The 127,500-nt window shown below is 43.5% G+C and overlaps 4 protein-coding genes across 8 annotated transcripts in view; 2 read left to right on the top strand and 2 right to left on the bottom strand.

Moving 5' to 3' along the window:
• The window catches only part of LOC110502078 (rho GTPase-activating protein 20), a 107,889-nt gene extending 98,077 nt beyond the window's left edge, over positions 1 to 9,812 (top strand). For all 3 annotated transcript variants that reach the window (XM_036958999.1, XM_036958997.1, XM_036958998.1), the window contains 3 exons: positions 279 to 462; positions 5,946 to 6,060; positions 7,806 to 9,812. In XM_036958999.1, coding sequence (XP_036814894.1) covers positions 279 to 462; positions 5,946 to 6,060; positions 7,806 to 9,454 — 1,948 coding nt within the window. In that variant the 3' untranslated portion in view covers positions 9,455 to 9,812. The remainder of the gene's footprint in view (positions 1 to 278; positions 463 to 5,945; positions 6,061 to 7,805) is intronic.
• Positions 9,813 to 18,779: 8,967 nt separating this feature from the next.
• Positions 18,780 to 50,781, bottom strand: LOC110501656 (adrenodoxin-like). The gene is made up of 5 exons (XM_036958996.1): positions 50,533 to 50,781; positions 45,701 to 45,763; positions 25,489 to 25,613; positions 20,479 to 20,608; positions 18,780 to 19,484 (listed from the first exon to the last, which is right to left on the bottom strand). The coding sequence occupies exons 1-5, from the start codon at positions 50,634 to 50,636 to the stop codon at positions 19,370 to 19,372; spliced, it is 537 nt and encodes a 178-aa protein (XP_036814891.1). The 5' UTR covers positions 50,637 to 50,781; the 3' UTR covers positions 18,780 to 19,369.
• Positions 50,782 to 62,572: 11,791 nt separating this feature from the next.
• Positions 62,573 to 100,533, top strand: LOC110501655 (radixin). Of its 3 annotated transcripts, XM_021579360.2 has the most exons (15): positions 62,573 to 62,782; positions 68,911 to 69,010; positions 85,410 to 85,493; positions 91,124 to 91,342; positions 91,467 to 91,618; positions 91,789 to 91,872; positions 91,968 to 92,114; positions 92,480 to 92,576; positions 93,151 to 93,314; positions 94,310 to 94,440; positions 95,506 to 95,666; positions 97,289 to 97,381; positions 97,926 to 98,135; positions 99,128 to 99,230; positions 99,266 to 100,533. In XM_021579360.2, the coding sequence occupies exons 2-15, from the start codon at positions 68,999 to 69,001 to the stop codon at positions 99,280 to 99,282; spliced, it is 1,674 nt and encodes a 557-aa protein (XP_021435035.2). In that variant the 5' UTR covers positions 62,573 to 62,782; positions 68,911 to 68,998; the 3' UTR covers positions 99,283 to 100,533. The 3 variants fall into 3 exon arrangements, with proteins under 3 accessions (XP_021435035.2, XP_021435034.2, XP_021435036.2); XM_021579359.2 differs by having other exon boundaries at positions 62,574 to 62,782; positions 99,128 to 100,533; XM_021579361.2 differs by lacking the exons at positions 62,573 to 62,782; positions 68,911 to 69,010; positions 91,124 to 91,342; positions 91,467 to 91,618 and having other exon boundaries at positions 85,435 to 85,493; positions 99,128 to 100,533.
• Positions 100,534 to 103,689: 3,156 nt separating this feature from the next.
• LOC110501654 (probable ribonuclease ZC3H12C) overlaps positions 103,690 to 127,500 on the bottom strand; it is a 25,579-nt gene continuing 1,768 nt past the window's right edge. The window contains exons 2-6 of the mRNA XM_021579358.2: positions 120,260 to 121,062; positions 119,964 to 120,103; positions 108,386 to 108,620; positions 108,163 to 108,269; positions 103,690 to 108,071 (exon numbers count right to left, since the gene is read on the bottom strand). Coding sequence (XP_021435033.2) covers positions 106,588 to 108,071; positions 108,163 to 108,269; positions 108,386 to 108,620; positions 119,964 to 120,103; positions 120,260 to 120,945 — 2,652 coding nt within the window. The 5' untranslated portion in view covers positions 120,946 to 121,062 and the 3' untranslated portion in view covers positions 103,690 to 106,587. The remainder of the gene's footprint in view (positions 108,072 to 108,162; positions 108,270 to 108,385; positions 108,621 to 119,963; positions 120,104 to 120,259; positions 121,063 to 127,500) is intronic.

Below are 127,500 nucleotides of genomic sequence, written 5' to 3'. Positions count from 1 at the left end.
AATAACCTGACACAGCTCATCTTCTCTGGAAAGAAACTGTCCACAGGAATGTGACAAACTCTATAATCTGCTGGATTCTCAGAGGATGTAGCAATGTATTTGCGTGTGTAGAATATGAAAATGTATGCGCGTACTAATGTAAATGGCTTAAATGTAAATGTTTGTGAGAGGGGGGGGATGTGTCTGACACATCCAAAGTCTTACTAGATGTTGTTGATGTTGTGTATTCATCACTGATTATTTTGTCTGTTCTCACCACTCCCACCACCCCACCCCAGGTTGGTCCATCTTCTGCCCAGTGATAACCTGTTGCTACTCAGACATGTGGTTGCCGTGCTCCACTGTATCCAAGACAACGCAAGTGACAACCAGATGAATGCCTTCAACCTGTCAGTGTGCATCGCTCCCAGCATGCTGTGGACCCCCGCCCCCTGTAGCCCAGAGGGGGAGGCAACCAAGAAGGTGAGACTGGACCCTAAAAACGATTTTTAAGGTTTCCCTCTCTGTTAAGTTACTTTTTATATTTCTTCATTTTATTTTAATGTCTTTTTTCGAACACATAATTGTACCATACTTTCAAAGTGTATGTGTATTACTACATAATACTTTTGCTTATAACACACACACACACACACACACACACACACACACACACACACACACACACACACACACACACACACACACACACACACACACACACACACACACACACACACACACACACACACAGACACACACACATACACACAGACAGACAGACAGACAGACAGACAGAGTTCCCTCAAATATTTTCCAGCACTGAGCAAATTTCAGGTCTGCTGAGCGCAAACGGAGGCTGTACCCCCTTTAAGTTACAGTTTTAACAGTGGCCATGTAGGCTACTGTGGCTATTTGATCACAATCTAGGCCTACCAGAGTGACCTACTATCAAAAACAATGGAGAAAATGCATCCCATAACATTTTAACATGGAAATAGCTGTTTAGTCATTCAGTCTACAGTAGCAGCCAATGTGTGGTGTTCAATGTAGGCCTACATTCCATGAGACTTTTGAAAATAAATATGCAGGGCTTGACATTAACCTTTTTACCCTTCAGACAAGGAGGTGACTGAAAATGCTGTTGTGTTGTTTGATGCAAGAAACCACTTTACAAAAAAATATATAATTATTATTATCATACCATTATTACAGAGAATCAGACAAATTATTCTACCCTCTGCCTTTTGGCTACTTAGCTCTCAAAAGACAACATTGCCCCTTTAAGACAAAAAAAAGCTCTTTACCTGACTCCCTTTTCAATGTCTAGAAATGTACATGTTTTGTGCTCTTGTAGGATGCAATTACTCCCTAATTGCTGACTACAAATGATCTATAACTGGGCTAATAACTGACTAACTAGCGAAGGATATGAACAAAATGTGCACACATGGCTACATACAGCCTTCGTTTTGATCTCAAAACAAGCACATCTACAGTACTCACTCTACAGTACTCACTGCTCATGCTGTGAACACAGTCCATTTCAAAGTAAATGGCACAGATCCATATATGGTAATGATCTATTTCCATATAGGCATACTGCAGCTCTGATTGTTTGTACCGCACCGGTCTGTATATATTAGGGGCTGAGTAGTGTGTGTCAATGCAATCGTATCCTACTCAGATGCGTTCTGCTTACAACAAACTCTCTTGCATAGTTAATTTTGTTTTGTTTGAAAGTGACTAATATTACATTGATTCTATCACAGTAAAGGGAAATGTTGATAGTGTTAACTGGGAAAACTCTAGAACAGTGTTCAGCAACCTTTTTGGAGTCAAGATCACTTTGAGTCAAAAGGCAAGCCAAGATCTACCGCACAGATTCTTTCTTTTACATGACTTAAAAAATGTAAGTCTATGTAACATTAACCAATTAAAAACAGTTCTGTAACAATGAGGTTTGGGCAGTAAGCTATAGGCCCAATACATTATCACTGCTTATTAGCTTTGCTTGAATTCAGCATACATCTAAATAATTCAATTTTTATTTTACTGGGCTGATGGTGCCTGCATCTGATGGTCAGTCTCAGTGGAGGGAGAGAGCAGCAGACTGAGGGTCCGACTCTCAATGTCCCTCCGCTCTCCCTTTCCGCCGCTGACACTGACCAAAAAAGGTCTTCCAGCTGATGGAAAAACTCGAGTCTCACAGCATTATTTCTGCCTCATGCACAAATTCATGTTGTTACTCGTATGAGAAAAGTGAAATATTCCTCGATATTAAAAAGACCCAAGCCGCTAACAACGCAAGCCTAGAGATACACTTTCCTACTCATTCATTACTGCTGCAGTGCTGCTTGTAGCGCTGAGTGGAAATAGGAAGAACGCAAATTTCATGGCTCATAAAAGTGTTGAATCCAGTGTTGACAGTGCTGAGTAAGGAATTAAACATGAATCCACTCATAAAAACAGCATCTGCTGTATTCGTTGACAGTCTCTCTCTAGTCATGGTTTTAAACATTTTTTTTCTTCTCACCAATTTCATGGTATCCAATTGTTAGTAGTTACTGTCTTGTCTCATCGCTACAACTCCCGCACGGACTCGGGAGAGGCGAAAGTCGAGAGCCATGCACTCTACGAAACACAACCCAATTGTGCGTCGCCCCATGGGCCTCCCCGTCGCAGCAACCCGGGAGGACCTTGGTTTTAAACATTTTGAAATCTCACAGTATTAACTTTGCTGTAGCTTTCTTTCATGCCTGCTATGTTACAGAAGACACTGTCATCTGAGCCATCTGATTGGCCAGCGGTAGGCCTATAGTGCACTTGATTTGTTCTCTGGGCCTGCCGGGAAGGCAGAGTTTGTACCTTCAAACAGATGAAATGGTTCAAAATGGCAACAGTTTGCCTACCCAGCGCGCAGGGCAGCTGAATTTGATGCACCTACCCACAACAGCCCGAGACGAATAAAAAAAGAGGAACATGTGACCACTGCTTTTGAATTTCACTAAACTTTCTATCTCGTTCTCCTCTCTATGGGCTGATATTTCTGCTCGGCAGTCCCAGGGCTACTGCGCGTCCGCACACGCGTGCAATCTAGAGGGAACGTTGCATACATACATACACACATACATACATACATACAGTGCTTTGCGAAAGTATTTGGCCCCCTTGAACTTTGCGACCTTTTGCCACATTTCAGGCTTCAAACATAAAGATATAAAACTGTATTTTTTTGTGAAGAATCAACAACAAGTGGGACACAATCATGAAGTGGAACGACATTTATTGGATATTTCAAACTTTTTTAACAAAATTGGGTGTGCAAAATTATTCAGCCCCCTTAAGTTAATACTTTGTAGCGCCACCTTTTGCTGCGATTACAGACTTTGACTTGTCTCTTGGGGTATGTCTCTATCAGTTTTGCACATCGAGAGACTGACATTTTTTCCCATTCCTCCTCGCAAAACAGCTCAAGCTCAGTGAGGTTGGATGGAGAGCATTTGTGAACAGCAGTTTTCAGTTCTTTCCACAGATTCTCGATTGGATTCAGGTCTGGACTTTGACTTGGCCATTCTAACACCTGGATATGTTTATTTTTGAACCATTCCATTGTAGATTTTGCTTTATGTTTTGGATCATTGTCTTGTTGGAAGACAAATCTCCGTCCCAGTCTCAGGTCTTTTGCAGACTCCATCAGGTTTTCTTCCAGAATGGTCCTGTATTTGGCTCCATCCATCTTCCCATCAATTTTAACCATCTTCCCTGTCCCTGCTGAAGAAAAGCAGGCCCAAACCATGATGCTGCCACCACCATGTTTGACAGTGGGGAGTGTAAAGGAAAGATATACTGTTGCCACATAGCTGTCTGACTAAGCAGGATGTCCAATGGAAGAACAAACAGCAGTGAGGAGTTAGAGAGTAGAGTGTGTCAACCTCCTGCTACAGTAGGAGCCGCATGCTGGGCTATACTATATACGTTTCCTCTTTAAACCTGGACTGACATACTCCTTTTACATTTCTCTAGTCACAGGTTTTCAATCTCTGTACACACACACACACACACACACACACACACACACACACACACACACACACACACACACACACACACACACACACACACACACACACACTTGAGATCACGGTGACACATAACAAATGTGAAATTCGTACCCTGACAATAAAGCTTGACATTTTATGATAACTTACTCACAAGGAGACTGTAAATATCTGAATTGACACACCAGTTCACAGTCATAACCCTACCACAAGACTGCAAGACTGTAGCCAACCATGCTAGCCCTGAAATGATTGAGTTCACCACCAGTGGCCCCAGATGTATTGTAAGTTAATAATAAGCAAGAATAAGTCACAATGTCTTTAATAGTCTCTAATTTTATGGTCGATTTGGACACATTATTGTTGAAACACAATCAATCTGGGTGTTTCCAGATCTTTCTCTCTCCTTGTCAAATGTGTGTTTGTTTCTGGTGAGGCTAGGGCCTGTTGAGGTTCACTGGGAAAAAATCCAAAGCATTTCCTACAGATTCCTGAGGGCGAGTGTGTTTTCACAAACCCGCTATGCTAAAACACTCCTTTCTGTCTTCACACACGCGTGCAAACACACACACACGCACGCACGCACGCACGCACGCACGCACGCACGCACGCACGCACGCACACACACACACACACACACACACACACACACACACACACACACACACACACACACACACACACACACACACACACACACACACACACACACACACACACACACACACTTTTTTCTGTTTGTTTGTATGTGTGGCCCCAGCGCCTCTGAAGGGGAAAAATGTGATATTTCAACATTCCCCTGATTGGTCGCGGTCTCACAAGGAGCCAAGTCAAACTGGGCTGGCGTGGGTCTGGTCTCTAACGGCACTGGGCAGTCTGGAACACTGCTCTCCTTCCGCTTGACACGCAAACCCTTATTTTCCTCCACTTCCGCTCCCTTTTCCACCACAGTTCTAATTTAGATGTTTGTGGCTCCTACAGACATGTTAGTCTTGAGTGGCTTGAGTAAATATTATGTGCTGTGTTTGTCAGAAAAGGTGGCTAAGATACACATACTAATTTTGCTTTTGAACAATTGAGAAAAGCCTACCCCAGAAAATGAATGAGTGAGTTTCTAGATGTTTCCTCAGTGGATTAAATAGGCAGCCCCTCTGATGGACAGAACCAGGCCAAATACAGGGAGAGACGCAAGGAAGGAGGGAGCGAGAGAAGCCTTTTTCCCTAGCTGGAGTTCCGTTGTGTTGGACTAGCTTGTGAAATTCGTAGCCAAGCTCTAGCAGTCCATTCACTCCCATAGCCCTCTGAACACAGGCGTGTAACACAGACTGACAGACATATGGTGAAAACCATGACACACACATCTGGCTCAACAACACACAGATAGGCCCCATGTTTGTCTCCTTCATATTTCCATAACCTCATTCTGTCTGTAGACTCTCCATAAGGGAAGCTAACAAAAACAACAGATTTATAATCACAGTTTTTTAAACAGTCAGCTTTGCCCTAGGGAAACATTCAAATCCCAGACTGGAACTGACTGTTTGGGAGCATGACTGACATTTTGTGTTTCAGATTTGGAGGTTTATACTGTGTAACTTGGGTTTTAATTAATGTTTGCTATGTTTGTAAACATCTGGGAATAGACAAGATTCTTTCTCAGATTATGTTTTCTGAAGTCTCCTTAAATTGTGATTCTCATCTTAGAAAATGGAGTTCAGACGATTTACATTATGTCAATTTTGATCAGCTATATGTGGCCTGTAAGAAAGTTGGCAAGACCTTACATCTCTTATACCAGGGAAACTACCTATGAAATAACCTTTAACTTGCAGTCGGAGCCTTAATCTAGGACCAGTCATTGACTTATGTGACTGAGGTGTAACCAGGTCTATGATCTGTTCCTAGGTCTGTGAGCTTGTTCGGTTCCTGATTGAGAACTGCAGGAAGGTCTTGGGAGATGACGTCCCCTCTCTGTTTAGTGGATTCCCTCAGAAGAGCAATAGCAGCGACCATGGATCAGGTAAACAAAGTCAATGTATTCACTGAAGAAATAACAACATCTAATTGCAAATTATATTGTACAGTGCTCTAAACAAATGCTGTTGGTTTTGGTTGGAGAAAACTTGATAAGATAAAGTTGGATAGGGACAGAGGGAGATGGAGGAAGAGAGGTCCCAAACCAAGCAGAACTGAAATGACACAGAGGTGCTTTAATTTTCCACGGGTCTTCACAAGGGTTTAGAAAGTTCATGAGTGTGTGTGTTTATGGCAAGACAGTGGTTCTGTGTATTGTAGACATTATCATCATTATAGAGTAGATTAACCCTGACTAGCTTGTGTGTGTGTGTGCGTGTGCGTGTGTGTGTGTGCGCGTGCATTGAGTGTTCTCACAGACCTCTCCATAAGTCATTGTCCCTGTGAGGTCTGCTGATTGGGGTCACTATGTTGACCTCATTCATTAAAGTGATTAGTACACTCTCAGACACTCATTAACACACCAGTCAATTTCCTCTTCTCCCCTAAACCAGGGGTAGGCAACTAGATTCAGCCGCAGGCCAATTTTTGTTGGAGCGGCTGGTCGGTGGCGGAGCATAATTATAATAATTTGTACACTGCAAATTGACCACAGCTAAGCCCAAAAAGAGATCACACAATCATTTATCTAAATTGACCACAGCTAAGCCCAAAAAGAGATCACACAATCATTTATCTAAATTGACCACAGCTAAGCCCAAAAAGAGATCACACAATCATTTATCTAAATTGACCACAACTAAGCCCAAAAAGAGATCACACGATCATTTATCTAAATTGACCACAACTAAGCCCAAAAATAGATTTTATTTATTTATTTTATTTCACCTTTATTTAACCAGGTAGGCAAGTTGAGAACAAGTTCTCATTTACAATTGCGACCTGGCCAAGATAAAGCAAAGCAGTTCGACACATACAACGACTCAGAGTTACACATGGAGTAAAACAAACATACAGTCAATAATACAGTATAAACAAGTCTATATACGATGTGAGCAAATGAGGTGAGATAAGGGAGGTAAAGGCAAAAAAAAGGCCATGGTGGCAAAGTAAATACAATATAGCAAGTAAAACACTGGAATGGTAGATTTGCAATGGAAGAATGTGGAAAGTAGAAATAAAAATAATGGGGTGCAAAGGAGCAAAATAAATAAATAAATGAAATACAGTAGGGAAAGAGGTAGTTGTTTGGGCTAAATTATAGGTGGGCTATGTACAGGTGCAGTAATCTGTGAGCTGCTATTTGTGGGAATACTTGGAAACATATTTCCTAAATTAAACCCATTTTCAGCAAAATTCCTGGAGATTTTAAAGTATTTTTATTACCAAAAACTCACCCCAGGTTGAAATTGGTGAAAGCCCTCAATGACACCCATGCTACAACAGCCTTTTGGCCACTAGAGGCCTCAATCATTCTTTATGACCTAAACCAACCTCTATGAATGGCAGCTGTATGCTTGGGACTATGACAGCACTTTGCGCTTGTTTTCAAACCCTCTATCTAATGAAATGGAGGTTTGTTCAAACTCTCTCCTTCTCCATTTCCCTCCACCCCAGCTTTATTGGCATGATAGTCAGTCAGTGCAACATTTCCAACACTTCCAAAGCGGAAGTGGGAACATATGAAATCCATAACAATCAAAATGGACTGCATGTCATAACAATCATTTTAGCATATTAACTCTCTAACTCCCCCCGCTTCTCTCTTTTCCTCTCTCCTTCCCTCCGTAGACGTGTCCTCTTTCCAGATGAATGACTCATCCTATGACAGTCTGGAGAATGAGTTAAACGAGGACCCAGAGTCGCCCTTCCAGGAGTCCCACCCTCTGAGAGACAAGGCCAAGCCTGACAGCTGCAGCAGAGACTCTGTCATCACCCTGAGTGACTGTGACCCCGACCCTGACCCTGAGGCTGACCTACATATTGCCCCACTTGCCAGACCCAGAAAGTTCACCCCCGCGCTACGGCAACCACGCCCACGGCAGTGCTATGTCCAATCACAGGGCCCTAGGAGGTTACGACGCAGCTCAGAGCCTGCCATCGGACACACCCCCGGAGCTCTGATCATCCAATCGGATAAGCACCATTTGGCGTCTCGTAAAGCGAGCTATGACGCGGCGATGGAGGGAGAGGAAGAGGAGGAGGAGGATGAAGTGTTTCAGGGGCTCAGGGCTCTGCAGCTGAAAGACAAAGTGATTGCAGGTGGAGAAAGAGGAGGGGTTGGAACTCTCGGGCAGAGGAAACTGAAACACACCCCACCTTCTCCTTTACGATTGGACGCCAGCTGCTCTAGCCTGTCCTCCCCAGCAACCTCCCCCACAGGCTCCTCCCTTAGCTCCTTAGACTCCGCCTTCTCCCAATATTCCACAGACTATGTCACCAGCGCCGGCTTCCTGTTGGCTGAGTCTTCTCCCCGCTCCCCCCTTTCACCCCGCTCCCCCAAGTGCTCACCCCCAAAGAGAGATACAGTGGACTGGAGTGAAAGCCAGCCCCCTCATTCCTCCCGGACACCCTCTACCCACCACGGACTGCATCCCAACACCTGGCTCAAGAGGAACCTCCGACTGTCACTACGGCAACCCGACAATGGACACCTGGAGGAGGAAGTGGGGAAGGGGAAAGGGGTTAGCCTCCCAAAAGCCTCAGAGGGTAAAGGTGTAGAGGTGACCACCAAGAGGAGGTCCAGCAGCCCTCCATCCTACCAGCAGGCTATCCTACAGCTGCAGAAGAGTAGGTCTCCCTTCTACAGAGGCACAGAGAAACCCCTTACTGTCAGAGAGCTACAGTTGCTGCACGACCAGGCTTGCAATGCCACCCACAGACCCCCCACAGGACGTGACGTCACCCAGCAGCCCACTGGAACAGGAAGTGAGGTCATCCAGCCTCCCCAGGATGTGTTCTATGGACAGAGTGGCTCAACACTAACCCTCCAGAGGCAGAAGTCTCACTCCCTCACCCTGGCCATGGAGGCTGGCCGCAAGGTCCTCACCCTGCCTCGCAGAGCCTCTGAGCCCTCCATGGTGACAGATGCAGCCTCCATCCTCACCCTGGAAAGGCCCTTGGTCAAGTCCCAGACCCACGGGGTCAAAGGTCAGCAGCTCCCTGAGAGCGGACTTAGAGTGTCTGACATTGAGCCACAGCGCAACGGAGAAGGCCCAAACTCAGAGCCACGCTTCTGCCTCTCTCCCTCCGCCACGCGGGCAGTAAGGGACTACTTTTCCTCACAGGAGCGGGCGGATTCAGGCGCGTGCCTGCAGAGGAGTCAGGAGGTCGCTCTGGCCCTTGTCCAGGGGAAGAGGGAGTGGCAAAGCAGGAAGTGTAGCGACCCTTGCGTGGACGACTTTGACCAAATGTTCTTTGCAGAGGAGTCTTATGTTTAAAATGACTTTTAAGAGACTCTGGGCTTTTTTTATATGGCTAATCAATGTTTGTAGCATAACGTTTTTATGTTGTCATATATGTACAGTTATTTTCCCTTGGTTATGGTAGATGCAGATGTTTGGTTGTGCTGGAGCTTTTCTTCCATATCTCTGGTAATCAACAACAGGTATAGGTCTATATTTATGTTCATATGCTTTGATATAGTGTTGTGCGAGCTGTAAGAAATCAAATGTGTATTTTTGTACATGATGTCAATACTGCTGCTGTCCTATAGAGTATATTTGCTACAGAATGCACCATTTGTATATTATGTACGCACATGTTACTGCCAAATAAAGGAAACACTTGATGAAATGAGAGATGCAAAGTATATTGAAAGCAGGTGCTTTCACACAGGTGTGGTTCCTGGGTTAATTAAGCAATTAACATCCCATAATGCTTAGGGTGATGTATAAAAATGCCCAGTTGCCCATTATTTTGGCTACCATGGCTAGAAGAAGAGATCTCAGTGACTTGGAAAGAGGGGTCTCAAAGGAGCTTAGTGTGTCTCAGTCACCAGATCTCAACCCAGTTGAACACTTATGGGAGATTCTGGAGCGGTGGCCATCAACAAAACACCAAATGATGGAATATCTCATGGAAAAATGGTGTCACATCCCTCTAATATAGTTCCAGACACTTGTAGAATCTATGCCAAGGTGCAATGAAACTGTTCTGGCAGCTTGTGGTGCCCCAACGCCCTATTAAGACACTTTATGTTGGTATTTTGGCAGTTACCTGTATATCTGATGTCTAATGCTTATGAAAATGAATGATCAGGATTTGTGACAAAACAAGCAAGTATTTCGTAGAGAATCAATGTACCACCACTGTGAAATATATTTTCCTTGGCCAAAAATATTGTATTTTCAGCTGTTTGAAGCTGGTGTACAAAATCGAAAGATGCAAAAACAAAATTTAAGAACGGGAAGCATAGAAATAGCGCACATAGAACAGATCTACTGCTTCTTAGATATATAACACACATTTCTATGTGAATTTGGTCGGGCCACCCAAAAAGTTACAGATTGCAGCTTTAAAGGTTGCATGCATACACTGAGTATACCAAATATTAAGAACACCTTCCTAATATTGAGCTGCACCCCCATCTCCCTCAGAACAGCCTCAATTTGTCAGGGCATGGACTATACAGGCTACTGAACGCATTCCACATGGATGCTGGCCCATGTTGACTCCAACGCTTCCCACAGCTGTGTCAAGTTGGCTGGATTTCTTTTGGGTGGTGGACCATTCTTGATACACATGGGAAACTGTTGAGTGTGGAAAACCCAGCAGCATTGCAGTTCTTGACAAGTTACATATTGCAGCTTTAACTATATAACTATCTATTTAGCAGTCTTATGGCTTGGGGGTAGAAGCTGTTCAAGGTCCTGTTGGTTCCAAACTTGGTGCATCAGAATCGCATGCTGTCTGGTAGCACAAAGAACCGTCTGACTTGGGTGGCTGGAGTTTTTGTAAATTAAAAAAAAGGCAAGCATTCTGAATTTCTGGTTCTCTATTATTTTGTGCCTTCTTTTGTGACGTTCTGCAGAACGACCCTGCAGAACTGATAAAGTAGAACACTGTATCATACTAAAAGCACAGTACTGTATTAGTGTTCAAATGTAAACTCTTTACACCTGTTTAGCATTAATCATCAAACTCACAGTGCGATGTAAACATCACATTTCCCATGAATAACTCATCTGTAATGGTCTCTGGTGTCAGAGTGATGTAGGTCTGGGTCTAAGAGGATAGACTGACAGGTCTGGTAGAGACAGAGTCCACACACACATGCACACACTCACACCGAGGTGCTGCTTCTCAGAGGACAGACAGGTCTGTTAGAGTTAGAGTTAGTTAGAGTCTGTTAGAGTTAGAGTTAGTCAGACAGACAGGGAGACAGAGTCCAAACACAGCTAATTATGTAATGGAAGCAGAGCCATGAACCCCATGGGTTTGGCCCACCTTCCTGGACCTGTCTCAAAGGGTGTGTGTGAGAGAGACTGCACATGTGCACGTGTTGTGTAGGGCTGGATGCTGATTATTAACATAAATATTCAGATTTTTTATATTATTGTTATGGTGATTGAGAGACTTATAAACACTACAAGCTGTGATATCATAAAACGTGCCGCCAATCTTCACTAGTCTGTGGTAGAATTTTGATAAAGGTTTTTCTCTCCAATTATAGAAGGACAAAATAAAAAGGCTTTTGTAACATGATCAGCAGTTGCTGTGAATAGGAAATATGTCAAATCTAACAGCTACTTTGACTCTCAGGATTATACCAATTTCTGTGTTTGCAGGTCCTGCTCTCTCACACACACACACTTTGTCACCAGTGGTGTCCCCTCTTTGATGACCCTACTTTAGCATGACTCCACCAGTATGAAGTGTTAAGTCGCTAATCTAAAAGGTACTATATGCTGGCCCACATGACCAAGGTTGACACAGGTTGACCCAAGTTAACACCAGAGAGAAAGAGGCGAAGCGAGAGGGGTCCACGAAAATAAGACCATAAAGTGAGGAATATTTGTATGGAGGTCAATGAGATCGTCCAATTTGGTCAGCAAAAATGTTTTATTGATAATTTGATGCTTATTTGATCGAATAGGTTTCGTAATGATTATTAGGTTGTTAAGAATGGACTAATGTAAAAGTGGATGCAGGTGGCATTTTGGCAACTTTGAAAAAAAACTGACTTCATATCAGAGTTGTGCCTGTTATTCACATGCATATCTGCCTACTCATTGGCTAGAATGCTCCCACCTGATCACGGGACCATCTTGTCAATATAATAGATCATCTTTGACACAAGCTCTGTGCATTTCTCAGGTCAGGAGTCAGGTAAAGCCTACTAGATGGATTTTGAAGTCAACTGATTCGGCCTGCTTCTAGTACCTCTGCAGAGGTGCTAAACTAGGTGGGGGAAGTAGTACAAGCAGGAATGGTTGGTTTAGTAATCAGGTGTTTTTGTGAGGGAGCTTGATGGAGTTATTAGTAGTTATAACTAGGGGGGTTAAGAAAATCTCATGGCCCTCGTTATCTAGAACATACCGCATTAGAATTCACTGCTAGTACAAGAGCATTTTCTTTAGAAACACAAACTATAAAGTTTGACCCTTGAAGCTATGTTGTTGATGCGTTGGGAGTCTGTTAAGTTAAACCGGCCTCAGAAGTCACATTTTGGAGAGGGGAGGCTCTAACAATCTGCAATAAACGTGAGTGATCTACTGTCCCTGACACTGTGAGCCCTTGGAGAGGACAGAATGTGCCAGAGTCATGACAGGGCTTCTGACAAGGTCCCTGTGCAGCTTTATGTTACCACCTGGGCCTAAACCCTGGTCTCTTGCACGTCATAAGACTGTGTTGGCCAGCTGGGCTAAAGCCTACATTAGCTTGGGGACTGGAGAGCTAACGAAAGTTGTCAGGTCTCTGGCAATGTTTCTCATCACGCAAGAGTGGCTACCCCATCCATACAGACACACTTATTAACAATATCCTCTGATTGGCACCATTGTTGAATTCCAAGGTAATATAATGAGCCGTTGAACTCTCCACCCTGTAACGATTCACTGAGGCACTGAGCATCTGTGCGGTTGTATTTTGACAGCAACTCTCGCCTATCTACACTCTTTCCACTCTGGGTTTGTGGATTCTTATGGGGGACGTTGCTCGTAGCTCAGGTGCAGCCAACACGCCCGGTTCCTCTCTGTTTTCCTTGGAGACAGTGAATTTGCTTTTTGTTTTGATTGGGTCCAGTTAAGAGGATGGTGGTGGGGGTTCAGAGCTGCTCAGTGAGGTGTCTTGGCTGGCTCACGGCCCTCTCTGATGAAGTCACAGTTGATACTATCTGGCTCTCTTACAAATCCCAGTCAAAACAGCCATTAACAGTATTTTCCCCTCATTTTGCACTCTTGACCCACGCGGAATAACATGTTACCTCCCTGCACAGAAATCCAGATAAATCTCCCAGCTGTTGTTTGTCTGACACACATATTGGTGTGTTACACTGTTACAATGAGAAGCAGGCATGAGTCACCCACTACTTAATGTGCTGTGGGACCCAGCATGTGATGTTAATTTAGGGAAGAGATAATGACAATATGTGTCATATTATATCATTCTAAATATGTTAAAACTAGTGATATTTATTATTGCAGTCATTGAGTATAAACTGGACTAGTTATCACTTTTACAATCATACTTTTGTCAAAAAAAAGGAGATAGAACTACTATTTCTGATAGTTTTCAGACCAAGTTAAATGCCATAGAGGCGATTCTTACAGGCTGGTCACTTTAGGTATTAAAACAAAAATGTAAGGCAATACCATATTATTAAGAGATAAACTTGTCATTTTCTGAAGGGGTTTTGAGATCTTTGTGTCCAAATACCGCAAAATGACAGGCCTTGGAAAAATGTATCGGGACACCAAATCCCCAGGAGTTGAACCTGAGGTGGACACAAGACTTTGCGAGTCAGAGATGGTTATGGGCAGATGAGAGCGGAAGACAGGACTAGCCACATAGTCTCAGAAGAGCAGCCAAGCAGTGATGGAAATCTGGGTTGATCCAACGTTTCTGGAACGCTCAGTGACAAGGATGTCTCTGTACTCAGTGACACGGATGTCTCTGTACTCAGTGGGGTACATTCTTGGCAACTGGCCTCTGCTGTGTTCTGAACAGGTCCCCGGAAACCCTGTCTGATCTTGCTGTGTTCTGAACAGGTCCCCGGAAACCCTGTCTGATCTTGCTGTGTTCTGAACAGGTCTCCGGAAACCCTGTCTGATCATGCTGTGTTCTGAACAGGTCCCCGGAAACCCTGTCTGATCTTGCTGTGTTCTGAACAGGTCCCCGGAAACCCATCTGATCTCGCTGTGTTCTGAACATGTCCTGGAAACTTCAAAGACTTGTGTGCTCACATACCCCTGGACCCTGTCCGTCTGTGCGCACACACACACACACCTTTATAACACCGCATTCATGGTTAGCCGTTCCAAGAGCACAAGACAACCCTAACTTTTGACACAGTCTCCTCCCTCTTCCTGTGTTTACCTGTGTGTGATTTACAACTTAGAATGGACGGTTCTTCCAATTACCTACTAAACCTTTTATGACCTGCACTTTCACGCATGCACACACTTATGTAACTTCAAGACCATAACAAAGACCTAACCAGTTTCCAGAGAACCCTGTGACCACTAGATGCAGACAATGGGTCTTGCGAGGGAGAGATGGAACAGTGTGTGTGTCAGATATGTGATGGAGGTGAGTGTGTCCAGACTCCACAAGAGTGGGTGGCTATTATTATGCTGACCTTTGAACCCTAACTCAGGGGGAACTCTTCAGTTACACAAGGTTCTGTGTTTACTTTACATTTGTGTCAAGGCATCCACTTACAGGTGTAGGATCTTCATTTGATCACTTTTAGTGTATTCAAGGTTTAAAAAGCTTCTAAAGTTTGCAATTTACACTTTACAATTTTTAGACTTGATCTGCCCTAACAAATAATGTATCAACCTCTACAAAAATGTAAATTAATTAACACTTCCTGTTGCTGCAGGATTATTTTCCTGCTGGGAGAAACTGGTCAAATTAAGATCCTAAATCTGTAGCTACAGTACAATATAATGATAACAGTGCTGCACAGCCTCCAATAATCCTTTACTTCTGACAGAGAGGAATCTGCACTCCAACCTTTGGTACAGTTCAGGATGGAAAGGGATCTACAGAATAACAGTGTTGTTGTGCCTAAACAAAGTAATTTGTTACAATGTACAGACCAGTCCACATTGTAAAGGATTATTCTGTTCTAGGAATGGCAAAGAGATGTCTTTATTAAAGTACCTCAAAGACTATGACTCATGTCCTTCCCTCCTTAGCACCTGTAATGATGTGCGCTGAGAGTCGAGAAGCAAGTTCAGGGAGTGAGTGTTGTAATAAAATAAACAGAACATAATACAAACCAAGAAAAACACAGACATGAAACAGAAACAATGACGCCTGGGGGATGAACCAAAGGGAGTGACATATATAGGGCAGGTAATCAAGGAAGTGATGGAGTCCAGGTGAGTCTGACGACGCGCAGGTACGCGTAACGATGGTGACAGGTGTGCGCCATAAGGAGCAGCCTGGTGACCTAGAGGCCGGAGAGGGAGCATAAGTGACAGTACCAAATCAATTTTCAATACACACACACACACACACACTTGAAGTCTGAAGTTTACATACACTTAGGTTGGAGTCATTAAAACTCGTTTTTCAACCACTCCACAAATTTCTTGTTAAAAAAACTATAGTTTTGGCAAGTCAGTTAGGACATCTACTTTGTGCATGACACAATTAATTGTTTACAGACAGAATATTTCACTGTATCACAATTCCAGTGGGTCAGAAGTTTACATACACTAAGTTGACTGTGCCTTTAAAGCTTGGAAAATTCCAGAAAATTATGTCACAGCTTTAGAAGCTTCTGATAGGCTAATTGACATAATTTGAGTCAATTGGAGGTGTACCTGTGGATGTATTTCAAGGCCTACCTTCAAACTCAGTGCCTCTTTGCTTGGCATCATGGGAAAATCAAAAGAAATCAGCCAAGACCTCAGAAAAAATATTGTAGACCTCCACAAGTCTGGTTCATCCTTGAGAGCAATTTCCAAACGCCTGAAGGTACCAAGTCCATCTGTACAAACAATAGTACGCATGTATAAACACCATGGGACCACGCAGCCGTCATACCACTCAGGAAGGAGACGCGTTCAGTCTCCTAGAGATGAACATACATTGGTGCGAAAAGTGCAAATCAATCCCAGAACAACAGCAAAAGGACCTCGTGAAGATGCTGGAGGAAACGGGTACAAAAGTATCTATATCCACAGTAAAACGAGTCCTATATCGACATAACCTGAAAGGCCGCTCAGCAAGGAAGAAGCCAATGCTCCAAACTGCCATAAAAAAGCCAGACTACGGTTTGCAACTGCACATGGGGACAAAGATTGTACATTTTGGAGAAATGTCCTCTGGTCTGATGAAACAAAAATAGAACTGTTTGGCCATAATGACCATTGTTCTGTTTGGAGGAAAAAGGGGGATGCTTGCAAGCCAAAAAACACCATCCCAACCGTGAAGCACGGGGTGGCAGCATCATGTTGTGGGGGTGCTTTGCTGCAGGAGGGACTGGTGCACTTCACAAAATAGATGGCATCATGAGAGAGGGAAATTATGTGGATATATTGAAGCAACATCTCAAGACATCAGTCAGGAAGTTAAAGCTTGGTCGCAAATGGGTCTACCAAATGGACAATGACACCAAGCATACTTCCAAAGTTGTGGCAAAATGGCTTAAGGACAACAAAGTCAAGGTATTGGAGTGGCCATCACAAAGCCCTGACCTCAATACTATAGAATATTTGTGGGCAGAACTGAAAAGGCGTGTGTGATCAAGGAGGCCTACAAACCTGACTCAATTACTGTCAGGAGGAATGGGCCAAAATTCACCCAACTTATTGTGGGAAGCTTGTGGAAGGCTACCTGAAACATTTGACCCACGTTAAACAATTTAAAAGGCAATGCTACCAAATACTAACCAGTGCTCAAGCACATTGGCTAACCGGGCTATCTGCATTGTGTCCCACCACTCGCCAACCCCTCTTTACTCAACTGCTACTCTCTGTTCATCATATATGCAGTCACTTTAACCATATCTACATGTACATACTACCTCAATCAGCCTGACTAACCGGTGTCTGTATGTAACCTCGCTACTGTATATAGCCTGTCTTTTTATTTCTTTACTTACCCATTGTTCACCTAATACCTTTTTGCACTATTGGTTAGAGGCTGTAAATAAGCATTTCACTGTAAGGCAATACCTTAATATTAATACCTGTTGTATTCGGCGCACATGACAAACTTTGATTTGAATGTAAAAGTCTGACCGACTGTGATGAAAGAAATAAAGCTGAAATAAATAATTCTCTCCTATTCTGACATTTCACATTCTTAAAATAAAGTGGTGATCCTAACTGACCTAAGACAGGGAATTTTTACTAGGATTAAATGTCACGAATTGTGAAATACTGAGTTGAAATGCATTTGGCTAAGGTGTATGTAAACTTCCGACTTCAACTGTAAATCAATCTTCCCTATTCCATTCTGACTCATGTATGAATATGTTTAACCTATATTTCCTTCCACTTGTACCTACCCATGAACCCTCATCTCACCCCTCCCCTGACGTTGCTACCTCTTTACTAGCCTCTCTCTACGTTTCCATTTGTCTACCCTGTCCTCACACATCTCCTTCTACCCTAGTCACCTAACCCCTTTGTCCATACCTTTGCCGTCTTCCCCTTTCTCACACCTTTACTCCGGTCTCTCCCCTCCCTCCCTCTCTCTCAGTGACGGTTGATTGATGTGTTTGTCAGCAGCTCTCTCTCAGAACAAATATGACATCATCACTGAGAGACACCTCAGATGAGTGACTGTGTCGAAGCCACTTCTTTTCCACTGCTCCCACTAATAACCCCTCTGAGCCTGACAACACATTCCACACGATCCATCTTTGAGTTATGTCTCAATTAGAACTAGGGGAAAGCAGAGGCAACATAACACACATTTCTCAGGGGGTAAAGGAGGAGTCTGACAAAATGAGAAGAGTGCAACAGTGTAGAGATGCTGAACACAGAGGAAGAACGCTCAGAATGTTAGAGATTATAAATGTGAAATGTTTTGTAAAGTTAGTATTATAGCTTAGGCCTACCTGAACGTGGGTGACAAGGTGGAATGACAAGGTAAAATGACGGTAAGAAATAATATATAGAGTGGATGCATTGATCATAATAATTAGGAAAACTATTTTATTTCAGCATTTCAACAATACAAAATATTTTATCTATAAACAAAACTTGACATTCGCTTACTAGCTATTTACTGTAGGTTACTAGCTATTTACTGTAGGTTACTAGCTATTTACTGTAGGTTACTAGCGGAACACAGGAGTGATGTTTGCTGATAATGGACCTCTGTACGCCTATGTAGATATTCCATAAGAAAACTGTTTAACTTTTAACAAGGCACACCTGTTAATTGTAATGCATTCCAAGTGACTACCTCATGAAGCTGGTTGAGAGTGCCAAGAATGTGCAAAGCTGTCATCAAGGAAAAGGGTGGCTACTTTAAAGAATGTCAAATATAAAATATATTTTGATATATTTAACACTTTTTTGGTTACTACATGATTCCATATGTGTTATTTCATAGTTTTTATGTATTCATTATTATTCTACAATGTATAAAATAGTAAAAATAAAGAAACACCCTTGAATGAGTAGGTGTGTCCAAACTTTTGACTGGTACTGTATATCACTTGCACTTCTAGAGGCCTTAACAAAGGCTTCTAAACTGGCAGTGAATGCAGGGCAAAACAGACCAAAGAACATGGCAAATACTAAACCATTAAAGGTTTAACACTTGCTGCCACTCCAATCTGTCCCTTACTGTATGCACATTCAATTGTTGAGGCACTGCTACCACTGTATCAGTTAAATTGGTACCTCACTCTCACTAACCGGTGGAACAAATGCAGCCTCTTACAAGGCACACCTCATAATATGTTAATGAAAACAACAATACCATGAACCCACTACAGGGAAGGGTACAGTATTCTGTGGGGTGGAATTACAGAACCATTGGAAATATAGCACTTTTTAACAGGAATGTACTGTTAAACTAAGTTTCTTAGGAATTGTAAGGTATCAATTAATCAGTTACGCCTAAAACCACCCAGCTTGCATTTAGATTTAGGGCAATTAATCATTAATATAGTACTTTACTGTTAGTTTTGTATAATACTGTAAAAACAACAAGATGCTTTACAGTGTAGGTCCAGTATCATCAGACCGCCGCATGTCGTTCACCCGGTCTGGCACACGGACCGTTATGCCCTCCAGATCTCTGGATAGGCAGACCTGACAACCCAGACGAGACCTGCAGGACGGCAGACAGCAGGTACAGGGACAAGGTCATTAGACACACTTTATTAACAGGGAACCATGTTGTCAAATCTATTCCCTTCCCACTAGCACCTGGTTTGGCTCTTTTGTGGTTAAGGCCCAGGCTGGTCTCATGCACTTTGTGACAAAATCATTTATAAAATAAAAATCTACAAACATCTAATTTGATGCTACAGACAGTTAAAGCAAACACCAAGTCTTAAAAGTCTGTGGTGGAGGGGTTAATAATAAAAAAATATATCACACATACACTATGTTCACATTCACATGTGAATAGACCTTACGTAAGATGTTATGTTATCATTCCAAATGTGTGAGTTACTGTGTAAACTGTTTGTTTTAAACTGGGATGGGAGCCATGTGGGAGAAGCACATCCTCATTAGTAGAGAAACCCACAGTCAGTATCTGGTATTGATGTGTTCCAGAGAATCATGTTAGATATGTTAAAGGTCAGCCAGGGGAAAACTCTGGTCTTGACCAGGTTAAATGTTATAGACAAACAAGAGTCTCAAATACAAGGTTGCTGAGACAGAGCACATGTGAGGGAGAAAACACACATTTGATATGCATTATAATCATACTGATTTGATTTGTCACCTGAGGGGAATTAGTACCCTTTTCATACCTAACTAATTATATTCTAATGTGAAGTGAATTGGAAAGAAACAATTATCTTAAATTAATCAAACTGTGGTTATCTTTAATCTGCTCATCTCACCCGGCAACTGAACCTCTTGATCTCTATTGGCTGGAAGCCTGCATGAAATAATGTGATTTATCAGCAGGTTAAGCTGTGGGCCAGGCTCAACATGTACATGGGTGTTCTATGTGTGGGAGAGAGTACATACTATGTGATGTGTATGCATCAGCAAGCGTGTCACTCATTTGTCTGTGAGGCCTTTAATAGGCCAGAATCATCTTCCCGCCAATGTGTGTTTTGGAATGTGTGTGTATGTGTGTGACTCACGTATCAGTGAGGCCAAAGGCCAGGTCCAGCATATCATTCTCCTCATCAGTGATGGGCCCCAGCTGGTTGTACACCTTCTGATCCAGGATCACATGACAGGTGGAACAGGCCAGGGTCCCCTCACACGCACCTGGGGAACACACATTTAAAATCAAACTGTTAAGGGATGATGTATATCAGGATCTATCAGTAGAAAACAGCCCAGTCCTAGAGGGGAAGTACTTCACTGACTTTCCGTTCATATGATTGAAACCACAGGACGTACACATCGTATTACCTTTAACCTGCAGAGAGAGAGAGATATGTAAGGCCTAGCACATAAAGGGGTATCATTCCAGCTGAGGATGTCAGGAGATTAAAAAAAAATAGGATATGTAAGGATGAAGTTCTGAAGGCACTGGATTAATGTCTACTCTAATGCATGGAACAGTTTATACTGTGAGGAGAGAGGAAGAGGTGAGAGGTTGTGAGAAAGCTTTACATCAGCCCAACCCACGGACCTGCCCAGAAACACTACAAAAATCAGTTCAGCCTATCAAAAGCACATTCCATTCAGGGGACTGACTTCCTTCTGCAAGAGCATGTCGCTTGTAACGCGAGGGTAGTGGGTTCGAGTCCTGGGGCAACCCATACATAAAATGAGGGGGCGCAAACAACGCAAAAAAAGCCCATTGATCGTCTATTACCAGAATGCTAAAAAAATGTGCACAGGTAATAGCCAAATCACATAGATGCCATTAGCTAAATGCTAACGAGCTAAAACTAACCAACTAATTGCAAAGACAGGCAAATCCAGCTCAAGTTATACAAGCATAGCTAGTAGCTACCCAATGTAATTTTCAGTGAGTGTGGATACTTACAAGCCAAAGTGAACGAGACAAATTGTGCAAATGAACAAAGTTGTGATTCATGGTTTTCTGAAGGAAGAGCAGCATGTGTACAGAAAGCAGATGGGAGAAGAACGGAGGAGGGGAAAAAAACAGTAGTAGAAAGCACAGAGGAAAAAATGTCAGCTGTACAGAACTCATCCAGAACTCTGACTTCTGGCAGAAAAATATATATATTTATTTAACTAGGCAAGTCAGTTAATAACAAATTATTTTTTACAGTGACGGCCTACCACGACCAAACCCTGCCCTAACCCGGACGACGTTGGGCCAATTGTGTGCTGCCCTTTGGGACTCCCGGGACTCCCGATCACGTTGTGATACAGATCAAATCAGGGGCTGTAGCGACACCTTAGACCACTGCGCCACTCAGTAACTTTATCACCTCATGTGCGTTGCACAATAAAGACTCACCAATAGATAGATATAAAACACTATGGACTCACCAGCTCCTGCTTTCTCCCGTTATGCTATTTACACACAAACACGTCAAATCAAATTTATTTGTCACATACACATGGTTAGCAGATGTTAATGCGAGTGTAGCGAAATGCTTGTGCTTCTAGTTCCGACAATGCAGTAGTAACCAACGAGTAATCTAACCTAACAATTCCAAAACTAATACCTTATACACACATAAGTGTAAAGGGATAAAGAATATTTACATAACGATATATGAATGAGTGATGGTACAGAACGGCATAGGCAAGATGCAGTAGATGGTATCGAGTACAGTATATACATATGAGATGAGTAATGTAGGGTATGTAAACAAAGTGGCATAGTTTAAAGTGGCTAGTGACACATGTATTACATAACGATGCAGTAGATGACAGAGTACAGTATATACATATACATATGAGATGAGTAATGTAGGGTATGTAAACATTATTTTAAGTAGCATTGTATAAAGTGGCTAGTGATATATTTTACATCAATTTCCATCAATTCCCATTATTAAAGTGGCTGGAGTTGAGTCAGTGTCAGTGTGTTGGCAGCAGCCACTCAATGTTAGTGGTGGCTGTTTAACAGTCCGATGGCCTTGAGATAGAAGCTGTTTTTCAGTCTCTCGGTCCCTGTTTTTATGCACCTGCACTGACCTCGCCTTCTGGATGATAGCGGGGTGAACAGGCAGTGGCTCGGGTGGTTGTTGTCCTTGATGATCTTTATGGCCTTCCTGTGACATCGGGTGGTGTAGGTGTCCTGGAGGGCAGGTAGTTTGCCCCGGTGATGCGTTGTGCAGACCTCACTACCCTCTGGAGAGCCTTACGGTTGTGGGCGGAGCAGTTGCCGTACCAGGCGGTGATACAGCCCGACAAGATGCTCTCAATTGTGCATCTGTAGAAGTTTGTGAGTGCTTTTGGTGACAAGCCAAATTTCTTCAGCCTCCTGAGGTTGAAGAGGCGCTGCTGCGCCTTCTTTACGACGCGGTCTATGTTGGTGGACCAATTCAGCTTGTCCGTGATGTGTACGCCGAGGAACTTAAAACTTACTACCCTCTCCACTACTGTCCCATCGATGTGGATAGGGGGGTGCGGATACGTGACTGGCTCAACTGGGAACTACGGTAAGGTGAAATGAAGAACGCAATCTGCTTCATCCCCTAACGTATTGCACAAGTTGACTGCTGGTATTTACTTAAAATGTAGCTACAAAATTCAAATAAATAGTTTTGGCGGTATTGAAAAACCATCCCATGGCTTTTCCCCCCAATACCCCGGGTATACCACCCAAGACTAGAGACTAGAAATAGACCTCCAGTGGCCTTCGTTTACTGCTCTCTCCCCCTCTCTCTCTAGACAGGAGGATGAGGAGTCCTGACATCTGCAGGGGAGGACAGAACCCCAGACAGGTTTTCCCCCTCTTTCTACCATGGCACTCTTTCAGGGATCCAGATTGTATCATGTCAATGCCTAAATAGGACAGATGCGCAGGAGAAATGAGCTGGACAGAGAAACAGAGGGAAAGATAGAAAGCCTTGCAAACATCAAAGGTGATGTTGCTGACGCATATTGTGCTCACCGCCTCTTTCCCTCCCTCCCTCGGTTCTCTCACTCTGTCTGGATAGAATGCTTGATGCTGGGGCTCATCCATATAAAGCCATGGAAACATTTAGTAGAAGTGCCAGAGGTAACTGGGCAGCATGTTAAAGTGCCACTCTTGGTGAGAGAGTGACAGTCTAACTACACGCCCTAATATGGAAATAATGCCATGTCATCCTCTGGCTTCTTCATCAGCTTCTTGTAGGAAATATATATTGGATCTTATCAAATAAACACAGCATCAGAAATATGGACCCACATTGGCAATTGTCAGGATGCGAACAGTATCCATAAGCCACTGGCACAATCCACTGGCACAATTACCGTATGACAGTGTAACTGACGGTTGTGGATGAAGACCGTCATAACCGTTTATTTTTTGTTCAACAAACTGACTGAAGATGGGATGGCTGGGCATTTGTGTGGTTGAGTCCGTTTCGGTGGAAACATGGACTCTTAACAACGTGATGAAACTTTGTTGCTCCTTGCTGAAACAAGGAAGGTGTTGTAGCAAACAAGTATTCAGTTGCCTATGCAACAGCCCCCTCCCTGCAGCAGCACACATCGAAATAGAATGAATAGAACAGGCTTGGAACCCCTAACCCTGGCAATTTGACTGGTAAACTCATGGGTGCACTCGCAATGGCTGCCTGGTATTGTGATGCAATAATTTCCATGGTAATGTGTACTGAACAAAAATATAAAACGCAACATGTAACAATTTCCAAGATTTTACTGAGTTAGAGTTTATATAAGAAAATCAGTCAATTTAAATAAATTAAATTGGCCCTAATCTATGGATTTCACATGACTGGGATTGTAGATATGCATCTGTTGGTCACAGATACCTTTAAAAAAAAGGTAGGTGTTTTGCCTCATGCAGTGCGACATCTCCTTCACATAGAGTTGATCAGGCTGTTGATTGTGGTCTGTGGAATGTTGTCCCACTCCTCTTCAATGGCTGTCTGAAGTTGCTGGATATTGGCGGGAACTGGAACACGCTGTAGTACACTTCGATCCAAGCATCACAACATGCTCAATGGGTGAAATGTCTGAGTATGCTGGCCATGGAAGAACTGGGACATTTTCAGCTTCCAGGAAATGTGTACAGATCCATGCAACATGGGGCCATGCATTATCATGCTGAAACATGAGGTGATGAATGGCAAGACAGGATCTTGTCACGGTATCTCTCTGTGCATTCAAACTGCAATCGATAAAATGCAATTGTGTTTGTTCTCCGTATCTTATGCCTGCCGACACCATATCTTCACCGCCACCATGAGGCACTTTGTTCACAACATTGACATCAGCAAACCTCTCACCCACACAACGCCATACATGTGGTCTGCGGTTGAGAGGCCGGTTGGACGTACTGCCAAATTCTCTAAAACAACGTTGGAGGCGGCTTATGATAGAGAAATGAACATTCATTCTCTGGCAACAGCTCAGGTGGACATTTCTGCAGTAAGCATGCCAATTGCACACTCCCTCAAAACTTAAGACATCTGTGTCATTGTGCTGTGTGACAAAACGGTGGCCTTTATTGTCCCCAGCACAAGGTGCACCTGTGTAATGATAATTCTGTTTAATCAGCTTTTTGATATGCCACAGCTGTCAGGTGGATGGATTATCTTGGCAAAGGAGAAATACTAATAGGGAAAAACAAATTTGTGCACAAAATTTGAGAGAAATAAGCATTTTGTGTATATGGAACATTTCGGGGATCTTTTATATCAGCTCATGAAACATGGGACCAAAACCTTACATGTTGCATTCATATTTTTGTTCAGTGTATAATGTTCATTCAAATTATGCAGATTTGGCTCATGCAATGGAATATTTAGTCATGTCTGAATCAATGAATCACAGCACATAATGGGTACACTTCCTACTTTGCTCCTCGCAATGGCCGCCAGTCCACCCATTATGCTATCATTGACTTGAATTGGGACGCCAGTTCTCTTCATTCTATGACAGCATAATGTGTGTAAAAAAAAAACTGACCGCAGTCATTTGGCAGGCCAATTATGTCATCCAAGATTTCATGACCATCACAGCATTAGGTACACCACACTTACCAAAACCTTCAATATCTAGGTTTTGTTCGACCACCAGGTCTAGAAGACTGTCGCCCTTGGCACTCGAAGTGGTGATCTTCCGCCCATCGCGGTTGATGAAATAGACAGTCACCTTCTCCTCTGACCTAGAGTAGGATAGAGAAAGTGAATGGAGACAGAATGAGAGAGAGAACCAGGGTTCTTTTCAGGTGAGCCACGAATAACATAATACAAAAAAAAAACATTTTGGCTTGCCTTTGAACCCAACTAAAAATGAGTTTGCATGACATATGTTAGCGTTGCCAGGATATTTCGTTACCTTTGAAGTCTCAAAAGGTAACAAAGTATACAGGTAATGCACTGGACTCCGACAGTCACTCAAAGTATAGACTACCAACCGCTGTCAAAGATGCTGAAATGTTGACATTTATGTGGCTGCATGCCTATGATAGGCTTTCTGTGGTGCCAGGGCAATGGATAAATGTTTATTGGTAGGCCTATTTGGTCGTCATTTCCTCATGTTAAGTCTAACAGTTCACAAAGCTATACACTGCGTCGCAATGCTGCCATTTTTAGACTGTTGGCTGGCGGCAATAATGTAAATTACTTTTTCAGTAAATCAAGTTGGAAATTCAAACATTTCAGATTGTAAAAATAAATGTTCGATGCAACAGCATACTAATCAGCTACCAATAGATTTTTATAGGCTACCTGAACCTGCCTGACATGAGCCGTCCTCTCACTCTCTCCCAGTTCGGATAGAAAGTTGTTGTGAGTAAAACCAGTCTATTAATGGCAAATAACAGTCAGTCCACCCTCAAAACACTAGTTTACCGTATTTAGCTGCTATTTACAAACTTTATGAAAATTACACATCAAATAGCCTAACAATGAGGAAAAGAGTAGTCGGCTTGAGGATAAATTCAGCCACTATTTATTGTTGAACTTACAGCCTACACAAATGGCCTGCAATATTTAAGGTAAATTTAATTAAATTAAATCCAATTTGAGAGACTCCTCATTTTTTGTGTGTAAATGTTTTCAACATGGCCTGAATGTCCAGGTTGCTGGACCGACTGTTTTCTGTTTTCCGAGTATTGCCAACCCAGACAGTCTTTCCAGTGACATTGTGTATTACACTCAGTGGCCTGTTTATTGGGCATTAGGCTCACAGAAATGGTTCGCTCCTACAGACAGTCACGTGGCCATGGCTTGCTATATAAAGCAAGCAAACAGGCATCCAGTTACTGTTCGATTGAACATTAGGATGGGCAAAACGAGTGGGGGGAGGGAGGGGGGGGGGGGGGGGGGGGGCTGACGCAGTACTAGATGGGTGTACCTAATAAACTGTACACAATTTAAAAACTTAGTCTTGAATGATGCATGCATGCACTCCGTAGCCGATGTGAGGAAGAGCTTTAAACAGGTCAACATTCACAAGGCCGCAGACAGATTACCAGGACGTGTACTACGAGCATGCGCTGACCAACTGGCAAGTGCCTTCACTGACATTTTCAACCCGTCTCTTACGGAGTCTGTAATACCAACATGTTTCAAGCAGACCACCATAGTCCCTGTGCCCAAGAACACCAAGGTAACCTGCCAAAATGACTACCACCCTCAGCACTCAAGTCTGTAGCCATGAAGTGCTTTGAAAGGCTGGTCAAGGCTCACAACACCATTATCCCATAAACCCTAGACCCACTCCAATTTGCATAGCGCCCCAACAGATCCACAGATGACGCAATCTCGATTGCACTCCACACTGCCTTTCCCACCTGGACAAAAGGAACACCTACGTGAAAATGCTATTCATTGACTACAGCTCAGCCTTCTACACGATAGTGTCCTCAAAGCTCATCACTAAGCTAAGGACCATGGGACTAAACAGGTAACAACCCATCTGCCATGCTGATCCTCAACACAGGGGCCCCTCAGGGGCGAGTGCTCAGTCCCCTCCTGTACTCCCTGTTCACCTATGACTGCATGGCCAAGCACGACTCCAACACCATCATCAAGTTTGCAGACGACAACAGTGGTAGACCTGATCACAGACAATGATGAGATCTGACAGTGTGGTGCCAGGAAAACAACCTCTCCCTCAACACGATCAAAACAAAAGGAGATGATCGTGGATTACAGGAAAAAAAAAGTAGGTCCAAGCACGCACCCATTCTCATCGATGGGGCTGTAGTGGAGCAGGTTGAGAGCTTGTCCACGTCACCAATGAACTATCATGATCCAAACACACTAAGACCGTCATGAAGAGGGCACGTCAACGCCTATTCCCCCTCGGGAGATTGAAAAAATGTGGCATGGGTCCTCAAAAAGTTCTACAGCTGCACCATCGCAACTGCTTGGCCCTAAAAAGCCTTCCAGCCACCCTAGTCATATACTGTTCCCTCTGCTACCACACGGCAAGTGGTACCGGAGCACAGTCTAGGTCCAAAAGGCTACCCAGACTATTTGCATTGACCCCCCCCCCACCATTTTTATGCTGCTGCTACTCTGTTTATTATCACCTTATATTACCTCAATTACCTTGACTAATTTGCAGAGGCACAATTACCTTGTGCCCCTGCAAATTGACTCTGAACTGGTACCCCCTGTATATAGCCTCGTTACTTATTTTATTGTTGCTCTTTAATTATATATTTTTTAAGTATTTTATTTAATTAATTTTTTACATCAGTTTATTTTAGTAAATACATTCTTAACACTTATTTTTCTTAATCTACATTGTTGGTCAATGGCTTGTAATGTAAGCATTTCACTGTGAAGTCTACACCTGTTGTATTCAACATGTGACAAATACAATTTGATTTGATGCATGCCAATATACACTGAGTGTACAAACATTAAGAACACATTCCTAATATTGAGTTGCATCCACCCTTTTTTGCCCTCAGAACAGCCTCAATTCGTCAGGGCATGGACTCTACAAGGTGTCGAATGCATTCCACAGAGATGCTGGCCCATGTTAACCCCAATGCTTCTGACAGTTGTGTCAAGTTGGCTGGATGTCCTTTGGGTGGTGGACCATTCTTGATACACACAGAAAGCTAATCAGGATGAAAAACCCTGCAGTGTTTTTGACACAAACAGGTGCACCTGGCACCTACTCTATACCCCGTTCAAAAGGTACTTAAATATTTTGTCTTGCCCATTCCCCCTCTGAATGGTACAAATACACAATCCATGTCTCAATTGTCTCAAGGCTTAGAAATAATTTTGTTAACCGGACTCCTCCCCTTCATCTACACTGATTGAAGTGGATTTAACAAGTGACATCAATAAGGGATCATAGCTTTCACCTGGTCAGTCTGTCATGGAAAGAGCAGGTGTTCATAATATTTTGTACACATAGTGTATACCAGAGATAAGGGACTGTTGATATTGCAACCACAGAACTCAAACGCCGGTTCACCAGTATGAACGAAATCCCTTTTTTCAATAACTGTTATCCGCTAAAGATCTGTTTGAATCTGCCAATTTATTGGCTGTCCAGTATCCAGACTACCTGTCCCCAGAGCTTCCTATACAGTTCATCTCTTTTCGTAACGTGTTGAGGCCGTCCATTAAGAATGAGGCTCAATTAAAGACGTTGCGGAATTTGTATTTGAAGCACCCTTCTGCCAGGTTTCCCTGATGTTGCTACAACAAGCTGTTTTTACCATCCCTGTAACTGTCACTTCTGCGGAGAGATCGTTTTCTAAACTAAAACCTTGAACTCATAAAGACCTACCTAAGAAGCATTAGGGTATCGGTCTGATATGGGCTTTTGAACACCTGAGTAAACTCCACTCACTGCACGGGCGCCATCATAGCCTTGACCAAGGCATTTGTTCACCGATATCCCTTTAAACATCAGTAGGGCCTCCCGAGTGGTACAGTGGTCTAAAAAAGACACTGCATCGCAGCACTAGCTGTGCCACTAGAGATTCTGGGTTCGAATCCAGGTTCTGTCGCAGCCGGCTGCGACCAGCAGACCCATGGGGCGCGGCGCACATTATTAATCCAAGATGGCGTAGCAGTCGGAAGTGTGTGTTGTCTTGTCTCAAGTAAATATAGTTTTTTCGTATATATTAAATCTACTTTCCATCTACGTACTAAATATACTCTCCTGCAACCAGCCTCACCCAATGTGATAAGGATCTGCTATTTTAATACTTTAGAATCGGAACCCCCATCAGAAGCTAGCCAGCTAACTAGCTACTAGTCAGTTAGCCACTGCTAGCGGTCTTCACCGTTAACTCGGACAACAGCAAGCCTTAGCTCGGTCAATACCTGCCAGTCTGCACAGAGCGATATCAACCCAGAGCATATCGGACTGCTTTTTCTCTACCACATCTCCGGATTCCTACTGCAAGCTCTGAACTTTTACACCGGCTCATCGCAGCTAGCTAGATGCAATCCGTGTGGATACTCCTGGCTAACATCACTGTCCCGAAGCAAGCACCAGTTAGCCTTGAGCTAGCCTTGAGCTAGGCCCATCTCCCGGCTAGCCGAAGAGGTCCACCAGCCAATTCTTGGGCTACAATACCTCTTCTGCCAATTGGCCTGGCCTACTTACTGCCGACACGGAGCCATGCCGATTCATCATGACTGGTCTGCTGACGTAATCTTCCGAGGGGTTTTCAATCAGTCTCTTCCGTTGCGACGTCACCAGAGGCCCATCTGCTAGCCCCGGCCCGCTGGCTCGCCTAGCATAGTAGAAACTACTGAAATCGTCTCCCTGAATAATCTATTGCTACTCATTGGACCCTATGATCACCCGGCTACACATGCTTCTCCCTAATGTCTATATGCCTTGTCATGGCTGTTTTGGTTAGTGATTGTCTTATTTCACTGTAGAGCCCACAGCCCAGCCCAATATGCCCTAGTTAGCCCCTTTGTTCCACCCCCCACACATGCGGTGACCTCACCTGGCTTAACTGGTGCCTCTAGAGACAAAACCGCTTTCATCGTCACGCAATGCCTAGGTTTACATCCACTGTACTCACATCCTAACATACCCTTGTCTGCACATTATGCCTTGAATTTATTCTCCCACGCCCAGAAATCTGCTCCTTTTACTCTTTGTTCGACAAATTCTTATAGCCTTTAGCCGTACCCTTATCCTACTCCTCCTCTGTTCCTCTGGTGATGTAGAGGTTAACCCAGGCCCTGCAGCCCCCAGCACCAATCCCATTCCCCAGGCGCTCTCATGTTGACTTCAATACCCATAAAAGACTTGGTTTCATGCATGTTAACATCAGAAGCCTCCTCCCTAAGTTTGATTTATTCACTGCTTTAGCACACTCTGCCAACCCGGATGTCCTAGCCATGTCTGAATCCTGGCTTAGGAAGGCCACCAAAAATCCTGAAATTTCCATCCCCACATTTTCTGACAAGATAGAACTGCCAAGGGGGGCGGAGTTGCAATCTACTGCAGAGATAGCCTGCAAAGTTGTGTCTTACTATCCAGGTCTGTGCCCAAACAATTCGAGCTTCTACTTTTAAAAATCCACCTTTCCAGAAACAAGTCTCTCACCATTGTCGCTTGTTATAGACCCCCTTCAGCCCCCAGCTGTGCCCTAGACACCATATGTGAATTGATTTCCCCCCCATCCATCTTCAGAGTTCGTACTGTTAGGTGACCTAAACTGGGAAATGTTTAACACCCCGGCCGTCCTACAATCTAAACTAGATGCCCTCAATCTCACACAAATTATCAAGGAACCTCCCAGGTACAACCCTAAATCCGTAACCATGGGCGTAACCATTTTTCTACGGCTGGCCATGCTTTCCACCTGGCTACCCCTACCCCGGCCTTAGATACCATCCTGACTAACTTACCCACTAAATACGCCCCTGCTGTCTTCAACCAGGATCTCAGCAATCACTACCTCATTGCATGGGTCCGCGGTCAAACGACCACCCCTCATCACTGTCAAATGCTCCCTAAAACACTTCAGCGAGCAGGCCTTTCTAATAGACCTGGCCCGGGTATCCTGGAAGGATATTGACCTCATCCCGTCAGTAGAGGATGCCTGGTTGCACTTTAAAAGTGCTTTCCTCACCATCTTAAATAAGCATGCCCCATTCAAAACATGTAGAGCTAATAGCAGATATAGCCTTTATTCACCCCAGGCTTGACTGTCCTTGATCAGCACAAAAACATCCTGTGTCGTTCAGCATTAGCATCGAATAGCCCCCGCGATATGCAACTTTTCAGGGAAGTCAGGAACCAATATACTCAGTCAGTTAGTATATTTTCCAGTTTCCCAGCTGCCCACTGCACTGAGGACAGGAAAGCCTCACCACCGATAAATCTACGATAATCGATCATTTCAAAAAGCATTTTTCTATGGCTGGCCATGCTTTCCACCTGGCTACCCCTTCAAAATCTCAGCACTCCTTGCAGCAACATGCCCAAGCCCCACCACCGATTCTCCTTCAACCAAATCCAGACAGCTGATGTTCTGAAAGAGCTGCAAAATCTGGATCCCTACAAATCACCTGGGCTAGACAATCTGGACCTTCTCTTTCTAAAATCATCCGGCAAAATTGTTGAAACCCCTATTACTAGCCTATTTAACCTCTTTCGTATTATCTGAGATCCCTAAAGATTAGAAAGCTGCCGCGGTCATTCCCCTCTTCAAAGGGGGAGATACTCTAGACCCAAACTGTTATAGACCTATATCCATCCTGCCCTGCCTTTATAAAATCTTCAAAAGCCAAGTTAACAAACAGATCACCGACCATTTTGAATCCCACCGTACCTTCTCCACTGTGCAATCTGGTTTCCGAGCTGGTCATGGGTGCACCTCATCCACTCTCAAGGTCCTAAACAACATCATAACTGCCATCGATAAAAGACAGTACTGTGCAGCCGTCCTTCATAGACCTGGCCAAGGCTTTTGACTCTGTCAATCGCTGCATTCTTATCGGCAGACTCAATAGCCTTGGTTTCTCAAATGACTGCCTCTCCTGGTTCACCAACTACTTCTCAGATAGAGTTCAGTGTGTCAAATCGGATGGTCTGTTGTCCGGACCTATGGCAGTCTATGGGGGTGCCACAGGGTTCAATTCTCGGGCCGACTCTTTTCTCTGTATATATCAATGATGTCGCTCTTGCTGCTGGTGATTCTCTGATCCACCTCTATGCAGACGACACCATTCTGTATACATCTGACCCCTTCTAGTGGTCAACCGATTATGATTTTTCAACGCCGATACCGATTATTGGAGGATCAAAAAAGCCTATACCGATTAAAAATTGGCTGATTTTTTATTTCATTTGTAATAATGACAATTACAACAATACTGAATGAACACTTATTTTAATTTAATGTAATACATCAATAAAATCAATTTAGGCTCAAATAAAAAATGAAACATGTTCAAGTTGGTTTAAATAATGCAAAAACTAAGTGTTGGAGAAGAAAGTAAAAGTGCAATATGTGCCATGTAAGAAAGCTAACGTTTAAGTTCCTTGCTCAGAACATGAGAGCACATGAAAGCTGGTGGTTCCTTTTAACATGAATCTTCAATATTCCCAGGTAAGAAGTTTTAGGTTGTAGTTATTATAGGAATTATAGGACTATTTCTCTCTATACGATTTGTATTTGATATACCTTTGACTATTGGATGTTCTTATAGGCACTTTAGTATTGCCAGTGTAACAGTATAGCTTCCGTCCCTCTCCTTGCTCCTACCTGGGCTCGAACCAGGAACACATTGACAACAGCCAACCTCGAAGCAGCGTTACCCATGCAGTGCAAGGGGAACTACCACTCCATGTCTCAGAGTGAGTGACGTTTGAAACACCATTAGCGCGCACCCCGCTAACTAGCTAGCCATTTGACATCGGTTACACCAGCCTAATCTCGGGAGTTGATAGTCATAAAGTCATAAAGTCATAAACAGCGCAATGCTTGAAGCATTGCGAAGAGCTGCTGGCAAACGCAGGAAAGTGCTGTTTGAATGAATGCTTACGAGCCTGCTGGTGCCTACCATCGCTCAGTCACACTGCTCTATCAAATCATAGACTTAATTATAACATAACACAGAAATACGAGCCTTAGGTCATTAATATGGTCGAATCCGTAAACTATCATCTCAAAAACAAAAAGTTTATTCTTTCAGTGAAATACGGAACCGTTCCGTATTTTATCTAACGGCTGGCATTCATAAGTCTAAATATTCCTGTTACATTTGTCATGACGTTGGCCTCTTTGGGTATAGCAAGCCCCATCCCCCTCTCCCTGCCTCCCCCTTTCCTCCTTCAACTAGGTTGCTGTGGTCAGAGAGACATCGTAAATTCCTGAGGATCTCCTCATGGAGATCGTCTCTCCCGAGTCCGTATGGGAGTTGCAGCGATGAGACAATTGGATATCACGAAACTGTGGAGAAAAAAAGGGTAGATAATATAAAATAAAACATTCAATCAGTAGAAAAAAATACAAATTAAGGCCTTTTTCAGTCACTTTTTCAGTCAAATTTCTGAAGCCCAAGAAATAAACAAACACTTAGATTCCTAGTACATATGGAAATGTACTATTACTTTTTGGAGGGTTACTGTCAAAAAAAGAGACATTGATGACAGGCGCATGGGCCCTCCAGGGCTCGTGGGCAACCCCACCTTTCGGAGGCTGGGAAAGTGTTCGGTATACCAGTGAGGTAATGCTACCCATACACACATCATTCACTTATTTTTCAGTTACTTTCTTTACTACAAAAACAAAGTTGCACTGCTATGTAGGCTTTTAGTGGATGGTGGTCCAACCATGGTGCTGCTATAGTTCTGTCTGGTCACAGTATCCCTTCATCTTATACTGTAGGAACTTCTTTAACACTCTACTTCATCATCTGAGGAAAGCAACACTGTCTGTTGAGCATCCAACACTGTTGTAGTTTGGTAGCCAGAGCACAGCATCCAAACACCATCCACATAACAGACTTTTACAAGGTTGTTTCTGTGTGCTGTACTGTGTGGGCCAGAAGCTCTGGTTTATAGAGTTAGACAATAAGAACACACTTTCTCCGTTACTACTCTCACATGATGAATCACTGTCATAGGGTTTAACAGCGGTAAAACCAAGAGTTTAATAATTGTCATATCAGTCTATGGTCCTCTCCCCTAAAGCAAACAAACAGTCTACATTGTAACCAGGCGACTTGGTTATGTCATGTATTGTCATGTTGTGTCCTGTTCCTGTTCTTTCTCTTCACCCTGTCTCCCTCTGCTGGTCGTATTAGGTTACCTTTTCTTCCCCTCTTTCCCCCAGCTGTTCCTTGTCTTCTCTAACTACCTCGTTCACCCCTTTTCCCACCTGTTCCCTTTTTCCCTCTGATTAGGTCTCTATATCTCTCTCTGTTTCTGCTCCTGTCTTTGTCGGATTCTTGTTTGTGTTATTCATGCCTGAAGCAGACTATCGTCATGTTTGCTGCAACCTTGTCCTGTCCTGTCGGAATCTGCCGGTCCATCTGAGCCTACGTATGTTTTGTCATTAAAGAAGCCCTGTTTACGTTAGTTCGCTTTTGGGTCCTCATTCACGCACCTTAACAGAAGAATCCGACCAAGAATGGACCCAGCGACTTCGGATCCTCTCCACTCAGCCGTCGAGATCCAGGGAGCGATGCTAGGCAGACACGAGCAGGAATTGTCTGCTGCTCGACATGCCGTTGAGACCCTGGCCACCCAAGTCTCCAACCTCACAGAACAGGTTCACCATCTCCGCCTCGATCCACCGGCCACTTCCAGGGCTTTCGAATCTCCGGAGCCCAGAATCAATAACCCGCCGTGTTACTCTGGGGAGCCCACTGAATGCCGCTCGTTCCTCACCCAGTGTGATATTGTGTTTTCTCTCCAGCCCAACACTTACTCCAGGAGCACTGCTCGTGTCGCCTACGTCATATCTCTCCTTACTGGACGGGCTCGTGAGTGGGGCACGGCAATCTGGGAGGCAAGGGCTGAGTGTACTAACCAGTATCAGGACTTTAAGGAGGAGATGATACGGGTTTTTGATCGATCTGTTTTTGGGGAGGAGGCTTCCAGGGTCCTGTCTTCCCTATGTCAAGGTAATCGATCCATAACAGACTACTCTATTGAGTTTCGCACTCTTGCTGCCTCCAGTGGCTGGAACGAGCCGGCTTTGCTCGCTCGTTTTCTGGAGGGTCTCCGCGCAGAGGTAAAGGATGAGATTCTCTCCCGGGAGGTTCCTTCCAGCGTGGATTCCTTGATTGAACTCGCTATTCGCATTGAGCGACGGGTTGATCTTCGTCACCGAGCTCGTGGAAAGGAGCTCGCGTTCTCCGTTGCCCCCCTCTCCGCATCACTACCATCTTCCTCTGCCGGCTCGGGTGCTGAGCCTATGCAGCTGGGAGGTATCCGCATCTCGACTAAGGAGAGGGAACGGAGAATCACCAACCGCCTCTGTCTCTATTGCGGTTCTGCTGGTCATTTTGTCACTTCATGTCCAGTAAAAGCCAGAGCTCATCAGTAAGCGGAGGGCTACTGGTGAGCGCTACTACTCCTGTCTCTCCTTCAAGATCCTGCACTACCTTGTCGGTCCATCTACGCTGGACCGGTTCGTCAGCTTCCTGCAGTGCCTTAATAGACTCTGGGGCGGAGGGCTGTTTTATGGACGAGACCTGGGCTCGGGAACATGACATTCCTCTCAGACAGTTAAGGGAGTCCACGGCCTTGTTCGCCCTGGATGGTAGTCCTCTCCCCAGGATTCAGCGTGAGACGCTACCTTTAACCCTCACTGTTTCTGGTAATCATAGCGAAACCATTTCTTTTTTAATTTTTCGTTCACCTTTTACACCTGTTGTTTTGGGCCATCCCTGGCTAGTTTGTCATAATCCTTCCATTAATTGGTCTAGTAATTCTATCCTCTCCTGGAACGTCTCTTGTCATGTGAAATGTTTAATGTCTGCTATCCCTCCTGTTTCCTCTGTCTCTTCTTCACAGGAGGAGCCTGGTGATTTGACAGGGGTGCCGGAGGAATATCACGATCTGCGCACGGTGTTCAGTCGGTCCAGGGCCACCTCTCTTCCTCCACACCGGTCGTATGATTGTAGTATTGATCTCCTTCCGGGAACCACTCCCCCCCGGGGTAGACTATACTCTCTGTCGGCTCCCGAACGTAAGGCTCTCGAAGATTATTTGTCTGTAGCTCTTGCCGCCGGTACCATAGTCCCCTCCTCCTCTCCCGCCGGAGCGGGGTTTTTTTTTGTTAAGAAGAAGGACGGGTCCCTGCGCCCCTGCATAGATTATCGAGGGCTGAATGACATAACAGTGAAGAATCGTTATCCGCTTCCTCTTATGTCTTCAGCCTTCGAGATCCTGCAGGGAGCCAGGTTTTTCACTAAGTTGGACCTTCGTAACGCTTACCATCTCGTGCGCATCAGGGAGGGGGACGAGTGGAAGACGGCGTTTAACACTCCGTTAGGGCACTTTGAATACCGGGTTCTTCCTTTTGGCCTCGCTAACGCTCCAGCTGTCTTTCAGGCATTAGTCAATGATGTCCTGAGAGACATGCTGAACATCTTTGTTTTCGTTTACCTTGACGATATCCTGATTTTTTCACCGTCACTCCAGATTCATGTTCAGCACGTTCGCGTGTCCTCCAGCGCCTTTTAGAGAATTGTCTTTTTGTGAAGGCTGAGAAGTGCTCTTTTCATGCCTCCTCCGTCACATTTCTCGGTTCTGTTATTTCCGCTGAAGGCATTAAGATGGATCCCGCTAAGGTCCAAGCTGTCATTGATTGGCCCGTCTCTAGGTCACGCGTCGAGCTGCAGCGCTTTCTCGGCTTCGCGAACTTCTATCGTCGTTTCATCCGTAATTTCGGTCAGGTGGCAGCCCCTCTCACAGCCCTTACTTCTGTCAAGACGTGCTTTAAGTGGTCCGTTTCCGCCCAGGGAGCTTTTGATCTCCTCAAGAATCGTTTTACATCCGCACCTATCCTTGTTACACCTGACGTCACTAGACAGTTCGTTGTCGAGGTTGACGCGTCAGAGGTGGGCGTGGGAGCCATTCTTTCTCAGCGCTCCCTCTCTGACGACAAGGTCCACCCTTGCGCGTATTTTTCTCATCGCCTGTCGCCGTCGGAACGTAACTATGATGTGGGAAACCGCAAACTGCTCGCCATCCGCTTAGCCCTAGGCGAATGGCGACAGTGGTTGGAGGGGGCGACCGTTCCTTTTGTCGTTTGGACTGACCATAGGAACCTTGAGTACATCCGTTCTGCCAAACGACTTAATGCGCGTCAGGCGCGCTGGGCGCTGTTTTTCGCTCGTTTCGAGTTCGTGATTTCTTATCGTCCGGGCTCTAAGAACACCAAGCCTGATGCTTTATCTCGTCTCTTCAGTTCTTCAGTAGCCTCCACTGACCCCGAGGGGATTCTCCCTGAGGGGCGTGTTGTCGGGTTGACTGTCTGGGGAATTGAGAGGCAGGTAAAGCAAGCACGCACTCAAACTCCGTCGCCGCGCGCTTGTCCTAGGAACCTTCTTTTCGTTCCCGTTCCTACTCGTCTGGCCGTTCTTCAGTGGGCTCACTCTGCCAAGTTAGCCGGCCACCCTGGCGTTCGGGGTACGCTTGCTTCCATTCGCCAGCGTTTTTGGTGGCCCACCCGGGAGCATGACACGTGTCGCTTCGTGGCTGCTTGTTCGGTCTGCGCGCAGACTAAGTCCGGTAACTCCCCTCCTGCCGGCCGTCTCAGGCCGCTTCCCATTCCCTCTCGACCGTGGTCTCACATCGCCTTAGATTTTGTCACCGGACTGCCTTCGTCAGCGGGGAAGACTGTTATTCTTACGGTTGTCGACAGGTTCTCTAAAGCGGCTCATTTTATTCCCCTTGCTAAGCTTCCTTCTGCTAAAGAGACGGCACAAATCATCATCGAGAATGTTTTCAGAATTCATGGCCTTCCGTCAGACGTCGTTTCGGACAGAGGTCCGCAATTCACGTCTCAATTTTGGAGGGAGTTTTGCCGTTTGATTGGGGCTTCCGTCAGTCTCTCTTCCGGCTTTCACCCCCAGTCTAACGGTCAAGCAGAACGGGCCAATCAGACTATTGGTCGCATCTTACGCAGTCTTTCTTTTCGCAACCCTGCGTCTTGGTCAGAACAGCTCCCCTGGGCAGAATACGCCCACAACTCGCTTCCTTCGTCTGCGACCGGGCTATCTCCTTTTCAGAGTAGCCTCGGGTACCAGCCTCCGCTGTTCTCATCTCAGTTCGCCGAGTCCAGCGTCCCCTCCGCTCAGGCTTTTGTCCAACGTTGCGAGCGCACCTGGAAGAGGGTCAGGTCTGCACTTTGCCGTTATAGGGCGCAGACTGTGAGGGCTGCTAATAAGCGTAGAACTAAGAGTCCTAGATATTGTCGCGGTCAGAGAGTTTGGCTCTCCACTCAGAACCTTCCCCTTAAGACCGCTTCTCGCAAGTTGACCCCGCGGTTCATTGGTCCGTTCCGTATTGCTCAGATCATTAATCCTGTCGCAGTTCGACTTCTTCTTCCGCGTTATCTTCGTCGCGTCCACCCGGTCTTCCATGTCTCCTGTGTCAAGCCCGTTCTTCGCGCCCCCGCTCGTCTTCCCCCCCCCCCCCATCCTTGTCGAGGGCGCACCCATCTACAGGGTCCGTAGGATTTTGGACATGCGTCCTCGGGGCCGTGGTCATCAGTACCTAGTAGATTGGGAGGGGTACGGTCCTGAGGAGAGGAGTTGGGTTCCCTCTCGGGACGTGCTGGACCGTGCGCTGATCGATGATTTCCTCCGTTGCCGCCAGGTTTCCTCCTCGAGTGCGCCAGGAGGCGCTCGGTGAGTGGGGGGGTACTGTCATGTATTGTCATGTTGTGTCCTGTTCCTGTTCTTTCTCTTCACCCTGTCTCCCTCTGCTGGTCGTATTAGGTTACCTTTTCTTCCCCTCTTTCCCCCAGCTGTTCCTTGTCTTCTCTAACTACCTCGTTCACCCCTTTTCCCACCTGTTCCCTTTTTCCCTCTGATTAGGTCTCTATATCTCTCTCTGTTTCTGCTCCTGTCTTTGTCGGATTCTTGTTTGTGTTATTCATGCCTGAAGCAGACTATCGTCATGTTTGCTGCAACCTTGTCCTGTCCTGTCGGAATCTGCCGGTCCATCTGAGCCTACGTATGTTTTGTCATTAAAGAAGCCCTGTTTACGTTAGTTCGCTTTTGGGTCCTCATTCACGCACCTTAACAGGTTAAGTCTTAAGATCAAAGTGTCAATGCTGCTGTCACTAACAAGAAGGGCCAACTCTAGCCTTTTGGGGGCCCCAACATAAGAATTGTTTGGTTGGCTCCCCTCTTGACGGTGTAGAGAATTTTTTGTTTTAAAGTTCATTTCCTGCAATTCTACACATTTCTCCAGCCTGCCCTGTACAGAGATTGCACTCGGTTTCCAAACATTCACAGTGGTGTGTATTTATAGTTTCCAAGGAAAGCCAGGCTTCCCCCCCAAAAACTCAAAAAAATAAAATATATTTTGTCTCTCTGTGTTTCGTAAATGTCCTTCAATTCACAAGGTGCTGAATGTATCTCACCAGAAAACACATCCGAGCGAAACCCGGAGAAGGCGAGTGGGAAAGCTGCTGTTACCGTCGAATACTACTCGCCAATGTGCAATCAATGGACAATAAATTAGACGAGGTACGATCACGAATATCCTACCAATGGGACATCAAAAACTGTAATATCCTATGGTTCACGGAATCATGGCTGAATGACGACATGGATATTCAGCTAGCGGGACATACGTCGGCAAGATAGACATTGCACCGGCAAGATAGAACAGCACACTCCGGTAAGACGAGGGGGGGGGGGGCGGTCTGTGCATATTTGTAAACAACAGCTGGTGCACGAAATCTAAGGAAGTCTCTAGATTTTGCTTGCCTGAAGTAGAGTATATTGTAATAAATTGCAGGCCACACTACTTGCCTAGAGAGTATTCAGCTATACTTTTCGTGTCTGTTTATTTACCGTCACAGACAGATGCTGGCACTAAGACCGTACTCAGTCAGCTGTATAAGGAAATAACCAAACAGGAAACCACTCACCCAGAGGCAGCGCTCCTAGTGGCCGGAGACATTAATGCAGGGAAACTTAAATCAGTTCTACCAAATTTCTATCAACATGTTACATGTGCAACCAGAGGGAAACAAATTCTAGATCACCTGTACTCTACACAGAGACGCATACAAAGCTCTCCCTCCATTTGGTAAATCCGACCACAATTCTATCCTCCTGATTCCTGCTTACAAGCAAAAATTAAAGCAGGAAGCACCAGTGACTCGTTCTAGAAAAAAGTGGTCAGATGAAGCAGATGATAAACTACTGAACTGTTTTGCTATCACAGACTCGAACATGTTCCGGGATTCTTCCGATGGCATTGAGGAGTACACCACATCAGTCACTGGCTTTATCAATAAGTGCATCGAGGACGTCGTCCCCACAGTGACTGTACGTACATACCACAACCAGAAGCCATGGATTACAGGCAACATTCGCACTGAGCTAAAAGGGTAGAGCTGCTGTTTTCAAGGTGCGGAACTCTAACCCGGAAGCTTACAAGAAATCCTGCTATGCCCTGCGACGAACCATCAAACAGGCAAAGCGTCAATACAGGGCTAAGATTGAATCATACTACACCGGCTCCGACGCTCGTCTTATGTGGCAGTGCTTGCAAACTATTGCAAACTAAAGGGAAGCACAGCGGCGAGCTGCCCAGTGACACGAGCCTACCAGACGAGCTAAAACAATTCTATGCTCGCTTCGAGGCAAGCAACACAACATGCATGAAAGCATCAGCTGTTCCGGATGACTGTGTGATCATGCTCTTCGTAGCCAACGTGAGTAAGACCTTTAAACAGGTCAATATACACAAGGCTGTGGGGCCAGAAGGATTACCAGGACGTGTGCTCCGGACATGTGCTGACCAACTGGCAGGTGTCTTCACTGACATTTTCAACATGTCCCTGATTGAGTCTGTAATACCAACATGTTTCAAGCAGACCACCATAGTCCCTGTGCCCAAGAACACAAAGGAAACCTGCCTAAATGATTACAGACCCGTAGCACTCACGGTCGTAGCCATGAAGTTCTTTGTAAGGTTGGTAATGGCTCACATCAACACCACTATCCCAGAAACCCTAGACCCACTCTAGTTTGCATACCGCCCAAACAGATTATTGCATCTCCTTGTGTTGTTGTCCTCTGGTGGCTTTCCTAAATTAGTCATGGATGGAGATAGGGATTTGGACTTGTAGTTTTCCTTAATTCTCCATACTGGCCAATGATTATAACTGCGATTCTGATCCAACCATAAATCCATACATTGTGCCCTTGCCCTGAGAGGATGGAAGTAGCTTGATGTAGTATGCTAATGTTAACTAGCTGGCCTGGCATATCGTTGCCCATAAAAGGAAGTTAGGCTAGCAAGCAAGAATTTTAACCAGGTAGCATAGGACAACAAAAACTAAAAGTGTGTACTGTATGACAAAATCAATGACCATTTAGGCAACATGAAAGAGGAAGATGGCATTGGCGTTTCTATACAAGTAGGGTGAGTCGGAAAAATTACCTTGCTTGAGCATGCTGTAGGTCATTTAACTGTTTGTTACATGCAATATGTTTTGTGGACTTCAGACAGATTTTGCTCTCTGGTTTAACTCCTCGATCACATCGTTAGTGTCATTGCGTTTTGGTACACCAGAAGTACATTCACTTCCATTAGAATGCTGCGTTTGCCTTGCAACATTGCGTTGCAGAGGCAGTTGCAGTGCGTTGTGTGGTGCATACCTTGGATATATCGAAGACGGCTTGACAGAAATAGTAGAAGGTGAATGTTGAACATTTGTTGCATACATATCCAAATTATGTGGCGTACCATTTTTCACAATGATGCTGTCGGTGTGATCAAGGCATAAATTTCAACAGTACCGCCACAGCAGCATAACATTTGATTAACACTTGATTTTTTTATAGTTCAATTATACTAAATTCTTGCAACCAACATAATGTTATATATATATATATATATATGGGGGGATACAACCATCCCAGCTCTGCAGATTTTGTGTGAATAATCATTAGATAATTGTTTTTGGTACTGTCCATATGTAGCTTGTTTTTGGTCGCAGGTCCAGGAATGGTTGAAGAATTGCAACATTTATCTGGAGCTAACTCTGCAGATAGCACTACTGGGTGATTTGAAAAGTCATAGTCAATTGATCAATAATATAGTAATTATTTTAGCAAAAATGTTTCTTTCATTTACAATCTGTAGAAACTATGAGAATAGAAAGATTCAGAACTTTAATGAAATATGGCAAATAGAAATGTAAAAATGGATGGTGTTAAGAGATAGATGGGAGGGGTTGAGTGGCGCTGAAGGGTGGGATTAATAACAAGATAACTAATGTAAAATATACCGTGTCCGTAGAACGTGTATAGGTTCAGAACTTTTGAAAAACAGCACAGTTAAAAATATGACAAAATAAAATTCAAACTGGATGGTGTTCAGAGATAGATGGGAGGGGTTGATGGTAGCTGAAGGATGAGATTAAAAACTAACAAAATATAACTATAACCCTTTGCCTTGACAGTTTTGCACACAATTGGCATTCTCTCAACCAGCTTCACCTGGAATGCTTTTCCAACAGTCTTGAAGGAGTTCCCACACATGCTGAGCACTTGTTGGCTGCTTTTTCTTCACTCTGCGGACCAACTCATCCCAAACCATCTCAATTGGGTTGAGGTTGGGTGATTGTGGAGGCCAGGTCATCTGATGCAGCACTCCATCCCTCTCCTTTGTGGTAAAATATCCCTTACACAGCCTGGAGGTGTGTTGGGTCATTGTCCTGTTGAAAAACGAATGATAGTCCCATTAAGTGCAAACAAGATAGGATGGCGTATCGCTGCAGAATGATGTCATAGCCATGCTAGTTAAGTGTGCCTTGAATTCTAAATAAATCACAGATAGTGTCACCAGCAAAGCACCCCCACACCATCACACCTCCTCCATGCTTCACAGTGGGAACCACACATGCAGAGATCATCCGTTCACCTACTCTGCGTCTCACAAAGACATGGTAGTTGGAACTAGAAATGTCAAATTTGGACTCATCAGACCAAAGGACAGATTTCCACCAGTCTAATGTTCATTGCTCATGTTTCTTGGCCCAAGCAAGTCTCTTCTTATTATTGGTGTCCTTCAGTAGTGGTTTCTTTTCAGCATTTCAACCATGAAGGCTTGATTCACACAGTCTCCTCTGAACAGTTGATGTTGAGATGTGTTTGTTACTTGAACTCTGTGAAGCATTTATTTGGGCTGCAATTTCTGAGGCTGGTAACTCAGGTAATGAACTTATCCTCTGAAGCAGAGGTAACTCTGGGTTTTCCTTTCCTGTGGCAGTCCTCATGAGAGACAGTTTCATCATAGTGCTTGCTGGTTTTAGCCTACATCATCGTCAATATTCGGTCTGGTTGGCTGATGGGCGCAGCAGAGAGAGGCAGAAAGAGTGAGGTCAATCAGTAAAAGAAATTGAGCTAGCTAACTAGCAGAATTACATCAATCATCAACAATTAGCTGATCGCCCCCCCTCTTTTCCCAATGTCAATGATGTCTTTAGGAGGCACTGTAACTAGCCTTCTTAAAATTTGAGATGAGTTGTTACAAAAAAATATAAATCTAATTTTTGCTAGAGGCATTTGGTATTTTATGAATTTGGAGATTTTTTTCAATTTTGAATACCTGCCCCCCGAATGGTCTGTGCATGGCCCTGCATAGGCAACAACTAGAAATGTGAGATACATAAAATGCAATACTAAACCAAGTGAGTTCAACCACAAGGGTAAGACGTCTCTCCCACAGTACACAGTGGTTTATGGTGATGTGGTGCTGTCCTCTAGTGTCTATAAGTGAGAAGACAATTTTGGTAAGGAATCTCGATCCCTTCTCCCTGAATTGTGCACTTGATCACTCTCTCTACTAGAGTTTAAAGCATGGCACTTTCCGTTCGTTCCTTAGGACTTTCTCTATCTGCTTCTATATAGAGAAAGTCCTAAGGAACCTAGAGAAAGTCCTAAGGAACGAATTGAAAGTGCCAGGCTAGGCCCTTTGCCCTATTAGCGAGATAAGGACTGTTGAACCCAATAGTAATTAAATCACTACCCCTCCAGATGTAGTTTGTGGCTGTGTTCAAGGCCATGTCATTACACAACTACCGAGATTGTTTTAATATCACAGCCATAGATCCTATGAAATTATTAAAATTATATGGACCTAGCCCTAAATAGTATATGCGCACACGCGCATAATACAATTATAGACATTACATTTTCCTACCTGAGTGGCTGTGCACACGGCTGTTTTTGCAACGTTTTTTATATTGCAAGGCTAGGCCTAAAAACTTGTGAGATTGTATAGCCCTGCAAGTGACAAGTGCACAAAGGGAGAGAAAAAAAACTGTTGCGCCGTGATTGGATAAAGCTTAACCCTGGGGACGTATTGTCTGACGACACAAAATGAATTATTCCGCAGCTGTATGTTCGCAAAATACTTCATTTCGAAAAAATAAACTTCTACTCTTCGAGCATACCGATAGTGTTTTCGCGCAAAATGGTACGCAGTATCATCTGGATATGTGTGCAACAAAAGTTCAACATTCACCTTCTGCTAGTATTTCTGTCACGCCTTCAACGCATACAGTTTGACGCATACGTTCGATAAATCCAACGTATACATCACACAGAACGCACTTCAACTACCTCGGCAAGGCAAATGCTTCGTTTGGCCGAAGCAAGGAGTTGTAATAACCAGGCAAGGGGACAAGCGTCACTTAGATTTTTTTTTTATCAGGCAGCCAATCATACAACAGTAGGACAGGCTACCCAAAGTGTGCAGTCGGCAGATGTTTCCTAAAGAAAGATTTTACTCTTTCTGTAGGAAAGAACTGATGACTGCACAAGTGTGCCACATATATACGCAGCAGGACTTCCACGCATCCTGCCTTTATAACGTTCGCTGAACGTTATGCTGAACAAATATTGCTGACCTTAATCGGATACTTTCTCATTCATAAAATATGATAAAAGTTATGTTGACGTTGAATAGCCTAATTGAAATGTATCAGGTGCATTCAGTCGACATGCAAACATTGTTTCATCTGTCTTTCTATGGCATGGCTAGTGTTGAATGCTAAATAATACAATTTTAGACGTCACATTTTCCTACCTGAGTGGCTGTGCACAGGTGCCCAGTAGCACCTTATTACCACCAAAGACCTGGGGCAGGTATGTGTTTGAATGCTAAATGACGAGACAGAGGCATTGATGCGAGTAACCAGTCTTGTTCAGTACATCACAACACATCCGGGTATCTGAAGCACCCCGGTAAAACACAAGAGTTGCAGTAATGAACATTTACCAACAGATGGCATCACTGTGCCATCTTACACCCATAACATCTTCCCTTTAATAAAATAGGACAGGAGGTGTCAATTCACTAACAAAACAAACCTAGTAACAATTTCCAACATGAACAGTTTAGTATTTTTATTTTTTTTTTTTTTTTTTTTCCAGAACAACAACACATTTTGATATTCTCTTCACTTTTATCTCTGTCAACAATCCCTGATGGGAAACCTACAGATTAAGTCTTTTTGGTGGCTGGGACAGACGCCCGCATCGTGAAAAGACAGGGGGCTTGTCTGCGAGGACTGCGGGTTCCCGCACAGGCGTGTCACCTGAATGTCTAAGGGGAGAATTGATGGGTGAGGGAGCGGCCGACCTGTGATCCCCTGGCTCTTCGCCCAGTGCCTCAGGCCCCATGTGACTTGCTGGGGTTCTGTCTTTTGTCATGCGACCCCTTTGACCATCAGGGTTCTGAGTAGGTGCTGTCTCAGCAATCCGAAGGTCAACCCTGTTACGACGGTACAGTGATCCATTCACTTCGACCAAGTAGGAGCGTGGTGCCACTTTCTGTACACAGGATCCGAGTCTCCAGAGGCCTGTCCGGTCCCCTGGTAGTGGCTTCATTCGCACCGTTTCACCCACCCTGAGCTCAGGTAAGTCTTTTGCTGATTTGTCGTAGATGAACTTGGAGACCTGTCTTCTGTGACGTAGCTTCACCAGCACGTCTGTCACCACACATGGCTCCAGGAGAGTGCTGGCTACTGGCAGAGCTGCTTTTAAGCGCCGTGCCATGAGGCGCTGTGCCGGGCTGCTGTCCATGCCTTCTGTCGGGGTATTGCGCCACTGCAGGATTGCTTTCCAAGCATCTTTGCCCTCTCGCAGAGCCTTTTTGCAGAGGTTCTTTGCGATTTTTACTGCGGACTCTGCCTTCCCATTAGCTTTTGGGTGTCGTGGTGATGAAGTGACGTGCTCGAATTCCCATCCTGCAGCAAATTTTCGGAACTCAACTCCGGAGAATTGGGGTCCATTGTCTGAAATTACCCTATCTGGCTGTCCATAGCGGGCAAACTGAGCCTTGCAGCGTTTGATCGTTGTCTCTGCTGAGAGGTCGGGGAGGAGGTCGATCTCCCAAAAGTCTGAGTAATGATCGACTACCAGCAGAAAGTCTTTGCCACTGTGCTGGAAGAGATCTAGACTTACTATCTGCCAGGGGCGCATCGGTAGCTCGTGGGACATCATCGTCTCTCTCTGTTGCTCAATGGCATATTCATTGCAGATTGTGCATTTACTGACATAGTCTTTAATTTCACTCTGCATTCCTGGCCAATACAGTGTGTCACGTGCTTGTCTGTAACAGGCCTCACCTCCTATGTGACTTGAGTGCACGCGTGCCAACATCTCAGGGCGCAGAGACCGGGGAATAACGACTCTCTGACTCTTGAATATCACTCCGTTTTGAACACTGAGCTCCTCTTTGATTGGCCAATATTCTCTGACGGCTAAAGCAGTTTCTTCCCTGCAGTCGGGCCAGCCCATCAGAATCACAGACCTCAATGCCTGGAGTTGCCCGTCCCTGTCTGTGTGCTGTCTGATTTGTATAAAGCGCTGGTCCGTAACATTAAGGTAGTCAGCCTGGTTGATGTGTTCAACATCCACTTGCTCTGTTTGCAAGCTGCACACTGCGTGTTGTTCATGCATGGAGCGTGTGTGAGTGCCTGATGCAGTAGCCCTGCTGAGCGTGTCACTCACATACATCTCTGGCCCTGGCTTATACACCACCTTGAGGTTGTAGTTTTGTAGGGCCAGTAGCATGCTCTGCAGTCGTTTTGGGGCATTCAGGAGAGGCTTGCTGAATATAGCAATAAGGGGCTTGTGATCGGTCTCTGCGGTAATATTGTCGCGCCCGTACAGGTAGTGGTGGAAGCGTTGGCATGCAAACACAATGCTGAGGCACTCCTTCTCTATCTGGGCATAGTTCTGCTCTGTTGGGGTGAGTGCCCTAGAGGCGAATGCCACAGGCTGGCCCTCCTGCATGAGGCAACAGCCAAGTCCATACTGGCTTGAGTCACTCTGAATTGTGACAGGTTTTGACACATTGTAGTATCGCAGTACAGGTGTCTGGGTGACCAGTTGTTTTATTTCCCTCACCGCTGCGTCATGTTTTGGGAGCCAATGCCAGATGGTGTCCTTGTCCATGAGCCTCCTCAGTGGCTCACACACTTCAGAGAGCCGCGGTAGGAATTTGGCCAGGTAGGTGACGAATCCGACGAAGCGCTGCACTCCCTTCACGTCAGATGGGTGGGGCATTTCCAAGACAGCCTTCACTTTTTCAGGATCCGCCTTCAATCCGGTGGAGGACAAGATGTGCCCATGAAAGCGGACCTCTGGCACTTTAAACTGAAGCTTTTTTATGCTTAGCCTTAGCTTGACCTGTCTGCATCTGACCATCAGGGCCAGCAGCTTGGCGTCATGGTCACATTCTGCCTCCTCATCACTGTCCCCACAGCCCACTACGAGAATGTCATCTGCTATGGGTTCCACGCCACTAAGTCCCATCAACAGCTCATGCTGTTTCCGCTGATACACCTCTGGAGCCACGGAGACACCAAACGGAAGCTTCAACCACCTCTTCCTGCCCCAGGGTGTCCAAAAGGTGGTCATGTAGCTGCTGGGCTCGTCGAGCTTGCACTGCAGAAAGGCATCTCTGGCATCCACGAGCGTGAAGACTCTGGCCTTTGGGAGCTTGTAAAGAACATCCTCCAACGTGGGCATAATGTAATGTGAACGTCGCAGAGCCCGGTTGAGGTGTTTAGGATCAATGCATATCCGTAGCTTGTCTGGTTTCTTGACGATAACCATATTACTTATCCAGTCCGTAGGCTCGGTGACGGATATGATGTGGCCATCTGCTTCGTATTTGTCAAGCTGAGCCTTCGTAGCTGCTTTCATGGCCACTGGTACATTGCGGGGTGCACACTGGACAGGCTGGATTTCTGCGTCCAACTCAAAGTGGACTTCCCCAGGAACTGACTCGACCGGTGCGTTGAAGACATCATGGTACTTGCTTAGGAGTGTCTCCTTGCTCAGGGGCCCAGCCTGGACTTTGTCAATAATGTTAAGATCAGCTGGGATGGTGAAGTTAATAAGTCCAAGGCGCTCGCATGTAGAACCTGACAGTAATGGCTGTTGACTAGCCTCAACTATTTCAAACTCAAGGGTGTATTTCTGGCCACGTAAAACACACTCTGTCACAAACAGGCCTAAAGAGGTCATGAACTGGCCTGAATACAGTTTCAGCTTGGTGCTACTCTGTGTGAGTTTGTCTCTGGGCGCAAGCCTCCTTTTGTCTTTAAGGCTCATAACGTTGCATGTGGCCCCTGAATCTAGCTGGCATTGCTGTGGTTTATTATTAAGTAGCAGAGTGACAAACCACTTTTGTCCTTTTGCCCTCACTGCCCCTATGCACTCGCTAGCATATACATCCTCTGTGCTGTCGTTCCCTTCATCTGTGTTTGTTTCCATGGAGTGCACTTTACCCTCCTTTCTCTTGCTTTTCATGCAGACCCTTGCGAAGTGATTAGCTGTACCACAGGATTTGCATAATTTTCCATAGGCTGGGCAGTGTTCTTTTCCTCGTCCATGAGAAATGCCACAATATCGGCATGTATTGGGGTTGTCTACTGCAGAGTTGGCTGTAGTATTAGCATTAGCTGTGGCAAAGGGGAATTTCTTTACTGGCTGCCTGAATGTAGCATTTACATTGTCCGTATGTTGCCTTTCTAGCTCCATGGACCTCATCCGTATATCAGTAAGCTCTGCTGCACGGCATGTCTCCACTGCCAAGGCCAGCGTCAGGTCACGTTCTCTCAGCAAACGTCTGCGGGTGCCCTCATCCGTTATGCCAAGCACAATCGTATCTCTGATCAGTTCATCTCTTAAAGCACCATAGTCACATGTAGCTGCCTTTTCCCTTAACCTAGTGACAAAGCTGTCAATGGACTCCCCGTCCTCCTGTTTGCAACGACCGAAAACATAACGCTCGTAGATGACGTTCTTTGCTGGCGTAAAGTAATGTTCAAGAGCATCAAGAATAGCTATAGCGTTACCTTGCTGTGCTGCTGTTAGGTTCAGGTTGTGTTTGTATACGTGTCGGCATTCAGTTCCCATTATAGTCCTCAAAGTGGCAGCCACTACCTCATCTTCCTTTTCCAGAAGTCCCGTTGCTAGCGCGTAGTCCTCCCATTCACCTCTAAACGTATCCCAGTTCGTGCTCCAATCCCCGCTGAGCTTCATAACGGCGGGAGGGGGAATGTTCGCTGCCATGTCTAACCGATGCTAACAACACTGAAGCTAACTAGCAAACTCACTCTAGCTTAAGGCCAATTCCGGGCGAAATTTTACACAAATAAGCATTTGTTTGTAAACCAGAGCAGGTGACTCTAATTTGCGGAAAGCATGGTTAGTTATCCGACTCTGACACCATGTTTGAATGCTAAATGACGAGACAGAGGCATTGATGCGAGTAACCAGTCTTGTTCAGTACATCACAACACATCCGGGTATCTGAAGCACCCCGGTAAAACACAAGAGTTGCAGTAATGAACATTTACCAACAGATGGCATCACTGTGCCATCTTACACCCATAACAGTATGGTGATATTAAAATCCTAGATGTTGCGTGAAACGGAACGGCACATTTCGTTCGATATCGTAACAAACGAGTAAAAAACTGTATTGATGCAGACGCAACCGACATGTTGCCCCAACGTCGATGTAAAATAGCCAAAATTATAGCAATTGATGCAAGTTCAGGAGTGTATCAATGTACCCAGGCGAGAGCGAAATGTAAGCGCCACAAAGCATTTACCCCACTTGCAACCCTTAAGTGGATAACTCCCTCGGAATTGCTCAATAGGGCATAAGGGGACCCAGGGTTTATGTGTGTGTGGAGCATGGATTGTGCCAAATAGGTTACGTGATTCATTAAAAACACTAGGCTCTTTAGTTCATGGTTATTTTCAACAACAAAAAAAGGTCAAAGTCTAAGTCTAAAATGTAATCCATAAGAAACAAACCTGTAGACAAATGAATATGTTTACAATGTAATTACCATTTTGCATGTTATTTCTTAACCTGTTTATTTCTATTGTTTAGGTCTAATCAATGTATTTGTAAATGTGTGTAATGTTGTGCATTACTACATAAACAGATGGTATCCAACAAACCTCACCTGCCTACTGCCCTCTGTCACACCTTGAGAATTCTACTTATGGAAACATATGGGGCTTTATGCCTGTCTTTGTGGAGAAGTTTCCTGTCCAGGGTTGGGTAGGTTACTTTCTAAATGTAACACCAATAATACATTTTTGGTCATTGAGGAGGCTCAAATTTAAGGTCATTAACCAAAAAAGAATTTACTAAAGTGATATGATCAATAATTTTGTTCACAATGTAATTTCCCTTCATTTAAATGGAGTAACACCAATTAATCTTTGTATTTAGACATACCAAATGATCAATGGAATCCCTTAAATTCTGACATACTTAAAAGGGTCTAAGGATTGGGTAGGTTACTTTCTAAATGTAATCTGGTACTGTTAGTAGATACCGGTCCAAAAGTTGAATCAATAACCCAACTTTAGAATTACCCAAACTCAGTAATGTAATCTGATTACTTTCAGACTCGCTCAGGTTTAACAAACTTAAAACGCATGCCTTTTTCAATGCTGAATTGAATGTCAAAAGCTGTTAACAGAAAGATGTCTATGTATTTTTTTCCCTGCAAACATCCTTTCTGAATGTAAAAGTAGTCCAAGATAATCATCTACTTTTTCAAAAGTATCTGTAATCTGATTACAATATTTTAGCTGGTAACATAAGGTGATTAGTTTGTTTCTTTTGTAATCAGATTACATATATCTGATTGCATGTAGGCCTAATCAGTTACTCCCCAATCCTGTTCCTGTCTCCACTTCAGTAATAGGATCATAGATCTTGGCTTTTTCCCCCACACTGGCCTCAGCCCCATGGTCTCATAATACTCATAACCAGCTACCACCCATATAATCGACTTACTGTAGGCATACATCAATGAATCCCATCACAAAGCACTTACTTGACTTTACTTAATCATAGACTTGCTAAACTCACTCATGCAACCTTGATTTCAGTTTAAATAACAATTAATCCTCAGGTCAATTTATACAGTAAAACTGCGCATTAGCCTTATACTTTGGATAGAATTTGCCCATAGGCACAGATCTAGAATCAGTTTACCCTCATCTAATCCCACATTTAACTATCAGGTGGAAATTGCTAAACTGACCAGAGGTCAGTGTCTAGGGGTAGCTTTCTACCTACTGAGGTAAATCAGAAGACTGAGTGAGTGGATGGGGGAGGAGAGGACGGATTAATCAAAGATCAGGGACAGATTAGAGAGGGATTGTAATCCCCTTTGCCACACCCCATGTCCCAATACTATAAAAAGACTAGACAATTACCAGGGACTGCAGCTGAGATGTCTAAAAATTACAGATACACCTCATGTCTTTGTCATTATACCTAGACTAGAGTATACAATATTATAGTCCGATGTCTTATACATGCAACAATGCATAGCTTTCATCATCATAGAAGTATAATGCAGAGATTTCATTATAGATGTAGGCTACTGCATATTGACACACTGAGCTACAATCCAATAGTGAGGCCACTGCACTAAGAACATTCAGTGGATTGTTGTGGTGTCCACAAGATTTGAATGGAATCAGATTCTCCCAGACATAATAACCTCACTGAGTCAATGAGAAGAGTCTGGCTCATGGCTGTAGGGGTAGATGTTAATCTAAACTCAGAACAGTTTTACAATTAGTGAAAAAAGGCTCATAATAAGGATTTCACTGTAAAGTATACACCTGTGTTATATACGGAGCATGTGACAAATACAATTTGATTTGATTAATAAGAAGAGCGCAAACAAAAAAGAACAAAAAAAGCTGAAAAGCAAGAGAGATCATGAGCCAGTGAGAGAGAGGTAGAGGGAGAGGCAGAGTGAGCAAGAACTCAATTTCTTCTCATCTCTTTGACAAATTACCAACCACAATAGACAGCTGCAGTAGCTCTCCCCTGCAGTGCCTACCTGCAGTGTAGGATGACATTGCCATGAATTCCCAATAGATGACGATAGTGCAGTTGGTATTGGGAGTTAGTGATGTCAAAGTAGCCTAGTGATGCCAAGCTACAAACTGAGATAATGAATGAGTCAGAAACAGACCGAGTCACATAATACGGCTGTGGTAATGGAGTGCAAAGTAACCACATCAGTAGTTAGGTAAGAGTCATCGATACGGAATGGGGACAGTTACGATGTGGTGGGAGTGTGAGGGACCGTCAGTAAACAGAGACCGACTAACAATGAGAATGTGTAGACTATATGTGAAAAAAGGTTCAGTTGCCAGGATAACAAATACAAATTCAATCTAGACACAGTTGCCCTAGAGTACACAAATAATTAAACCTACCTTGGCCTAAACCTCAACACCACAGGTAACTTCCACAAGGCTGTGAACGATCTAAGAAACAAGGCAAGAAGGGATTTCTTTGCCATCAAAAGGAACATACTGTAAAACTCGACATCCCAATTATGATTTGGCTAAAATATAACTTGTTGCTCTCTATGGTTGTCAAATCAAATCAAATTTATTTGTCACATACACATGGTTAGCAAATGTTGTGAGGTCTGAAGTCCATTCAACAACCAAGAATTCACAAAATTGGACAAACACCCAATAGAGACTCTGCATGCAGAATTCTGCAAAAATATCCTTCATGTACAACTCAAAATCCCAAACAATGCATGTACAGCAGAATTAGGACTATACCCGCTAATGATCAAAATCCAGAAGAGCTGTTAAATTCTACAACTACCCAAAAGGAAGCAATGCCCACACAAAGCCCTCAACTACAGAGAAATTAACATAAAGAGTTCCCTAAGCCAGCTGGTTCTGGGGCTCTGTTCATAAACAGACCCCACAGAGCCCCATGACAGCAACACAATTAGACCCAACCCAATTATGAAAAAACAAAAATATATTTTTTTGACACACAAAAAAAACAAGCAAACCGGAATGCTATCTGGCCCAAAATAGAGAATACACAGTAGCAGAATACCTGACTACTGTGACAGACCCAAAATTAAGAAAATCCCTGACCATGCACAGACAGTGAGCATAACCTTGCTATTGAGAGAGGCCACCATAGGCAGACCTGGCTCTGCCCACAAAATCAGGTGGAAACTGAGCTGCCCTTATCTCCTGCCAAAAGTATGACCATATTAGAGACACATACAGTGAATTCTGAAAGTATTCAGACCCCTTGACTTTTTCTACATTTTGTTATGTTACAGCCTTACTCTAAAATGTATGAAATTATTTTTTTCCGGCTCAATCTACACACAATGCCCCATAATGACAAAGCAAAAACATTTTTATTAAATGTTTTAAATATTTAATACAATTAAATATCAGATTTACATAGTCATGGCCAAAAGTTGAGAATGACACAAATATACATTTTCACAAAGTCTGCTGCCTCAGTTTGTATGATGGCAATTTACATATACTCCAGAATGTTATGAAGAGGGATCAGATTAATTGTAATCAATTGCAAATTCCCTCTTTGCCATGCAAATTAACTGAATCCCCCCAAAAAACATTTCCACTGCATTTCAGCCCTGCCACAAAAGGACCAGCTGACATGTCAGTGATTCTCTCGTTGACACAGGTGTGAGTGTTGATGAGGACAAGGTTGGAGATCACTCTGTCATGCTGATTGAGTTCGAATAACAGACTGGAAGCTTCAAAAGGAGGGTGGTGCTTGGAATCATTGTTCTTCCTCTGTCAACCATGGTTACCTGCAAGGAAACACGTGCCGTCATCATTGCTTTGCACAAAAGGGCTTCACAGGCAAGGATATTGCTGCCAGTAAGATTGCACCTAAATCAACCATTTATCGGATCATCAAGAACTTCAAGGAGAGAGGTTCAATTGTTGTTAAGAAGGCTTCAGGGCACTCAAGAAAGTCCAGCAAGCGTCAGGACCATCTTCTAAAGTTGATTCAGCTGCGGGATCGGGGCACCACCAGTACAGAACTTGCTCAGGAATGGCAGCAGGCAGGTGTGAGTGCATTTGCACGCACAGTGAGGCGAAGACTTTTGGAGGATGGCCTGGTGTCAAGAAAGGCAGCAAAGAAGCCACTTATCTCCAGGAAAAACAGGGACAGCCTGATATTCTGCAAAAGGTACAGGGATTGGACTGCTTAGGACTGGGGTAAAGTCATTTTCTCTGATGAATCCCCTTTCCGATTGTTTGGGGCATCCGGAAAAAAAGCTTGTCCGGAGAAGACAAGGTGAGCGCTACCATCAGTCCTGTGTCATGCAAACAGTAAAGCATCCTGAGACCATTCATGTGTGGGGTTGATTCTCAGCCAAGGGAGTGGGCTCACTCACTATTTTGCCTAAGAACACAGTTATGAATAAAGGATGGTGCCAACACATCCTCCGAGAGCAACTTCTCCCAACCATCCAGGAACAGTTTGGTGACGAACAATGCCTTTTTCAGCAGGATGGAGAACCTTGCTATAAGGCAAAAGTGATAACTAAGTGTCTCGGGTAACAAAACATCGATATTTTGGGTCCATGGCCAGGAAACTCCCCAGACCTTAATCCCATTGAGAACTTGTGGTCAATCCTCAAGAGGCAGTTGGACAAACAAAACCCCACAAATTCTGACAAACTCCAAGCATTGATCATGCAAGAATGGGCTGCCATCAGTCAGGATGTGGCCCAGAAGTTAATTGACAGCATGCCAGGGTGGACTGCAGAGGTCTTGAAAAAGAAGGGTCAACACTGCAAATATTGACTCTTTGCATCAACTTCATGTAATTGTCAATAAAAGCCTTTGACACTTATGAAATGCTTGTAATTATACTTCAGTGTTCCACAGTAACATCTGACAAAAATATCTAAAGACACTGAAGCAGCAAACTTTGTGAAAATTAATATTTATGTCATTCTCAAAACTTTTGGCCACGACTGTACAGTACCAATCAAAACTTTGGACACACCTACTCATTCAAAGGTTTTTCTTAATTTGTATTATTTTCGACATATTAGTGAATACATCACAACTATGAAATAACACATATGGAATCTTGTAGTTACCAAAAAAAGTGTTAAACAAATCAAAATATAGTTTATATTTGAGATTCTTCAAAGTAGTCATCCTTTGTCTTGATGACAACTTCTCTCATCCAGATTAATTCCAACAGTCTTGAAGGAGCTCACAAATATGCTGAGCACTTTTTGGCTGCTTTTCCACACTCTGCGGTCCAACTCATCCCAAATCATCTCAATTGGGTTGAGGCCAGGTCATCTGATGAAGCATTCCATCACTCTCCTTCATGGTCAAATAGCCCTTACACAGCCTATAGTTGTGTCCTGTTGAAAAATAAATGATAGTCCCCCTAAGCACAAACCAGATGGGATGGAGTATCCTGCAGCATGCTGTGGTAGGCATGCTGGTTAAATTAATCACAGACAGTGTCACCATCAAAGCACCCCCACACCATCACACCTCCTCCTCCATGCTTCACGGTGGGAACCACACATGTGGAGTTTATCCGTTTACCTACTCTGCATCTCACAAAGACAAGCGGTTGGAACAAAAAATCTCCAATTTGGACTCAGACCAAAGGACAGATTTCCACTGTTCTAATGTCCATTGCTCGTGTTTCTTGGCCCAAGCAAGTCCCTTTTTATTGGTGTCCTTTAGCAGTGGTTTCTTTGCAGCAATTCAACCATGAAGACCTGATTCACACAGTCTCCTCTGAACAGTTGATGATGAGATGTGTCTGTTGCTTGAACTCTGTGAAGCATTTATTTGGGCTGCAATTTCTGAGGCTGGTAACTCCAATGAACTTATCCTCTGCAGCAGAGGTAACTCTGGGTCTTTCTTTCCTCTGGCGTCCTCATGAGAGCCAGTCTCATCATAGCGCTTGATGGTTCTTGCGACTGCACTTGAAAAAACGTTCAAAGTTCTTGAAATGTTCTGTATTGACTGAACTTCATGTCTAAATAATGAACTGTCATTTCGCTAATATGAGCGGTTCTTGCCATAATATGGACTTGGTCTTTTACCAAATAGGGCTATCTTCTGTATACCACCTCTACCTTGTCACAACACAAATGATTGGCCCAAACGCATTAAGAAGGAAAGAAATTCCACAAATGAACTTTTAACAAGGCACACCTGTTCATTGAAATGCATTCTAGGTGACTGCATCATGAAGCTGGTTGAGAGATTGCCAAGTGTGTGCAAAGCTGTCATCAAGGCAAAGGGTGGCTTTTTGAAGAATCTCAAATATAAAATATCTACTACCGTTCAAAATTTGGGGTCACTTAGAAATGTCCTTGTTTTTGAAAGAAAAGCACTTTTTTTTGTCCATTAAAATAACATCACATTGATCAGAAATGCAGTGTATACATTGTTAATGTTGTAAATGACTATTGTAGCAGGAAACATCAGATGTTTTATGGAATGTCTACACAGACGTACAGAGGCCCATTATCATCAAACATCACTTCTGTGTTCCAATGGCACGCTGTGTTAGCTAATCCAAGTTATCATTTTAAAAGGATAATTGATCATTCGAAAAACATTTTGTAATTATGTTAGCACAGCTGAAAACTGTTGTGCTAATTAAAGAAGCAATACAACTGGCCTTCTTTAGACTAGTTGAGTATCTGGAGCATCAGCATTTGTGGGTTCAATTACAGGCTCAAAATGGCTAGAAACAAAGGACTTTCTCTGAAACTCGTCAGTCTATTTTTGTTCTGAGAAATGAAGGCTGTTCCATGCGAGAAATTACTAAGAAACTGAAGATGTGTACCACTCCCTTCACAGAACAGCGCAAACTGTCTCTAACCAGAATAGAAAGAGGAGTGGGAGGCCCCGGTGCACAACGGAGCAAGAGGACAAGTACATTAGAGTGTCTAGTTTGTGAGACAGACGCCTCACAAGTCCTCAACTTGCAGCTTCATTAAATAGTACCCATGATTCCATGTGTTTTTTCATAATTTTGATGTCTTCACTATTATTATACAATGTAGAAAATAGTAAAAATACAGAAAAACCCTTGAATGAGTAGGTGTGTCCAAACTTTTGACTGGTACTTTAAGTATTCAGACCCTTTACTCAGTACTTTGTTGAAACACCTTTTGCAGCGTTTACAGCCTTGAGTCCTCTTGTTTAGTTTTAGTTTAGTTTATTAATTCGACCATTTAAAATCATTGAGGATAACACACATTAAAGTCTGGGACTTATTTCCATTGCGGTCCTCTTGAGACAAGATGGCTCAACAAGATAGAACACAGTATGGCAGTGAAATAATAAAACAAAAACACAAAAGAAGAACATCTATCTCATCATTCCAGTTACATCATAGGGGTTATTCATATGTTCACAGAGGACACCAAACATATTTTTACTTTATTTTTTAAAGCTGTCCAAAGAGGACATTGTATTTATAGGCAGAGGCAACTCATTCCATTCTGAGGCTCCAGTATACAAGAAAGTACCTTTTCCCAGCATTACTCCTGAACCTGTATAAGCACACATCAGCAACACCTAATCTGGTGCTGTGATTGTGTGTGCATCCCTAACACGAGGAAGGTAAACACTTAAATATCTGGGAGCAGGACCATAAATACTCCTGTAAACCAAACCTAGTCTAATCTGGGACACCCTAGCCTCAACAGGCAGCCAGTTTAGTTCCTGAAAGCAGCTCCTGCCTATATGAGTACGTGGACTCACCTTCAATACTACCCTGATCAACTTATTCTGGGCTATCTGGAGCTTCCCCTTCATAAGTTTAGATAAGCCCCCAAACCAGGAAGTACTAGCATAGTCAAAATGGCATTGAATGAGGGCAGTAGCTAGCACTTTCATGGAGTCCATATCAAGCAGCTTGGACTTTCTAGCCCAAAACTTAGTCTTGGCATTAACCTTCCCTAGCACCTTATTGGCCATGCTCACACCTCCCAAGCTTCCATCAAGGATACATCCCAAGTAGCTAACAGAGGTTTTAGTAGTCAGCACCTCACCCCCTAACTCCACTCTGATTTCAGACAACCAACACAATTTAGGTCTGGATCCCAAAATAATTGCTTCAGTTTTCCCTGAGTGCAGAGAAAGCGTAATATCTCCAAGCCATTTGCTAATGTTAGTAAGCTCTGTGCTAAGTATGCTCTCCATCATAGTTTAACTTTTGTGAGACACCAGAAGTGTAGAGTCATCCGCATAAAGAAAAAGACGGCAAGAACAAGCATCTTTTATATTCTTAATATACAATAAAAACAGCAGAGGCCCAAGCACACTCCCCTGCGGAACGCCTCAACTCATTGGTTTTGCCTGAGATAGTGAACCATTAACCTCTACTACTTGCTCCCTTCCTGATAAATAGGACTTTACCCAGCCTAGAGGGATACTGCTTAACCCCAGTGCCTCCAGTTTGGAGATTAGGAGACAGTGGTTAACTATATCAAAGGCCTTCTGTAGGTCAAGCAGTACCATTCCACACAGATTTCCCTCATCAATTTCTTTTGTGATGAAGTCAGTCAAGTAAAGTAGACATGAATCAGTGGAGTATCTTTTTCTAAAACCCGACTGAAAATCCTACATTAGACCCTGTTTGTTAACATATTCATACATTTGCTCATGTACAATTCTCTCCAGGATCTTTGATGTTACACAGAGGAGAGATACAGGCCTACAAGTCCCAGGGTCAGACTTTGGCCCCTTCTTATACAGAGGTATAACTTTAGCTTGTTTCATGTTCCTGGGAAAGGTGCCTTGTTCAAGAGAGAGATTAACAATATGCTTAATACAAGGGCCAATTTGCTCAGCAGAATCTATTAGAAACCTTGCAGGAATATTATCCAGGCCTCTGGCTTTGGAGCACTTAAGCTCTGCCAGCATACTGACTATTTTGGCTGTTACTATCTTTGCAAAAGAAAAAGAGTTTGCCTGAACCCCTAACTCTACATAATAATTATTGACTTGGTTGCTTCCATACAAACCAGAACTGGTGGGCAGCTTGCTAACCAGCTTGCTGGCAACAGAAGTAAAAAAAGGGTTGAATTCATTGGAAACCTCTGCTTTTTCATATACCATCTCCACTTTGATGTTCAGTCCAACACTGTTTAGTTTGTTTTTGGTAGTGCTACTACAGCCTAGTTCCTTAAATGATTTCCAAAGCTTTTTAGGGTCATTTTTGTTTTCAATTATTTTCTCAGCAAAGTAACCCCTCTTAGCTTCATCCATCCTGCTCTGTGCTTAATTTCTGTAACGTTTATATAGGACTGAGGGAAAGATGAACGGAGAATGAGTATGACGCTACAAGCTTGGCACACCTGTTTTTGTCTATTTTCAGGTGTCTCCAGAAATGTTCGATCAGGTTCAAGTCCTGGCTCTTGCTGGGTTACTCAATGCCATTCAAAGACTTGTCCCAAAGCCATTTCTGCGTTGTCTTGACTGTGTGCTTAGGGTCATTGTCCTGTTGGAAGGTGAACCTTCAACCCAGTCTGAGGTCCTGAGCGGTCTGGAGCAGGTTTTCATCAAGGATCTCTCTATACTTTTCTCCGTTCATCTTTCCCTCAATCCTGACCAGTCTCCCAGTTCCTGATGCTGAAAAACATCCCCGCGGCATGATGCTGCCATCACCATGCTTCACCATAGGGATGGTATTGGCCAGGTGATGAGCAGTGCCTGGTTTCCTCCAGACGTGATGCTTGGCATTCAGGCCAAAGAGTTAAATCTTGGTTTCATCAGACCAGAAAATCTTGTTTCTTGTCCTTCTGGAAGGTTCGCCCATCGCCACAGAGTAACTCTGGAGCTCTGTCAGAGTGACCATCGGATTCTTGGTCACCTCCCTGACCAAGGACCTTCTCCCTCAATTGCTCGGTTTGGCCGGGCAGCCAGCTCTAGGAAGAGTCTTGGTGGTTCCAAACTTCTTCAATTTAAGAATGATGGAGGCCACTGTGTTCCTGGGGACCTTCGATGCTGCAGACATTATTTGGTACCCTTCCCCAGATCTGTGGCTCGACCCAATCCTGTCTCGGAGCTCTACGCATAATTGCTTCAACCTTATGACTTGGTTTTTGCTCTGACATGCACTGTCAACTGTGGGACCTTATATAGACAGTTTTGTGCCTTTCCAAATCATGTCCATTCAATTGAATTTACCACAGTTGGACTCCAATCAAGTTGTAGAAACATCTAAAGGATAATCAATGGAAACAGGATGCATCTGAGCTCAATTTCGTGTCTCATAGCAAAGGACATTGGAAAACACTTTATATCCTGGATTCACATGGAATTGTTGTTCAATTTAAATGTTTGAATATGAAATTATTTGTGATGGAATGAAATTATTCGTGATGGGATGAAACATTTCAAAAAAATCTGTTTTCACATTGTTATTGGGGTATTGTGTATAGATTGATGAAGGAAAAAAATATTTGATCTATTTTAGAATAAGGCTGTAACAGAACAAAAAAACAGTGGAAAAACTGATGGGGTCTGAATTCTTTCCGAATGCACTGTATTTCCCACAGATCACACAGACCCACATAGGATTTGAAAACAAATGAAACATTGATAAACTCCTACAGTATATCTGTTAGGCGAAATGCCGCAATGTGCAATCACAGCAGCAAGATTTGTGACCCATTGCCATGAAAACAGGACAACCAGTGGAGCACAAAATTGTAAATAAAACAAAGATTTATTAGTACTAGAACTATTTGCACATTGTTAAAAACACTGTACATAGCTGCCAATATAACCTTTGAAACTTCTTCATCCTTTTGAAACGTTTGAATGCAATGTTTACTGTACATTTCATTGAAAGTTTTTTTTGTTGATGTTTTTTTTTTGTCTTCACTTTGTTTATTGTTTATTTCACTTGCTTTGGCAATGTAAACATGTTTCCCATGCCAACAAAGCCCCTTTGAATTGAATTGAGACTGTGCGATTGGGAGAAGAGTGTGTGTAAACCAGGACAGGTTTGAAATGTGCACATTAAATGTAGGCTTATTGTGTTCTCAGAAGGGTATGAGGACAGGTGTCTTGGCCTAGATACATAGAGAAGTCTGGTTGCAGTCATATTTTCTCATTATTAGTATGTGCTTTATGTTGAAGCATGTTCATAATCTGTGAGTCACATTTCCTGACACCCTCCTTGGTAATACATTAATGTATTCATGAAAAACAACAATACTTCAGTGTCTAAATTGATAGGTCTTATGTTTCCAAAGTCTCATCCTCACAAGAATATCTTGGCAGTCACTCATATGTTATCCGCGGAAAACCCTAAATTAAAAGATACATTTCCGACATTTTGCCCCTTGAAAAATGTGATTCATAGAAACACTGCGTTGAAACTGATCTCAACACAACTTATATTAAAGCATTAGTTGTTCAGAAACATTTTAAATGTCTCTAGTCCATCTTTCTATGGGCTACCTTCAGGTTATTGTAGGTTAAGGCAGGACATTTTGAAGTTGACTCTTATTACATTTACGTTGTGCTTGTGTATGTTCCTCTCTCAACCCAGTTTTAAGTGAGCGTGTTCCATCAATGAACCACGCCTCGCTCCGCACCGTAAAAGTCCGACGGCCATATTGACTGACTGCATCTCCTTCTCCGCGGTGAAACTGGCTCAGTCGCGTCATACATAGCGGGGTGTCTAACGGGAAACATCTCGGTCTATTTTGGTCGCGTGGGATTTAAAGTAGACTACCAGGTGGACAGTTAACCGTTTTCAGAACGCAGTTCATCAATTGTGGTGAGTTTTTAACTGGTGCATTTATTCGCTGGTGGCTCCTAAACAGCTCAGAATAAAGGGAATTTGCTCTGTGTCGACCATAGCTGTCGTAATGTAGGCTTGTTACCAAGATAAAACCGCTCCAGTATAATGTGCTCTCTCTATAGGCCTATTGGTATTCATCTCGTCTTTTTGTAATTGTGAAAACATTTGGTATAATGTTCAATGTTTCATTCAAGGACATTACTTATCATACGGGCCATCGACCATAGAACAACTTAAGTGTTAAACATTTCAAAAGTTCTCTAAGTGACCAGTTAAATGTCACTACAGTTGTCTGTGACCGAACATCAAACTAATTGGTCATTTCCATTCACCTTAACGTTACATTTAATTCACTTTACGCTACAGATAAGGCTTTCAGTGTTAATTTAGGATGTTTTTAATATGAGATAAATGAATGAAAGTAGGCTACTACTTGGTTTGTTTTCATGACAACTGTGACATGCCCTCCTTTGATGCATAACAAACAACGGTTTGCAACTTTGTTGCAGGTGCCGATTACACGTGTGCAGTATTTGTAACCGTTTCTTGTTACATTGTAGCCTATTTTGCTCTCTCGCGACCAGTTCCCCAAGCTGGCCAGTGGAGTGTTTATCTGTGGTTTTAGAAATGTTTTGTGCTAGTAGCTTAATTCAAATTCCACTTGTCTCTGCTCAGCGACAAATACTTCAGACTACAAAGGACAATATGGGTTAATGTTTTTTGGGGGGCAAACATGACCTTGAATATCACCACTCGAAGTGCGCGACCTGACAGCATATAACAGTGCTTGTAAAACCATCTGGCAGAAACAGATGCTATGATGACGCTTTTAATTAGGCCTGTCACAGTGGGACACCATATTTTATTGGCCATTGTCCCTGTCACTCAAACCCTCCTGTTGCTCAGTTCATCCCTCCTGTGGGGCTGCGTTACAACCATAGAAATAGATAGAGGACTCATCTTTATCTGTGCCATTATAGAATGTGTCAGCATGGGCAGCACCATTGAGGCTACAACACATAGCAATTCCCACCCAGTTTACTACTTTGACTACTTTAAAATAGTGGAAGCATGTTGGAAGCTATCATGCGCATGCTAAAATGGCCTTTTGGCCACTAGAGGCCTCCATCATTCTCTATGGTTACAACTCATTTAAGAAAGGACTTACCAACATGATCCTTTTTACTGCAGGTTTCATGTTTCTTCCAGTACTATAGTGTGTTGAATAATCCTGTGCCTGCGGAAGTCTTGGACATGGACACTGTCCTCCAGTTGAATATTGGAAGACTATAGTACATTTACTATTTATACATTAAATATTTATACATAACCATCTTTTTCGCATGGTTATGCAACTGAACACAACACTGATCGTAAACTTGTATTTAATGTGTTCAAATTACGTCAGACAATTTTTCCTCCAAATGTGTGCCGCCTCACACACCATTGTACAGTAAACCTATAGAGGTAGCAAAGATAAGGCGCTGCTCTGTAACAGTCTGTACAGGATGTTCTGAACCAGCATGATTGACATCTCTGGCAGGGTCACAGACTGATGCTATCTGGTTACCTTGGCGATGCATTTGGTTTCCCAGCGGCCTCAGGGAAATCCCATCCCTGTCATTCCAACGTGATAACCCTGAAACAAAGGACTGTATTAATCAGGAAATGAACCAGGCAATACAGGATATTACAATAAAACACTTTGTTATGGTTAAATAGGAACGGGATGGTTCACCAGACTCTGCTCTCCCATGGCTGTATCAGTAGGGGGTTGAATTAGGCCTTACACGTTGTCACTCATGTGAGCCTTTCCTACAACTTTCCAGAAGTTGAAATGCCTCATAAGAAGAGCTTACTACAGTTGTTGTCACAGCTGTTGTAATGGTGCTACATATCATTTGTCTGTATACCCTCTGTAGTGTCGTTCACACCACAGCTGGAGATGTTACCATCAGCTCTGTAAACACACACACACACACACCACAAACGCACACTAACCCCACCGGCCACATGTGTTTAGCGACCTCTTTGCTCTTGCTTGTACAACTGCAGTGAAAGTGTGAAAGAAGAGGAGGGAAACATGATTTGTGAGGGGTACACAGACAGTGTCTGGGAGAGGCTTGTTACTGTAAAGCATGTCATTCATTTTATGAGCCCTATATGCCATGTTCTGTTAAGCTATTGCATCAGAGAGAGAGAGAGAGAGAGAGAGAGAGAGAGAGAGAGAAAGGCAGAGAGGGAATGGAGAGATAATACAGTGCCTTGCGAAAGTATTCGGCCCCCTTGAACTTTGCGACCTTTTGCCACATTTCAGGCTTCAAACATAAAGATATAAAACTGTTTTTTTGTGAAGAATCAACAACAAGTGGGACACAATCATGAAGTGGAACGACATTTATTGGATATTTCAAACTTTTTTAACAACTCAAACTGAAAAATTGGGCGTGCAAAATTATTCAGCCCCCTTAAGTTAATACTTTGTAGCGCCACCTTTTGCTGCGATTACAGCTGTAAGTCACTTGGGGTATGTCTCTATCAGTTTTGCACATCGAGAGACTGACATTTTTTCCCATTCCTCCTTGCAAAACAGCTCGAGCTCAGTGAGGTTGGATGGAGAGCATTTGTGAACAGCAGTTTTCAGTTCTTTCCACAGATTCTCGATTGGATTCAGGTCTGGACTTTGACTTGGCCATTCTAACACCTGGATATGTTTATTTTTGAACCATTCCATTGTAGATTTTGCTTTATGTTTTGGATCATTGTCTTGTTGGAAGACAAATCTCCCTCCCAGTCGCAGGTCTTTTGCAGACTCCATCAGGTTTTCTTCCAGAATGGTCCTGTATTTGGCTCCATCCATCTTCCCATCAATTTTAACCATCTTCCCTGTCCCTGCTGAAGAAAAGCAGGCCCAAACCATGATGCTGCCACCACCATGTTTGACAGTGGGGATGGTGTGTTGCTTTTACGCCAAACATAACGTTTTGCATTGTTGCCAAAAAGTTCAATTTTGGTTTCATCTGACCAGAGCACCTTCTTCCACATGTTTGGTGTGTCTCCCAGGTGGCTTGTGGCAAACTTTAAACAACACTTTTTATGGATATCTTTAAGAAATGGCTTTCTTCTTGCCACTCTTCCATAAAGGCCAGATTTGTGCAATATACGACTGATTGTTGTCCTATGGACAGAGTCTCCCACCTTAGCTGTAGATCTCTGCAGTTCATCCAGAGTGATCATGGGCCTCTTGGCTGCATCTCTGATCAGTCTTCTCCTTGTATGAGCTGAAAGTTTAGAGGGACGGCTAGGTCTTGGTAGATTTGCAGTGGTCTGATACTCCTTCCATTTCAATATTATCGCTTGCACAGTGCTCCTTGGGATGTTTAAAGCTTGGGAAATCTTTTTGTATCCAAATCCGGCTTTAAACTTCTTCACAACAGTATCTCGGACCTGCCTGGTGTGTTCCTTGTTCTTCATGATGCTCTCTGCGCTTTTAACGGACCTCTGAGACTATCACAGTGCAGGTGCATTTATACGGAGACTTGATTACACACAGGTGGATTGTATTTATCATCATTAGTCATTTAGGTCAACATTGGATCATTCAGAGATCCTCACTGAACTTCTGGAGAGAGTTTGCTGCACTAAAAGTAAAGGGGCTGAATAATTTTGCACGCCCAATTTTTCAGTTTTTGATTTGTTAAAGTTTGAAATATCCAATAAATGTTGTTCCACTTCATGATTGTGTCCCACTTGTTGTTGATTCCTCACAAAAAAATAGTTTTATATCTTTGTTTGAAGCCTGAAATGTGGCAAAAGGTCGCAAAGTTCAAGGGGGCCGAATACTTTCGCAAGGCACTGTATGTGTGTGTGTGTAGCGCAGAGCCTCATTGTTTCTGCATGAATGGTGACCTGGAAGCTGTATCCGTTTGAGTGACCCTCCGGCTTTGGGTGAATAGAGGGGTCAGGTAACACATTATATATTTTCTCTGCTAGGCAGGCTTGAGTGAGTTGGCTTAACAGGGAGTACCTGTGTTTTGCACCGGATGCTAGTTTATGACCTCAGAGTCACAGGTTATGGCTGCCCTGAGGTGGGTGGTGAAGTCATAGGTCAATAAAATATTTTTTTTCCCCATAACCTGTAGGCAGGTAGGACTTGGGTCTTAATGGATAGTTCAGATGTTCAGCTCTTTTCTATATCCTGTAGGGACACAATGTATGGTATGTACTTTTCTGTAAGTTTCTCACTCTCAGGTGGCACAAATTGCGACATGTGGAAAGGGAAGGGGAGGGGCAGGGTATATTCAAATTGAATACTGTAGTATTTACTATAGTTTAAAAAAGTAGTGTTTTTGCAGACATTACTGTAGTATTTACTGCAGTGTGTAGTTTAGTATACTACAGTTTACTATATAATTCTATAGTAAGTACTGTAATATTCTATAGTAAACTGTAGTATTTCTTTCCATGTGGGTCTCTATTATACACTGCTCAAAAAAATAACACAATGTAACTCCAAGTCAATCACACTTCTGTGAAATCAAACTGTCCACTTAGGAAGCAACACTGATTGACAATAAATTTCACATGCTGTTGTGCAAATGGAATAGACAACAGGTGGAAATTATAGGCAATTAGAAAGACACCTCCAATAAAGGAGTGCTTCTGCAGGTGGGGACCACAGACCACTTCTCAGTTCCTATGCTTCCTGGCTGATGTTTTGGTCACTTTTGAATGCTGGCGGTGCTTTCACTCTAGTGGTAGCATGAGACGGAGTCTACAACCCACACAAGTGGCTCAGGTAGTGCAGCTCATCCAGGATGGAACATCAATGCGAGCTGTGGCAAGAAGGTTTGCTGTGTCTGTCAGCGTAGTGTCCAGAGCATGGAGGCGCTACCAGGAGACAGGCCAGTACATCAGGAGACGTGGAGGAGGCCGTAGGAGGGCAACATCCCAGCAGCAGGACCGCTACCTCCGCCTTTGTGCAAGGAGGAGCAGGAGGAGCACTGCCAGAGCCCTGCAAAATGACCTCCAGCAGGCCACAAATGTGCATGTGTCTGCTCAAACGATCAGAAACAGACTCCATGAGGGTGGTATGAGGGCCCAACGTCCACAGGTGGGGGTTGTGCTTACAGCCCAACACCGTGCAGGACGTTTTTCATTGCCAGAGAACACCAAGATTGGCAAATTCGCCACTGGTGCCCTGTGCTCTTCACAGATGAAAGCAGGTTCACACTGAGCACGTGACAGACGTGGCAGGCTGGAGATGCCGTGGAGAACGTTCTGTTGCCTGCAACATCCTCCAGCATGACCGGTTTGGCGGTGGGTCAGTCATGGTGTGGGGTGGCATTTCTTTGGGGGGCCGCACAGCCCTCCATGTGCTCGCCAGAGGTAGCCTGACTGCCATTAGGTACCGAGATGAGATCCTCAGACCCCTTGTGAGACCATATGCTGGTGCGGTTGGCCCTGGGTTCCTCCTAATGCAAGACAATGCTAGACCTCATGTGGCTGGAGTGTGTCAGCAGTTCCTGCAAGAGGAAGGCATTGATGCTATGGACTGGCCGGCCCGTTCCCCAGACCTGTATCCAATTGAGCACATCTGGGACATCCATGTCTCGCTCCATCCACCAACTGTCCACTTAGGAAGCACCACAGACTGTCCAGGAGTTTGCGGATGCTTTAGTCCAGGTCTGGGAGGAGATCCCTCAGGAGACCATCCGCCACCTCATCAGGAGCATGTCCAGGCGTTGTAGGGAGGTCATACAGGCACCTGGAGGCCACACACACTACTGAGCCTCATTTTGACTTGTTTTAAGGACATTACATCAAAGTTGGATCAGCCTGTAGTGTGATTTTCCACTTCAATTTTGAGTGTGACTCCAAATCCAGACCTCCCATGGGTTGATAAATTTGATTTCCATTGATAATTTGTGTGATTTTTGTTGTCAGCACATTCAACTATGTAAAGAAAAAAGTATTTAATAAGAATATTCATTCATTCAGATCTAGGATGTGTTATTTTAGTGTTCCCTTTATTTTTTTGAGCTGTGTGTGTGTGTGTGTGTGTGTGTGTGTGTGTGTGTTAACGGTTCTGCTCACTCCTCCAGGCGGTGGAGCCCAGGGCGAGGCAACAAGGAGGAGGACGTTTTGTTTGCATTTTCTCTGCGGAAGGGCAAGGCCGGAGAGAGGAGAAAGATGCCCAAACCGGTAAGACTCACCTCAGGAGAAAGGATACAAATAAAGATGTATGAAGGAGAAGTGAATGTTCAGGTTATGTTTTGAGATTTCACAATGTATTTTCCACTTCAACACATGAGGCTTTGTCACAAAGTATCAGTCAAACCATGCAGGAATCACAGCCACTTGTTAAAACACATCTAACCTACCTGTAACAAATGCTCACATACACATGCACGCACCCCCCTCCCCCCAAACAAACACAAACAAAAATGCACACCAAGTACAAACACAGTCCTGATTACCCACTTCAGACCTGTTTGTAGAAAACACAAAGCCCTCTTTCTACTCTGTTGAGCAACACACACAGGCTTCTTGTGTCTCTAACAGGCTCAGAGCTGACAGACAGACAGACAGTCTCCCTGTGGTCTAGATTTTACATAAGCACTGTAAACCCTCTACTCTACAGACATGGCTACTCCATCATACACACACTGGACAGGAATTAGAATGGGGCCACCTCCACTTCTTGGAAAGGGGAAGAGGAGAGAACGGGATGGAAAGCACAGCGATAAAGAGAGGGGGAACAAAAGAGAGAAAGGGAGACACTCAGTGAGGGAGACAAAGAGATGGATAGAAAGCGAAAGACTGAGAGGGAATGAGAGAGAGGAAGAGATTGATAGAGAGACCTTTGTTCACATTTTGCTGATTGGGCAATACATTATCCAACTAATCCCCAGGATGCCCTTAGGGGAAAGATGTTAATCAGACATTTTTATATGTTAACATATTGTTGGACTAAATGCATTGTATTACTGTGGCCTGTCATTCAGACGTTTTGTTGTCTGCACTTACTGTAAGAGGTTCTGTCTAAGTGACCCCTCCAGATACACTCCACAAAAAGATATGGTGAGTAAAAAATGCCTCCATCAGGGTGCAGTGTGTTTTTGGGGAGCGAGGCAGACAGGTCTGTTGTGTTCTTAAAAGGGTGGATATAGGGACCTCTGACCTCTCTAGATTGCCTGGGGCACTCCATTAAATCAGTGGGTTTCTGTGTAGGACCCTTTCTTCTGGGCACGTTTTAATGGGGGATTATTCCTCTAACATCACTCAATAGGTATCCAAAGGTGTGCCTGTTTTTCTGTCTGCTGTAAAGGGGTTCCTTGTTAACTAAATTTGTAGGGACAACTATGGAGCAGGGAGTCTAGGGGCTGAATAATATTCTCATAGGCTCTGCTTGGTTAGCATTTTCTCTTTGTCTGTCTGTCTCTCTGTGTGTGTGTGTGTGTGTGTGAGTACTTGTTTGTTGTGTGTGTACTTGTCACCTTTTACTCCACACACAGATGCATACAAAGCTCACCCTCCATATGGCAAATCTAACCATAACTCTATTCTCCTGATTCCTGCTTACAAGCAAAAACTCAAACAGGAAGTACCAGTGACACGCTCAGTACGGAGGTGGTCCGATGAAGCAGATGCTAAGCTACAGGACGGTTTGCTATCACAGATTGAAAAATGTTCCGGTATTCAGTCACCGGCTTCATTAACTTCTCTGAGATACGTTGGCCAACATCCAGTGAAAATGCAGAGCGCCAAATTCAAATAAATTACTATAAAAATGTAATGAAATCACACATGCAATACACCAAATTAAAGCTACACTTGTTGTGAATCCAGCCAACATGTCAGATTTCAAAAAGGCTTTACGGCGAAAGCAAACAATGCTATTATCTGAGTACAGCATCCCAGCAAACAAACACAATCAAATTTCAACCCGCCAGGCGCGACTCAAAACGCAGAAATAAATATACAGTATATCAAGTAAGTACACCCCTCACATTTTTGTAAATATTTGTGACGACACTGAAGAAATGACACTTTGCTACAATGTAAAGTAGTGAGTGTACAGCTTGTATAACAGTGTAAATTTGCTGTCCCTTCAAAATAACTCAACACACAGCCATTAATGTCTAAACCGCTGGCAACAAAAGTGAGTACACCCCTAAGTGAAAATGTCCAAATTGGGCCCAAAGTGTCAATATTTTGTGTGGCCACCATCATTTTCCAGCACTGCTTAACCCTCTTGGGCATGGAGTTCACCAGAGATTCACAGATTGCCACTGGAGTCCTCTTCCACTCCTCCATGATGACATCACGGAGCTGGTGGATGTTAGAGACCTTGCACTCCTCCACCTTCCGTTTGAGGATGCCCCACAGATGCTCAATAGGGCTTAGGTCTGGAGGCATGCTTGGCCAGTCCATTACCTTTACCCTCAGCTTCTGGTCGTCTTGGAGGTGTGTTTTGGGTCATTATCATGTTGGAATACTTCCTGCGGCCTAGTCTCCAAAGGGAGGGAATCATGCTCTGCTTCAGTATGTCACAGTACATGTTGGCATGCATGGTTCCCTCAATGAACTGTAGCTCCCCAGTGCTGGCAACACTCATGCAGCCCCAGACCATGACACTCCCACCACCATGCTTGACTGTAGGCAAGACACACTTGTCTTTGTACTCCTCACCTGGTTGCCACCACACACGCTTGACACCATCTGAACCAAATAAGGTTATCTTGGTCTCATCAGACCACAGGATATGGTTCCAGTAATCCATGTCCTTAGTCTGCTTGTCTTCAGCAAACTGTTTGCGGGATTTCTTGTGCATCATCTTTAGAAGAGGCTTCCTTCTGGGACGACAGCCATGCAGACCAATTTGATGCAGTGTACAGCGTGTAGTCTGAGCACTGACAGGCTGACCCCCCCCCCCCCCCCCCCCCCCACACACACACACACACCCCTTCAACCTCTGCAGCAATGCTGGCAGCACTCATACGTCTATTTCCCAAAGACAACCTCTGGATATGACGCTGAGCACGTGCACTCAACTTCTTTGGTCGACCATGGCGAGGCCTGTTCTGAGTGGAACCTGTCCAGTTAAACTGCTCTATGGTCTTGGCCACCGTGCTGCAGCTCAGTTTCATGGTCTTGGCAATCTTCTTATAGCCCAGGCCATCTTTATGTAGAGCAACAATTCTTTTTTTCAGATCCTCAGAGAGTTCTTTGCCATGAGGTGGCATGTTGAACTTCCAGTGACCAGTCAGTATGAGTGAGTGTGAGAGCGATGACACCAAATTTAACACACCTGCTCCCCATTCACACCTGAGACCTTGTAACACTAACGAGTCACATGACACCGGGAAGGGAAATGGCTAATTGGGCCCAATTTGGACATTTTCACTTAGGGGTGTACTCACTTTTGTTGCCAGCGGTTTAGACATTAATGGCTGTGTGTTGAGTTATTTTGAGGGGACAGCAAATTTACACTTATACAAGCTGTACACTCATTACTTTACATTGTAGCAAAGTGTCCTTCAGTGTTTTCACATGAAAAGATATACTCAAATATTTACAAAAATGTGAGGGGTGTATTCACTTGTGATATACTGTATAATTCATGCCTTAACTTTGACGAGCTTCTTCTGTTGGCACTCCAATATGTCCCATAAACATCTCAAATGGTCCTTTTGTTTGATTAATTCCGTCGATATATATCCAAAATGTCAATTTCTTTGGCGTGTTTGATCCAGAAAAACACTGGTTCCAACTCACGCAACATGACTACAAAATATCTCATAAGTTACCTGTAATCTTTGTCCAAACATTTCAAACAACTTTCCTAATTCAACTTTAGGTATTTTATAACGTAAATAATCAATAAAATTTAAACAGCGTTCAATACCGGAGGAAAACAAAGTGTAGCGAGCTTTCAGGTCATGCAGCTCTAACAGTGCTACTGCTTCATTTCTCAAAGGAAAAACCGCAACCAATTTCTAAAGACTGTTGACATCCAGTGGACAGGAACCGCAAGCAAGTCCCTTAGAAATCTGGATTCCCAATGAAACCCAATTTAAAAAAATCTGAATGGTTTGTCCTCAGGGTTTCGCCTGCCAAATAAGTTCTATTATACTCAGACATCATTCAAACAGTTTTAGAAACTTCAGTGTTTTCTATCCAAATTTACTAATAATATGCATATCTTAGCATCTGGTCCTGAGTAGCAGGCAGTTGACTTTGGACAAGCTTTTCATCTGGACGTGAAAATACTGCCCCCTATCCCAATGAAGTTAATAAGTGCATCGTACCTACATATCCCAGACAGAAGCCAAGAATTACAGGCAACATCCGCACTGAGCTGAAGGCTAGAGCTGCCGCTTTCAAGGAGCGGGACTCAAATCCGGAAGCTTATAAGATATCTTGCTATGCCCTGAACCATCAAACAGGCAAAGTGTCAATACTGGACCAAGATCAAATCCTACTACACCGGCTCTGACGCTTGTTGGATGTGGCAGGGCTTGCAAACTAAATATTTTTAGTAATCTGGATGGGAAACCCATCCATGAGCAGTGCAGTGACACGTGCCTACCAGATGATCTAAATACCTTCTATGCTCGCTTTGAGGCTAGCAACACTGAGCCATGCATGAGAGCACTAGCTGTTTTAGACGACTGTGTGATCACATTGCTCCGTAACCGATGTGAGTAAGACCTTAAAACAGGTCAACATTCACAAGGCCGCAGGGCCAGACAAATTACTAGGATGCGTTCTCAGAGCATGCAATGACCAGCTGACAAGTGTCTTCACTGACATTTTCAATCTCTCACTGTCCCTGTCTATAATACCTACATGTTTCAAGCAGACCACCATAGTCCCTGTGCCCAAGAACGCCAAAGTAATTTAGAAGGGTTACCATCGGCCCGTTGCACTTACATCTGTAGCCATGAAATGATGCACATCAACACCATCATCCGCCCCAACAGATCCACAGATGACACAATCTCTATTGCACTCCACCCTGCCCTTTCCCACCTGGACAAAAGGAACACCTATGTGAGAATGCTGTTCATTGAGTACAATCCAGCGTTCAACACCATAGTGCCCTCCAAGTTTATCACTAAACTAAACACCTCTCTCTACAACCTGATTCTGGACTTCCTGACGGGTTGCCCCCAAGTGGTGAAGGTAGGCAACAACACATCAGCTACGCTGACCCTCAACATGGGGGCCCCTCAGGAGTGCCTGGTTAGTCCCATCCTGTACTTCCTGTTTACCCATGACTGTGTGGCCGTGTATGATTCCAACACCATCATTAAGTTTGCCGACGACACGATGATGGTAGGCCTCATCGACGACGATGAGACAACCTAGAGGGAGGATGTCAGCGATCTGGCAGTGTGGTGCCAGGACAACAACCTCTCCCTCAATGTCAGCAGCACAAAGGAGCTGACTACAGGAAACGGAGGGCTGAGCATGCCCACATCAACAGGATTGTAGTGGAGCAGGTCGAGACCTTCAAGTTCCTGTGTCCACATCACTATGGAATTATCATGGTCCACACACACAAACACATTTGTGAAGAGGGCACGATAACATCTCTTTGGCAAGATTTGGCATCGGTCCTCAGATCCTCAAAGTTAAACAGCTACACCATTGAGAGCATCTTGACTGGCTGAATCACCACTTGCTATGGCAACTTCTTGGCATCTGACCGCAAGGCGCTACAGAGAGTAGTGTGTACGGCCTAGCACATCACTGGGGCCGAGCTCCCTGCCATCCAGGACCTCTACACCAGGTGGAACCAACAGGACCCTGAAGAGCTTCTACCCCCAAGCCATAAAACTGCCAGATACAGTGGGGCAAAAAAGTATTTAGTCAGCCACCAATTGTGCATGTTCTCCCACTTAAAAATATTAGAGAGGCCTGTAATTTTCATCATAGGTACTGTACACTTCAACTATGACAGACAAAATGAGGGGAAAAAAATCCAGAAAATCACATTGTAGGATTTTTTAATGAATTTATTTGCAAATTATGGTGGAAAACTTTTGTTATTGACCAAATACTTATTTATCTCAATACTTTGTTATATACCCTTTGTTGGCAATGACAGAGGTCAAACATTTTCTGTAAGTCTTCACAAGGTTTACACTCACTGTTGCTGGTATTTTGGCCCATTCCTCCATGCAGATCTCCTCTAGAGCAGTGATGTTTTGGGGCTGTTGCTGGGCAACACGAACTTTCAACTCCCTCCAAAGATTTTCTATGGGGTTGAGATCTGGAGACTGGCTATGCCACTCCAGGACCTTGAAATGCTTCTTACGAAGCCAATTCTTCGTTGCCCGCGCGGTGTGTTGGGGATCATTGTCATGCTGAAAGACCCAGCCACTTGTCATCTTCAATGCCCTTGCTGATGGAAGGAGGTTTTCACTCAAAATCTCACGATACATGGCCCCATTCATTCTTTCCTTTACACGGATCAGTCGCCCTGGTCCCTTTGCAGAAAAACAGCCCCAAAGCATGATGTTTCCACCCCCATGCTTCACAGTAGGTATGGTGTTCTTTGGATGCAACTCAGCATTCTTTGTCCTCCAAACACGATGAGTTGAGTTTTTACCAAAAAGTTCTATTTTGGTTTCATCTGACCATATGACATTCTCCCAATCTTCTGGATCATCCAAATGCTCTCTAGCAAACTTCAGACGGGCCTGGACATGTACTGGCTTAAGCAGGGGGACACGTCTGGCACTGCAGGATTTGAGTCCTTGGCGGCGTAGTGTGTTACTGATGGTAGACTTTGTTACTTTGGTCCCAGCTCTCTGCAGGTCATTCACTAGGTCCCCCTATGTGGTTCTGGGATTTTTGCTCACCGTTCTCGTGATCATTTTGACCCCTCGGGTGAGATCTTGCGTGGCGCCCCAGATCGAGGGAGATTATTAGTGGTCTTGTATGTCTTCCATTTCCTAATAATTGCTCCCACAGTTGATTTCTTCAAACCAAGCTGCTTACCTATTGCAGATTCAGTCTTCCCAGCCTGGTGCAGGTCTACAATTTTGTTTCTGGTGTCCTTTGACAGCTCTTTGGTCTTGACCATAGTGGAGTTTGGAGTGTGACTGTGAGGTTGTGGACAGGTGTCTTTTTATACTGATAACAAGTTCAAACAGGTGCCATTAATACAGGTAACGAGTGGAGGACAGAGGAGCCTCTTAAAGAAGTTGTTACAGGTCTGTGAGAGCCAGAAATCTTGCTTGTTGGTAGGTGACCAAATACTTATTTTCCACCATAATTTGCAAATAAATTCATAAAAAATCCTACGATGTGATTTTCTGGATTTTTTTTCCTCATTTTTGTCTGTCACAGTTGAAGTGTACCTATGATGAAAATTACAGGCCTCTCTCATCTTTTTAAGTGGGAGAACTTGCACAATTGGTGGCTGACTAAATACTTTTTTGCCCCACTGTAGTTTTTCCGGGTAGTCATTGGTTAATTATCTACATTGACCTTTTTTGCATGAACTCTTTTGATTCATCACAAATGCTGCTGTTGCCCTTTTTATTAACTATCCTGTTGCCTAGCCACTTTATCCTTACCTATATGTACAGTTGAAGTCAGAAGTTTACATTCACTTAGGTTGGAGTCATTAAAACTTGTTTTTCAACCACTCCACAAATGTCTTGTTAACAAACTATAGTTTTGGCAAGTCGGTTAGGACATCTACTTTGTACATGACACAAGTAATTTTCCCAACAATTGTTTACAGACAGATTATTTCACTTATAATTCACTGTATCACAATTCCAGTGGGTCAGAAGTTTACATACACTAAGTTGACTTTGCCTTTAAACTGCTTGGAAAATTCCAGAAAAATATGTTATGGCTTTAGAAGCTTCTGATAGGCTAATTGACATCATTTGAGTTAATTGGGGGTGTACCTGTGGATGTATTTCAAGGCCTACCTTCAAACTCAGTGCCTCTCTGCTTGACATCATGGGAAAATCAAAATAAATCAGTCAAGACCTCAGAAAAAAAATTGTAGACCTCCAAGTCTGGTTCATCCTTGGGAGCAATTTCCAAATGCCTGAAAGTATTGCGTTCATCTGTAGAAACAATAGTATGCAAGTATAAACACAATGGGTCCATGCAGCCGTCATACCGCTCAGGAAGGAGACTTCTGTCTCCTAGACATGCACGTACTTTGGTGCGAAAAGTGCAAATCAATCCAAGAACAACAGCAAAGGAAACCAGCACAAAAGTATCTATATCCACAGTAAAAACGAGTCCTATGTCTACATAACCTGAAAGGCCGCTCAGCAAGGAAGAAGCCACTGCTCCAAAACCACAATTTTAAAAAAGCCAGACTATGGTTTGCAACTGTACATGGGGACAAAGATCGTACTCTTTGGAGAAATGTCCTCTGGTCTGATGAAACAAAAATAGAACTGTTTAGCCATATTGACCATTGTTATGTTTGGAGGAATAAGGCGGAGGCTTGCAAGCTGAAGAACACCATCCCAACTGTGAAGCACAGGGGTGGCAGCATCATGTTGTGGGGGTGCTTTGCTGCAGGAGGGACTGGTGCACTTCACAAAATATATGGCCCATGAGAGAGGACAATTATGTGGATATATTGAAGCAACATCTCAAGACATCAGTCAGGAAGTTGAAGCTTGGTTGCAAATTGGTCTTCCAAATGGACAATGACCCCAAGCATACTTCCAAAGGTGTGGCAAAATGGCTTAAGGACAAAGTCAAGGTATTGGAGTGGCCATCACAAAGCCCTGACCTCAATCCTATAGAACATTTGTGGGCAGAACTGAAAAAGCGTGTGAAAGCAAGGAGGCCTACAACCTGACTCCGTTACACCAGCTCTGTCAGTAGGAATGGGCCAAAATTCACCCAACTTATTGTGGGAAGCTTGTGGAAGGATACCCAAAACGTTTGACCCAAGTTAGGCAATGCTACCAAATACTGTGTTTGTAAACTTCGGACCCACTGGGAATGTGATGAAAGAAATTAAAGCTGAAATTAATCATTCTCTCTACTATTATTCTGACATTTCACATTCTTAAAATAAAGTGGTGATCCTCACTGACCTAAGACAGGGATTTTTACTAGGATTAAATATCAGGAATTGTAAAACTTTAAATGTATTTGGCTAAGGTGTATGTAAACTTCCGACTTCAACTGTACATATCTACCTCAATTACCTCGTACTCCTGCAAATCTATCCTGTTGCCTAGCCACTTTATCACTACCTTTATGTACATGTCTCCCTCAATTACTTAATTCCTCTGCACATCTATCCTGTTGCCCATCCACTTTATCACTAACTATATGTACATAATTACCTCAATTACTTTACTTTCCTCTGCACTTCGCCTCAGTACTAGTACCCAGTGTATAAAGCCAAGTTATCGTTACTCATTGTGTATTCATTCCTTGTTTTTTATTTTTCTATTTCCCCTTTTTCCCCCCTCTGCATTGTTGGGAAGTAAGCATTTCACTGTTAGTCTGCAACTGATATTTTTTTTGTACCTTTTTAAAATTTGACTAGATCTGTATACTGCAAATGCGTGGATTGTAAGCGTGTATCACCATTGTAGAGCTATGTGGGGTGCAGTGGGACTTGATGCATTATTGATTTATTGAGGCGTTTTACAGGTTGCCCCTCTGGTCCATCTCACTACTCTCTGCTCCACACCAGCACGCCTGTGCCCACCGGCCACGCCACACACAGTCAGGCTTTAAATATTTCATAACCCAATTTTCATTAATATAATCACACACAGTCAGGCTCTAAATATTTCATAACCCCGTTTTCATTAATATAAAGGGAATTATCCAAGTCACTAAATCTAATTATCAGGTATGAAGTTCACTCACCCATCCCCTCCCTCCACCTCTCCTTAGCCCACACACATAGTAAAATGTAAGCTCTACATAATCCTCCACTCCCCACTTCTACCTTCGCTCTCCCGTGCTCCTTATTTTCTCTACCTTTTGATGTGCTTATAGTCCTCCCCTCTATTGTCTTCCTCTCCTAGTCTCTCTGGCCAGCTCTCTCTCCTTACTTTTTCTCTCTCTCTCTCTCTTTCTCTTTCTCTTTCTCTTTCTCTTTCTCTCTCTCTCTTTCAGTTAGGAGGATGTGTCTTTGGCCCCAGGCTGTGGGGATTAGCTCTGTTGGACCTGGAGATAATGGGACTGCCTAGATGGAGAGGGGAAGGACGGGAGAGGCCTGAGGGTAGATAAGAAGTGGAGATGACAGGAAAGGCAATGAAAAGAAAGGACTGGATTGGTGAGAGGAAGGCAGAGAGGAGAAAGGAAGAGGGGACAGGAGTGGGGTGAAGGAGATGATGGGAAGGTGAAGGGTGTGCTGGAGGAGGATGGATGAGTGGTGAAAAGGAGTAAAGCCCAAGTCTGGTCCTCTGCCTTAAAGCCCCTGGTGACCGGCTTAGCAACAAACAGCTGTGCATTTAATTAGGCCTGTCTGGTACTGAACGAAAACACACACACAAACTTGCTTGGGTGGGGGATATGTAAAGGACTACCTCTGCCTTGAGGGTTACTGGAGCAATAGCTAGAAATAGCCAATCAAGCATAGAGATGGTATCTGTTCTTCTGCTAGATTTTTCTAACCCATTTCCAATTTACTTCCTGAATTGGCTGAACTGAAACGGAATTGACTCCGGCTCTAGCTAGCAGACGTGGCTATTGTATGTATAGCAGTCAGAGAATGAGGGTTTCTAGTATTCACTGTGCACTGCTCTGCTCTCCATGTGGTTTGTCAGTTGGGGATTAGCTCCTTTCACTTCTGAGACATCTTGCTCCGTCTGCTCTTCTCCTCTGTCAGTCTCTCTCCTCTCCTGCTCAGTTTCTCTCCCTCTCTCTTGGTCTCGAATGCGCACACACAATAACATATATTAAACTATTTCCTCACAGTAATAGCTATGTTTGGCTATAGGATGGGTATCACTGCTACGACACAAAGGAAAGGATATTTACACAGCTCCATACCTCCCTTACCCTCAGTCTGTCTCCCCTGTAGAGCATCAGAATTATCTCCAATACCAGCATCCACGCCACATCATAATTCTATGTATACAATACACACCTTTGGGGCACTGTCGTGTTCAATTGGACCACTGTGCTGAAGGGGAAAAAGTGGTCTACGTTCAAGATTTGAGGTCCTGTAGCTCCAATGTCAGAACTCCTCAGTGTCATTGTGGTCCATCGTGTTACTGATGCAGTGTTATTCATCTCCCAGCCTAAGAGGTTAATCCTACATAAATTGTTTTCTGTGTTTCCCTGTTTAGTGGTGTGGGGCAGGTTTTTAAACATTTACATTAAACCATCCCTCAAGGTGTCTGCCACGTTGTTGCCCACCAGTGAAACACGCACACACTATGCGTACAGTACATCTGAAGCCAGTTTTGGTCTCTTCTAGACAGGAGTCTGTACATGAACAAGGTTTACCTGTGATTGTGTTAAGAGGATTTTCTCTCTGACCAGCGTCACAGTCCAGCTTCAGACCATCAGATGATGGACCCACAGCTAGCACAACACTGACGTGTGTGTGTGTGTGTCTATCCTAGTGTACTGTTGAAGACAACAGTGGTATCGTCTGAGAAAGAGAGCCAGAGACGTGTGTTTTCTATTTAGTTCTCTGGTGATACTGAGCGCTCCTTCCTTTGTCTGTGACTGCAGGTGTGTGTGTATTACTTGATGTACTGACTGGGCCCCAGGAGCTCTATCTAGCTCTATATACAGTCGTGGACAAAAGTTTTGAGAATGACACATATGAATGTTCACAAAGTCTGCTGCCTCAGTTTGTATGATGGCAATTTGCATATACTCCAGAATGTTATGAAGAGTGATCAGATGAATTGCAATTAATTGCAAAGTCCCTCTTTGCCATGCAAATGAACTGATCCCCCCCCAAAAAAATTCCACTGCATTTCAGCCCTGCCACAAAAGGACCAGCTGACATTATGTCAGTGATTCTCTCGTTGACACAGGTGTGAGTGTTGACGAGGACAAAGCTGGAGATCACTCTGTCATGCTGATTGAGTTTGAATAACATATTGGAAGCTTCAAAAGGAGGGTGGTGCTTGGAATCATTGTTCTTCCTCTGTCAACCATGGTTACCTGCAAGGAAACATGTGCCGTCATCATTGCTTTGAACAAAAAGGGCTTCACAGGCAAGGATATTGCTGCCAGTAAGATTGCACCTAAATAAACCATTTATCTGATCATCAAGAACTTCAAGGAGAGCGGTTCAATAGTTGTGAAGAAGGCCTCAGGGCGCTCAAGAATGTCCAGCAAGCGTCAGGACCGTCTCCTAAAGTTGATTCAGCTGCGGGATCGGGGCACCACCAGTACAGAGCTTGCTCAGGAATGGCAGCAGGCAGGTGTGAGTGCATCTGCACACACAGTGAGGCGAAGACTTTTGGAGGATGGCCTGGTGTCAAGAAAGGCAGCAAAGAAGCCACTTCTCTCCAGGAAAAACATCAGGGACAGACTGATATTCTGAAAAAGGTACAGGGATTGGACTGCTGAGGACTGTGGTAAAGTCATTTTCTCTGATGAATCCCCTTTCCGATTGTTTGGGGCATCCGGAAAAAAGCTTGAATGGAGAAGACAAGGTGAGCGCTACCATCAGTCCTGTGTCATGCACCGCCTCTTCAACCCCAGGAGGCTGAAGAAATTCGGCCTGTCACCGGTTACTAGTCCAACGCTCTAACCACTAGGCTACCCTACCGCACCTATACCACCCGATGTCACAGGAAGGCCAAAAAGATCATCAAGGACAACAACCACCCGAGCAGCTGACTGTTCACCCCGCTATCATCCAGAAGGCAAGGTCAGTACAGGTGCATCAAAGCTGGGACCGAGAGACTGAAAAACAGCTTCTATCTCAAGGCCATCAGACTGTTAAACAGCCATCACTAACATTAAGTGGCTGCTGCCAACATACTGACTCATCTCTAGCCACTTTAATAATGAAAAAAATGTTTAAAGTGGCTAGTGATACATTTATTACAATGCCACTTTATATAATGTTTACATACCCTACATTACTCATCTCATATGTATATACTGTACTCTATACCATCTACTGCATCTTGCCTATGCCGTTCGGCCATCGCTCATTCATATATTTTTATGTACATATTCTTATTCATTCCTTTACACGTGTGTGTGTGTGTGTGTGTGTGTGTGTGTGTGTGTGTGTGTGTGTGTGTGTGTGTGTGTAAGGTAGTTGTTGTGAAATTCTTAGGTTAGATTACTTGTTAGATATTACTGCATGGTCAGAACTAGAAGCACAAGCATTTCGCAACACTCGCATTAACATCTGCTAACCATGTGTATGTGACAAATAAAATTTGATTTGATAGGTCCTCTCTCCTTGTGCACGCTCCTGACAGATCCTCTCTCCTCGTGCACTCAGTGGTGGAAAAAGTACCCAATTGTCATACTTGAGTAAAAGTAAAGATACCTTAATAGAAAACGACTCAAGTGAAAGTCACCCAGAAAAAATCATACTTGAGTAAATGTCTGAAAGTATTTAGTTTTAAATATATCAAAAGTAAATGTAATTGCTAAAATATACCTAAATATCAAAGTAAAAGTATAAATCAAATTTGATTTGTCACATGCGCCGAATACAACCGGTGTAGACCTTACCGTGAAAAGCTTACTTACAAGCCCTTAACCAACAATGTAATTTACCCCCTTTTCCTCCACAATTTCGTTGCGTTCTTGTCTCATCGCTGCAACTCCCCAACGGGCTCGGGAGAGGCGAAGGTCGAGTTAAACACCCGCCCGCTTAACCCGGAAGCCAGCTGCACCAATGTGTTGGAGGAAACATGGTCCAACTGACATCCGAATTCAGCATGCAGGTGCCCAGTCTGCCACAAGTAGTCGCTAGAGTGTGATGAGCCAAACCCTCCCCTACTCCAGACTATGCTGGACTCCCAGTCACGGCCACTCGGGAGGCCACCAACAAAGCAGTTTTAAGAAAATCGAGTTAAAGTATTTGCTAAATAAACTAAAGTAAAAAATGAATAAAAATTAACACAATAAAATAACAATAATGAGGCTATATACAGTGGGTACCGGTACCAAGTCAATGTGCAGGTTAGTCGAGATAATTTGTACATGTAGGTAGGAGTAAATTCCTTATATTAAGCAAACCAGGACCACACCATTTGCTTTTTTTACAGATAGCCAGAGGCACGCTCATTTACATACTAAGCATGTGTTCAGTGACTCCACCAGATTCGATGCAGTAGGGATGACCAGGGATGTTTTCCTGATAAGTGTGTGAAGTAGACACTTTTCCTGTTCTGCTAAGCATTCAAAATGTAACGAGTACTTTTGGGTGTCAGGGAAGATGTATGGAGTTAAAAGTACATATTTTCTTTAGGAAAGTAGTAAAGTAAAAGTTGTAAAAAATATAAATAGCAAAGTACAGATACACCCCAAAACTACATCAATAGTCCTTTGAAATATTTTACACCACTGCATACAGAGATATGCAGTCCAAGGCTGTATCTCAATAGTCTCTTTGGACCATCCTGATCTTCAGAGAGCAGCTGTCAGGATGGTAGATCAGACTTGTATCTCATTTTCATTTCTGTAATTCCCTGTATCCTCTCTCTTCTTATGGATTATTTTTACTTAAGTACTTTACACCACTGCTTGCATGCTCCTGATAGATTCTCTCCTCGTGCACGCTCCTGACAGATCCTCTCCTCGTGCATGCTCCAGATAGATTCTCTCCTCGTGCACGCTCCTGATAGATTCTCTCCTCGTGCATGCTCCTGACAGATCCTCTCCTCGTGCACGCTCCTGATAGACTGCTGCGCCACTCGGAAGCCCCAAAAAGATCCAAGGCACTGCATCTCAGTGCTAGAGGCGTCGCTACAGACCCTGGTTCGATTCCAGGCTGTATCACAACTGGCCGTGCTTGGGAGTCCCATAGGGCGACGCATAATTGACCCAGCGTTGTCTGGGTTAGGCTGTCATTTGTATATAAGAATTTGTTCTTAACTTAAAAATCCTCTCCTCATGCGTGCTCCTAATATAGCCTCTCTCCTTGTGCACACTCCTGATAGATCCTCTCTCCTCGTGCATGCTCCTGATAGATCCTCTTTCCAAGTGCACACTTATGAGGCCCATCCTCTGCTTGTGCACACTGCTCTAAATGTGTGCATACTCTTCAAGCATCTATTTCAGCGTGTATACTTCTCACTGCTAGTGTATTGTCCCCGGCTTCCTCTCTGTTGGTGTCACTGTACTGTATATCCCCAGGCAAGTGCTGTCAGCTGAGTCAGCTAACTATGCACTGGGATATAGACTCCCACTGTCACCCTTCTTATTGCTAGAGGCCAGCCTCTCCTCATCTTCTGTCAGCCTCTCCTCCTCATTGGGGTTTTATCAGGACACAGCTTCTTGCCTAGCTGCTCAGTATTTTACTGTTGGCTGGCTGATACTGTACGTCTGGCTGGGCCTGACTTGCTGCAGTCACACACACACTGGAGCAAGGGAAGTTCTTCCACACTGACTGGAAGGGAGATGGATGGCCACATATTTGGACTGAAGCTACAAATGACCCATATAGTTTTGATAGGTTAAATGTGTCTTGATGTTTGGGTACGAGACTTGTTGCAGTTGTTCTGAGGCCTCTGTGTTCCATAGGTGGGATTTAGATGGTGTGTGTTTTCATTAATGGGTAAAAGGTCGTATGACTTTTATCTGAGGTGATGAATTAACATACTTACGATGTCCTGGATTGCATTTGATTGTTTATTGCCCCTGGTGCAAATCTGTAATACTTAGTTTCTTCCCTTTTCCGTCTCCGTCTTTGGCCCACCTCTCAGCTCCTAGAACAGAACAACACTGCAATATTCACTCCTCAAGTTCTTCAGGCACAGAGGATTTACTTTTTAAAGCGGTGAATAATTCAAACCCATGGAGTTCTGTTTCTGTACAAGTAATGTTTACTCATTCATGCACTAAATGGCACAGACAAATGGCTGCTGCTGCTATTCTGGTGCCAAATCACTGCTATCGGTTCCCTCTTTGTGTGTGTGTGAGAGAGTGTTTTCGTCTTCATGTTTGTGGCACAGCCCTCTTGGCTACATCGTTGCTCAACTTAAAGTGGTAGTTGACCCAAATTAGGAAATGACAATGTGTATGTAGATGTCCAACAAGAGGATAGGGATATTTATAGAAGAATGATAAGCAGTGGACCACACACTCTCCCTCACATCTTCAGCAGAAGACTGCACACAGGTGCCCACTCAACACAAGGATATTAAATCCAACATCCATGTGAACACACATTAGGCTTTAGCTCCTGGCTCCCTCTCTCTAATTCCCATGCAGCGATGTGTCCCATGCAGTGTACTGGGTTCAGTCGTGGCTGCTGTATACATGAACAACATGTGTTCTCTTCTCTCCAGCTGTGAGATAAAGGGGACGGGGTGCAGCTGAGTAGACTGATAGAGGGGGGAGCAGCCTGCCACGTGGGCTTTGTGACTCATACTTGTATAAATGTATCTTTGGGGAAGTTAACATGTGTGTTTGTGTATAGATCAATGTGCGTGTCACCACCATGGATGCAGAGCTGGAGTTTGCCATCCAGCCCAACACCACCGGCAAACAGCTCTTTGACCAGGTAAGCATGGTTTTAATTCAGCTCTCATGCTCACTCCCTCACATACAGACTAGCTTCATGACCAGGTAAGCATAAGGTTAATTTACTTCTCACTTACACTACTCACTTACAGACTAGCTTTATGTCCAGGTAAGCATGGGGTTAACGTACAACAAACACACACTGCTGAGTGTCAACAAGGCTGGGAGCTGGACTGGTCTAGCCTGTGTGTGTGTGAAAAAAATAGTAGAGTACGAGGTAATTGGGGTAGATATGTACATTTGAAGTCTGAAGTTTAAATACACCTTAGCCAAATACATTTAAACTCAGTTTTTCACAATTCCTGACATTTAATCCTAGTAAAAATTCCGTTTTAGGTCGGTTAAGATCACCACTTTATTTTGTGAATGTCAGAATAATAGTAGAGTTATTTATTTCAGCTTTTATTTCCTTCATCACATACCCAGTGGGTCAAAAGTTTACATACACTCAATTAGTATTTGGTAGCATTGCCTTTAAATTGTTAACTTCCACAAGCTTCCCATAATAAGTTGGATGAATTTTGGGCCATTCCTCCTGACAGAGCTGGTGTAACTGAGTCAGGTTTGTAGGCCTCCTTGCTCACACAAGCTTTTTCAGTTCTGCTCATACATTTTCTATAGGATGGAGGTCAGGGCTTTGTGATGGCCACTCCAATACCTTGACTTTGTTGTCCTTAAGCCATTTTGTCACAACTTTGGAAGTATGCTTGGGGTCATTGTCCATTTGGAAGACCCATTTGCAACCAAGCTTCAACTTCCTGAATGATGTTGCGTCAATATATACACACAATTTTCCTTTCATCATGATGTCATCTATTTTGTGAAGTGCACCAGTCCCTCCTGCAGCAAGCACCCCCACAACATGATGCTGTCATACTTGCTGAGTGGCCTTTCAGGTTATGTCGATATAGGACTCATTTTACTGTGGATATAGATACTTTTGTACCTGTTTCCTCCAGCATATTCACAAGGTCCTTTTTCTGGGATTCATTTGCACTTTTCGCACCAAAGTACTTTCCTTCCTAAGCGGTATGACGGCTGCGTGGTCCCATGGTGTTTATACTTGTGTACTATTGTTTGTACTATTGTTGAACGTGGTACCTTCAGACGTTTGGAAATTGCTCCCAAGGATGAACCAGACTTGTGGAGGTCTACTTTTTTTAGGTCCTGGCTGATTTCTTTAGATGTTCCCATGATGTCAAGTAGAGAGGCAGTGAGTTTGAAGGTAGGCCTTGAAATACATCCACAGGTACGTCTCCAATTGACTCAAATGATGTCAAATTACTCAAATTATGCCTAACAGAAGCTTCTAAAGCCATGACATCATTTTCTGGAATTTTCCAAGCTGTTTAAAGATACAGTCAACTTAGTGTATGTAAACTTCTGACCCACTGGAATTGTGATACAGTGAAATCTGTCTGTAAACAATTGTTGGAAAAATGACTTGTGTCATGCACAAAGTAGATGTCCTAACTGACTTTACTTTGTTAACAAGAAATTTGTGGAGTGGAGTGGTCATTTGCAGCTCCACTCCAAAGATTGTCTGACAATTCTCCCCAATGCGACTAGTTCATTCTGTAGTGTTGGAAGGGAGCCCAGCTCTGACTCAACAGGAATCCTCTTCTGTTGACTGGGCTCTGCTGGTTCCCCTCACAGCTCATCAGAGTGTGTGCGCCACTCAGTCATTGGACTCCATTGACCTTAACTTACTCTCGCATGCACACACGGTCATGCTCACTACAACACGCCTGAACGTGCGCGTAGACACACACACTTGTTTAACAATTTATAACCATTCAAAATCCTTTTTCCCCCAAACCTAATTCTAACATCAATTCTACCTTAACCTAAGTCCCCTAGAAATAGCATTTGACCTAACAAAATGTTACCAGTTGGTCAAATTTTTGTTTGTTTACTATTCTTGTGGGGACTGCTGGTCCCCACAGGTATAGTTAAACACCTCCATCAACTGCTGTTCGCTGCTGATGGAGTACATCGAGCCTGCTTCAGTCAGTGTTGGACAGCTGGTTTCCATGGTGACTGACAAATACACAGAGAGACAGAGATCCGGTGAGTCAGGCTTTCTGTCTGTCAGAGCCTCAGTGTGTGTTATAAATACAAAGACAGGAGCAGTGTGTGCATGTGTGCTTAGATACGGACGCCACCTGACGTCAGACTAGGATCAACAGTTGGCCCAGTGTAGAGACTCTTTTTGAGAGAGAGTATGTCTGCAGAGCAGAGTGCAACGGAGTGGCTTGTTGTGTGTGTGTGTGTGTGTGTGTGTGTGTGTGTGTGTGTGTGTGTGTGTGTGTGTGTGTGTGTGTGTGTATTTGCATTTCTGAATTATAGTAAGATGAGCACAATAAAGAAGACTCCTTTGATAATTTCATGACGTCAATGGTAACATATTTAATCGAATATGACTTGTTTCTCCTATCGCACAAAAATAGGCATCATGGTGATATGCATCAATATTATTATTCACATAACTACTTTACATACTCATCCACTTCTGCAATTTTGGATCCATTTGTTGAGAGAGTGCTTTCGGAAGGTATTCCGACCCCTTGACATTTTCACATTTTGTTGCGTTCTTTATTCTAAAATGGATTAAATAAAAACAATTCTTCATCAATCTACACACGATACCCCATAATGACAAAGTGAAAACAGGTTTCAGAAATGTTTGCAAATGTATTAAAACTAAACTTTTACAGAAGTATTCAGACCCTTTGCTATGCGACTCGAAATTGAGCTCCGGTGCATCCTGCTTCCATTGGTCATCCTCTAGATGTTTCTACAACTTGATTGGAGTCCACCTGTGGTAAATTCAATTATTTGGACATGATTTGGAAAGGTACACACCTTTCTATATAAGGTCCAATAGCTGACAGTACATGTCAGAGCAAAAACAAAGCCATGAGGTTGAAGGAATTGTCCGTGTAACTCCGAGACAGGATTGTGTCGAGGCGCAGATCTGGGGACAAGTACCAAAACATTTCTTCAGCATTAAAGGTCCCCAGGATAACAGTGGTCTCCATCATTCTTAAATGTAAGAAGTGGAACCACCAAGACTCTTCCTAGAGCTGGATGCCAGGCCAAACTGAGCAATCGGAGGAGAAGGGCCTTGGTCAGGGAGGTGACCAAGAACCTGACAGAGCTCCAGTGTTCCTCTGTGGAGATGAGAGAACCTTCCAGAAAGACAACCATCCCTGTAGCATTCCACCAATCAGGCCGTTTATGTTAGTTGAATGCAAGTGTCACGTCACCTGGCACCATCCCTATGGCCAAGCATGGTGGTGGCAGCATCATGCTGTGGGGATGTTTTTCAGCGGCAGGGACTGGGAGACTAGTCAGGATCGAGGGAAAGATGAACGGAGCAAAGTACAGAGAGATCCTTGATAAAAACCTGCTCCAGAGCGCTCAAGACCTCAGACTGGGGGTGAAGGTTCACCTTCCAACAGGACAATGACCCTAAGCACACAGCCAAGACAACGCATTGGTGGCTTTGGGACAAGTCTCTGAATGTCCTTTAGTGGCCCAGCCAGAGCCTGGACTTGAATCCGATCAAACATCTTTGGAGAGACCTGAAAATAGCTGTGCAGCGATGCTCCCCATCCAACCTGATAGAGCTTGAGAGGATCTGCAGAGAAGAATGGGAGAAACTCCCCAAATACAAGTGTGCCAAGCTTGTTGTGTCATACCCAAGAATACTCAAGGCTGTAATCGCTGCCATAGTTTCTTTAGCAAAGTACTGAGTAAAGGGTCTGAAAACTGATGTAAATGTGATATTTCCGTTTTTTGTATTTTTTTAATGAATTTGCAAACATTTCTAAAAACCTGTTTTTGCCTTGTCATTATGGGGTATTGTGTGTAGATTTGAGAAAAAATGAAAAATGTAATACATTTTAGAGTAAGGCTGTAACGTAACATAACGTGGAAAAAGTCAAGTGGTCTGAATACTTTCCGAATACACTGTGGGTGGAACGAACTGAAGATGGGACAGCCGGGCATTCATGCGGTTGCGTCTGTTTATGCTGTTAAATGGACTCTACAACATTTTCTCAGATTGAGCAGCCCGCAACTCCACCCCCATAAAAATACATTGCGATCCTCCACACAATCACATTACACAACAAACACAGTACAATACACCAGCAAGCACCACATTACAACTGTACATCCAGTTGTGCAACTGAGTCCTGGAATTCCTGACGGGCCACCCCTAGGTGATGAAGGTTGGAAACAACACCTCCACTTCGCTGATCCTCAACACAGGGGCCCTACAGGGGTGCGTGCTCAGCCCCCTCCTGTCCTCCCTATTCACCCATGACTACGTGGCCACGCACACCTCCAACTCAATCATCAAGTTTGCAGACGACACTACAGTAGTAGGCCTGATTACCAACAATGACGAGACAGCCTACAGGGAGGAGGTGAGGGCCCTGGCGGAGTGGTGCCAGGAAAATAACCTCTCCCTCTTCGTCAACAAAACAAAGGAGATGATCGTGCACTTCAGGAAACAGCAGAGGGAGCACGCCCATCCACATCGACGGGACCACAGTGGAGTTTCACGTTCCTCTGCATACACATCACTGACAAACTGAAATGCTCCACCCACACAGACAGTGCGGTGAAGAAGGCGCAACAGCGCCTCTTCAACCTCAGGAGGCTGAAGAAATTTGGCTTGGCCCCTAAGACCCTCAAACTTTTGCAGATGCACAATTGAGAGCATCCTGTTGGGCTGTATCACCGCCTGGTACAGCAACTGCTCCGCCCGCAACCACAGGGCTCTCCAGAGGGTGGTGCAGTCTGCCCAACGCATCACTGGGGGCACACTGCCTGCCCTCCCAGGACACCTACACCACCCGATGTCACAGGATGGCCAAAAAGATCATCAAGGATATCAACCACCCGAGCCACGGCCCGTTCACTCCGCTACCATCCAGAAGGCGAGGTCAGTACAGGTGCATCAAAGCTGGGACTGAGAGATAGAAGCTGTTTTTCAAGGCCATCAGACTGTTAAATAGCCATCACTAGCTGCATACCACCCGTTTACTCAACCCTGCACCTTAGAGGCTGCTGCCCTAAAGACATGGAATCACTGGCCACTTTAATAATAGATCACTCGTCACTTTTTAATAATGTTTTACATGCTGCTTTACTCATCTCATATGTGTATAGACTGTATTCTATTCTACTGTATTTTAGTCAATACCACTCCGACATTGCTCATCCTAATATTTACATATTTCCTAATTCCATTCTTTCACTTTTAAGTTTTGTGTGTTGTGAATTGTTACATACTACTGCACTGTTGTAGCTAGGAAAACAAGCATCTCGCTACACCCGCAATAACATCTGCTAAATATGTGCATTGGACCAATAAGATTTGATTTTAATGATAACTCTGGGTTTGTTGCCCCTGGCTCCTTCTTGTTAGCCATATTGCCAACTTGGCCTGGCCAAACAAAGTTCAACATTGCTTGAATACCTCGGCCCCATCCCAAACATCCCCACAGAGAAGACCACCCTCAACCTCACACACACAACCCACCCCAACGCACCTATAGATAGCCTGCTAATCATTGATGCATTTTGTGTTTTCAGGTGGTGAAGACAGTGGGCCTCCGGGAGGTGTGGTTCTTTGGCCTGCAGTACACAGACAGTAAAGGTTACAGCACGTGGCTCAAACTCAATAAGAAGGTGACACAGCAGGATGTGAAGAAGGAGAACCCTCTGCAGTTCAAGTTCAGAGCCAAGTTCTTCCCTGAGGACGTGTCTGAAGAACTCATCCAGGAGATCACGCAGAGACTCTTCTTCCTGCAGGTAACACACACGCGCACTCGCACACACACACAGTTCTACAGTGTGTCCTTTGTACTCACAATGTACATTGCAGATCCAAACAAAGTATTCAAACAAGCGTGTGTGTGTTCCCTGCCCATTCCAGGTGAAGGAGGCCATCCTGAACGATGAGAACTACTGTCCTCCAGAGACAGCCGTGTTGCTGGCCTCCTACTCTGTCCAGGCCAAGTATGCAGACTACAGCAGAGACGTCCACAAGCCTGGTTACCTCACCTCCGACCGCCTGCTGCCACAGAGGTCTGTACTCCATGTCCATTCCTCTGTCCCCCTCAGAGGGAGTGTGTTCTTTCTTAAATGAGCTGTTCTTTAGTAAAGTGGCTCAACTCCCTGACAATAAATCTGTTTGGTCTTTTGATGCCAGGCCTCTACTGTGGCTCTGTTTGAATAACCCTGTGTGTGTTCTGCAGAGTGCTGGAGCAGCACAAGTTGACTAAGGAACAGTGGGAGGACAGAATACAGACCTGGCATGAGGAACACACAGGCATGCTCAGGTAGGTCTGTGTATGTGGCTTTGTATGAGAGTGTTTGTGTCACACTTTCTCCTCTACACAAGTTATAACTTTCTAATGTGTGTTTGTGTACATAGAGAGGACTCTGTGATGGAGTATCTGAAGATAGCCCAGGACCTGGAAATGTATGGAGTCAACTACTTTGAGATCAAGAACAAGAAGGGAACCGAGTTGTGGCTGGGTGTGGATGCACTGGGACTCAATATCTACGAACATGAGGACAAGTACGCAATACTGACTTATACAATGTGGAATAATTATTTGTCCACTTATTTATTTGATATACTCCATGACACTATCGCCCTCTGCTAGCCATGGATGGTACCTCTAGTTTCATTTTGTACTACTCTGACATCAAATCAAATGTTATTAGTCACATGCGCCAAATACAACAGGTGTAGGTAGACCTTACAGTGAAATACTTACTTGCGAGCCCCTAACCAACAATGCAGTTTAAAGAAATACGGATAAGACTAAGAAATAAAAGTAACAAGTAATGTACTGTAGATAGGTAGTTATCTTCCTATTGCATATTACTGTACTAGCATAGTGTTGAGACAGTCTGTGTTTTCCCTTCCCTCCACCCCAGGTTGACACCAAAGATTGGCTTCCCCTGGAGTGAGATCAGAAACATCTCCTTCAACGACAAGAAGTTTGTCATCAAACCCATCGACAAGAAAGCCCCAGTAAGTCCGTCTACCGGGAAGGCAGGGGACCCGTCTACCGGGAAGGCAGGGGACCCGTCTACCGGGAAGGCAGGGGACCCGTCTTCCCGGGAAGGCAGGGGACCCGTCTTCCCGGGAAGGCAGGGGACCCGTCTTCCCGGGAAGGCAGGGGACCCGTCTTCCCGGGAAGGCAGGGGACCCGTCTTCCCGGGAAGGCAGGGGACCCGTCTTCCCGGGAAGGCAGGGGACCCGTCTTCCCGGGAAGGCAGGGGACCCGTCTTCCCGGGAAGGCAGGGGACCCGTCTTCCCGAGAAGGCAGGGGACCCGTCTTCCCGGGAAGGCAGGGGACGGTGGGAGGAAATAATACAACACAATGTACAATAAACAATGAGAATATAATAATAATAATAATAATAATAATAATAATAATAATAATAATAATAATAATAATAATAATAATAATAATAATAATAATAATATTGGAGTAGAGTTGTCCACCCCTGTTCTCCACCTTGTACTGTCTGTAAATGACCTGTAAATTGAATTAACCCCTTACTCTCCTCTTCCATTTTCTCCCCTCCTCCTCTCACTGCAGGACTTTGTATTCTACGCACCACGGTTGCGGATTAACAAGCGTATCCTGGCGCTGTGCATGGGGAACCACGAGCTGTACATGAGGAGGAGGAAGCCTGATACCATCGAGGTGCAGCAGATGAAGGCCCAGGCCCGGGAGGAGAAACACCACAAACAGATGGAGAGGTACAGTACTGGGCGAACACATGCAGACATGTGGTTGTGATTCTGACCAGAAGGGGGGAGCATTGTATTAAAATATGTCTGGTCTGCATTAGAACCACATCAAAGGTAAATCTCTGTATTTCCTTGATTCCCAAAAGGAGGGGAGAAGAGAGGATACAGGGAATTACAGAAATGAAAATGAGATACAAGTCTGATCTACCATCCTGACAGCTGCTCTCTGAAGATCAGGATGGTCCAAAGAGACTATTGAGATACAGCCTTGGACTGCATATCTCTGTATGCAGTGGTGTAAAATATTTCAAAGAGACTATTGAGATACAGCCTTGGACTCCATATCTCTGTATGCAGTGGTGTAAAATATTTCAAAGAGACTATTCACGTAGTTTTGGGGTGTATCTGTACTTTGCTATTTATATTTTTACTTTTACTTTACTACTTTCCTAAAGAAAATATGTACTTTTAACTCCACTACAGTTTCCCTGAAACCAAAAGGTACTTGTTAAATTTTGAATGCTCAGACAGAACAGAATTATGGTCCAACTCACACCTATCAATATAACGCGTTGTCATCCCTACTGCCTCGGCTCTGGCAGAGTCACTAAACACATGTATATACTGTGTTTGTAATTCATGTATGAGTGTTGGAGTGTGCCCTTGACTGTCCATAAAAACATATATTTTTTAATTGTGCCGTCTGGTTTGCTTAATATAAGGAATTTTATGTATAGCTTTTACTTTTTCACTTTTACTCAAGTATGACAATTGAGTAGTTTTTCCAATGCTGTTATGTGCATTTTTGTGTGTCTTGTCTTTTTGTAAAGCATCTTAGAATGTTGTACCTATTTTGGGATGATAATATTTTATACATAAAAATATAGTTTGATATTGAATATTATTTATATATAGCCGTCAACCGGGATATATATTCTACAATTAGTTCAATTAATTTGAATATATTATTAGCCCAGGCATGTTCATCGTCTTTTGTTTTACAGAGCCCAGCTAGAAAACGAGAAGAAAAAACGAGCGCACGCAGAGAAAGAGAGGGAGAAGATGGAGAAAGAGAAGGATGAGCTGATCGAGAGACTCAGACAGATTGAGGAACAGACGCTAAAGGCCCAGAAAGGTGTATACACACACACACGCTAAGGATACATCCGAGGAAAAATGACTGACTTGCATTCTCTCGCTTATTTTTAAATGTCATAGGTTAACCTTGCAAGCAACACCTTGGTGTTACACTAAAGGAATCCGCGTGCTTCCAAGCCGAAACAATTCTCAAGACTTTGTGTATATATTATGAAGACATTTTGTGACATATTTGTTCGTTCTAGACCTTTTTTCCGGCTGTTCTGCCACACTGAAGAAAAAAAAGAATACTGCACCAAACAACTTAGTTAGATGTAAAATTGCACTACTAAGATCTCCTTGTCAAAAATGTCAAAATTAATGACAGATTTCTTGAATTATTTTCGATTTATTCTGACTATTTTTAGGAAGTGTATACTGGCTACGTCATCTCAAAATGGACGCCTTTTTATAGTTTTTCAAGGGAAGGTCTTTTAAGTGAGTATACGAGCACACTCATTCGGCTCAGCTAGCTGAGGCACCAGCCGAACTGAAGCATGCTGACGCCTTAACACCCACTATAGTACACACCTGGGGTTCAGACACTCAATTACCACAGAACAAGTTCACAGCTACAAAATTTGCATTCAAGCCTCTTATCAGGAGGAGTGAGGAATGGAATATCAGTTGGAGATGGGCATAGGATGACACTGCCAGCTGTTATATCATGTTACGGGAACATTCTCTATTGTTGGCCCTTGACTTGTTGCACCACAGCCTTTCTGTTAGGACAGGACATAGCATGCCTGGGGTGTATTTGCATAGAGTGAAGTCATGGACAAGTATTAGCCATTGAGGCTGTAGTGCTGACATTATGGTGCCTCTAGAAATCTGATTTTATAATATAGATGAGGCCTTTCTCAGGTAAACACTGTCATTCCATTGGAGATTATTTGAGTACTCCTCTTGTTTCATAAAATATATAGATTAATGTGTGAATGTATATCAGGAAAGATGGGTGTGATTCTTGCTCAGATCGGAGTATATTTGCCATAAATTGTTGTCAATTGTGTGTGTACCTTTGTCTGTCTCTGTCTGTGTCGTTCTGTGTACGCTCATACAGAGCTGGAGGATCAGACACGCAGGGCCCTGGAGTTGGACCAGGAGAGGAAGAGAGCGAAGGAAGAGGCAGAGAGGTTGGAGAAAGAGAAACAGGCAGCAGAGGAGGCCAAAGCAGAGCTGGTTAAACAGGCTGCTGACCAGATGAAGAACCAGGAACAACTGGTAACACATCACATCACCAGTCTGGGCCACGCTTTGGATCAGGGCCCCGTTTACTGAACATACTTTCAGTGCATACTTCTTTCCTTCCTTCCTTGAAAAAAATCACTGATCTTATATGAAATGATTAGTGAATGCAATATGATAAAACACCTTACTCTGCTTTCTATTTGTTGATTACGTCAAGGAAGGATGGGTCTTAGTGTAGTTAACCATGTAAATATACCTACTGTAGGCAGGTATACAGTAATTCTCTAAATCAACAATCTCCTCTGGATTGTGCAATTATCACACTAAAACAGTTGTAAATTCTCTATTCTACATTATAATGGGTGGTTCGAGCCCTGAATGCTGATTGGTTGACAGCCGTGTTATTTCAGATGAAATAACACAGGTATTTTTTATTTATTTAACCTTCATTTAACTAGGCAAGTATAACAGCATTTATTTTTACTGCCGTAATTACATTGGTAACCAATTTAGAATAGCAATAAGGCACCTCGGGTTTGTGCTATATGGCCAATATACCACTGCTAAGGGTTGTATGCAGGCACTCTGCGTTGCGTCGTGCATAAGAACAGCCATTAACCGTAGTATATTGGCCATATACCACAAACCCCTGAGGTGCATTATTGCTTAGACATATCATCACTGTAATAACCCTGTCCCTGCTCTATTATCACCATGTCAATACATACAGTTGTATGTAAATAAGTGAGACTGACTTTTGTAAACACCTCCTCTGGTCACACTAGATTTTATGGATGGTTTTACTAGCATTCCACAGGTGATTTGGTTATTTGGTTATTCCTCATGGTATTTTCTTGGTCTTTCACTTGACATGCCTAAGCCCAACGCATAGCTCAACTTTGTGCTTCAGCTCCAAATGACTGATTATGGTCTTATTTAGAGATATTCATTGTTTTAAAGGGATAGTTCACCCAAATGACAAAATAACATATTGCTTTCCTTACCCTGTGAGCAGTTTATGGCAAAGGTATGACAGCAACCCATGCTTTGGTTTTGTTTACCTGGCCACTGTTTCTGGCCATTGTGGCGCAACTCCAATGCAAGTCATGCACTTAATGTCCAAATCATCCTAAAATAAAAATAAAATTATTGTATAACTCAATGAAGTTGCAAATGGATGATTTGGCCATGCATTTGATTTGTGGCCAGGTAAACAATAGTGAAGCATGAATTGCTGACACACCTTGTCCAGAGACTGCTTGCAGGGTAAGGAAACCTAAATGCAATTTGGGTGAACTTTCTCTTTATGCATAGGGACATAACATTGATGTATTTGGTTTGATGCTGTGTTGGAAGGCCCTGAGGCAGTAACCTTTTTAGAGTGCTGACAGATATGTGCGATTGAAGTGTTAATGGGGGGAATTCTATCCTCTTACCAGCCTCTCTCCCTCTGGTATTCCAGGTAATATTTCATAGGTGGTATATCATGTTAACAGTACTCACCACAGAACCACGTGTCAATTTATATTGATATTGGTTGGTCATTAAGTTTAATGTGGAGGAGAATGGGCCATGGCCAACTCCTGCAGTCTGGTGGCCAGTGTGTTGGGGTGTGTGTGTGTGACAGAAGTGTGCCTTGTGCTTGTCGCTCGCAGGCCGCTGAGCTAGGAGAATTCACCGCCAAAATCGCTCTGCTTGAAGAGGCCAAAAGGAAAAAGGAAGAGGAAGCGACAGAATGGCAACACAAAGTAACAGTTACCTCCTCTACCTCTCTCTGACCCCCACATGCCCCCTGCGCTTACTGAACTAATGCATTATTATAATGGTGTCTGTGTCTAAATGTGTGGGGGTGTGTGACCTCAAACCAAATAGTATAACAGCTTTCCTAAAATAACTTCAAAAGGTTTTGTGTATGTGTGGGAGCGGAGGTTGAAATTGTGAGCGAGGACTTGTTTTCATTGTGTGTCTGTCCTTTTTATTTGCATGTTAACCCGTTACTGTGTGCATGAATGTTTTACTGCTTTTTACAAGTCTCTGGCCTGCTCAGGCCCTACGCGTGCATTACCTTTTAAAAACAGATGTCCCTGTGTTTTGGCAAATGTATCTTAAAATGTGTTGGTGTATGCGTTTGTGTGTGTGAAAGCAACAATGTTTGTTCTACCTGTTGTGGATCCAAATAGAATATTGAAATGTGTCAGTACTGTGTGATAGTTATGTACAATACAGTAGATAAGCACTTTGTTGAACTCCAAGTGACAGTATTTCGCACATTAACCTCCCCCTCCCCACTAGGCCATCTCAGCCCAGGAGGACCTGGAGAAGACTAAAGAGGAGCTGAAGTCTGTGATGTCATCACCCCCGGCGCCAGAGCACGATGAGCAGGATGAGACGAATGCTGAGGGTAGCACCGAGCTGCACAGTGATGGGGTCACCAGCCACCACAGCGAGGAGGAACGTGTCACAGAGGCCCAGAAGAACGAACGCGTCAAGGAACAGCTGCAGGTAGACTAATGAAGACATGGCCTCACTTACATTTAACATTTTAGTCATTTAGCAGACGCTCTCTCCAGAGCGACTTACTGTACAATTAGTGCATTCCTCTTAAGATAGCTAGGTGAGGCAACAATACATCACAATGGTCCTCTGTAGCTCAGTGGGTAGAGCATGGCTCTTGCAACGCCAAGATAGTGGGTTCAATTCCTGGAATTACCCCTATGTGAGAAAAGGTTGTACTCTATGGATGTTGAAGAGCATTAACCTGCAGGTGTGTGTCACCGCTTTGATGTTTGCAGAGAACGACAGGGTGTTGTCCAGGGTCACGCCAAGGTTCTTTGCACTCTGGGAAGGGGACACTGTGGAATTGTCAACCGTGATGGAGAGGTCATGGAGTGGGCAGGCCTTTCCCAGGAGATAGAGCAGCTCTGTTTTGTTGAGCTTGAGGTGGTGGTCAGACATCCAAGCTGAGATGTCTGCCAGGCAGGCAGAGATGCGCGTTGCCACCTGGGTGTCAGAAGGGAGGGAAGCAGAAGAGTAGTTGAGTGTCATCCGCATAGCAATGATCAGAGAGACCATGTGAGGATATGACTGTTGAGAGACCTGGTGTAAAGAGAAAAGAGGATGGTGATGATGTAAAGAGACTTGGTGTAAAGAGAAAAAAACACTTGGTGAAAAGAGGATGAGCACCTAGAACCGAGCCCACGGGGACACCAGTAGTGAGAGCACGTGGTGCAGACACAGATCCTCTCAATGCCACCTGGTAGTAGTGACTTGCCAGGTAGGATGCAATCCAGGAGTGTGCAGATGCCATTAGGATGGATAGACTCCTAGAAGCTCAAACTAACTGACTAACTAACTGCAAAAACATGTAGGGTTTATGGTTAGGCATAGTGTTTGGGTTAATGGATCAAGTTTGCTGATAATTTGTTGAACTATAGACCCTGTCTGCAACTATCAAAATGAAGTGTGCTCTCTCTTCCCCTCTCCCTCTCTGTCAGGCTCTGAGTTCAGAGTTGGCCCAGGCGAGGGACGACACCAAGAAGACCCAGAATGACATGCTACATGCGGAGAACGTGAAGGCTGGGAGGGACAAGTACAAGACCCTGCGTCAGATCCGCCAGGGAAACACCAAGCAGCGCATCGACGAGTTTGAGTCCATGTGAGAGACCTCGCCCTCCCACCCTTGCATTGCCACGACAACGGCTCGTTTTTGTGTACAGCAAAACGTGCCCGTTCCCGTCCCATTCCCCCAAATCCCTACTTGCAAAAAGGCCAGAGGTGTGTGGATTCAATGTCCCGCCAACTATGCCTTGCCAAAGCTCTGCCCACTAGCGGATGGCCAATCAAACTGCTCCATGCTTAGAGCTCTGCCTAACCACATCTGGACTCGCCTAATCTGGAATGGCAAGCAACATACTGTCGAAGAGAATTTCTCCATGAACAAAGGATAATTTTAATGCTTGCATGTCTGATGTAAGAATGGATAGAGAAATTGGTTGATATCTTGCTTTCATTGAGAGGGAACAATTGCAGTTTAACTTTTGGATGTCGCTGGCCAGCTTGTATGTAAAAGCTTTAAATACCGTACCTTACGTTTATTTGTTTGCCATTAGATTAAGAATTTTAATAGTTTTCTTTTTTTAACGAAACAGCCTTATTTGTCTCATTTAATTTCGGCTTCATATTTAACTGTGGTGAGTTAGCTGTGCTCTAGTCAGTCATGGGTCAGCTGATGTTGAACCAGTGGTTTAATTCCTCCAGAATTTGACAACAGCGTTTATCTGTCCTCCCATTCTTCTACCTATACCTTTGTGTCGTTTATCGTCAATTGAAGCATTTACCATTTATTTATTTTCGTTCACAATAAAGATTCCATGTATGTCTCTTATTTCCAGTCAGTCAAAGTGTTCATCCCCAGGTTGAACGAGGTAAAACCAAATTGGAGGGAGGCAGCAGTGCATTATTATATGGATAGAGTGATATGAGGAACTGTTAATTTTGAACATTCCAGATTCATCACCTTCCAGACATGTAAGAATGGGGAAAATAAAAGAAGCACAAAACCGCCCTAGCCACGTTGGTTTTCTAAATCAAGGTTATGTAAGGAATGATCAGGTCAGCCACCTCCTTGAATTTACAACTGGTGTTGTTCCTGGTGAAAGAAAAAAAAACTGTTATTAAATTGTAAATATCAATTGTTTTATCCTTAATGTCAATCGATGTACAACAATGAACTTTACTAACCTTTATCATCTTCAGTTACAACTTTGAACCCATTAATCATTAGTTAAAAACATTTAAAAAATAAAAATGTAATGTTGTAGTAACCTTTCCAGAGATATTACCTTTCATACAGTGTTGTAGAAAGATGACGACACATTATAGGCTATTCATTCAACTTTATCACCACAGTAAATGTAGCATCCGTTTAATTTTAGATTTCAGATGTCAGAGTGCCTTCAGGAAAGTATTCAGATCCCTTGACTTGTTCCACATTTTGTTACATTATAGCCTTATTCTAAAATGTATTAAATAGTTTTTTCCCCTCATCAAACAGTACCCCATAATGACTAAGCAAAAACAGGTTTGCTAATTTATTTAAAACAACTGAAATATACTTTATTGAAGCTCCTTTGGCAGCGATTTACAGCATTGAGTCTTCTTGGGTATGACGCTACAAGCTCGGCACACCTGTATTTGGGGAGTTTCTCCCATTCTTCTATGCAGAGACTTTGTGGTTCCAAATTTATTTCATTTAGGAATGATGGAGGCCGCTGTGTTCTTGGGGATCTTCAATGCTGCAAAAATGTTTGGTACCCTTTCCCAGATCTGTGCCACGACACTATCCTGTCTCTGAGCTCTATGGACAATTCCTTTGGCCTCATGGCTTGGTTTTTGCTCTGACGTGCACTGTCAACTGTGGGCCCTTATATAAACAAGTGTGTGCCTTTCCAAATCATGTCCATTCAATTGAATTTAGCACAGGTTGACTCCAATCAAGTTGTAGAAACATCTAAAGGATGATCAATGGCAACAGGATGCACCGGAGCTCAATTTTGAGTCTCATAGCAAAGGGTCTGAATACTTAAAGTACCAGTCAAAAGTTTGGACACACCTACTCATTCAAGGATTTTTCTTTATTTTTACTATTTTCTACATTGTAGAATAATGGTGACGACATCAAAACTATGAAATAACACCTATGGAATCATGTAGTAACTAAAGTGTTAAACAAATCAAAATATACTTTATATTTGAAATTCTTCAAAGTAGCCACCCTTTGCCTTGATGACAGCTGAGCACACTTTTGGCATTCTCTCAACCAGCTTCATGAGGAATGCTTTTCCAACAGTCTTGAAGGAGTTCCCACATACCCTAAGCACTTGTTGGCTGCTTTTCCTTTACTCTCTGGTCCAACTCATCCCAATCCATCTCAACTGGGTTGAGGTCGGGTGATTGTGGAGGCCAGGTCATCTGATGCAGCAATCCATCACTCTCCTTCTTGGTCAAATAGCCCTTACACAGTCTGGAGGTGTGTATTGGGTCATTGTCCTGTTGAAAAATAAATGATAGTCCCACTAAGTGTAAACCAGATGGGATGGTGAATCGCTGTAAAATGCTGTGGTAGCCATGCTGGTTAAGTGTGCCTTGAATTCTAAATAAATCACTGACAGTGTCACCAGCAAAGCACCCCCACACCATAACACCTCCTCCTCCATGCTTCCTGGTGGGAACCGCAGATGCAAAGATCATCCGTTCACCTACTCTTCGTCTCACAAAGATACGGCAGTTGGAACCAAAAATCTTACATTTGGACTCATCAGACCAAAGGACACATTTCCACCGGTCTAATGCCCATTGCTCGTGTTTCTTGGCCCAAGCAAGTCTCTTCTTATTATTGGTGTCATTTAGTAGTGGTATCTTTGCAGCAATTCGACCATGAAAGCCTGATTTATGCAGTCTCCTCTGAACAGTTGATATTGAGATGTGTCTGTTACTTGAACTCTGACGCATTTATTTGGGCTGCAATTTCTGAGGCTGATAACTCTAATGAACTTGGATCTTCTTTTCCTGCGGTGATCCTCATGAGAGCCAACATAGCTCTTGATGGTTTTTGCGACTTCACTTGAAGAAACTTTCAAAGTTCTTGAAATTTTCTAAATTGTCTGACCTTAATGTCTTTACAGTAATGATGGACTGTTGTTTCTCTTTGCTTGTTTGAGCTGTTCTTGCCATAATATGGACTTGGTCTTTTACCAAATAAGGCTATCTTCTGTGTACCACTCCTACTGTGTCACAACACAACTGATTGGCTCAAATGCATTAAGAAGGAAAGAAATTCCACAAATGAACTTTTAACAAAGCACACCTGTTAATTGAAATGTATTCCAGGTGACTACCTCATGAAGCTGGTTGAGAGAATGCCAAGAGTGTGCACAGCTGTCATCAAGGCAAAGGGTGGCTACTTTGAAGAATCTCAAATATAAAATATATTTTGAATTGTTTAACACTTTGTTTGCTATCTACAGGATTCCTTCCGTATGTTATTTAATAGTTTTGATATCTTCACTATTATTCTACAATGTAGAGCATAGTAAAAATAAAGAAAAACCCTTGAATGAGTAGGTGTGTCCAACCTTTTGACTAGTACTGTAAGGTATTTCATTTTTTATACATTTTCTAAATTTTCTAAAAACCTGTTTTCGCTTTGTCATTATGGGGTATTGTGTGTTTTATAATAAGGCTGTAACAAAATGTGGAAAAAGTCAAGTGGCCTGAGTACTTCCGAAGGCACTGTATGTACGCATCATCTTCTGACATTCTTTTCAGTTATGACAATGTTTATGGGGGGAAGAAAGAAAAAATATTTGAGTTAGGCCGGTTCGATTTGACATTTAAAGTTACAGTAAAGCCTAGCATTGTTATCGAAACAATGATGTTGACATGACAGGCTTAAGTATTATTTCCATTCCTTAGTTAATTACTATTTCCCTGTCAACCCATTCACTGTAGGCTACAATACACTTATCTGACATACACCCTAGATCATAGAACTATCGTAGTGACATGACACACACTTGCCTCATCAACATCCTATCTTAATGAACCTGAGCACCTTTTTGGCAGCATCCCATCCCCAAGAAAGAAGACACATTGTCATCATCTGAAAGCTTGAATAGGTCTTTATTGCTCTTATTATTCATCTTAACATGAAGGAGTCAACATGTACCACTTGGCCACAGTTCCCTGAATTAGCATGTAAGTCTGCTACAGGCCAGAGTGTCATAGAGAGTCACATGCTCTGGGGTTCCAGTACCTAAAGCTCATTGTTGCAACATGTGTTTCCTCCCATTCACATACAGTACAGTCACCAAGGCAAAACATCAACATCACATCAGGCCACAGTTCTTGTTCTCCATTCCCCAGATTCCATTTTGGCTTGAAATGACCCATGTTGACCTGTGAAGAAAGCAGCATCATAATTCAGAAACATAAGTTAACTCTCAATTATTTTGCCAATTGCTTTGGTCCCAGACAGAATACCTGAATCGCAACCTTATTTTTGTGGATCTTTTTTTTTTAAACAATCATTTTTAAGACATTTATTATATTTAACAGTTTTATTGTAGCACAAACGGTTGGATTTAAAGCACAGCAGTGATGAATATGAAAATAAATTATACTTGACATTGGAAAGTTTGACACATTAAAATCTATTTGTTTTGCTTGAATTGTAGGCCCTGGATGCAGACTGGCAAAATTAAACACAGTTAGCAGTCAAATAGAATTAGAAGTCAACCAGTCAGACCAATGACATAAAACCAATTACTATCCAAATTCCAAAATGACCAAAAAATGGCCATGGTGGAAGAAATTCAACCCAGTACTATATCCAAAACCCAGCACATGTACATACACTGTCTTCAAACTGAACCTCACGTCATCAAATGGTGATTCATTATACAGAAGGTGAATGGTCCTGTACAGCCTATATCCAGAGACGGTGAGGAAAACCACCGAAACAATTTCCCTAAAAGGTCTTAATGCTGATAAAAAAATAATACATCACATATAATTCCAATATCAACTCTTTAAAAAAATCAGGACATGGAAAAATAAATGTTTAACTGAACATGGTTCAGACTATCATCGGATGTGTTTAAAAAAGTAGAGGCATTTACTACTCTGCCCACACCCCGGCACACACTGGCACACACTGGCACACACTGGCACACACTGGCACACCCCGGCACACACTGGCACACACTGGCACACCCCGGCACACACTGGCACACACACTGGCACACACACCGGCGCACACACCGGCGCACACACTGGCACACACACTGGCACACACACTGGCACACACTGGCACACACTGGCACACACTGGCACACACTGGCACACGGTGCCCTGCAGCTACTGAGAAGGCTCTTTTTTTAGAAAGGTGCTAGACGTCAAGTTTTGGGTGGCGGTTTTATTTAGCCACAATGTCTCATGCTCGCTCAGCTCAAAGTTAATATGCCAACCAACTCAGGGGACCAGAAAAGAACACTGCTATGCAGTGACTTGCCATGTAATACTAATGTGTGAATGGACATGGTTTCTTTAATGTAAAAAACAAAAACAAACATATTTGAACCTTTTGGCTGTTGTCATGTTGAGAAACTGGTTCCAGAGAGCAAGTATTGTCTTTGTCCAGTCAGCAGTGTTCCACTGATCCTCTGAAGGGATAGGCTTAGTTTAATGAGAGAGCTGAGAACCACGGTACAAAAACATGTTAAGTGAAAGATCATGACCATCAAGGGGCTGATGGGGAAGAAAAAATTCTCTGCTTCCCCATAAAGCTGACCCCCACAGTCACACTCACATGACTGTGACCTGAGTTAGATTGTGACCAGCCAACGAGAAAACACACTTTCAGACGAACGATAATAAAACAACCAATATTTTCTGTCCTATGTGTCTGTTGATCACCAATCACAGTACAGTAGTTGGACGAAATTGCATTTGATGCCTTTTCTTTCCCAAATAATTCTTAAAAACACAATACAACATTTCCCAAAATATATTTTAGAACATTAACAAATGTGACCAATTACGGCACATAAATCTCAAAATACTTTTTGTATACATATTCTCATATAAAACAATGATCTGGTTTAAGTTAATAGGATACAATTTGTATCAACGAGGAGAGGCATTCTCTTGGCCACTAAAGTTTGTTGTGGTCAGGTTACCTTGGCAACACAAGTCCAGTGTTTTGGACTGTAACAGGTAGATGTAGTCCCTGCTGAGTGTGAGCAAGGCATTTCCCAACACGGTGTCATTGCCTAACTATTCCTATTCACTGAGCGATTGTGGCAATTTACAATGGATTCTAAGCCAGGAGGTAGAGAATTACCTTGTCCACAGAGTTAAGTACATAGACAGTTACAGTACAGCACCATCTGTCTGTCTGTCTGGATGGTTACACCTGATGTCTTCTCTTGTAATGAAACCCTAGCAACAGAAACCCCCTTCAGCTAAAATAATCTCACACAACAAAAAGGACAAAGGGACAATAATAAATTAACACATTCATACATTTAAATAAAAACGTTAAGATAAACACCTGCACCTGCACTAGTTTGCATTTCCTTAAGAACCATCTGATTTCAATGGCCAGAATGGTTGTTGGAGGACAAAAAAGTGGTTAAAAAAAGAAAGCGAAAATCAATATCGCAATCTCTCAAGCTGTGAAGTAAGCTTCAGAGCTTTCCCCAAAGAGGAACTAGCTCCTGTCTGTGAGAGTAAACAATGCTCTGGGGTTTTCACATGGACTTTACCAGGGCTTTAACAGCTGGAGTTCTTCACTTCTCTAAAGGGGAAGTTCATCAAATTATTTCAACAACGTTATTCAATTCACCACCTGCTTTTATGAATCGTTAATGAACATATTACAGGGATACAACTAAATCAGTGTAGTTTAGATTTATGAATTTGCTTTGTCTTTTAGTTTGAAATGTTTGGAAGTAACATGTTTATGACAACAAACAATACCTTCGATTTGGAATCCCAGAATTCACCCCGTGTTAACACCTCAGGATTTTATGATATGATTGGCAAAATGTTGATTAAAAAAAGCAACGAAAAGTGCCATAACAAAATATAAAGACAATAAAAATAATTTAAAACATACAAAATAAATACATTTAAGCAACACATCCCATTCAAAGAGTCTCCTGAAATAATGCTGACACACATGTTCACTCCTACCCACACACCATAAACAATCCTGACCTTAAGTGCTTGAGGTGGTCTCATACCGCACAACAGTAACGGACAACAATAAGGTAGCTCGGATTCTCCTTAAAAAATATAATTAAAAAAAATCTCCCCCTGTATCATAGACGTTTTGGGAGGACTATAGAGTTGGGCACGTCACCTCTTTCCTCTACTACAGTAGTGTCAGTACTCAGTAGCGAGCCTGGGATTTCTCAGACAGAATGGCTGCAGCCAGCTGCTGGGCGTCCATCACGTGGGGGTTCCTCTCCATCACCACCTTCACCAGCTCTGGAGGAAAGATGTTACATAGATTGACAAACACTTTATCCCTCACATCCTGGCATCTTCCCCCCTGGTGCTGGGGGTTCATGGAGGGGCGGGGTGGAGGATGGGAGGAGGAAGGGGGTTGAGGATGGGGCGAGTGTGTCCCCCTGGGCCAGGAAGAGTGCCAGGGTTGTTCGTGGCCCTCAGGCTGGGACTGGAAGTTGAAGGCCTCGTAGCAGGGCTGGATGAGCTGCTGGTAGTGGGAGTCCCAGCTGGCCAGCCACTGCTCCTGTCCCATCCCAGGGTAGGTCCTCCGTGGGCGGACAGGGGAGTGCTCGTAAAGCCGGGAGTTCTGGAGGCTGTTGTTGTCCTGCCAGGTGGAGCCCCCCAGGTTATGCCCCAGAGTTGAGCTGTGAGAGTGGCAGTGGGGGCTGGAGGTCTGGGGTGGAGGTTGGGGAGGGTAGTCCTCCGAACAGCCAGAGCTGCTCCCCACAGATGGGTGCTGAAGATGGGGAGGAAGGTAGGTGAGATGGGCCTTGAAGTGGTGAAGGGAGGAGGGATGATCCTCCAAGCTGAAAACCTGTGGCCTCCCCATGCTCTGAGATAGGGGGTAGCTATGATGGGAGCCTCCATGTGGGTGCAGGGTCAGACCAGGGGGAGGGTTGTTGGTGTGGTGTGGGTAGCGGCTGGAGCAGTGGTGGTGATGGGGGTGGTGGCATTTGAGGCCATCCTCCAATAGGGGGTCAGGGGAGAAGGAGTCAGAGCTCATGCTGCCCTCGCTGCTGCAGTCAGATGCCAGCAAGCCCGTCCGTAGGTCAGTTGGGAACAGCCGCTCGGGTATCAGTGGCACCACCAGGTTTAGGCTGGAGTACGCCCTCATTAGGGAGTTGTAGCCCAGCTTTGGGGACTCACAGGTGGGATATGACTCAGAGTGACCAAGCTCCAACAGCCCTGGTGCTCTGCAGGAGCCGTTCCTCCCTGCATTGTGGTCTCTCCAATCCTGCAGAGAGAAGCCTTGGCTGGAAGGAGGACCCCCAGAGGCAGGAACCAGGAGGCTGTTGCTACAGCTGCTGCTACTACTGCTGCTACTACCTCTGCGGGCCTCTGATTTGGTCCTCCCGCCCAGCCGCTCCTCCAGGAGGTCGTTGTATGGGGGGGTGCACAGGCCGGGGTCCGACCGCCTCTTTGGGGCGGCTCGGTGGGGTTCTGGGAGCCCGTCTGCACTGGAGCTGCTGGACATGCTGTGGCTCTTCACCAGCGGAGCAGAGCCCAGGCTCTTGGAGGAAGAGGTGGAGGAGGAAGAGGAGTTCTTGGCACTGGCACGCAGCTCGTCGGCCACAGAGCGCTGGGGCTGACTGCCTCTCTCAGGGTGGTAGAATTTACACTTGTGGCCGTAAGTGCACTTCTTCCCTTTAGAGAATACAGGGTGGTTAACTCTCAATCACGAGACAAGCCAGAGGAGGCTGGATGAATAATGTATAAGAGGATGGCTAGGTGTTACCATAGGGGCAGGGCTGCTTCCTGTGTTCTGGGATCACTGGTCTCTTCCTCAGGAAGTTCTCCAGACTGGGACCATGGCGACCCAGAGGATCATCAGGAGGCATGAACCTGGACACACAACCACATACCAGACACACGGTCAGATAACCACTCAACATCCACATATCAATGCCCGGGAAAAACAACTCCAGATACTAATAGTTATAGGCTTGGTGGGACCTTACTTGTCATTGACGAATGAGTACATGAGCAGCCGCTCGTCAATGAACTTCTTCCACTCTGTCTTCTCATTGGCCAGGTCCCGGTAGTTGTCGTTAGAGACAATGATGCCGTCGGACTCGTAGGCCAGCTTGACGATGAAGCGGTCATCGTAGCAGACCACCCGGCGGCCCTGGACCCGACGAGACGGAGTGAACACCAGGATCTTGTCTTTCTCCAGACGCCGCAATATCTCCTGGTCTAGAGAGAGAAGAGAGGGGGGGAACAGGAAGAGAGGGCGAGAGTCAGAGAGAGAGAGAGAGATGGGGTATGCATTTTGCTGCCAGGAATATACCTGACACCTGCAGTGTATTTGTATTTGGAGATCTGGGTAAGGGTAAGACATGGGTAAGGTTAAGACATGGGTAAGGGTAAGACATGGGTAAGGGTAAGACATGGGTAAGGGTAAGACAAAACCAATGAATTCATGAGCCAAGCCCTCCAGCATTTAAGGTTTGTGTGTGTCTCTTCTTTAAGAAATATTTAAAACCAGGTTCTACTTTTGCCTTTAGAAAAGATTAATGTAATTTCCACCAATATGAAAATCAGCCATGATATAGGTTAAAGGTTAGACAAGTTTATACAGTCTAGTCTATTTTAACCCCCAAATTTTATGTGATGACATTGAATCAACGTGGAAAACTGATTGGATTTGCAAAAGTCATCAACATAAGAGAATTTCGTGTTTATTTCACCCAGCTTTTAACCTAAATCCAATTACAGTGTGACATTTTGCTTGATTTCACGTTGAATTCACATTGGTTGACAACTCAACAAAATGTAAATCAAAACTACAGTAGACGTTGAACTGATGTCTGTGCCCAGTAGGTAAGTACTAGAAAGTCAACGACTATGACATGTGTTAACATGTGCTCTACTCAATCTGTATCGCTGACGTTTTACAGATTGCAAGCTAGAAATGCAAAAGTCATTTCAGATTGAGCCAACATACCTGTAGACCTATGCAGTGTTTATTGCATGCAGTATATCGTGGGAACATTGCCTTTAAATTTCAATTAAGCTGTGATGCTGAACTTCTACCATACAGATCCAATAGAGCCATACATTTTTATGTCATTGGTGTTAGTAATTACAAAGACAAGGACCTTCAGCATTCCCTCCAGTGGCAAACTGTTATTGGGGTCGATATTTAGGAAAATTATTTTCTAATTAGCCGGGTTGCGGAGCACCGAATTACAAAATATATAGCAAATGTAATCCACTACATTACCATTCAAAAATATTGTAATCAGATTACAGATACTTTAAAAAAATGTTTGCCCAAAAAATATTGAACACCTTTCTGTTTTCTTAATGACATTCAAATCAGCATTGAAAAAAGTTTTGTTCCCAGCTGAGCAAGTCTGACCACAAGTCAGAGACCACTATTAAGGGCTGGAACCAGAACAAATCAGAACCAGGTGGGCACGTTTTTTTCACGGGACCTCCTATGTACGCTTGCATGTTCACAATTTTTTAAATGGGTGTTATAGTATTTGTATTTGTGTTTATTAAGGATCCCCATTCCTGGAGTCCAGCAACATTAATGCAGATAAATACAATTTAAAATATTATATGACATTACATTTCATAACACTTTACCCAATACATTTAGTGTGTTCCCTCAGGCACTCCACTATCATATATTTACAATACAACATCCATGTGTACGTGTGTGTATAGTATGTGTCTTATCATGTGTATGTGTGTCTGCGGCTGTGTGTGTCTTTTCACAGTCCCCGCTGTTCCATAAGGTGCATTTATTTTTAATTTTTTAGTAAAGATCATAGGCAGCTTGTGAGTTTCAAGTTTGGGGAAGCTTACAATTTATCCTAACATTTCAGCAGATTTGCATGCCAGCTATGATTATTTATTATTATATGCACATTTTCGTGGAACAATTTAATTTTTAGAAATATCGCTTTTGTTTCTCAACATCATTATCACGGGGTTAATCCCAAAAACCCGAAGTAAAGCGCTAAAAATGTAAAAGTTTAAATGTAACTAAGGCGAGAGCATCAGCCTCTGCCATATGGACACGTTGATGCACTGTGATCCGTTGGTGGCTAAAGAAATGAGCGCATAGAACTCAGAGCAGTAAGCCTAAAACTTCTTCGTCAGCTAAGTAAAATACATTGGCCTAAAGCCGACAAATAAAACCAGTAGAAGATGATTCACATTCATCCCTCTATTCCGCCTGTCTGCCTCCCTTTCTTTCTGTCTTGACTTGAGCTATTTATAGTGAAGTTCAACATTGTATCAAATCCTCAACTGGGTCAGCCCAAAGCTGTCACTAGCAAACATGCAACATTATATCAACTAGCCTATTCTGGGCCCTCAGAACAGACAGCTGTTTTTTTATGACATTTCCACCGGATATATGGAATCATCAGATCCTTGTATTTTGCTCTATCACACCCGAGACTTGAAAGTTATCGAGTCTGGAAGTGTTGAAAATATTTGAAAGTACTGAGGAACTATCATTCACAATAAATGTTAAAAATAACTGACTTGGTTGACTTACTGTGTGCGGTGAAGTCAAAATGACTGAGAAGCTCAACTTATTAGTGGTGGACGTGGTGAATTATAACAATCACAAATCAGACATTGCCAAATGGGAACTTTCCTACTTTTGCACGCAGAATGCCAGGTAGGCCTACTTCTGTGTGTGCTCAGGCGTGCTCAGACACATGTTCATTGCTCACATGGAGTACTCCAAACAATAGACAATGAACAAATGTACAAAACTCATAATGGTTATGAAAGAAACCAAAACTTGTTTCTCACAAGTGTAGCAGGTTGTGAACTCCGTGAACAACGTTTCCAGTCCGAGAATGACAACGATAAATGACAGTAATTAATACATGCATTAACAGAAATGAATATAACCAAATGATGGGGGATGAACGGTACGTTTATTAGGCCTACTGGTGATATACATAAGGGGAAATTGATAAAAATCTAAATCAAAGGGCAAACAATTCACACAATGAATGCCCAAGAATTGGCAGGAGACAACTGAGTGGATGCATTCTGGAGAGAGACACGCCATATCTTTGCCACACACACCTCCCATTCCTCTTGTTGCAACATTTTAAGTTATACTCAAGACACATTATCTTCACACATATTTTTCGATACTTATTACTGAAAGCCGCAACTCAATCAGCTAGACTTATTGCCATGCACAACACCCAAATTGCGGGCTTCCTAAATATGCATAGGCCTACACACTTGTGATTTGAAACAATCCACAGCCAATTAAAAAATAAGCTAATGATCATCTGTGGCTAAGTCATGCTCCCTGGTGAAGAATTTTGAATTATATTATTTAGACAGGAGTAATTATAGCCTATCATTTTTGTCATAACATCAATTTACTTGAGTGGAATCCAGCATCCTAACAAAGCACTGTAATCCTGCCAACTTTCATTTCCAATTTGCAAGAGGCTGAAACCAGAGATCTGTATATAATGACGAGATGTCTCCTCCCTAACAATTGGAGTCTTTGTACCAAAAGCGGAAGGCAGGCGACAAGCTTAAGTGTGCAAATTATGCCCATAGAAACGCATTGGGCTTATCCTGCAAAGATTTTGGCGAGAGTGAACCCTCTCGATTCTCCTCTTCTTCTCTACTGAAACTATGTCACCGGAGAAAGTATCCGAGCATGTGAAACAGCCCCCCTCTATATTTAGCTCATATATCTCATGTTGTCTGGACAGGAATATACTCAACAAAAATATAAATGCAACATGCAACAATTTCAAATATTTTACTGAGTTACAGTTCATAGTAGGAAATCAGTCAATTTAAATAAATAAATTAGGCCCTAATCTCTGGATTTCACATGACTGGGCAGGGGCACAGCCACTTGGGAGCCAGGCCAACCCACTGGGGAGCCAGGCCCAGTCAATTCAGAATGAGTCTTTCCCGACAACATTTATTACAGACAGAAATACTTGTGAGTTTCATCAGCTCTCCGGGTGGCTGGTCTCAAATGATCTCGCAGGTGAAGAAGCCAGATGTGGAGGTCCTGGGCTGGCGTGGTTACACATGGCCTGTGTAATGATCATGCTGTTTAATCAGCTTATTGATATGCCACACCTGTCAGGTGGACAGATTATCTTGGCCAAGGAAAAATGCTCACTAACAGGGATGTAAACATATCTGTGCACAAAATTTGAGAGAGATTAGCTTTTTCTGCGATCTTTTAGTTCAGCTCATGAAACATGGTGTAACTGACAGTTAGACTTACAGGTTATGCCCTTGTCTTTTGTTTGAATTGTTTACGTGTCCGCTGTGCGGGGGAAATGATAATACAAGCGGAACTACGTAGCTAATACTGTTGTAACGGGGATCCTTATTGTAGCAACACACTTTTGGAGGGAAGGCAATCCTGCGCTGCGTTAGCTAAGTTTTCATGTCATCGGGTGTAGTTCATAAAGGTTGAAGAGTGTATGTTAGGATGAAGTGTGAATTCATGCCAGGAATAATAAGTGTGAAGTTTGATTTCCTCCCTTCTGTAATAAGCAGCCAATGAGGAATTTTTTCCTTTATTCATGTGTTTAATCTGAACCCGTTATAACGCTGGTTAAACTGTTATGTATGTAAAAGCACTTCAGAGTTATACCAAGCTAATAAGTCACTCGTAAGATAAGGTTGTAAGAGTGTGCTTAACTGTATTTTTCATTTACTTTATAGTTCTCACGGAAGGTGATAATTCTGACTAAAACTACAGAATAAAGCCGCCAGTTAAAATCAAGGAACGGTTGTGCTCGTGGTTACTGAAGGGAGCTACACATGGGACCAACACTTTACATGTTGCATTTATATTTTTGTTCAGTATAGTATGACATGCCATACTGTTTTGGTCCAGACAACATCAGATACATGATCTACACATATTGAGAGAGAGGGGCGCTGTCTCGCTCGCTCGGATGCTTTAACTGAGATTCATGCGTCTTCCTGTCTGCACACGTTTGAAGCACGTAAAAATCGTCTGTTCTTGGTTGCAACACTGATTACCGTATTCCAAACTGCCTCTGGAAACAACGTCAGCACAGTAACTGGGAGCTGTATGAAATGGGTTTCCATGAGCGAGTAGCTGCACACCAGCCTAAGTTTACCATGTGCAATGCCAAGCGTCATCTGGAGTGGTGTAAAGCTCACCTCCATTGGGCTCTGGAGCAGTGGAAACACGTTCTCTGGAGTGATGAATCACGCTTCACCATCTGGGAGTCCGATGGACAAATCTGGGCTTGGCGGATGCCAGGGGAATGCTAGCTATCCGAATGCATAATGCAAACTATAAAGTTTGGTGGAGGAGGAATAATGGTCCTGTGCTGTTTTTCATGGTTCGGGCTAGGCCCCTTAGTTCCAGTGAGGGAAATCTTAACGCTACTGCATACAATGACATTCTAGATGATTATGTGCTTCCAACTTTGTGGCAACAGTTTGTGGAAGTCCCTTTCCTGTTTCATTGCGACAATGTCCCCGTGCAAAAAGGGAGGTCCATACAGAAATGTTGTTTTGAGATCGGTTTGGAAGAACTTGACTGGCCCGCACAGAGCCCTGACCTCAAAGCCATAAAACACAGACTGCGAGCCAGGCCTAATCGCCCAACATCAGTGTCCAACCTCAGTAATGCTTTTGTGGCTGAATGGAAGCAAGTCCATGCAGAAATTTTCGAACATCCAGTGCAAAGCCTTCCCAGAAGAGTGGAGGCTGTTATAGCAGCAAAGGGGGGAACAACGCCATGTTAATGCCTATGATTTTGGAATGAGATGTTCGATGAGCAGGTGTTCACATACTTTTGGCCATGCGGTGTATCACAGACGTATTATAGGCTACATAACACATTGGTATTGGTATTTGGTATTTTATTAGGATCCCCATATTAGCTGTTGCAAAAGCAGCAGCTACTCTTCATGGGGTCCACACGAAACATGAAACATAACATATTGTAATACAGAACATTAATAGACAACAGCTCAAGGACAGAACTACATACATTTTTTAAAATACAAAAAGCACACCTAGCCTACATATCAATACACACACACAAACTATCTAGGTCAAATAATGAAGAGCAAAACGTGCCACTCTGTTCTGGGCCAGCTGCAGCTTAACTAGTCTAGGTCTTCCCTTGCAGCACTCAACCACACGACTGGACAATAATCAAGATATTGCTTTTTGGAGTGTGGTGTGAAAAAAGCAGAGCATCTCTTTATTACGGACAGACCTCTCCCCATCTTTACGACCATTGAATCTACATATACAGTGCCTTGCGAAAGTATTCGGCCCCCTTGAACTTTGCGACCTTTTGCCACATTTCAGGCTTCAAACATAAAGATATAAAACTGTATTTTTTTGTGAAGAATCAACAACAAGTGGGACACAATCATGAAGTGGAACGACATTTATTGGATATTTCAAACTTTTTAACAAATCAAAAACTGAAAAATTGGGCGTGCAAAATTATTCAGCCCCCTTAAGTTAATACTTTGTAGCACCACCTTTTGCTGCGATTGCAGCTGTAAGTCGCTTGGGGTATGTCCCTATCAGTTTTGCACATCGAGAGACTGACATTTTTTCCCATTCCTCCTTGCAAAACAGCTCGAGCTCAGTGAGGTTGGATGGAGAGCATTTGTGAACAGCAGTTTTCAGTTCTTTCCACAGATTCTCGATTGGATTCAGGTCTGGACTTCGACTTGGCCATTCTAACACCTGGATATGTTTATTTTTGAACCATTCCATTGTAGATTTTGCTTTATGTTTTGGATCATTGTCTTGTTGGAAGACAAATCTCCGTCCCAGTCTCAGGTCTTTTGCAGACTCCATCAGGTTTTCTTCCAGAATGGTCCTGTATTTGGCTCCATCCATCTTCCCATCAATTTTAACCATCTTCCCTGTCCCTGCTGAAGAAAAGCAGGCCCAAACCATGATGCTGCCACCACCATGTTTGACAGTGGGGATGGTGTGTTCAGCTGTGTTGCTTTTACGCCAAACATAACGTTTTGCATTGTTGCCAAAAAGTTCAATTTTGGTTTCATCTGACCAGAGCACCTTCTTCCACATGTTTGGTGTGTCTCCCAGGTGGCTTGTGGCAAACTTTAAACAACACTTTTTATGGAAATCTTTAAGAAATGTCTTTCTTCTTGCCACTCTTCCATAAAGGCCAGATTTGTGCAATATACGACTGATTGTTGTCCTATGGACAGAGTCTCCCACCTCAGCTGTAGATCTCTGCAGTTCATCCAGAGTGATCATGGGCCTCTTGGCTGCATCTCTGATCAGTCTTCTCCTTGTATGAGCTGAAAGTTTAGAGGGACGGCCAGGTCTTGGTAGATTTGCAGTGGTCTGATACTCCTTCCATTTCAATATTATAGCTTGCACAGTGCTCCTTGGGATGTTTAAAGCTTGGGAAATATTTTTGTATCCAAATCCGGCTTTAAACTTCTTCACAACAGTATCTCGGACCTGCCTGGTGTGTTCCTTGTTCTTCATGATGCTCTCTGCGCTTTTAACGGACCTCTGAGACTATCACAGTGCAGGTGCATTTATACGGAGACTTGATTACACACAAGTGGATTGTATTTATCATCATTAGTCATTTAGGTCAACATTGGATCATTCAGAGATCCTCACTGAACTTCTGGAGAGAGTTTGCTGCACTGAAAGTAAAGGGGCTGAATAATTTTGCACGCCCAATTTTTCAGTTTTTGATTTGTTAAAAAAGTTATAAATAAATAATACAATAAATAAACAATAAATGTTGTTCCACTTCATGATTGTGTCCCACTTGTTGTTGATTCTTCACAAAAAAATACAGTTTTATATCTTTATGTTTGAAGCCTGAAATGTGGCAAAAGGTCGCAAAGTTCAAGGGGGCCGAATACTTTCGCAAGGCACTGTATACACATGCACACATACATATAAATACATATACATACTGTATACATATCTTTAAAAATATATGTCCTTTACTACCCTCCAACATTACCACCCTCCCCCAATTGGAGCAAATAGTGAAAAACAACGCTTAGGCCTGTATTTCCAGCTTATACATACTATGTACATTTTATGGACACAGTCTATTTTACAATAGTTTTATTTTGTTTGTTTTTACTCTTGTCCTTCCTCTACCCTCAACCTCTCCCATATATTTATGATGACAATCCGTTTTGATTTCTATTTGCCATATCTTTCAAACTGTGCTCTTTCAAAAAGGTTCTTAACCTACATAGGTTTTACGGGCACAGTATGTTTTACATTAGTAATCTTGTTGTTATTAGTTGTTATTAATCCCAACCTTCAGCTCCATTCAACCTCTCCCATCTATCTCTTAACACCATCCACATTGGATTTCTATGTGCCATATATTTTTCAACTGTGCTGTGATGTTTCACAAAAGTTCTGAACTTTCTATTCTTATTGTTTCTACAGATTGTTAATGGAAAATATTTTTTTTTGCTGAAAGTATTATTATATTGTTGATCATTTGACTATGACTTTTTAGATCGCCCAGTAGTGGCTATCTGCAGAGTTAGCTCCAAGTAAATATTGCAATTCTTCAGCCATTCCTGGACCTGTGACCAAAAACAAGCTACATATGGACAGTACCAAAACAAATTATCTAATGATTCTGCCTCTTCGCAGCAAAATCTGTAGAGCTGAAAAGGTTGTATCCCCCATATAAATAACATTACATTCGTTGCAAAAATTCTGTATAATAATTCAAATTGAAAAATGTTAAGTTTTGAATCCAACGTCGTTTTGCGTTGAAGTTCATAAACCATGTGCCATGAAATCGGAACGTCAACCATATAGTTTTTCAATTCCACATCAATCCATGGAGCCTTAACAGTTCTATCAGTCAGTTTCTTAACAGGTGCATGTTTATCAATAATTGGAAGAAGCAATTTCATAAATTCCTCAAGTGCAGCATCTGGATGCTCCTTATTAATCACATCAGACAAACACATTTTTTTTTTTACATCATCCACCTAAGAGTCCCAGCAAAATCTTTTGTATGATCTCTTTTACACTATTTTGACCCAACTTTTGGAACTTTGGCTTTCCTGGATATAGACTATATTGTGATCACTGCATTCAATGGTTACGGATACAGCTTTAGAACCATGTTCTACAATATTAGTACAAATGTGATTGTTACATGTGGATGATCTTGTTCCTGTAGTGTTTGTAAACACCCTGGTAGGTTGATTAATAACTTGAACCAGATTACAGGCACTGGTTACAGGGAGAAGCTTCCTCTTGACTGGACAGCATGATGAAAATCAGTCAAAATTCAGGTATGCAAGAAAGTAGACCTCTCTGTTTACATCACATACACTATCAAGCATTTCACACATATGATTTAGATACTTACTGTTAGCACTTGGTGGCCTATAGCAAAACCCCAAAAGAAAATAATTTGATGTGAAACACACTGCTGCTTTCTCATTTAACTATTTGCGCCTTAGGGATTGTGGTTGTTGTGGATGGCTGTTCACAAATGTACGTACAGTATATGTGTATTTTAACCCAATGATGGTTGAATTGAAGAAATATAAGCTGCCTATCAATCATTGTTTTTATGACCAGGGGTGTATTAATTACGGAAACCGTTTACCGTTTAAGAACCAAATCGAAGCAAACAGAGCAAAACGAGAGTTTCTATTGGACAAATTCAGGTAGGTCCCTCCACATTTCGTTACATTTGCTTCCATTTAAGAAATGTTCTGCAACAGAATCGACGTAATGAATAGCCTACGAGCCTGTGGACAGCCAGTGAAAAATGTTCTCTTGGAACAGCTGTATAGTATGGATCACAGCCTATGGAATAACAGTTTGAATTCCTCCCTTCTAAACTCCCTCGTGGTATTGTGCTCTATACTGTCAAAAACAAGTTTCATTTAAGAAGGGGCTTTTAGTCTATTGCTCAATCTCATTAATGCTGATTCTTAATGCTGATTCAAAAAGAAAATTATCTTAACCTAACTGACATTCTCAAACTTGCACACTTTTGATGGGATTGAAAGAGTAGTTTACTATTTAAAACTTGATGTTATATGGTTCCTCACCCTGAAAGTAGTCTATGGGCCAGGAGAATGGAACCTTTATTTAACTAGGCAAATCAGTTAAGAACAAATTCTTATTTACAATGACGACCTACCCCGGCCAAACCCGGACGACGCTGGGCCAATTGTGCACCGCCCTATGGGACTCCCAATCCCAGGCGGATGTGATACAGCCTGGATTCAAACCAGGGACTGTAGTGACGCCTCTTGCACTGAGATGCAATGCCTTAGACCGCTGTGCCACTCGGGAGAAACTGTAATCCATGGTTCAATATTCTTTAAAAAGCCACTACAAGCTTAAATGGTGAACTACTCCTTTAAACAGCTGCAAATTATCACCAACAAAAACATAAACAATAGGCCTATAGCAAATGCAACATATGGAATACATTTTTCACAGGCAAATAGCACTTTTCTGTTGTGCTCAAAGCATGCCAATCTGAGAGCAGTATTTATTTTTCAACTTGAAGCAATTAGCCCAATAAGTCCTCCATGACAAAATAAATCATAAACAAAAGGCTAGACTAAATAATCCTTAGTTTTTGGGTTATGCTCAGGTAAAACAATTTGTCTAATCAAGAAGGCTATTAAATCAATTGGAATGACTGAAAATCTGACAGACTCTGTTGTTGTTTTTTATGTAAAGATCTATCCTAGTAGTAGACAGCAATGGGTAAGTAGAAGCCTACATAACCAACTCATAAAGTTAAACGGAACATCCATTTATGGCCAACTATGTAAACTCTAACATTGATTTATCTTGCAATAGATTTTCAATTGGTAATATACATGTTTGTCTTATTCTAATGCCTCTTAAGCAGAATTAGCTTTTTGGGCTTAATTTAATGTTAGGCATTAGGGTTATCAGTGTGGTTAAGATCAGGGTTAGGGTTAGCTTTAAATTCAGATTTGATGACTTTGTGGCTGTGCCAGCTACTAAACTGTGCCTATTAAGAGGAAAGTAACCTAAAAGTAAATGATAGTAACCAGATTACGTTACTGAGTTTGTGTAATACAAAAATTACATTACTGATAAAAAACTAATAACTGTAATCTGTTACTAGTAACTGTAACAGATTCCATTTAGAAAGTAACCTACCAAATCCTTAGACCCTTTTAAGTATGTCAGAATTTAAGGGATTCCATTGATCATTTGGTATGTCTAAATACAAAGATTCATTGGTGTTACTCCATTTAAATGAAGGGAAATTACATTGTGAGCAAAATGATTAATCATATCGCTTTAGTAAATATTATTTTAATAGTTAATGACCTTAAATTTGAGCCTCCTCAATTACCAAAAATGTATTATTGGTGTTATTGTCATTGACAGTTAAGAGAAGACCCAGATGTTGGGAGAAAGGGGTGATTTAGAACAGGTGTGAGGGTGGGGTTTGAACAAAATAAGGTGGTAGGGGTTTGAAGGGGGATGTTGGGGGTGAACATGGAAGCGCTGGTTTACCTGTGATAAGGGCGTCCGGTCTGGACTGTTCCTTTCTCCAGGCGGGCACAAACACAGTGATGTCACGGTGACCACGCTCCAAGAACCAATCAACAGCCAGCTGGATGCCGTGACAGGAGAACACTTCCTTATTCCCATGACTGTGGAGAAACGCACACAAATTCATGATCATGACATGTGTTTTTGTTTATTTGTATAATACTATAGATCAAGAGAGCAGTGTATGAGGTCTTGCAGATAGAAAAGGAACCTGAGTAAAGTGTTTCTGAATGTAGCAGCAGTTTGTGTTGACTCACCTCATGGCTACATTACTCCCATCCACCACCACAGGCCTGATGTTCTCCTTGTCATCCAACAGAAGCTGGGAGGAGCAGTCCAGTCTGGAGGAGTCCAAAGAGGGGGAGGATAAGGAGGAGGAGGACGACTGGGAGGCGGCAGACTCCCCTGCCTCCTCCGTCTCTGTCCTGGTGCCTAGTTTGACCAGTTCTCCCAGTATGTCGTTGATGAGGGCGTCAGGCCCTAGCTTCCTCAGCACCAGCAAAACCAGCTCCTCAGAGTAGCCCAGCTTCAGGGCAAATTCCATCTTGGAGCGATACTCTGTGAGGGGGTCGGTGGGGAGTTTGGGGTCCCTAGCGGGGGGGCTTTGTGGCAGGCCCAGTCCAGCAGGGTGACAGGGGTGCGGATGGGGGGTCTCAGCGCCAGAACCAGTGCCATGGTGGATCCCCCGCTCATCTTCGCTGTCCGACGCAGCACTTTCTTCAGAGGAGTTACTACTACTACTACTGCTGATGCTGCTACTACTGACACTGCTATGGGTGTCTCCCACCGGTGCCTCTTCCCCCTCCAAAACTCCTGAGTGAGTGCCGGCTGTGGCACTCAAGCTGGCCTGGCGGTCGGTGCCTTCCACATGGAGGTAGTCCAAATCCAGCCCCAGATTGAGGTTGTGGCCTGTTCCATCCTCCAGATGGTCCTTCAGGCCCATGAAGCCGTCTTATACATCCAGCCTCTGACCCCGGACCTCTGACCTCAGATGACCCTGGACAACCCCACTGTCACTGCTGCTGATGGGCTGCTCTCTGACCAATCCTGGGACGGAAGCCTGGTGGAGAGGGATGGGCAAAAAAGTTATCCCATTGGTCAGACCGGTTTCCACCTAGAAATCTGGAGAATTTTCTGTGCTTTTCTATCTGAACATTTCATAATGTTACAATTAGCCCCCAAGTGATTTAAGTCACATTTTCTAACTTGTTGAGCTACTTTATAACAGCCAGTGTTAATAACTGGACCCAGCCCTTCCCTCCAACACCCATGCTGCAGGGGTTAACCTTAAAAGTGAAGAGAAATTGCTCTTAGTGAGTAACCTGAGCTGTAATAGTGCTTCTCAAGTATTAGGCTGAATGACACACCACACGCATTCCCATTTAAAACCACAATCTCCATTGTTCACTTCCACTGATTAGCATTTTTGCAGTGCTAAGCTCAGCAGTCAGAAAAGCTCTCAATCAACGTTGGTGATAACAACACACCGTGCCAAGACACAAACATAGCTGACTTGGCCCTCAATAATATACTCTACATTGCACCTACACCCATACAGGAAAACGCCGTATGAATACTTTTTGGGGGGGAACTCTTACCATCCACCACCTGATATTTAAACTAGGAACAGGTGTCGCTTGCAGTCCCAGCAGGGGTTTGTGATTGACTGAAACAGAGAAAGAACTGTTCTAATGGACCTGCCTCCTAGTTGTTCAGTGACCCCTTTAAAAAGGACATGTGTCCCAGCATCATCAGAGCACAGTGACACACTAATCTGGGGGCCCAGGGCTCCTGCTTTACAGGCATGGGCTTCACTTACTTACTGTATTAAAATATATATTTCTACTGTATATCTAAGCATGTTATGTAGGCTAGGATGTGTGTGTTGTGTTCACTGTGTTGCAGACTAAGTGGAATGTGGACAGTAATAGACAAGGGTGGAATGTAGACGTTAAGAGACAAGGGTGGAATGTGGACGGTAAGAGACAAGGGTGGAATGTGGACGGCAAGAGACAAGGGTGGAATGTCCTTTAGACTATTTCCTCAATACAAGACATGAAAGGAATAATCCCATGATAAGGGCATATAAGGAGGCCAGCACTTGCTTGATTCAGTTGTGTTGATTTATTTCATCAATCCCCACAGACAGTTGTCCTATAGCCCTGTATTTTAAGTTACACCAAACTACTGCACATCAAAGCTTGAGGCAATTTCTGGATTGGTATATCAGTGTGTGTAAGTGTGTGTGTGTCTGCATGCATGTATAAGTAGGGTAAAGGTAGGGTCTCAGTACCAGTCTCAGTACCCCTATTGACCTGCCTCTCAGAACCAAGCTGCTGCCTCACTGTGGCTCCTCATGAATGCCACAAGAGAGATGGAATAATTTAACCCTCCAACAACAAAAAGGGGCACAAAGAAAGCGACAGTGTGTGCATATGCGTGTGTGAGGGGGGTCAGGGGCTGGGGGTGGTGGGTGATATGGGGGGGCTAAAGTATGTCTGGCTTGCCATCCCCAAATAAAGCAGCTGCCATCCCAATCTGGACTCCTCCGATGGAGCATTGTTCCGCAGGCCGTGTGCCGTACACAGACGGAGGCTGGTGCTATTCAAACACACACACACACACACACACACACACACACACACACACACACACACACACACACACACACACACACACTCAACGACCCTGTTACAATCAGAACAGACGTACTGGTGTGAGCCGAGTCACTGCTCACCAGTCTGATTTCGCAAGTGTTTAAACATGATACAACACACACTCATACACATATACCAACACGAGCACACACATTCCTATTCTCTCCTGTAGCATAAACACACAACCTACAATTTTTTACACAAACAATCTTCCAAACAAACACAGACACAATTAAAATCTTCCACAACCAGTGGATAATGAGGTCAGATCTACACATTCTCCCTATAACTTCCTGGGACAGACTTCTTTCTGTAAACCAGTGGATAATGAGGTCAGATCTACACATTCTCCCTATAACTTCCTGGGACAGACTTCTTTCTGTAAACCAGTGGATAATGAGGTCAGATCTACACATTCTCCCTATAACTTCCTGGGACAGACTTCTTTCTGTAAACCAGTGGATAATGAGGTCAGATCTACACATTCTCCCTATAACTTCCTGGGACAGACTTCTTTCTGTAAACCAGTGGATAATGAGGTCAGATCTACACATTCTCCCTATAACTTCCTGGGACAGACTTCTTTCTGTAAATTGCATAATTATGAGAGAAATTGTATCAGTAAGAATATATGCAAAATTGTCTTTGAGATAAGCAGTGCAGTGCAGTGCACAGTCCAGTGATGTTACTACAGTTAGATGTGAAAGACCACGGCTGAATAGACACTGAACTGAAATTAGAATGTAGCGAGGTTCAAGGCTTTTGCGACCAGATCAATGAACACCCTTTGGTCCTTTGACTCGTATATAGAGGACTGTGTCCATTGCTTCTTTATTTTACTGTACTTTATATGATGATTTAAGGTTGACCTTATTTGATCAAATGCAACAATAGAAACCAGAACTATTCTGGATTAGATATAAAGAGAAACTTGAATGATTATTTAGAAAATAAGATCCTTGTTGCAAACTGTATTTTCAATGAATGGAAGAAGATACGACAAGATAAAGTATATAATAAAATGGCAGGTTTTGGTTTTCCAATAGTTTTTTGTATGAATGTATATATACAGTGCCTTCAAAAAGTATTCAGACCCCTTGACGTTTTCACATTTTGTTACGTTACAACCTTATTCTAATATGGATTAAAACAATGTAAACTACTCACAATACCCCATAATGGCAAACCAAAAACACGTTTTTAGAAATGTTAGCAAATTTATTCAAAATAAAAACAGAAATACCTTATTTACATAAGTATTCAGACCCTTTGCTATGAGACTCAAAACTGAGCTCAGATGCATCCTGTTTCCATTGACCATCCTTGAGATGTTTCTACAACTTGATTGGAGTCCACCTGTGGTAAATTAAACTGATTGGACTTGATTTGGAAAGGCACATACCTGTCTATATAAGGTCCCACAGTTGACAGTGCATATCAGAGCAAAAACCAAGCCTTGAGGTCGAAGGACTTGTCCGTAGAGCTCAGAGACAGGAATGTGTTGAGGCACAGATCTGGGAAAGGGTACCAAATTATTTCTGCAGGATTGAAGGTCTCCAAGAACATAGTGGCCTCCATCAGTCTTAAATGTAAGAAGTTTGGAACCACCAAAACTCTTCCTAGAGCTGGCCACCCATGCCAAACTGATCAATCGGGGCAGAAGGGTCTTGGTCAGGGAGGTGACCAAGAACCCAATGGTCACTCTGACAGAGCTCTAGTTCCCCTGTGGAGATGGGAGAACTTTCCAGAAGGACAACCATCTCTGCAGCACTCCACCAATCAGGCCTTTATGTTAGTGGCCAGACGGAAGCCACTCCTCAGTAAAAGGCTCATGACAGCCGGCTTGGAGTTTGCCAAAAGGCACCTAAAGACTCTCTGAGAAACAAGATGCTCTGGTCTGATGAAACCAAGAGCGAACTCTTTGGCCTGAATGTCAAGCGTTACGTTTGGAGGAAACCTAGCACCATTCCTACGGTGAAGCATGGTGTTGGCAGCATCATGCTGTGGGTTGTTTTTCAGGGGAAGGGACTGGGAGAATAGTCAGGATCGAGGCAAAGATGAACAGAGCAAAGTACAGAGATCCTTGATGAAAACCTATTCGAGAGCGCTCAGGACCTCAGACTGGGGCAAAGGTTCACCTTCCAACAGGACAACAACCCTAAGCACACAGCCAAGACAAGACAGGATTGGCTTCAGAGCAAGTCTCTGAATGTCCTTGAGTGGCCCAGCCAGAGCCCGGACTTGAACCCGATCAAACATCTCTGGAGAGACCTGAAAATAGCTGTGTAGCAATGCTCCCCATCCAACCTGACAGAGCTGGAAAGGATCTGAAGAGAAGAATGGGAGAAACTTCCCAAATACAGGTGTGCAAAGCTTGTAGGGTCATACCAAATAAGACTCAAGGCTGTAATTGCCGCTAAAGGTGTTTCAACAAAGTACTGAGTAAAGGGTCTGAATATTTATGTAAATTAGATATTGCTGTTTTTTCTATTTCTACAAAATGTAAAACTTTAGAGATTTCTAAAAACTTTTTTTTGATTTGTCATCATGGGGTATTGTATGTAGTTTGATGAGAGAAAAAAACAATTGAATCTATTTTAGAATAAGGCTTTAACGTAATAAAATGTGGAAAAGTCAAGGGGTTTGAAATTTTACGAATGCACTGTCTATTTAAGCAATTTAACCCGAGGATGTGTGGTATATAGCGACGCATCGTGGAGTGCCTGGACACAGCCCTTAGCCATGGTATATTGGCCATATATCACAAACCCCCGAGGTGCTTTATTGGCATTATAAACTGGTCACTAACATAATTAGAGCAGTAAAAATAAATGTTTTGTCATACCCGTGGTATATGGTCTGATATACCATGGCTGTCAGCCAGTCAGCATTCAGGGCTCGAACCACCCTGTTTATAAATGCACATAAACACTGAGTGTACAAACATTAAGAACACCTGTTCTTTCCATGACATAGACTGACCAGGTGAATCCAGGTGAAAGCTATGATAGTTTATTGATGTCACTTGAATCCACTTCCATCAGTGTAGATGAAGGGGAGGAGACAGGTTAAAGAAGGATTTTTAAGCCTTGAGACAATTGAGACATGGATTGTGTATGTGTGCCATTCAGAGGGTGAATGGGCAAGACACAAAATGTAAGTGCTTTTGAACGATGTATGGTAGTAGGTGCCAGACACACCAGTTTTATGTTGAGAACTGCAATGCTGCTGGGTTTTTCACGCTCAACCAGTTTCCCGTGTGTATCAAGAATGGTCCACCACCCAACGGACATACAGTCAACTTGACACAACTGTGGGAAGTATTGGAGTCAACAATTGAGGCTGTTCTGAGGGCAACAGGAGGTGCAAATCAATATTTATGAATGTGTTCCTAATGTTTGGTATACACAATATGTATACACTGTATATATCAGGGATGGGAACCTGGCCAGGAATAGACAAGGGTGAAGTCTATTTTGAAGTCGTTTTGAAGGCCTCCCCCCGACTGAGCTCCTCATTCGGGGTCTCAATTTACTGTTGCAAGTTAAAATAGTAGAATACGGCCTCCCGGGTGGCGCAGTGGTTAAGGGTGCTGTACTGCAGCGCCAGCTGTGCCACCAGAGACCCTGGGTTTGCGCCCAGGCTCTGTCGTAACCGGCCGCGACCGTGGGGCGACGCACAATTGGCCCAGCGTCGTCCGGTTTAGGGAGGGTTTTGCCAGTGGGATGTCCTTGTCTCATCGCGCACCAGCGACTCCTGTGGTGGGCCAGGCGCAGTGCACACTAACCAAGGTTGCCAGGTGCACGTGTTTCCTCTGACACATTGGTGCCAGTCAATGGCTTCCGGGTTGGATGCGCGCTGTGTTAAGAAGCAGTTAGTCTTGGTTGGGTTGTGTATCGGAGGACCTTCGTCTCTCCTGAGCCTGTACAGGAGTTGTAGCGATGAGACAAGATAGTAGCTACTAAAAACAATTCAATACCACGAAATCGTGGAGAATTTTTTAAAAATACTTGTAGAATACAAAAGGTGCAATTATGAAATGTGGTTGTGCATCAGCAGTTTTTCTCTTGTTATGTCAGTCACTGATAGTCACTCAATTAGCCCATATCAGATAACTTTAATTAGATTGGTAAGTTAGTCTAGCGGCCTACTATTTAAGTGTAGTAGTGGCCGGGGTGATTTTGTTAGTCAGTCTCACTCCGATATCATAAAAACCTACAAACATTTCTCAGGAAATTCGCTGTAAAACAGAACGTGTGTACGTAGACCGGCAAGCAACTGATTTTTTTGTGGCTCCTCCCCCATATGATTATTTTATTTTGTTACCACAAATACAGTGTCTTATAATCCCATGTGTGCTTGGTATCCTAAAGATGTAAGACACTATAAAAATGAAATCAATAAAATCTCAAATCTAAAGAAGAAATGTGATCTCTAATACATCAGCTCAATGAGTTATTATTGTAACCGGGGTACTTACAGATGACTTTACAACTAGTTTCTATTCAATATTTCCCCCAAATGCCCTTACTTCCCCTCCTGAAAAACAATGACTCACAAAATCTACACAACTGTTTGCCAAACTGCAAACAATAACCACAGGCACTGGCAGTCCTAGAACCTCCAAACCTGCTCTCCCCTCTTGTACTCCCAGCAAATACGTGGAGGTAGAGATAATTCTAGACTTCCAGCTGGAGCTGGAGCTGGTGAGATAGATAAAAAGGAAGATAAAGAATGTGATGGAAATATGGGAATACAGGGCAAGCTAGATCTAGACATGAAAATGACAACTGAGATAGAAACAGAGGTGGGAGTTAAGGTCCTACTACATTGAGCAGATG

Source organism: Oncorhynchus mykiss, chromosome 22 (genome assembly GCF_013265735.2).
Source record: "Oncorhynchus mykiss isolate Arlee chromosome 22, USDA_OmykA_1.1, whole genome shotgun sequence".
In the NCBI taxonomy this organism is placed as follows: Eukaryota; Metazoa; Chordata; class Actinopteri; order Salmoniformes; family Salmonidae; genus Oncorhynchus; species Oncorhynchus mykiss.
Note: the sequence above shows the minus strand (reverse complement) of the source record. Positions and strands in the feature narration are given on the sequence as shown.

Coding starts and splice junctions, on each gene's coding strand:
- LOC110501656 (XM_036958996.1), bottom strand. CDS start 50,636: ATGTCGGTTGCGTCTGCATCAATACAGTTTTTTACTCGTTTGTTACGA. Junction 45,764..50,532: donor TCTAGGATTTTAATATCACC/ATACTGTTATGG, acceptor GCATTCAAACAC/ATACCTGCCCCAGGTCTTTG. Junction 25,614..45,700: donor ACCTGTGCACAGCCACTCAG/GTAGGAAAATGT, acceptor ATCCTACTCTAG/GTCAGAGGAGAAGGTGACTG.
- LOC110501655 (XM_021579359.2), top strand. Junction 91,873..91,967: donor GAACACACAGGCATGCTCAG/GTAGGTCTGTGT, acceptor TTGTGTACATAG/AGAGGACTCTGTGATGGAGT. Junction 93,315..94,309: donor CACCACAAACAGATGGAGAG/GTACAGTACTGG, acceptor TTTGTTTTACAG/AGCCCAGCTAGAAAACGAGA.